The sequence below is a fragment of the Epinephelus lanceolatus genome, chromosome 12, assembly GCF_041903045.1.
Source record: "Epinephelus lanceolatus isolate andai-2023 chromosome 12, ASM4190304v1, whole genome shotgun sequence".
Classification (NCBI taxonomy): Eukaryota; Metazoa; Chordata; class Actinopteri; order Perciformes; family Serranidae; genus Epinephelus; species Epinephelus lanceolatus.
In genome coordinates, this window is record NC_135745.1 from 19,679,901 (window position 1) to 19,824,079 (window position 144,179).

Sequence of the window (144,179 nt, forward strand, 5' to 3'; positions counted from 1 at the left end):
CGTCAGAGCCTTTAGAGACATTTGACTAAGAGTCAGTGAAGAAAATGTGGACAGAGGGGGGCACCCAGAATCATTTTATAACTCGGATAGCTCACTTTGAACAGGTCAGGTAGTAATATTCAGGTGGATGATGATGATGAGGAGGAGGATTTGGACCGCACAGAGAATGTGGAGGACATAGAGGGAGGACAGCTCCACCCCTTCGTGCAGCTGTGGTGCCAAATGAAAGACAGGGAGGGAGTGGTGACTCCAGTAGAGAGGCAAAGGAGGAAATGTGTCTTTTAATATCATGTCATGTATTGTGATTTTTTTGCAACAACTCAAACAATAAAACCCACCGGAATAAAACGGACTCAGTGTGCAAAGGCCATTAACTTTTTAGTGCAAATTAGCAAGTATTAACATCCTAACATGATAAACATTAGCATGTTAGCATTGTGAGCACATTGTCATTATGTATAAAGAGACCTAGACACAGGGTTGGAGGCGGGACTCCATTCATTCCCATGAAAGTTGCTCAGTGGCAAATGAAAGCAAAAATAGTTCAACTGCCACGAATAAAATTACCCATATGATTGGCACTGCTTCAGAACTGTGCAGTCCATAAAGCAGGCGCACTAGAGATATCCGTCTGCCGAGCCAGCTACTTCTGGTTTAGCGCTCCATTAACTTGAATGGTGATAAAATTATGCAGCTATTCTAGACTTTCTGATTGTTATCAAACTGAATGGATTAAATCTCAGTAGTGAAACGAGTCATTTCACAGACCTTGTGATGCTCAAAAAAATGATTTACTGATTTACATATGTCTCTTTTGCCATGTAGGTCAATGGGAAAAAGTCTTTTTTGGGCCACAGGGCATCACGTGACCGTGTAGATACACCATTTGACCACTACGAAAATTGGCTTCAAAGCCCAGTGCACTTTCTGGGAGCCTGCGTACGGTGGCTGAGTGGCTAACCTCCGCCTGTTGAGTGGCAAACCTCCGGTTAGACCTCTGCTACCTTGGATGGAGATAAAAATTATTAAATTGTACGGCTCCTCTAGACTTTCAAAATGTTATCATATGGAAGATCAAATTGTAATTATAAGAACAAGTCATATCATGAGGGTTGTTACTCTCAAAAATAGATCCCTTCTCCTTTGCCATGTAAGCCTATGGGGAAAAGACTTTTTGGACCCCAAGGCATCACAGACTCAAACGTTGTAATTCCCTGTTTGGCCACTATGTAAACATGGCTTCAATGCCTGGCGCTGTTTCCTGGGGTCTTGGTTATCATGGTGTTAGCATATAGCTTGGGGTGTTCAAAGACTTGTGCAGTAGTCTGTCTATGTTTCAGAGGATTTTTCCTTTTCATTAAGTTTACAGTAATGGAACATCAGAGACAGTGTCCATACTGTGCAGAAAAGAGACCAATATTGTAAAACACAGGTGCCAATAATGCTGACTCCTCTGGTATTGTTTCGGCCGTTTCTTTTCTCTTCTCTTCACTATGTCAGTGTGTAGTACAGCAAGTGTCAACCCTGCAGTATACGACGTGGTGACCTTACAACATTTAAAAGTGAAAGCACACCTTCCCATCTCTTAGCAAACGCCTACTAGGTGAGGCTGTCTGGGTACCACATGCACCGATAATAAGCATGCCCAGACAAACATACATTCCACTCGGTGGTTATGCGGTCTGCAGTGTCTAGTATGCATCCCTCTCCACCCCCAAGCCACACGCTGCCTTCTAGCTTTGTAATTCATGGTGACGAGGAACTTTTGAGGTTACATCTAGTTGTGAGCTGGTGGAGGACATCTGAGATCAGAAGACCTGGGTGACACTTTGTTCTTACTGCAGCTGTTTTGGCATACTGATGAAGGGAACCATCACTCAGCTAGAGACATGGGATCAAGGCTTGACTGTCATGTGGGTGAAGTTACTTTGAGCACCCACTGAATTTTGATGTGCTCTGGAATTGCTGATACCAAGCAAATGAAAAGAGCCATCAGTGAGGTGTTATAAGGAGTGTCATGAGGAAATGCTGTCGTACATTTAGTTAAAAGATGTTTCTTGGACACTGTGTAGTGCCTGAATCAGACTAAATGAACAGACATACAGAAAATGGCCAGTTGTGCATTTGAGAGAACTCTATGTCCTGAACTCAAGTGACTGTAAATCTGCAGAGAGGTGTGTCAGTCTACCGTTTCTGGAAAGCAGTGAGAAGAATTTTATTCTGAAACTTGAAAGCACTTAGATTAAAAGCTGCCTCCAATAGAAAAACACAGCCACAAGGCAACGTTTTCAAGACATTTTTGTTTTTATAGCTGCTCTGGGCTCAACCATGGAGGGAGTAGAGACTTATTATAGAATAATTATACAATGTCATCTTGGCACACATTGGCAGTAAATGCATCAGTTGTAATCATATGCTTCCAACTACAAAGAGGGCAACTCCAAAGTCAAGTCTTCCTGAAAATTGTAGAGTGTCCCAGAAGACAAGAATCTATAAGGAGTCTCTGGATGCCTGTCAGTACATTTTGTCAGCTGTCCGAGTCTTGTTTGAAAAGAAAACTGAACACTGTAGTTTCGGTTGTCCAGATTTCCTCTCTGCCAGCACGGGACAGCTTGTTAAATTAAACCAAACATTTTGGGCCACGGTCCCAGAAGCAACATGAACAAGAGGTTCTGACATTTTCTGCCAAACAACTTGAAACCAAATGACAAAAAAAAGCCAACTATCTGCCAGACAACCAAAAAGCACAGCCAGGCTGCGTTCAAGAAGGTTTCTTTTATTGCTGAGCAAGCACAAGGTCATCACATTGGGTCATAAATGAACGATGCCAACCGTTCAGACAGTCCAACGTCACAAAATTAACCTCATTCAGTCCCGTCTAACATTTTAACAGTGACTCCTTTCTGGTTGTCTTTTCTTTTTTTGAGTATAATTTGAAAAAAAGTGCATACCATTCAATGGGTCATTTCCTCCAAGGCATTTGCTCCAACAGTGAGAATAAAACGCTTTTACACTAGCGGTCAATTTTAGTGTCTTGATCGTATGTTTTTACTCACACTATCTGCATTTTTAGCCACACTATGTTAATCAGACTTTGGTCAAGACTTTAATATCTCAACAACGGATTACCATAAACTTTTGTGAAGACATTCATGGTCCCCAGAGGATGAAGCTGACTGACTGATGATCCCCTGACTTTTCCTCTAGCACCATCAGTATGTCAAATTTTTGCACTTATCCTGTAACATGTCATAACGTCTACTAGATGGATTACTATAGAATTTCAAAGTCATGGATCCCAGATGACTCAGTGACTTTGGTGATACCCTGACTTTTCCCTCTGAAAAAACAGTTGGATGGATTGCAATGAAATGCGGGCACAGATAGAAATGTCTTCCTCAGGATGAATCGTGATAATGTTCGCGAATCCTTGACTTTTCTACTAGTTCCACCATCAGGTGGAATTTTTTTTTTCTAACTTTTGGGGTTATGGTTAAATGCATTCACTGTCGCTTTGGATAAAAGCGTTAGCTAAAAAAAAAGTAATGTAAATGTCTCTAACACTTTGATTTATGACTAAACACCTGCAAAACACTCATTTTCACTTGTAGCCTACATTGTGTTTAGTGCTAATAAGAAAATCTTAGCATGCTAAGATGTTAACCTAAGACGCTGAATATAAAGAACATTCTGCGACATGCACCGATTTTCACGGAGCACTGTCCACTTTCTTTAGTCCCCCATGTTAACCAGTTAGGCTGTTTATACAGGGCGTGCTGCGACCCCAAGCTCTGTAGCTGGCTTGTGATTTCCGGTCATAGTTTTGGGTGTGGTCTAGTTTTCCCTAGTTTTTCCACAGGTTGCAAGTGAGTCTGGCAAAAAAAACACGCTGATTTTCTAATTTGTGCGATATAAAGGATAAAAATATATTTGATATAAATGATCTGATTGCAATAAATGATAAAATGTGTATCCCAGGCTCCACATATTAGTAAGTTGCGTCTAAACAGAGCGAGAGAGATAAGTAGACTTACACAAGCTCTATGTGTGATTAAAAGAAAGCAGAGGAGCAGAATCTCCGGCGCAGCAAAATGCACTTCTGGAGTGAATGGCGAGGCGACTGCGGCTGCACAACAGTCATCAAGGCGCTTCCGCGTTCAGTGTAAACATTGTGTTAGTTGTGTTTTACACTGGCAGGCAATCTGTTGCCGTGATATGTTTGCCTTGATCACAAGTTTTTATTTTTGTCAGCACACTGGTTCAGAGAGAGTTGTCAACTATAAAATGAAAAGTTCCCAGTTTACATCTTCAGTCAGATGTGAAAGTCAGAGGAACCTAACTCAGCAGCTGCCACCAACGTGCCCATTGGCAAGATGTCTTCTTCGTCCAGCAGAGTTGCATCATGGCCAACAGTAGAAAACTGTGGTTTCACAAAGTTGCAACCATATGTGGATGTGTTTAAATATGCAAATGCTCAGCACATTTCCCTGGGTAAACAAATGTTCAAAAAGTGCATGATCCTAATAAATCAGACCCCTAGTCCTGCATAACCCTGGAGTCTAAAACAACTAATCAGAGCCTCACTTACACGCACAACAGCATCAGGCCTTATATTTTGAAAGGAAGTCCAGGCGTGCAGCCATTAATCTACATTCTAAATACCTAATCCCTATTATTCATTGTCCAAACTGTTATTATTTAATTTGTCACACCTGCACAGGCTGCGCTAAATGTTTGCCTCAGCCTACTAAATGTCTGCTAACCCCCTGGTTCTAATTTCTGCCTTGTGATAAAACACGTAAACACTGACAAATTTTCCGAAATGTGGTTTGGGTTTGTGTGACAACTGCTGCCATTGCGCTGTTAAAGCCGTTTTTCATCGGTGCACAAGGAAAACCCAATCAAGGGGAGCACTCTATAGCTACCACCTGTGATTCCACTCTTTGTTCCAGCCATCTTTAACCATTAATTATTTTCAGGCCTCAGGAGTCCTGCTGTCCAAGAAAAAACAAACAGGAAAAAAAAAACAACACTCTGAGGGCTCCTTGAGGAAACTCCTAGAGTCTGGCTTTTATTTTATCCACTGGCCCCATGTAGAAGCTATTCAGGCTCTTTTCACATTCTTAGACTTTCAGGAAACCTCTAAAATAACAGCTCCACCCCGCCACTTAATTTGCATTTAATGTTTTGCTTTTACTTCTCCTGTGTCTGCTCCATTCTTAAAAGCTTATTTCTTTATAGTAAAGTTGGGACTTTATTTGTCTTTAAATCTCCTTAAGGTTGTAAAATAAACGTGCCAGAGTGCTTCTAGGATTGTGGGATCAGTATCTTCAGCCTTCTCCACTGTGTCCTGTAATTAGGTTGCACTGGGATGAAGTGATGCTCTGCTTGATGCTGTTGCAAAGGGGGCGGGTCCCGAGACAACTTTCCCGACTGGTGATTTGATGAACGGAGGATTTTCCGATGTCAGTATCTTCCAGTCGGTTCAGGTTCAGCGTTGCGGCGTTTGTCCAGCCTCCTGACGGTGCGCAACTCTCAGGGAAGCAGAGTGCTTTGCGCTTTTTTTCATGAAAGCCCTTCACCATCAGTCTGAGAGCTGGGCTTAAGGGGGAGCGGATCTGAAGGGCCCAGTCTGGCTGTGAGAGACATCCTTAGGCTTTCACACATGGCGCTGTAGTGTAAGCACACTTTTTGTGGATTGTGGAAGGGACCGAGTTTGATTTAAAAGTCGCCCGTTTTCTGTAAAGCCGCGGGCGCTCATCATGGAGGTGCAAAGGTGGACCACCAGGTGGAAAACGAAACGGTGGCTATGGGATTCAACGCTAATCGCTGTGGTCACATTAAGTTTAATTCTACAAGCTGCCAATGTCAGAGCAGGTAAGAAGACGCACGTTACTCCACGGCGCAGTCATTGTGCCAACTCCAGGGCATCCCGGACAGCTTCAGAGCGTCCTGCAGGCTGGCAGACAGCCCATAGGTGATAGTGGGCTTAGGTGGAAGCCAGCCATCGTTCATCAACTTAATTTTACTAGACTGCCAATTACTTGTTGTCAAAGTCACCACAAATCAGTATGCAAATCTTTCCAACTGCTCAGTAGACCTGTCCACGTTTTTATATATTCGAGGCATTTTATCCTATGATGATGACTGTTGTTTTTTAAAGTTTATTTTGAGTGACACCAAACTGAGCCCATATCATATGACCTCACGTGGCTGCACCCAAGTTTCCAGTATTTTTAAAGGTGTTCACCGTATCACCACGGTTGCGTCTCTAAGCTTTGTTGATGGCTTTGGAGTTAAAACCTATACTGTATGAGCTAACTACATAGTGTTAATGTGTCCAAATTCATATTGTGATATAAGCTTTATTCTTGGCACAGACTAGCAGAGACGCAGCTCTCCTCCAGTTCCCTCTGAGTATCTAAGTAGGCAGAGTCTGGCATCCAGGTGTGGTCAGCGAGGTGAGGCTGACAGTGCTGATTTCGTCTTGACACAAATACTCTGGTGGTCCGCGTAAAATAAAAAAAGTGCCTAAAAATGACCACTGTGCTTATTGGCTGCGAAAAAAACTGTGATTTACACACTGGCTTATCATTTTTGAAAGCTAATGTTATCACAGGAAAAAAAAGGTGCTTGGCAGCACCACTGGAAACCATCTGAGGTTTTACGCATAACTTTTACGCACGACTTTTTGCCGATATAACTAGTAGCCCACGTATTGTGCATCAAGGTTTTCCAAAATATTAGTGAAGTAAGAGCCTAATAGTTAAATCAGATTAATAAAAGGCATAAAATTTGAACTTTTTTTTTTTTTAAAGTGTCTAATAAGCTGTCAGCTGCCTTGCTGTCAGCAAGTTTACTGCAGTTTACTGTAGCACAGTGTAACTTGAGACATATACTGTAGGTTTTGTGATTAATATTCAGAAAGTTTATATAATACACTGGGCACAACACTCTGGAATTCTGGGAGTGAAATTCATATTCTGGCCTGAAGGATCACCATCTTTCCACATTATCCGGGCTCCCTACTAAGTCCAAGAAGGGGCGTTGATGGAAAAAAGAAAAAAAATCTGGAGTATTTTCTTTGCTTTAGAAACATATGTGGGTCACATTAACTGCTTCTTTTATATTTCCTTCGTCTGTGAAGTTAGAGACATCTATGCTGTGCTGGGGCTTTAGCTGGGATCAATTTGTGTGTGTCATAGTTGTATTTGGATTTGAGTTGCTTTTTAATATTTGTGGTTTTGACGTCAGATCAATTATCATGCGGCCTTTCAAAAAAATGCCTTATTGTATCAGAGCCATAATCCTGACAGATATAAAGTCATTTAAGAAAGTTTATATGGCGTCATGGAAAGGTTAATCAGAAACTAATATACACTAGTTGTTGATTTGTTTAATGTATCGCATCCTGTCTAGACATTTCCTCTCTTAAGTCCCACCCCGTCTTGAACCATTAGCATCCACTGTTTTGACTGTACAAGCCCTCTGATACATAAAGAAATCATTCAACAGTGGGCAAATTGCAGAGCTGCCTCAAAAATGAAAGATTATAAAAGCAAATACCACAGTGGCATGGCTTGCCTGTTGCCCATCTTCCCTCACTCTGACTGATATTTAAACTAACCATAATTGCATGATGTGCTAGCAAACATTTACAGGCTTTCCAATGTACTTTAATTGCCGCCTGTTGCTGCCAACTCTCATTCGAAGCCAGTGACACAAAAAAGACCGACAAGACATCCCAAGATGCTGCCGCGAGACCGCAGAGACATTAAGTCAGAGTGTCACGGATTGAAAAGTTAATCACAAGTCTAAACTTAAACATCAAGCTGTATGGCACTGATGAGTTATGAGATTGCTGGAAATTTTGACGATACAGCTGAAAATGGTATTTTAATGTGCAAGGGTCTGCTGGTGAAATTGCTTTAATGATTTTTAGAGGTTTCTCCTGTCACTACATGCTTCACTGCCTCAGGGGAAATGGCACTCCTTTGTCATGTTAGTAGCTTGTTAACATGGCAGATAGTATATCACAAGTCCCCGACAGCAGACAGGAAGATGTGTCATTAAATATGAGAGAGACTGACAAATTACCCCTCAGACAAGACTGTGATTAGTCTGAAGCTGCTTTGGTACCTTTAGCATGAGAGAACCGTCTTCTCTCTTATGTGGTTTTCATCCTTATCATTAGAATATGGTTTATTTCTTTTTAAGGTTGGAAGATGGGAGTCTACTGAGAGTATAGCAAGCTGGCTCCTAGGAGGCCCCAAAGTATTTAAAAAGCTATGCCTATTCATTTGGGGTCTTTAATGGTTTTGGGATATTGCCTGTTTTTCAGGGCTTCTGTGAAGCGATGGTTGTGGAAGGAAAGGGGCTGAAGAGTTGGGGGTGCGGGTGGGTGGGTGGGTGTGGGGTGGGGGTTGGGGGGGTGGGGGTGGGTGGTTGGGGGGGGGGGGGGGGGTCCTGGCCAATTCAGCACATCTGGAATATATGAGGCCTTGAGGTATGCAGTAATGCAGAAAGGCATTCTGAAACTCACAAAGAGACCTTTACTCTAAGCTTTCTTTTTTTCTTTTTTCAAGAACCAGTAGCTCTTTACTTGGGACAATATTCAGAAGAGCTACAGACTATTTTCTTTTTTATGAGGCATTCGGTGTGAGGTTTTAAACTTGGTGTTTGCCTCACATTTGTATTTTATTCCGTCTGTGTTCCAGTCAGAAGTCAGTCTTCAGGACAAAACAAACCCTGTGTCTGCTAAACTGAACTTTGTGCAGTGTCAGTCATAAAGCCTTTTTTTTACAAAAAAAAACTCTGTCTAGTCTACTGTTACTGTCTACTAGTTACTGTGGGACTGAATTTAATAGAAATCAAAAGAAAAGACTGATTTCCCCACAGTGCAGCCTGCCAGATGCTTATACTCTTAGCAATTTAAATTCATGAACTGTGGCATCGGCTGATCTGGACCCATATCAGCATAAACGACTCCAGTCCTTTTCATCACTTAAAGAGGAGATCTGCACAACCTCAAGTGAGCTTAAACTCGAGACACGATCCCCGAGCATGTGCTCAAATCAAGCGGGTTTGATTCACCACTCAAGCTGTTATTTTTCTGGTCACAGGAGAAGTAGCTACAGGGATGGGGCCTTCTCCATTTAGTCTCATGTATGTTTTAGTTGGGAGGGGGTTGGGGGGTGAGGGGGTTACAGGGAGTGGTGCCAGTACCATAATGGGTTCAGCATGTGGACTTAAAGCTCCACCCATCAGACCCCCTCCTGGTCACTTAAAGCGAACAGGAACTACATAATCAGCACTTCCTGGCTTCACGTGCCACATGACTTAAAGAAACGGAAAATGTAAACAGGCGTATATTTTTATAATAAAATTCCTTTCAGTATAAATTGATATTGAAATGTTTAGTCATGAGGCATTATGGCAAAGTATGGTAAACGTACACTAATGCACTTTAGGGTCGACGGTTTGCATGAAAGGAAAGAACATATGGTTCCTCCATTGATGGGGGGAAAAAGGGTAAAAACACTATATTCTATAACATTAGATGCCTTTAAATAATATCCTCACAACCAATGTATGCTCATTTGCTTTATCTACATCTCTTGACCAAACTTTCTGTCTGTTTCATGCAGTTTTTGCAGTAGTACAGGGCAAATAAGGGTATTTCCTGTGTTGTGATTTTCAAGAAAGTCCTCTGTCTGATCCCTTTAAAGGCTTTCCCACAATGCTTGCAAGCCGCTATCAAACACATGCATCTCAAATTTTTTTTCAAGAAAGGGAGATTTCACATTAAGCCTGCTATCTGCCATTCCTTTAAGGCCTTATCTTCCCAGTGAGATTTTAAGCCGACCAGTCAGACATTGTTTATCATTGCTGGGCCTTTTGAAGAGGACACATCCTGCCTCTTGACTCACTGAAAAGACCCATGAATAATATGATGTCTGGACATGGTTGTGCTAGGGTTTTTTTTTTTCCCTGCTGTGGTTTTTTGCAACAGTTAAACAAGTAGCAGTTAATACTTGGGTTGCACTGAGTTTGGTTTGGAGTGGAAATTGAGCTGTTAGTCATTTTATTAATTCATTGCATTGGACCTTTAGCTTTTCGAATTCCCCTCTTGGTTGGGTCAAATAGTTTCTTGCCAGCTTGTTGATTCAAATTTTCATCTCGCCAATACATACTGCAGAACTGATGTGCGGTCTTAAAATCTTTGTTTTGATTTCAGTATATTAACACTACAACAGTGAAGACATGTTATTACATGTGGTGAATCTCTTTTGAAATTACAAGGCAGCAACTGTTACACCAGTTGTGGTCTGTAATTTGCTTTGAATGAATGCCAGCTTGTTATTAGCAATTAAAACGGCAACTGTAATTCAGAACACCCCGCACTAACATGCTAGCAAACTTAGAATAGATACCTCTGTGTGACTGACACTACTGAGTCTTCATATCTCTTCTCTACAGTGATTATTGTCGCACTACATGTTAGCATTTGCCATTATCCTGTAATTGTGGCTTTTGGCCACAGTGGCTGGTGGTAATCAGCTAAAGTTGCTTGAGAAATTTAGGTTTGAAATACACAACAGCTGCTTATAAACACTAGAGTTAGACCAATAATTTGCCTGGCTAATATATTTATTCACCAATAAGTAAAACATTGTCATACAGAAATGCCAAATGTAGGTCTGAGGTAGGTTCTCCAACTGTAAAATGTCCAGGGCTGCACAATTTATCGAAATATTATGGAAATCGCAATATGGCCAAGTGCAATATTCACATTGCAGGAGCTGCAAGTTTCTGATAATTGTCAAATGTGTCACAGCATATCATTATAAATGAAGCATTGTGGTGCTACAGAGATGCCTCAGCCTACAAATGTTCTTCAAGACATATGGAAACATGCTTGGTTGGTACAGACCCCAGCAAAAATCACATCATCATCATTTTTAAGTATGTTGTAGTTGAAATTAAATGCAACAATTGCATTCTGGTCCATTCCACTATCTGTCAAAATAATAGCAGTATGATTTTTTTATTGCATATTGTGCAGCCCTAAAAATGTCCCACTCAGTACGCATGAAAAACTAACGGAAAAACGAACAATTATAGGATTCGCATCAAGACTTTCACACTTTTTTAGTGTAGACCTCAAAAATCCACTTTTGGTTGGCCCAAAATAAACACATCACATCCATTGTTTTCATAGAGACAGATGGCAGTGTTGCAATACTGTGTATGAATATTACAGTGAGTTGGTCACTTAAGTTGACACTGCAAAGTGAAGACGGTAACAACCTCCTGTGTGAGCCACCCTGTCACAGTCACCACATTGAAAATTTGTTCAAACCTCGAATAAACAGCCTCATCTCACTGTATACTTCTAAGCCCACGTAACCTCAGACAGACATTAAATCACAGACGGCGTGCTGTACGTCAACACCTCTGTTTATATGCTAGTCCTAAAGCATACCCTATTAGGCTTCTTGAAATTCCCCCATAATCACACTGTAACCAATTATGCCTGGAGGAATGGGAGAGATAGAGGTTTAAGAGACAAACATTTACAGAATGGGAAATAAGCGTCTCAGGAGTGAAGGTCGAGTTAGACAATTACTGGGGAGAGCAGAAATGAGAAACTGTTTATGACTGCACTGCACAGTAGTTATAAACCTGAGCACTAGGTCCATTGATAGAAAAGAGTCTAGTAGGGTTAAGAAGCTTGTAAAGCTGCCCCCCCTCTGCGATCTCCATATCCCAAAGACCCAGTGATCAGCAGCATTGAGTTTTATCATCCCATAGATGCTGAGGCTTTTGGCCGTGGGGGTAACTGTGGAGTTGAGGAGGGGGGCCAATTACCTCTGCTGAATGGTTACCAACATTTTTACAGCTCCTCTGACAAGGTAGCTCATAAAGCAACAACTGGTCAGACTGACAGCCAACAGTCCCTACACAGGCAAGGGGTGTAATGGGTGTAAATGTTGACTTATCATCAAAATGCCAGGTCCTATAAGATTTTCAGTTAAGTGATGAAATACGCTCACAGTGTACTGTAAAATTACATGCCATGTACACTCATCCATCAACTTAAACACACTTATTTAGATCGTAATGTTGCACGCATTTATTTTTTATTAGATTTCTATAAGATTAAGTTAATTTAATTTATATTGTTGCAGCATATGCAGCGAATACACCTTTGGCAGTCGATGCGTGTTCATTTTCTGTGCACTTGATGCACTGTGTTTCCAGCAGACTGAGAATTTACTTCTACATTTAGGAGTTGACTGAGAAACATCACATTTACAAGCTGATTTATGATTAGGAAAGTCATGTTTTTATCCAAGCAACTGCACATGTATGCAGCATCATAGACAGGTTTTCAAACAATCTATACTTTGAGCTGCGTTTCCACATATACCTTTGAAAGTATCAATACATTTAAAGTACAAGAAGCAAAACCCCTTAAAACTTCTTCTCAGGTGGGAACAAAGCTATTTGAGTGTCCCACCCAAAAATGGAACATTGACTTGGCACTTCGGACAAATGCATTCCCCTAGTAGCTCGTTGCCAAGCAAGTGTTATGAAATGGTTGCTGCCCAAGTATCCTTGGAAAATGAAATCAATTCTCTGTTCTGCCTCCACAGTCGAACCAGTAGATGTACTGAAGGCTCTTGACTTCCAGAGCTCTCCTGAAGGAGTAAAGAAAACAACAGGCTACTGCACAGTCCGGAGAGGATCCAAACCCGACGTTGCTTACAGAGTGGGAAAGCAGGCTCAGATCAGCGCTCCAACCAAACAGCTCTTCCCAGGTAACCTCATTCCTCACTCATCACAGATCACATGTATTTATACTGAAGCTGAACCAGGCAACAATAGAAAATGGATCTCACAAAAGCAGTAACAATACAATAACTGATTTAGATGTAAATAAACTGCACATAGCATTTACCAGCTAATGGTTTTGTTATGCTTTGTACCAAAGAACACCAAAGATATGAAAAGAGGCTAAAGTCGTAATGTTGGTGAGTGTAGCGTTTCATGAGGATCACTTGCGCACTGTTGTTCAGGAGATAGTTTGCATTGTATTTTATTGCCTCTGTCACTTTAAATTTACACTTTGATCTAACATCTGAATTTTATTCGGGCAAATTTCGTAGAATTAAAATATCTCAGAGATGGATGATGTCACCATTTGTTGCGATGTCATGGGTGCGCTTTTGTATAAAATCTTGAAAATGCAGCTTTTACACAGGGATGCTGGGACATCTCATTGTAAAATAAGTTATCCAGCTTTTAAATAAGACTAAAACTGCAGCCCTGGCTCTGTGAGACTTCCCATAGGCACAGTGCTGCTTTAAGCTTAATGCTAACGTTGGCATGCTAACATGCTAACAGTGACAAAGCTGATGTTAAGAAGGTATACTGTTAGGTGTTCAGCATGTTTTTAGAATTTTAGCATGCTATCGTTTACTAATTATACGAAGCAAAACTATACACGAAACTGAGGCTGATAGCAACGTCATGAGTTTTGCAGGAATTTGGTCACAAACCAAAGGTGAGATATTTCAGTCAAGACCAAAGAAGTAGAACGACCCACCAGCAGGTCGACAGATCAACATTGTCATCCTTAGAGCCAGAAATTTTATGCCTACTCAAACAAATAATTGTCTGGATAAAAATGAAACAGATGCTTTTGTTTACTGTCTTGAACCACTTAATGGCAACAATAAAAACATCTTCAAGATATTTAAATTTCACAATAAAACAGCAAAAAAAAAGATGTAATGAGTAATGAAACCCTTCACTACAAACACCTGTCTTCGAAAATGCGGAGCAGACTCTCGGCAGTTATTTTCTAGAAGATGCATCGACTGCATTGGTGTTTCAGAAGGCTCCAACAGCCCATAGGGGATGAGACTCACTCAGCACGTGTATGAAATGTCATGTAAACGTATGAATCAAGTAAGAAGAGCAACACCAGATTTTTGTTATTGGATCTTTGAGGGAAACCTACAATTTATTACAGCAAATCAATGGGAGGAATATTTCTTTTGATGCTTTGTGGACTGATCTTGTCAATAAAGTATCTTTCCCCGAGTTTGATTGCTGGCAGACTGCAGTGTGCTGTGTTTGGCTGATGCAGTGAAATGTAGCAGGGTTTTCATACTGAGTGCGCATTGCCTGACTCAAAATCTGCTGCCCGGCTGTTTGTGAGAAATAAAGCCATATTTATTTTATTAGGAAGGAGTCCACTCAGGGAAACAAAAAAGCTATTTGACTGTCTAACCATTTGGTTCGCTACTTTCTTACACAGCACTACTCATAAGCTAATCCAGAAATTGAATAATGAGCTGTAGGGGACAAGACTTCTGTCATCGCTGATGGCTGAAGAAAACCAATGAGCTGTTGACAGATGTCAATTTCCAACATTGTTAGTTGCGTTATTTCCCTCGCTGAAATATGAAACATACTGTATTTAAGCACAAATAAAAAGCATATATAATAATGAAGTTCACATCCATTGGGGGCCAGTTTATTTTTTATTACAAGGGCAAAGTGTGGAAGCAGCCCCCAATTGCTTACTTACTTAAAACTAACTTGGCAAGAAAGTGCATAGAAATTTATTAGCTGTGGGCTGTTGGATAAATTATGCCAGTATGTGTTTCTGTTTTTTCAGTTTGGCTTGATGTCAAAGAATAAAAAAACAGCACGAAATAGTGTGAGGTATAAGAACAAACGTCTGTGATTTTTGGCGTGAACTGCCAGCACACCTTACATTTCAGTAACGGAAATTTGAAGACTGTAATGAAGCTCGAGAGGTGAGATGTTGCAGGTGCCATGGAAGCAAAGTGTCAAAATGTCCCCAGCCAGAATAAGTGGGCTTTTATTTGATCGGGATTAGTTATTTTGTCGTTGAACCCAGCTATTATGGTTTTAAAAAATATGACATTTGTTTGAGTATTTACAGCCCTTGTAAAATTATTGTGGCTACATCACCACTATTAAGTCCTTTCAGGGGATGCCAAGGTCTCTTTCAGCTTCCTTAATAAACACTGCTCCAGGTCCAGTTGTCTAGACGCTGAGGTTTAATGTGAGAGGAGAAAGTAAGAGAACTAATAAACATGCTTATTTTTCAATTTAGTGACAACGCAATTGCCTTTGTCATAGGCATAGATGTTGGAGGGGTCTCAGGGGATCCTTCTGCCTCAATATAAATAACATACACATTTGTCCCCTACAGGAAAAACATGTAAGTAGCAGAGGACTTCTGCTTAAACCTACTTATTATACCATAAATTGATGCAGAAAAAGCACAGACTGGTGCATAACAATTTACCAGAATGCAGGACGTTAAGTGTCTGATGCTCAAAATTTTCTTGCGAAGGACCCCAGACCCTCTTATTTATATGTGTCCCCCCAATGTTGAAACAAAACCTACGCCTTTGGCCCTTGTAAAGACATCAGTAGAAGATACTTGAATAAATGAAAGGTCATAAGGTGAAATGTAGTCTTGTTTTCTGGCTTTACTTTCACTACACACTATGAGAGAGTGGTATCAATCTTCTAATCTGATCTCTACAAAAATGACGAACTATTGGTCCAACTTAAAGAAGGAAGGTAAACCTTTCTGCAGCATCCTCAGAAATGAAGTAAATGTTCCTACCCCAGCTACCCCACAACAGCCATTCAATTAAATTTAATTAAAAGTGCTGTGGTTACACTGGGAAGTTCCCCCTGTGGGTAATTGTATGAATCTAAAGCAGAGCAATGCTGTTAAAAAGCCTCTGACAAAAAATGTGCAGTTACCCAGATTTTATAGCCACATATCTGGTGGTCCTTACTAACATACCAACCTACATGGCTGCTGCTTGTTCAACTTTCAGGAGGAGTCTTCCCGGAAGATTTCTCCATCCTGTTTACCATCAAGCCTAAGGCTGGCCTCCAGTCCTTCCTGCTGTCCGTGTACAACCAGCAAGGCATCCAGCAGCTCGGCGTGGAGGTGGGCCGTGCCCCCGTCTTCCTGTATGAGGACCAGCATGGCAAGCCTGCCCCGGAGGAGTACCCCCTGTTCCGCTCCATCAACCTTGCTGACGGCAAGTAAGTGACTGACTGCTTCTCAAGAGGGCCTGAACATGTTGGGTCAGATGTGGGTGGTGGGTTTTTATATCCCCTGGATTTTTGCTGGTCTGTGTCCCATTTCCAGTGTTCAATGTAAAAGTTTGAGTTTGTTGTGAAGCTTGTGTGATTGGCTCAAGAGCAAAGCAGCATATTTTGAGGCCCATCTTGAGCGCTTTATCAAAATTTATAGGTTGTGTTTTATGCTAAACAAAACCAATCTGCTTAACGTATTTTCTCAAGCTTTCAGAATATAGTTAACTATTCGAGCCTGCTAAACTGACACACTGCTCTGAGGATTTATTACCATCTTGTGTTTGTTCAGTCATTAAAACCATATGGAACAAGTCAGACAGTATGGCAAATAAATTGCTGGCAGCAATTTGATGACAGCCTTTTCTTTCCCAGATTATTTACAGCAGTTGTATACTGACATGCAGTAATGGGCAGGGTCTTCATAATCTGCATAGCTGCCCAGTGACATTGACACAAATCACTGTTAAAAGTTGCCATCAATCATTTGTATGAATGCTTACAGAAATGATTCCATGCATGGCTGTTTGTCTGTAATAGATTATATGAGGAATATAAACATTACAGTGTAAATATACAGCAGTCATTTCCAATTTTGCTAATCTAAGGAGTTTGTAGTAGTGTCCAGTTAACACATTTTGACCCTTTCCAAATTTATACTGACATATCTGCCTCTGTATTGAAGGACAAACCCATGCAAAAGCAGTCATTTATTAGATATTTGTGTGATCTTTAAATTTATTGGGTTTGCTCAGGCTTTTTCTGATTCTTTCTGGTATACTGTTTCACCAAATTTAAATGTATATTTCACTGCAAACTCAAAGGTATGGAAACTGGAAACCAGCTGACAGTTAGCTTAGTATGAAGTCTGGACCCAGAAGCAAACAGTTTACCTGGCTCTGTTTAAAAAATAAAAATAAATTGTTGTTTTTATATGAGATATATTGTTTTCATTGGTGAGCTTTAGCGCCATTAGTAGGCAGATATTGTTGCTATCAGACAGAGCCAAGCTAACGGTTCTCAACTGCTTACAGTCTTAACATTAAGCTAAGCTAGGCTAATTAGCTGCTAGCTGCTTTATATTTGACGTACAGATATCACAGTAGTAACCTATTTGTCTTCTCATCTAAATCTTGTCAAGAAAGTGTTCCCAAAATGTCACACTATTTCTTTAAAGATAAACTGTGGCAATTTTTTGAAAGGATAGGAAGTACCAGAGTGTTTTGGTATGTATTTCTGACCCCTCATTTTTCTCACCTGCTGCACAGATGGCATCGTGTCGCCATCAGCGTGGAGAAGAAGAGTGTCACCATCATCGTGGACTGTAAGAAGAAGGTGACCCGACCCCTCGCCAGAAGCGACCAGGCCGTTATCAACACAGAAGGCATTACTGTCTTTGGTACCAGAATCCTGGATGAGGAAGTCTTTGAGGTAAGGCGGCCATTTTGAATCACTCTTCATCTGGATTACGCTTGCTGCATTGTGACTATGGAGTGAATAGGTTTAAAGGAAGCACTCAGAAGCACTTATTTGCTTTTTTGTCAAGAGTTACAGTGGATGAGAAGATGATGCCATGCTCATATTTGTGCTTTGAAGTATTTATTAAGAGCCAGGAGGCAATTAGCTTGGGTTAGCATTAAGAGTGGAAGCAGGAGGAAACGCTTAAGATGGCCTCACTGCACCCGGCCATGACCACCAAGACATTGCCCATGAAACCACATCTTGTCATTTTCACTTTTCTGTTTGTGCACTGATTAATCATATTAGATGCTGTGTTGGCAGGAATATTTTTGAACTTTGAAGAGAGTCATGCCAGTCCTGTCTTCATGCTAAGCTTGAATCAACGCATGAGATTGCTGATAATCTTTTCATCCAAATGTTGGCAAGAAAGCGAATGAATGTGCTTCCCAGAAATCTTCAACTATTCCTTAAACGCTCACCTTGGTTGTATCAGTGCAGAGAAATTAAGTATGATTAAGGATGTCAAAGGCTATATTATCCTTGTTATTATCATCCAGTAGTTCTTGCCATCTTGGAAAGATACAACACAATTCACCTCTGACATTTAAATCTATTGTAAGAATCTGCTTCAAGATGTCTCCATCATCTTCACACAAGTGTCTTTCCAAAATATAATGCAGACATTTGCCACTAGATTGAAGTGATTATGTTTTGAGGGAGTTTGAAGCTTACTTAGATGCCAGCGATTTCTCCATTCTGGTTAAATGCGGATGTAATCAAAAGCATATTGTGAATCTTGCTCTCAATGAATCTCATTTACCATTGTGAAAAGGGACAATTTTAGTGTCTAATACTTTAAGTCCAAACGCTTTGAGGCCAGACATTTTATTTGTCTTTCATTAACTTGTGCATACAGTAAATGGTGAATTTTATTGGCCAGAACAACAATATTGGCTTTGTGTACTTGGCAAGAGTCGTGGGCAATGTCTGTGGAAAGGCTACTTGCACAGTGTGTTGTTCAAAGGGTTTTTTTGTTTCTCAGCACTGGTTCGGATTTGTTTGAATAGCTGACTTATTAAAAAAGAAGCCTGAGGTCTATTAGGTTATATTGGACAGTGTGTTATTTAAGAGCCATGACTTTTCTTATTATTTGCGAGATTATTTTACATTATTTCCTCAATATTTGTGTCTATCAGAGCTCAGAATTAAAATTCACAGCTCATTGTGAGGTGTTGATTATGAAATGGAGGTCCTAGCTACTAGGTTTAGCACAGGTAGCTGTGAGCTGAGTGGAAAATGTGAGCTGAATGCTAGCTCCAAAGACAATAGCCTCTCTTTGATGTCTGCATGTGGAATGCTTGCTAAGTAGAACAGCCTGCAAAATGTTTGCCTCCAGGTCAGAGATGACTTTCCACAGAGGAGCCACTTGGAAACGGGATCCCACCCTTCTTCAGTGATAGGTTTTTGGCAAGCAGATCACATTGCTAGATATAGAGGTTTAACGTATAGACAAGTTGAGGCCATGATAAGAAGAGTCAGTGCAGTTTCCAGCAGTATGTTTTGACATTTAACATTTACTATTGTATTAAAGTACAATGAGCACACTCAGAGTAAATTAGTTTTATAACATGAGTGAAAGCCACAGTGATTAGAGTTGGGATTGTAATTAAGGTAATTGAGAGTTGAGTGGAGTGGAGTGGAGCCTAGCACTTTCACCAAGCCCTTTCTATTTTTAATGCTGGTTTAAGACCAGCTATTTGGCTTTTGTGAGTGCTCTTTGTTTGAACGAATTTAACACTAAATGGTATTGAATTACAGAGTAATTTGTTTTGTTCACTTTTTAAAAACCTAGAGAAGAGAGAACGATTCCTTTTGTCCCAAGGGTTGAGCTTTTTTTGCAGTTTCCAAGGTGGTTTTAATCAGCGTATCACACGAAAAAAATGTTGTGGTGGCCCAGCTAGAAATTCATCCATATCTCAAACTGTAATTATTTCCACTTCAAGTTTGATAACCCTAGATTTGTTGATTGCAAACTGGCTACTTGTGGACACACACTGCTCTGCTATTGGCAAACATCCTTACAGGCCATAAGGGTCTTGGCGATATACTATAGATTTCTACAGATAAAAACAAGTTTCTAAAGCAAGCCATGTGTTCAGAATTGTTGCTTATGGAATACTTTGGCATTTATTCTACAGCTGTTATAGGTATACTATAATTAGTATACATTGGAGGCTATGGGACCTTTGGAACAATTCTTGCTGCAGTATCTACTGTAGATAAGCTAAAAAATGTTAATTCATTGGGTTCTTAGAACTTTGATCCAGCTTCAACGCATAGGTGTAGTTAATTAAGCTTTGCTGTATAATGTACAATGAGATACAACATGTTTGTTAGCTTCAGAGGTTTTATAGACGTATTTTTGAACAGTTGACAGAGACAGGGTATTTGTTTCTCCTGGCGCAACCTCCACATTTAACGCATTGAAATACACTGCCTGGCCAAAAAAAAAGTCGCCACCTGGATTTAACTAAGCAAATAGGTACGAGCCTCCTATTGGATAATTACTGCATGGGCGATTATCTTTCAGCTGGCAACAAGTTATTTAACCCCAACTGGTGCAATGAGTTGCTTCTCATTTCCTAAACAACCATGTCGAAAGACACATCCCGTGGTCGTGGAAAAGATGTTAGTCTGTTTGAGAAGGGTCAAATCATTGGCATGCATCAAGCAGAGAAAACATCTAAGGAGATTGCAGAAACTACTAAAATTGGGTTAAGAACTGTCCAACGCATTATTAAAAACTGGAAGGATAGTGGGGACCCATCGTCTTCGAGGAAGAAATGTGGCCGGAAAAAAATCCTCAATGATCGTGATCGGCGATCACTTAAACGTTTGGTGAGATCAAATCGAAGAAAAACAACAGTAGAACTCAGGGCTATGTTTAATAGTGAAAGTAAGAGCATTTCCACACGCACAATGCGAAGGGAACTCAAGGGATTGGGACTGAACAGCTGTGTAGCCTTAAGAAAACCACTAATCAGTGAGGCTAACCGGAAAAAAAGGCTTCAATTTGCTAGGGAGCATAAAGATTGGACTCTGGAGCAATGGAAGAAGGTCATGTGGTCTGATGAGTCCAGATTTACCCTGTTCCAGAGTGATGGGCGCATCAGGGTAAGAAGAGAGGCAGATGAAGTGATGCACCCATCATGCCTAGTGCCTACTGTACAAGCCTGTGGGGGCAGTGTTATGATCTGGGGTTGCTGCAGTTGGTCAGGTCTAGGTTCAGCAACAGTATGTGCTCAAAGAATGAGGTCAGCTGACTACCTGAATATACTGAATGACCAGGTTATTCCATCAATGGATTTTTTCTTCCCTGATGGCACGGGCATATTCCAAGATGACAATGCCAGGATTCATCGGGCTCAAATTGTGAAAGACTGGCTCAGGGAGCATGAGACATCATTTTCACACATGGATTGGCCACCACAGAGTCCAGACCTTAACCCCATTGAGAATCTTTGGGATGTGCTGGAGAAGGCTTTGTGCAGCGGTCAGACTCTACCATCATCAATGCAAGATCTTGGTGAAAAATTAATGCAACACTGGATGGAAATAAATCTTGTGACATTGCAGAAGCTTATCGAAACAATGCCACAGCGATTGCATGCCGTAATCAAAGCTAAAGGCGGTCCAACGAAATATTAGAGTGTATGACCTTTTTTTTTGGTGGTGACTTTTTTTTTGGCCAGGCAGTGTATGAGTGGTATTTAACTTTTTATACAATTCTGTTACACCCCAAAATGCTTCATTTTGATTAAATTTATCATGCATATTTTTAGTCCCCAGAGGAGAGATCCCAATCAGGGTTGGAAATTAGCACCAGCCACCTGCCAAATGTTGGTAAACTATGGAAGCGGCTGCTAGATTTGCTTCACTCGCCAGCCAAAAGAAACAATGGTATCTGTTGAGTGGTTGGTGGATTTTGGAATCCACCAGCCAGTTCATGTCCAACCCTGATCCCAGTAGGCGTTTTTGGACCAAACAGTTGGGGAGTCCCTTAGAGCAGTGGTTCCCAACTGGTGGGTCATGGGCCAAAAGTGGGTCACAGGTTTCTAAATGGACTGCAACTGACTCACTTTATTTTGAATTACTGTGAATTTCCAGCACAGAGCTTTTATTTTTAAGTGCCATTTCCTGCTGTAGAGTGAGTGACTAACAGACAGCTATTAGACAGAGACCGCAAACTAGCTCAAATGCAAGTATGTACCCTGTGGCTGGGCCAGTTGGGAACCACTGCCTCAGAGGAACTGTCCATTGAGGAGCTCCCCCGAGAACTACGTACCTTCAAGGGCTTTTTTTCTGTTTGCATTCACCCCACCAATAACATCACAAAGTGACATAAGCCGACTGGCTGCTGATATAGCAATGTCACTTTCGCTTTGACTAGTCTAAATTGCATTGTATTTTCCCTGTCACATATATGATCAGTAAAGTCAAAACTTCATCATCGGTTCATTTGTCAGAGCTGTTGTCTGTGTTTTGCGTTGTCTGTTGTTTACAAGGCTAAGGTTTTTTAGAATGGCGCATGCTGGTGCTGCATTGGCTCATGTGTTTGACCGGTAAGCCTTTTGTCATTCAAGGTTCCTGAACAGTAGTTTGAAATGGAAGCTAAAAAAGTTCTTCAAAATGGCGTTTTAAGAACTACGATTGTTCTTGACACATTAAAAAGGTTAGTTCTTAGAACTACTAAAAACACCCAATGATTATATTGATATTTGACCTCCATCTGCCACCATTATAAACCAAAACTTTGTTCTTATGGCTCGCACTGTAGCTATAGGCAAATGCAAATCTCTTAACTTTGAAAATTAACATACCCTAACCTTGGCATTAGTTATTTTCTTGCCTTTGTAAATTAATCCAACAAAAGGCAAACCTTTACTCTGGCTATGCCTCCATTGGGTTATCTGAAGAATTTTGGATTCACAGTTATGAGAAAGTATCTCAGAAATTGTGGCTGTTGAGCATAGCAAGCCTGAGCTTCCCAACTTTGGAGCCATTCCACAGTTTAATTACTGAGGCTGGCTGTGAGCTTTCTCACTAAAACAGCTTTGAGCTGCGAGCACATGGCTACCTTACTGCAGTAGATTGCATAAGCAGGTGTCAAAGCTGGAAGCACAGGGGAGAGCGAAGGCTTGGGGAAAATATGATCAGTGTGTGCTTAGTCTTGGCTCAGATTGCACAGCTGTTTAAAAGATATGCTCACTGACTGGGCGTCCAAATGCCTTTTTTCCCTCTTTCTCCTGCTTTTTCTTCTTTTAAATAAAAGCCACACGATATTTGAATCATCTCTCATTTTTATGCAAATCCATTTTTCAGACTTTAGGGTGGGATTCTTTGTTTGTGCCGTGTGCCAGACTGTGTGTTTACGTGTGTGTGTTGTTTCATACGTGCATGCATGCATAAAAACGTGTGTCTGTGAGAAGGCGAAGATAGTTTGTTTATGTGTCTGTCATTACTGCACAGTAGATCGTTCCAAAACGCTGTCCCTCAAGCAGGACAGTCTTTGGCAGGGGAATCTAACAAGGCTCTGATGGGCTCTAAGCTTTAAAGTGAATCGTTGTTTATGGTTGAGTTGGCAGGAAGAGAAACGCTCTGACTGTTTCTCATCTGCTTCAGTCACTTTTCACCCTCCAGCACTCGTCACAAAATGTTTTGGTTTGGGTTGTGTCATAGGAATATAGTAATTAATTCACATTTGTTCGAGTGTTGCTGTTACTGAAAAGGCCATCAGTCACTGATATTTTCAACTTGTAATAATATGCAAAAAACAGAAGACTTTAACATGTCTTTGTCAAAGTGTACCTGTATCTGACTTCCTTGTCCCCTGTGCTGTAACCCTCACTAACTGGTCCTAGCCCAGCAAGGAAGTAATGGACCCAAGGTGCTTCTTAAAAACTTTTGCTGATGGAAAAGAGCAGAGCGAGGAAAAAGAGACAGAGAGAGAGAGAAGTGAAGAAAGGGCAGGCAGGCAGACAAGCAAGCAGATGGTTCAAACAGTTCAACAGTTTTGTGAGCTACTGGCAGACGAAATGTTTTAATATTCGAAGGGTGCAAGACATTCGTATGCCTCCAGTGCTTGAAAAGAAACTTTATCCTTGTGCTGACCACAAAGGCTGCATTTGATAAAACACTGGGAGAAATCAGGGAGAGTATTATACATTTTTTCCTCCTCTCTGCTTCTTGGTTAATTGTTGTCCTTGTACAGTTTTGAAATTCCATCTGTCTATTTGTTCTTTCAAGATGTTCTCCCAGCTCAGAGTTTGGAAAAGCAGGCTTTTGAAATGATAGAGAAAGTGCAGAAGTAAGTTATGGTTATAAGAGATACTGCAAGTTTGCATGATGTGCATTTTAAAAGCAGAAACATCTGCAAGAGACTGTTGATTCGAGCGGTCTTAGTCTGCATGGCTTCTGAGCTGGCCGCATCTGGCTGATGATGGGTCAGTGTGACAGGCAGGTTACAGTGACACCCCTAAAGGTTTCCTCTGAACTGTTTCTTTGATAGAAATAAGTTTCTGTGAAAGTTTTTTGCTGCAAGGTGTGTAGTGTCTCAGTGTTGCAGTATTAAGAACTGTCCTTTCATTCATTTATTTATTCATGTTAAGACCTCATTCAGTTGACCTTTGAGCCCAGATGAAATCCTGATGTCATGAAAGGATGCTGCTAGTAACTAGTAGAAAGTCTGTAAAGTAAAAATTTATCACACAAACGAAGAATTTGTGATCACGGCACACTTTTATCTCCAGCCACTGCATGCGTTTGTGTTTTACTGGGTCAGACTGCAGATGCTCTGGGCATACTTCCAAATGCGTGTTCCAGGTGCATTAATATCCTCCAGCTGTTCCCTGCAGGCAAAGTGACCTGCTGCACCTGGACACAGACAAAAACCTTTCAACCACCTAATTACGCACTTAAATGTTGTTCTGTAAGCATTAGTGGAAACTACGTGTCATTATTTAACAATGTACAGTAGGGCTGTAAAGTGGGATTATTTTGTCATCAATTGATTTGCCAATTTTGTCTATAAAATAGTAAAAAAATTCCAAGTATAATTTCTCAGAGCCCGAGATGACGTCTTCAAAGGTCTTATAGTTTTATAAAATTACCTTTTTGTCGCATTTGCTAAAACTGTCACTATATGCACACAGTATTATATGGGACAGGAACAGGGATGTCCCAGTCATCGGCCGCCGATACTAGCAAAAAACATGCATCGGCATCGGATCGGACTGCATGGAAAAATGCCGATCCAAGAAGTCCGATTCAGTTTTTCACGGAATCCGATCCAGGTTTTCCGGCCAGCCCAGCGCTCCGCGATTCAAGCAGTCCATTCCAGTGATCCGCTCCAGCTCTTACTATCAATCCACCAGGCCAGCATGCAGACACACATGGAGGGAAGGGTAGGAAGAGTAGCGGTCAATTTAGTTAACTGACTATTTTTTTTCTGCTCTGTTTTTTTGAGAGTGATATTTTTATTTGGTTTACACTCTTACTGTTTAAGTAAAGAGCATTGATGGCACTGTTTTGGGCACAATTAGTGAAATTGAAGCCATGGATGGACTATTGCTTGTTTAAACAGGCTGAGACTGACACTACTAAAATAACTGAAAAGGAAAGACTGCATTGTTTGTTAAATGTCAACAATGTCTTGTGGTGTTAATCTATTTTTTATTTATTAGGGAGCCAAAGCACAAGTGTGTGGAGTCTTGCTGCTATTTTAATTTCAATGTTAGACATTTTAAAGATTTCTTGTGTTGATTTATTTTCTATTTATTAAGGGGCCAAAGCAGCCAAAGCAAACCAGCTATATTTTTTATTTAATGTTAATGTCCAAGTTTAAAGTTTGTTTATTTAACCCTGTTAACAATAAACGGGTCAGTTTCTCATACCAGCTGTTGTGGATCATTCTAACTAACCCGATTAAGTTGTTAACTTGTTCTTGTTAGAGTAATATTGCTTGATCAAACCTTTTCTAACATGACTGACAACAAAATAAGTGAATATGTATAATACGCGCTTGGATCAGATCGGTATTGGCCAAAACTCAAGGCTGTAATATCGGTATCGGATCGGAAGTGAAAAGGCTGGATCGGGACATCCCTAGACAGGAAGTCTGTGAAAAAACATCATGTTCCTCCTCGTAGTGCTTCTAATGACATTTGCCAGAATCCACCATGGTTGAAGGAATACAACCAGTCAGAGCCAAGGAGTCTCTAATGCAGCTTTCAGTCATGTCAGTCACTGCTCATGAGCTGCTGTCAAACTGTCAAAACTAGGCAGCATTGATCACTAGGGGTGTAAATCACTGGTCTCATCACAATAGGATATCATATCGATTCTTTGGACAACGATACAATATTTGTCTGTTACAAAGTCTGCCACAATACGATTCCGATACGATGCGATTCATAGGTCTGCGAATGACATGAGGCAATATCATCTGTCCATTTAACACAATCAATTACAGAGGAAGCTGCCACTCCTTTCTTTTTTGTTTTGGCCATAAAAAATAAGGGCAGTAGGCTGTAACCGCTTAAGGGCAGTAAAACAGCACATGGAATAAGTTGGCCTTCAGGGCTTTCTGTCAGAGAGCCCTTTCTTGAAGAAATCTTTTAATTTAAACCCAAACCATCCGTCTGGCTTAAAACTCCATACTTCTCCCAACAGCCAGAAAACATGGATTGACATCAACATCATTGAACAAACAAAATGGTCCATAGACATGTCGATTGGTTTTTGCTAGTCACCCATTGTTAGCTCAAGCGTGTTTACATTGCATAACTTAGCCTAGCTGCTAGCACACTTTCCTCCATTCCATTCATAACGTAATAAATTAGATGTATTATTTATACTTTCTCTTACTAAAATAAATATTTTAGTGTACTGTTTAGCTGTGAAATGAGAAAGTTTGCTCCAGCTGGTGTATGGTGCTTGGTTTTGGCTCAACGGTATCCAACATGGCAACTGGATCACGGACATTCTCATTTTACAGCTAAACAGTACACTTGAATATGTTTCTGAAAACATTTGAGGCAAGAAACATTTGATCAGCGTTGCCTAGTTTCCTCCATTCATAACCTAACAAATTGAATGTATTATTTATACTTTCTTTTACTAAAACATATTTTAGTGTACTGTTTAGCTCTGAAATGAGAAAGCTCCAGCTGGTGTGTTCAGGAGCAGTGATTGACATTATTGACAGCTGCATAAAGAGTCCTCTGCTCTGATTGGTTGTTTTTGTTCATGTGCGGTAAATTCTTGCAAAAGCCATTAGAAGCACTAAGAGGAGGCATGGGAGCATGATTTTTTCACAGGCAATCTGTCTCATGCACTACTGTATGCATAGAGTGACAGTTTCAGCAAATACGATCAAAGGTTATTTTTAGAAAAGTTAGCAACTACAGCTTTAAAGTAGGAGCATGGGTGGTTTTAGTTTTTGCTAACCCTAGAAAACAAGGTGGGATTTATGTGCACTTTGAGCAGAAGGTCTGCCTGTATGGCTGATTCAGAGCAAAACATCTCCAGGCCTTGAAAAAAACAACCAACATTGAGTTTGGTATCCCTCCAGAAATTGACACTCTAATGTTGATAACGTTTCTAAATCAAGTATGGTCTCAATTTTGTTGAGTCAAACACAAACTACATCTTTGTTTATGCCTTTAAATTAGTCCAACAAATACAAGATTGGGGGGGGGAACCCCCGTGCCTCCTGTCATCTCTGATCCGGCGCCAGCGGGAGCTATCTGCATCTAATCAAAGTTCTGCCTTGATTTTTTGAGGTCAGTCATGTGCTTTATGCTTGTGGATGAAGTAATGTGCGCTCACAGTCGGATGTCAACTACTCACTTGATCACAGCCCCCCCCCCGCCCTCACACTTCTATCCTTCTGAGTGGCATTCAGAAGCTCATATTTGACGTTCTATTAAGAATACAATACCAAGGACAGATTTCATGGTCTGCTGAGGGCTTTTAATACCGCCTACTATTAAATGATCATCCATCTGCCAGTTATTTTCCTTAAATGACTTCTGTTCCAGTGGGTGTGGGCTGTGCTCCGAGAGGGATACTCTTCACAGCCAAGGTCACCTATAGCCCAGGGAGTCTCCAATGCTGCTTTACATTTCTTAGCTTAAAATCAAATGTGAAACGTGTATGCTTGGGGGAAAACTAGTGGTGTGTCTATGTCCAAAACAAAAAACAGTTATACCCTAAAATTGCTTTGTCTATGGGTGAAATGTAGATGGAAGGAGGGATTCAATGACCATTCAAGTCTCTTCTCTTGTCTTTGATCAGTCAGTCTCATCCTTTGTCCTTTCATGTACTTTTTTCCGTCGAATGGTTGTTGTTACAGTGTGCAATGAAGGTTAACATGTGTCAAGGCGTGTTGTATTTACACACACACACATGCACATTGTACGCAGAACCATTAATAGACTGATTGTAGTGCAGCCTAGACAGATGATTTATCCTATTGTGTCTGTGCCAGCTCCAAGCAGAGCCAGGGCATTGCTGTAGATCATTCCTGGAATTCTGAGGAGGAACCTCAACAGATGCCAAAGAGATGTGCAAGACAATCCAGACAGTAACATCAACAAAAGCACAGAGATGCAGACGAAGGAGACACAGAGGGTAAAAGAAAAGAGGGGGAATGGTGAGGGAGAAACAGACTGGGGAGTATGGGAGTGATTGAATCACTGACTGGCTTTATAAATGGGCCAAGTGTGTGTGGTCTCTTGACAGTCCCCTTATGACGTTTGTGGAGTCTTCTGCAGATCTTCAGCAGATATTTGTTTTCTCTTGTGCAGTAAATACATTCTTGCTATGTACCTTTATTTTCTTACCAAATACACATATAAACACACCAAAAAAATAAAGTGAATGAACATAGCACTCAGGAAGACATTTACAGGAGGAGGCAGACAGAAATCGCGCCCAATGCAATGTGTCTATGTTTTAAACTGTCCTCTCTGGTTCTGGCTTTGACTTTGGATCCATTTGTGTTAAATTATAGCAAGGACATAGTATGCAGTGGCTGAATGGCTGAATGACTGTCATGAATTTCAGACCTTCTGCCTGTCGTTGTAGATTTAGTTGTAGTAGGAGGTTCAGAAAGTGCAGGGTGAACTCTTGTGAGCATGGTATTTTCCCTTTTTTTTTCCCCACTGAGCGTGGGTTTAATAAGCACAAATTCTCTTTTGCAGAAACGCCCAGTGCTCCACACTCAGTTACACACATTCACACCTGGAAGCTGCCCAGTACAACCACAGTTTAATCTGCTGGCCACAGTTAAATGCCTTGCTCAAGGGAGGGGTAGGAGCTCCTTGCATTCTCCCCACCTAGAATTATCCTGCAGTCAGGGGATCAAACTGATGACCTTTTGGTCACATGTGTTTGTTTTTGGCCACTGTTGCCCACTGCCCTTTTTATTAAGGTGCTTAGATGTGAAGTCGAGGAAGAGAAACCATTTGAATTCAATGTGCGGTACTTTCTGTTTGTATTTAGTATTATTTTACATTTGCAATTCTTCTATTGCAATTATTCTGGATAGCCCTCCAGCTACAAACCTGATACCGACAAGGGTTGAAATGTTCACATCATGGGTGTTACTGTTTGAAACAAGTGTGTAATTTTGTCACATTTCATTAATCTTTTCTTCCCTGATGAGACATGAGCTACATTTTACTCCAAGATTCTGTAAACTGTGGAGATTCTCCAACTCTAATTACACGGATAATGTGTTTCTCCATAGAAATATAATGAGAGTAGAACGGACATTTCCATTCAAATCAAAGTAGTCAGTATGGATGTATTAAGAGAGCTGGATACAGCATTGGTGGCAGGACCCTGTTCATTCCTATGAAAGTTGTTTAGTGGCGCATGAAGCCAAAAAAGCTCTATTTCTACAGTATGAAATTACACACATGATCAGCATGGCTTCTGCATCATTGGGCCCATACTAGAGACTTAAGGCCTAGTGCGTCGGAGCGGTGCTGTGCGGCCAACTTCAGCTGGCCGAGTGGCTGACTTCCGGTCTAGCGCTCCACAAACTTGAACAGAGATAAAATAATTAAGACTTGCGGCTCTTTTGGACTTCTGAAATGTTATCGGACTGACTGGATTAAACCTTGATACTGAAATCATTTCTCTGAGGTTGTGACACTCAAAAAAAAAATATCCTCAGATTAATAGAGGTCTCTTTCCCAATGTAAGTCTATGGGACAAAGTCTTTTTAGGCCCAATGGCGTCACGTGATGGATTCCCAGATACTGCAGTATCACTGTTTGGCCACTACAAAATTTGGCTTCATAGCCCGGTGCACTTCGTTGGGGCTGGTAGCAGGATGGTTAGAGTGACGGCCATATTTATGTGTACTGTTGCAATTACAGCTGATTTAGAGGGCTAACTTCCGTATAGACGTCTCACTGAGGTGAGGTTTTGCAGCAAGGACCAGTGGAGTAGTACATTTTTAAATAATATTTTGTTGTCATTAATTGCATGCTTGTAACATGTAACATTACTGCAGCTGCCTTCAAAGAACGGATAAGGGCTGCTGCTCAGCAGCTGTTAGGTTTGAGAGAGACCACAGAGATTCACGTTTTGAAGATCAGCATAATTCTATGCCTAACTAGGTGAATTAAGGGTTTATATCAACCAAAAAAGAGCTTGTGGTTGTTGGAGCATTGGACTAACTAACTAGATGACTAACAAGACTAACTATGGTGGTTTTGGTGAGGTTTTTGTTTTGGCAATTAAGCTAATGTTTGTCTTAGTTTAGTGAAAGAAAGAATTTGGATTGGTGTATGGTTGTATCTTTCTGATTAATAAGGAAAATATGTCTAAGAATAGGCCAGAATTGGGTTCTCAATTTAGTGACTGTGACATGCTTAATGTCCCCATTGGCATGTCTTGTTATCATAACCAACAGCGATCGCCATTTTCTTTTTTATTCATCAAATGACTGGCAAACTGTTCAATGTCTCTTCTGCTCTCATTCTATTTCATGGTTTTGTCATGGGAAGGGGGATCTGCAAGAGAGTGATAACCAACTGTAACTGACTATAGCATTAATGGCACAACAGGTGACAACAGGAAGCACTTGTCCATAATGTAAAATTTCAACTTGTGGATATTTTCTGGTTGTTGTTTGGGTTGTTCAATACACTTTTGGGATTTACTGGTCACGTATGATGGAAGCATGGGGCGTTGAATATCTAATGTGTTCCAGAGGTCTAAGCTTGTACAGATGTTGCGTCCTGTAATTTAATGCAATCTGCATGTATGGGCTTCCTCTGTAGGGGCCACCCTGGCTGCGGCCTTTTTTCACCTTTACACAGCACAGTTATTTTCCCCGTTTATTTGTCCTCTTTGTCACTCACTCTTGGTGATTCTGACAAGGGTCAGCTGAGTTGCCCATATGGTTGATGGGTATAGATAACATTCTACACATCAGTGGCATAGCAGGTCCTGGTTTGGAAATTCCTATAGAGACGATCATGGAAAAAGAGCCTTTGGCTGATGGAAGGGTTGGGAGCAGGGATCTAATTTCCTTTTCCAAAAGCTCATGAAAAACAGACTGCCTCAGATAAGTACAGACCTTGGTTATTTGTCTGCTGTGTAAGGGGACTTGCTGTCCCTAATGGCTGAGTGGGGGGACTATACAATAGTTCTTTTTTAAAAGGTTACAGTCTCCCCTAAAGCCTCCATAAAGTTATATGTAATTAATAGTCAAGAGACTTCTGCCTCTGGTACTGCACAACATCTGCCTCATTGTTTTATTGTCACATTTTATTACCACGACATTGCTGCAAAGCTGAGGCAATCAAACAAGGAGTTATAGGTGCATAGTAACATTTGTTTTCCATTTGTAATCATGAAAGAAGAAAGAAGGACACAAAGCGAGTGGTGTCCAGTGTTTTTTTGGGCGTCAAAGCTCAGGAAGTAATAGTCACTTTCATTTCCTGCACACAGAATGTCAGCTGATTGGCAGTTGGAGCATTTCCAAGAGTTGGATGGGCATGAAATTGAGGTCGAATTTTCAGTACAAAAAAACAAACTGTTGCCACTTTGTAATCTGTTTCTTTGATCAAAGAGTCAGACCCTGTGTACAGAAAAATAAGTAGAGCGGTCAACTACAATTTCCAAGAAGCATTTCCAAATCCTGTTATGTTTGTGTGCCGCTAACGGCAAGTGGAAGCGAAAGGGTACTTTTTATAAAAATCTTACACTACACTCACTTTTGGATTCCGGATACGTTTGGATGATTACAGCAAAGATAGTGCCTTGCTTTGTTCCCAGTTGCATCGAGGAAGTGTTCTGTGTTGGCTACAGCACTTATTCGTGTCCCTGACTGGCGCCTCCTCAATAGCAACAGTGGCTAAGGCTCCACCGTATTGTAGTATTTAGAGCCATTTGCCAAACCGCATTGGAAACTATGTTGAAATAAATAAAATTGATGGCCATAACATAAACCTATAGTAGCTTTATGCGAGAGACACTAAAGATTAAAGAAAACTCTGACATGGGAATTTACAGTGGGAAACGCCTGTGAAATTTTGTTGACATGGCTTCTGCTGACACGCTGCTTTGCTTCTTCTTCTTCTCCTCTTCCAGGGTGACATCCAGCAGCTGCTGATAGTGGCAGACCCCAGAGCAGCCCATGACTACTGTGAACACTACAGCCCTGACTGTGAAACCCCCAACCACCACGACACCCCCCAGGCTCAGCAACCTGAGGACGAGGTCAGTATGGGATTGGGTGGGAGGAGTAATTATCAAGAGGGAGGGAAGAAGGAGAAAAGAAAGTTAGGAGGTGTGGGGGAGGGATAGTTGCAGCGAGGAAAGGAAGGAGGGGAACAGGGAGGGAGAAAATATGGGAGCTGGAGTTTGAGGTTTAGTAAGGATGATAACAGGAATTTGGAAGTAGGCCTTCAAACTTGGGTGTTGTTAGTAGAAGTTAGAGAGCAGAGGATGAAGTAAGAGAATAAATTAGGAGGCTTGGAAGGATGAAAATGAAGTAGATCAATTTGAGTTGGGGTGACTTGAGGTTCTCTTCACTTTTTGTGTAAGGAAATGAAAACTAGTGTAATGATACAACTACAACTGTGCTTATTTTTCCACTTATTCAAATGAAGATAAACATGTCTTTGGATGCAAGTGTAGATGCAAAGTTGAAGCTTTATGCCTGTAGGTAACTGTTCCCCATGGCAACCTTTCACGGGGCCGTTGATTCAAGGAGAAAGGCAGTCAGCTGTTGTTGCGTACAACTGACGGGGTAACGTTATAGCTCTATATAACTTACAAACTATGATACAAGATGTAGACACATACTCTACCAGTTTTTGTTAGCAATTTTATACATCTGTCTCTTTATGACAAACATTTGGAGGACCCACCACGCTGTCAAGGTGGTGTTCCATTCTGGATGCTAGCATGCTAGGCTAAAGCTCCCACTCAGAACATAGAAGCTAGTCATGCTTGCCACAACTTAAGAGTCCCACCAGACTTTTAGTCATGTATTTCAACAAATGCAGTGTGGTTTGTCCCACAATATATGTAGAAGAGGGTCTAGCTGTCAGTCCGTCATGGATCCAGTTGTGGTGATGGCAAATGACCAGACTGTACGGTCATTTGCTGGCACAACTATGTATGATATTATGAACTATTATGACCTATGACTTACTTTTAGCACAGATTTTGCTCTAATGAAATCACCATTACTGACATCCAAAAACAAAAATGATTGTTCCCTGAAGAACACTAATGTAGGAGGAACTGTCCTGAATAAAAAATATTCTTAATATAATAAATATACTTCCACACAAGTGAAAAAACACCATATCTACTGATTTCTCAGCAAAAATGAAAAAAAAAAAGTTTGACTTTAAAAAAAGAAGGTTGGTTTGGTTTAGTGGATGACAGAAGTAAAAATATGATGCTTTTAGGCACAGAGGGAAGGAATCAGGGTTTGGAAATAAGTGTTATTTAAGAGACAGCAGCCAGAAAATAGCCAGAAATAATCAAAAAGCACAAAATATTCCCTCCAAATTATGTGAAAACAAACATTTCCCCAAGCGAAAGTACTTTGCCAGAGACAGACATGTATGAATTTCTATCAACTCTAGTGTGTCTATCTTTAGTCTGTGTTTCACTGGTGGAAACTTGCTGGCATATCAAAATACATTGCTGAGTTTGAAATCATTTTCTGAAATTCAAATTTTATTGCCACTGGCTCCAAAACATCACTCGTAGCCTCTCGAGCCAAATCTCTTAATTGAAATACAGTGCTTTGTGTCAGGGCCTCAATTTTTCTTTTTTCATCTTCATTTTTTTTTTTTGTTATTTTGCTGGTTCAAACCTTTTTTGTCGGCTGACATTTTCCTTGAGTATTTCACTAAATAACTGATGAGCTCACACTGGAAACTTTTCCCTTTTCCCTGCCACGAAGTCTGAGCCCACTTTGGAGTGGCCCCGTGATTTATATCACTAACGAGTTCTGCAGGCTCTGCCCAGACTCCCAGGGAAATTTAAGCTTTTCCTTCCCCAGCTAGACTCCCAGTACCTGGAAAAGTAGACTTTAGATCCCTGGTTCAAGAAAAAAAACTCAGGAGCCGATTCTCTATTTGAAAATATTGGCTGTACAGTGGGTACCGTGTCCCGGAAAATATTGCTTCATCATCAAGTTGCTCTTCAGCGCCAAGACAAGGAGCTTGTCAATTCTAAATGGACAGCAGGGAGCAGTTTGGTTTCAGGAACATTGTAAATCTGGTTTATTCATTGTTGGTTTCAATACAGTCATAACAGGAATGTTTTTCCTACATTCCTACTCAGTATTTTAAAGATTGATTTCCTCCTGTACAAGTAAAAAATATTTCATCTGGGGGTGAAATCACTGCTGTAGGAGCTCAAATCTCATCGCTCACCATTTTCTATTTATTTATTTATTATAACTATGAAGTGTTTGTGCACCTTGAGGTCTAAACTTGCTGAACTAGCCCTCAATATATCTTGAACCGAAACTCTACAGTTCTACAAAAGCATGGAGCATAGCTTTGACCTTAGCCTCTGAAGATGCTCCTTGACCTCAAGCACGCCGCCTTTGCAGTCGTCAGCCGCATATCTGCAGCTGGGTTAAAAAAAGGAAGGAAGAAGGACTGATGGGAGGAAGGGGGAGCTTTTTTTTTTTTTTATGAGCCCACTCCAGTATTTACGCCCTTCATCCAAAGCTGTAGTGAAGGCCTTCAGCTAGCAGCCAAGCACTTCAACACTATAAATCTTTATAAATCCTTTCTTCATTCTCTATCTTTCTCTTTATTTCTCCCTGACCCTCTCCTTCTCTTCTCTCAGACAGTCTGGTTGGTCTGGCCAAGGCTTCTCTCTTGTGTGACCTCTCTTTCTCTGTCTCTCTCTTTGGGCCACTGAATGGAGGCCCAGCCAGCACTGCAGCAGGCCGTGGATCTTGTATTATTTTTATGAGCTTAGCAATCATCCAGGGACTAATATTTATCCCTGTGCTGATAGAGCGACGCATATCAGGGCTTGGTCTGTTAACTTAATCTTCCTCTGCCTTTTTTTTCCACTGTGTTATTACTAAAAGAAGAAGAATCTTAGGTTTTTGAAATGACAGTGGCTAATTGCATCATATTAAATTTGTTGTGGGATCTGCCAATGTGTTCGTCATAATTGGTGATGACATGGAATAGTTTGACATTTTGGAAAATCTGCTACTTAGCCTCCCTTCTGAGAATTTGATGAAAAAAATTGAAACCACTCCCATGTATGTATTGCTAAAATGAAGCTGGAGCCAGGACATGATTAGCTTAGCTTAGCATAAAGACAGGAAGCAGAGGGAAATAGCTTGCTCTGTTAAGGCCAAGACTGACCAAACCAACATTAAAGAGCTAGTGGTCACAAAGGCCGACTGTTGTGTCGCCTCATGACCAAAAGTAGCAGTTGAACACACCACAAAAACTACAGCTAACTGCCAACTAGCGTACACATGCTGTGCCTGCCTGAGAGGAAATAACTCTCCATAGCAGCAGGTGGCTGTTGTCATTGAAAAAGGGAAACCCACAGGATGCATTCAAGACGCTAGTTAGTCAGTTAGCACGTTAACAACACAACTTGATGTTGAAAGAACATAGGATAGTGACCGTGTGCCAGCAAACAATCACACAAAACAATTACAAACTTTTTCTGCTAAAAGCTCAATGGTTAAATATATAATCCTACTTAATGTAACAAGTTTTTTCGATCTCACCCCCTGTTGACTTTAGTTGTTTGTTTACTTTCCTCACTTCTGTTTTTCTTCTCGTGCACCGGGCTGAACTGCCAGTCACAGCGATTTCATTTACCAACAGCCTCTGCTGTCTCTGAAGTCGATTCAACATTCTCACTTGGCTAGAAAAAAACAGAAAGCAAACTAGTGCTAATGGTGTGGGACACTCTGCAAAAACTAGGGCAACAGACCCTTATCGATGGCTGGACATTGACTGATGGCTTGGTGTGTCATAGCCCTATAACAGCAACTTGATGTTTGCAGTTTTTGTATGCAATAAACATGACATATATTATGTTTAAACATTTGGCTAAATGCTAGTGGGCATGCTAGCTGTCTCCCCCTGCTTTCAGCCTATATGCAGTGCTACGACAGCTGCACCATGTCTTAATTTTTGCAGTAAACAGCTGGACGTAAGAGTCATATCAGTCTTCTTGTGTAACTGTCATGAAGAAAGGGAATGAGCATATTTTCCCAAATGTCAAACCATTACTTTAAGTAACAAATAAGCCACTTAAGAGTAATTTAATTATCAAATGTAAATATGCTTTGAAGATCCAAAAAAACCCTTCTGTTTAAGAAACTAGCAACACATGTTGTTTTCACAGAGACTGGTTTAACAGTGGCTTTACCCCCTGCTATTGCATTCGGTATGTTCCCCATAATTCACCAATGTTCGATGAGTCAAGACAGCTTATGGTCCTGTTTTAAAGGGCTCATTAATGAAATCCCGGGGCCATTGTTGGCATAGAGCATTAAGTGGTGGAGGCAAGTTTTCACTGGCATCACATTAACCCTCTTACATCCTGTTGGAAGCAAACAAGAATTCTAATTGCTGTTTGCTTTGTTACAGACATGAACCTTTCAATACGGTTGTGGTTTGGGTGGAAAGTGAATCACGAATCGCAGCTGTCATCCATTTGCAAAATTGTTGAGTTTTCTAATATGGATGTGATATTTTTCGTACTACATCTGAACATGCTATTACCAAAATAGCATGATGACAAAAAGTAGTTGAGTCATTTAATGGTTTAAACAATTTTTTAAACTGTTGTTTAAAAAATGCTGAGTTCTTACATGCCATGTAAATAATGCGCAACACGTGTCTGAGACATTGTGCTGCCGTATTTACATGATTGCACCGACTAATTGATTGCCTCCCGTCCCTTTTCCCTTACAGTACACTAACTATGAATATGGTGAGTTCTATGACTACAGTGAAGGAGAGTTAACCACTGACACTCCCCCAACTGAAGGAGCCAAGACTGAGGTAACACTTCATACTAATACAGTTATCATGGCCGTTGCTCAGGGTGTTGGTTTCGTTTCAACGCTGGGGGCTTTGGGGGTAAAATTCACTTAATTTCCTGTATTCTGGTAAATTTTAATGCACCAATTTGTGCCTCATTTGCATCAAGTTTATGGTGCAGATGTCTTTAATTTTGTCAAAATAAAAGTCCAAATAAAAGCTACTTTCATGTCTTTTCTGGGGGACAAATGCACATGTTCTAAATATTGAAGGGAAATGCATCCCCTGCGCTCCCCTTCTGAAATCTACACCTACGGCGGTTGCCATGAATAACAGATATAAAAGCACTTGATGTCTTGTTGTCATCCTTGTCCATCTCTTGTCCTATATTTTCAGTCTTTTATTCTCTCTCTCTCCTCTGTTTTTCTTCCCCCACTTCCTGTTTTTAAGCATGCCATAAATTTTATTTGATAATTTAACTTTTCCTTTTTACCTTACTTGTAACTAAATATAAATACTACACATCATGACTATTACAGTGCTTGTTTTCAAGCTGCTCAAATGTATAGAGGTGGAAAGATACATAAAGAGATACTCTTGAGTATGACCTGAGCTTGAGTGACCCGTCTCAGATATGTGATGCTCTCCCTGTGTGCTGTCCTTGCCTGATTTCAGACAAATGTGGGTGGAGACTATTACACAGGTGAGTATGACTACACCACAGTGGACGGAAGCCAGCCTGAAACTCCCACTGAGACTGCAGGACAAGGCCAGGTACCTTTTCAAATATGATTGTTTTTCACAACTCCTTTGCATAATGTAGAATTTTTTGTATTCTTGATTCATGTGAAACCATTATGGTGAAAAACTCTCAGTGCATTGCTGACTTTTATCACCCAGCAATCAAATTAACATTCAGATTCCTGTTTTATAGTCGCTTGTTGACATGAAATTTCAATAAGCCTTCTTGGGTATCACAAACAACAAAATATATTTTTATGGTCGTCTTTGGAGGTTGAAACCCAACAAGGCCTCGCTAAGATCAAACCGCTCACTCTGCTCCTTGATTTCCATGAGAAACCGCCTCCATCAAACAGAGACTGGATAAAGGCCGAAGCAGGAAAACTTTGTCATTTAATGAACTGTGACCAATGGAAAATCAGTAGACAGACGCATCCCCTATGTTTCTGCCATATCCTGAATTTGGCAGATCCTGTCTTAATTTGTGCTAAACCATCACATAAAATACAACCTAATGAGGAACATTTGGGGGTTAAACTGAAACAATACGGCTGTGTGCACCGCCAGCCAAATGTCTGCCGATTGCATTGTGATGTACCTTGAGGTGGATAACACAGCTTCAGTCAGCTTGAGACATTACGTTCATTTAAAGTGACAGACCAAGGGGCTAACCGCGGAAACTAAACATATGCTGTCCCATGTTGGAACACTTGTCTGATTACTGAGGACTGTGACGCACTGGACAGCTTTCAGACAGTGTCACAGGGTCGTATTGCCCATAGACTTTGCGCAACACACAAAATGCCATTGGTGACTTCCTTAAATATGAGTGTGTCGCAGTATTGTGTTGTCAGTGGATGGATGCTCTGCAGTCTGTACATGCATATGTTCCTATCCGGGGGCATTTTGCACTTTAATACTACTTAAGTCTCACCTAGATTTACCCATGGATTGTGGTTTGTTTGATGGCCAGCTGTGGGATTTGCTTTTTGGTAATGATATACAACGTAGCATGTAATAAATGAGATCCAAGATTCTTTTGCCAGTATGCTATAGCAACTGGACCGCTGACTTAGAAATGGATGGTTTAAGCCCTGTGTTTGTAAAGCTTAAAAAAAGTACTTGATTCACTGACTGTTTAGAACATGGAGGCACTCTTACAGAACGTTTAACCTCTAATGTTTAAATCTTGGACTATGATGAGATCCCATCAAGTGAGTTTTGTCAGTGTGCTCATATGCAAGCTGTTTTACAGAAATTGCACAACCTGAAAACTGTGAAACAGCTTTCAACTGACAAAAGGGATGCTCACAAAAGCAAATTTGCATGAGAGGCCTGGATATTTTCTCTACATTCTCACACAAGACGCTGTCGATATTTGATGTCTAATGTTGCATTTGAGTGTAACACTGATTGACGTCTTTCAACAAGCTGAGCGTAGTCTGATTTGCGAGGCAAAGCTTGTGAATCAAAGTATGATTGCCCCTGTGCAGTCACATTTCCTCAGTGCCTCATGTTCAGTGTAAACTGATTTTTGAACTCACAGACATCTGCCTAGTATTTCTTGCTATTGTCTTTTCTTTTACAACAGTACTGCTTATAACAATTTTACAAATTCGACCTTGATTTTCACTTCATTGGGTCTTGAATAGTTCTTGAAAAAACTGTTTCTATAAACATTTGCATTCAACCTTTTTGACATATTGTATCATATTTTACAGTTTACTTTTTAAACATCAATGTGTCAGTAGTTTGGGACATCTCAAATTCCTACTGCTTTGCAAAGAAACTATTACTTCACATAAGATATAATTAAAGATGTTAATGTTAATAACATTGCCTGTTGTCAAAACATATGTGGCGTTGCACATATGTTGAGTTTTGGACGATGTCCCAAATAAGATACATGGATGTCTGCACAACTAAGTTGAAAATTCTTCAGCTGAGTTTCACTTAGTTAGTGTCCATAATTTCAGAGTACTAATGCCTTGACTGTGAATCATGTTATTAAAAACAAACAAACATGTGAATCATTGATGCTTTCACATGGTTTCATTTCACTAACCAAACCTCCATGTTCCATCCCACCTTACCCACCCCTGCCCACTTTTTTGCGATGCCTGGATTGATCCCAGAGCTATGATGGGGAAATAGTGGATGATTACATCACCGGTGTGGAACAGGTCGGGGCAGACCCCACTGCTGCCGTGGACACCGCTGCCCCAGTGGACCCCCAAGAGAATGTGGATCCTGCCACTGATGTGTATGAGTTTAAGGAATACGACCTGAAGGAATATGACAACAAAGAGATTGTAGATAAGCCATATGATTATGGTGACTATGGCGACTATGGCCCCACTGACGCCAAGCCTACATCAGCAACATATGAGGAAGAGTTTGGTCCTGGTGTTCCAGCAGAGACGGACTTCAGAGAGAGCAATGTAAGTGCTGGAGTGGTTAGGAGTGATGGTTGGAGAGGGGGGAGGGTGGAGGTTGTGGTCAGGAATGTGGAGAGATGGAGAAGATGCTGGTGGCATTTGTTTTGATGGGGTGTCTGCGGTGCCCTTTTTTGTTTGTTGTTTCTAATGGTATCAGGTTATAGCTTGGAGCATCCTGCGTGCACATGCGCCAAACGCAAATACACCAGCAAGCACAAACACACACCTTGTCTATCCAAGTCTCCGACAGATAAACAGATGTCGACCCAGCTGTCAGCACAGACACGCCCTCCGTAACCTTTGGCCTCAGTGAACTTTGCTGTTTATCAAAGACATGCCCCTCCATGGTTATCACACCGATGATCTGCTTGGATTATCTGATGACAAACTAAATCTTTGCATATGTTTATTTATCAAATCCATCTAGATCAATATCTAAAACCAGACAGAAATCTCTGCTGAGCCAGTGTCTATCATGGCGTGTTTCCAGCCCCCTTCCTTGCCTCAGGATCCAAATTCTCAGAGGCAGGAAGTGACAGTGTCCCTGTCTGGATCTTGGCCTGAGATCTGTCTGCCTTGGCTTAATCTGAACCGCTCTATTAGTGCTCTCCACAGTCTCAGGACACCACAGCCCTTCGTCCGTGACTTTCTCAAGAAGACGCTCCTCTTCAAGCTAAACTGTACAATCTAGTGGTTTTTGGACAGACTGCTGTAGGTGGTTTGTGAATTCTTCTCATGTGAAGTCATTGTATGGATAGTGTCAGGTAACAACCTCTGCATTTGTGCTCAGTTGGGGTCTTTTTGCAGTTTCTGGCTTTGAGGAAGCTAATAGGAGTCGGTCTAAATTATAGCTTCTTCCAAAATGATTCTTGATGTGTGTTTTTCCAGCAGGCACAGAGAAAAAAAAAAAAATCAGCTTTTTGCCTTGAGAGCTACCTAAATCCTTTAAAGCATGCAGAACACCAGTCAGCACTTTGCTGAGCTTCTCTTTGCAGTTTTGTTGGTATTTCAAGTAAAGAAGGAGACACCCAAAAACAAGACAGAGCATCCTGCTGCCTCAGTTTTTCCATTTTTAGCTTTGAGGCCATTTTTCCTTTACCCTTACCTATAAATGTATGGCCTGTCACTGTGTAAAAAAAACCTCACCTGGTCTGTTTTATGTCTGTAGGTGGGTGGAGGTCAGAGTTACCTGGGAGAGAAAGGAGAGAAGGGTGAACCTGCTGTCATTGAGCCAGTAAGTGAAGTATTACAGTGCTGTGTTCAAAGTCTGACACTAATAATCAAGTTTGCTCACCAAGTTAAACACCGAACATTTATATGTTGAAAGTCACATTCACAAATTCCTGTAAGATAAATGTATTGGAAGAAAAAAATTGTTGATGCTTTAAGGTAATGCAGTCTGCTATAACTATAACACATGAGCTTGCATGTTATTAGCATACAGAGATAGATAGCTATCTTGCTAGCTCAAGCCAGTTGCCAAATAGCTAGGGCAATAGCTATCTGTCTAGCTCTTTAGTTTTGTCTTTATCTGTTGCTTGGTTGGTGAGTTACACTAGCCAACAAAATGTTGAGATAAGTGGCATATTTCAAAATTAGTGTTGACTGGCTTTCCTCTCAACTGAGCCTTTCTGACAATTCCACAAAATGATTTATAAGTCTATAAAAGTCAGGTTTTCTGAATATTTTCAAGGCAATAAACATTTTCCTTTATCTGCTCTCTTGAAGAAGTAAAAGAACAGATATCAGTTTCATATCTGGTTTGCATCTGTATGTGTGTACGTTGATTCCAGCTCTAACGCATTTCTAAGCTTCCCTAGAGCACTTGCAACCTAGACTTCCCTCCTGATGAGATTTAACATGCGTCTTTGGCCATAGACAAAACAACTGCTGTCTACACAAAATGCCAAAGTACATACGTTCTTTATAGAGCCATCCTATACAATTTACCACTACAGGCTAAACAGCGACTGAAATAGAAGCTGCAGTTAACGTCCCTCCTCCCATGCCATCTGTACCACCACAGGCTTACATCCAAATCTCTGACCACACACACATTATAGAACAGAACATCAGATAGCTGTAGCATTGTTAACGTCTTGAGCTTGTAGCTATAAGTAAACTCTTCAACCTCAAACCCGAAGCACCCTCTGGCTCTTATTTTCTCCCCATTCTCCGTTGCCTGTGGATTTACAGGCTGCCCTATAATGCTACTGTATCCACTTTTTCCCTTTTCAGGGGATGCTTATAGAAGGACCCCAAGGAGCCCCCGGCCAAGCAGTGAGTATCACGTTCTCCCACACTCCTGTCTGCCTTCCACAGATGGAGAACAGCTAAAGAGGGAAAAAATGTCTTTATGGAAAGAGCATCAGCCCTGATCGCCAATGAAGCTTGAGTTGGGAGAGACAGTCAAAATGTGTATTTGTGCGTGAGTGTGTGTGTGTGTGTCTCAGTGTGAGTGAGTGCAAGAGAGAGAAAGAAAGGGGGGTTGGGGGCTATTTTATATTGAGGCTCATTTCTGAACCCATGTCTTTGCTTCTGTCTTTGTTGGCCCATGCATGTGAAGTACTGGATAGGCTGCATGTGGTGGGAATGCTGGTTAGCAGCAGTTGGGGATATAATATGCTAAAGTGTGTGTGTGTGTCTGTGTGTGTGTGGTCTAGGGTCTTCCTGGTACCCCAGGATTGCAGGGTCCTCCAGGTCCCCCAGGAGATCACGGTGAGAGGGTGAGTGAAGACTGGCCTCATTTCACAGCTGATTACAGATGACTCTGAGAAGCTCTGTCACCCATTCTCTACTCTTCACGAACATTTAGATGTTAAAACTAATTATGTTTGGCTAAAAGAAGAATGAAACCTATGTACACAAATCAATTTCAGATAAGTTATATTGTAAAACAACCAAAACACACATTTTTCTAGGCTACAATTAATACAAAATATGCTGAAATACTAACTTTAACCTTTGCCATTTGTCTTGTGGAATTATGGGAGTCAGCATATATTATAAACACCCCTGCATTTGTCTTCTTTATTGGAAAGCTGTGAAGTACAGTCTCAATGCCATGAAATGAATAATACAATTGGACACAGCTTACTCCTGCAGCAGTGGGGGGGATTAGCGTGAAGTGGTGCAGGGAAATGAGATGCCCATAAACTGTCAATATACCAACAAAGAGAAATTCTGCGAACCAGCTGCGTCGGTACGTTGCGGCACTTGTGAGAACCATAAAGAGTTTGCTATAAAATGTGTAGACCTCTCTGAAAGTCTTTTTCCCAGCACCGTGGGATTCCACCCATTCATTTGATTGATTGGATGACACAAAATAAGTGCCTGTCCCCTCCAGACGGCTGGATCTCAGCTTGTTTTTCTCAAATGTGATGATTGCCCCGCACCCCTCCTTTCATCACCCTTTTAGCAAGTCAATCCTGTCTCTGGAGGTTAACCCTTTAATTGCAACCAAAAAATGCACACCTCCCATAGTACGACCAGCAGACACTGCCGGTACAAAAGGCTTATTGTTCCACAGGGTCAAAGTGATCAGAAAATATTTTGTTGGTCCAGAAAGTCTCTCCCCCTCCCTTCATTTCCTCCCATGAGAACCAGTCTTGCTGAGGATTGACTGGGGCATTAAAAGCGACTGGTTTCTGTAGTCTTGTGGTTTTCCGTTGCGCAGTATCCGCCTGGACTCAACGTTTGATCGGCTCATTTCTCACATGATCACCGTCTCCCTCCTTTCCACCCAAACACCACTTTCCCAGCCATGTAGGGCCATCATTAACACTAGATGCCGCTATGCTTACTATAACGGCAATGGATCGAGGGTATTTACCACCTCTGGGAAAAAGCAGATGGGAACACATGGCACCAATTTTAGCAGGCTGAGATTGCTGCACATGACAAGACTGCTAAATAGATTCTGGTTACTGGAAATGCTCGGTACTGCTTAGTCCTGATCCTTAAGATACGATTTTGTCTTTATTAAATGAAAATCTGCTCTCTAGAATAATTTAACTGCTTATTCATATCATCATTATTCAGCATGAGCGACTTTTATGCAATTATTTTGCTTTTGGATAGATCGCCAGGAAATTTGGTACAGATGTTTATTGTCCCCAGAGGATGAATCCTGAAGGATTTGGGGATCACAGGTCTTTTCATCTGGCACCAAACATGCTTTATCAACTGTCCAAAACTTGTGGTCATAACAAGATTGTCCTAAGCCTCATCTTCAGCAGTACTTTGACCTTTATGCTAATATAGCATGCTAATACCCTACACTTTACCTTCTTAAAGTGGAAGGAATACCCTAATGATCATTTGTATATCAGTCACTCACTCTGTGTCACCTTGAATTCATGAATAGCAGTTTGTTCTTCCTCGATGCCTCCACGGTGAACGAAGAATCCAAAAAGGGAGAAAAGTCTTGGTGAATCAAAGTAAAACGGTTTCACGTTTAACAACCGCAAAACTATATCAACAGACAACTCAAGCAGTATAATCCAAGTCTCATCTATCCAGTCATATACTCAGTGCCTCCCAAACACATGTATTTTCGCTGGAACTGTAATATTTAAAACACTTGTGCGTAAACAGTCTCACACACAGACGAGTAGTGCCTGGGCTGTTTATGTGGAGGTGTTTTAAATAGTAAGGTTTTGGTGGAAATGCATGTGTTTGAGATGTACTTAGCATACAACTGGATAAATGAGGCTTGGTTTATACTGTAGAAGTGTGTTTCCATGCCCTTTTACTCCAGTTTATCAAGAATTTTGTAGATGTATTCCATTTTCTTTTCTATTTTTGCATCTCTTCTTCCTTCACCATGGTGGTATACAAGAAAACAAAGTTTCCTCCACAAATTTAAGATATCTCCGGGTGAGTAATTGATAAACAGGGATCAAGTATTCCATTAAAGTTGTGAGCATATGCTGAGCATTATAGCCTCATAGGGCCATAGCTGTGCGTTTCTAGTCTTGTTATAAAGTCCATGCTACCCAAGGCCAGCTTAATGAAAATGCAGGCTTTGTCTTTATTCATGATTGAATCCCCTGTCCTATTCTTCTTGGTGGGATTAGTCAATTATCTCTTTGGAATAAGCACAACAATGCAGATGGCAGCAAAGCACCTTCCCATTGAAATGACTGTGGTCGATAAAGAAGGCGTGTGCTGTGAACGGATTAGCCGCTCAGTCTCCGCACTGTTACTGTTGTCTCTTGTTTGTGATATCTCATTTTTCGTCTTTTCAATTTGCAGAGCACCTCCAGGGGATTATAGAGAAATAGCACAAGAATCGTGTTATCTCATGGGAAAATATATGGCTTGCTCATTAACCGCATCTAATTAATTGTTCGTAGTTGCGTGCTGGTGTGCAAGTCAACAAAATAGCTGATGATTCAAATTCAACACTTGTAGGACGTGTTTGTTAACAACAATGCGGTATAAATCCTTTGAATAGCACAATAAGGGGTTTTATATACTTCGGATATTGACCTCAGCTCCAATGAGACATGGTATCTTTGTGCTTAGACGAGAACCAATTCTCTCTCCCTCCTCTGATTCTACAGGGTCCTCCAGGGCGTCCCGGTCTCCCTGGTTCAGATGGCGTCCCTGGGCCTCCAGGTACCATTCTGATGCTTCCAGTAAGTCCTGCCACTTTCCACATGCCCACTGGGCTGTCTGTCTCATTGCACACACAAACTGTACACCCTTCATCTCAGGCACTAGCCCGTGCACTCGCTTCATTTAGTAAGTTTACCTCATAGCATCACCAGTAGGCCAAAGGATCGCAACCTTATTTTCTTTGGGTTACAAATCACTTACCTTGTAAATGTCAGCCAGTGCAATGGAGTGGAACCAGTGACTGAGGCTTTGAACAGCATGGTGACACATATTTGTGCCTGTGTGTGTGTGTGTGTGAATGTGTGTGTATGGCATGGTGACAGGTTTATAGGCTTGACAAAAAAAAAGGAAAACAAAAAGGTTTGAATACACACTCACCAGGGGAGACCACTAGATGCCTCACTCTGTAAAAAAGAGACAAGTCAGTTTGTTTTTAATTGTGTTTCTCTTTTGTTTTGTGGTTGACAGTTCCGTGCCGGCGGTGAGGCGCACAAGGGGCCTGTGGTTACAGCCCAGGAAGCTCAGGCTCAGGCCATCCTTTCTCAAGCTAGGGTAAGTCTGAGTAGTATGACCCCAGTGCATCCTTCCCAGATTAGAGGAAACTTAACCATGATTTTCTTGCCTTTGTGTCCTCCCATTAGCTGCTATTTAACCTCAACCAAAGGCAGTTCAGGTACAAAATCTGGATCTAAATTCATGAGAAATACTGTGGTCAAAATTAGTAGTAAATAATGAAAGGAGGGCTCACTCTTCACAGGTCCCACTCCTCTGATAAGTTGTCTCAATTCCAAAATATGGACCTGTGTCAGCTGAGGTAGTATATAAAGCCACACCAGATGTTCACACTCCCTCAAGGGTCCTGATAACCATAGCGCCGTTGAAAAACAGGCTGAATTATGCGGCTGTAAGCAAGGTGTGATCTATAGTAGAACACATGGAGGTCATTAAATGTCGCCCAAACACTGAATATTCACAAATTCACAACACTCTATGGAGCTGGAGTGCTGCCAAAACTGGCAAAACTATGTTTAGCAACATCTTGAAAGCACTTGTCACCTTTCTATATTTGTCTTTTATACCAGTGGTTTGGCACAAGGCAGGAAACAGAAAAAAAACATGCAAGGAGTTGTAAATTCTTCAGAATAGAAAAGAGAATTGAAGGGACAAATTGTTGAACTCCTTGAACTCTCTTTGACCTGTTTGCACTCTGGAAATGTTCCCTCACACCTGCCACATGCAAATATGTGTGAGTTGGCCGTAAGTGCACTATAGGGCATGGACTGCTTTCTTTGGAATTAGCGAAATTCACTCAGTCAGTAATCAGGCTACAAATAAATCCCAGACAACTTTTTTGGCAGTGCAAGCCTGTGGTCAACCATGAGCAGGAACAAAGACCAGCGTGGTAAACCCTGAACAAGAACAAAGTAGTTTGCACATGCTATACAGTGGCTAAATTGGCCTTTTATTAGTGTTTTATTTTCTTCGTTCTTTGTTCCTTTTGGTGTCGAGCCCGGTTAGTTGAATAAATGTCAGTTTCACAAATTCCTACTTCAGTAAAGTGACTGCATGTAGCATTTTTACATCCATACCACATTCTTGCACTACTAAAGAGATCCCATAAACAAAGACGAATTTGCACATCTTCATTTTGTGAGTAAAAAAATTAAATAAACACTTATTTTCAGACGTTTTTATCAATTAAATAAATGTCCATCAGACCAAGAACAAACACTCCGGATGCTAATAAACTGACCGCAAAGAAAGCATGGCTGCACTTCTTATGCAAACAAATATCATAACTCCTTTTACTGGTATAAATGCGAGCGTGTCAGCATTGTTAGCTGCCCAGTGGTTTATGGGTCGTCTCTGTCTGATCCACAGCTGGCTATGAGAGGTCCTCCGGGGCCAGCGGGCATGGCAGGAAGATCCGGTCCTGTGGTGAGTAGCTTTTGAAGACTGTCTCCACTCAATCACACACACACACACACACACACACACACACACACCCCCTTGATGTTCTTACTGTGGCATCCATTCGTTTCACACTTGATGAGAAGCACATTAGGTGATTAGCGCTTCTTCCTGTGAAGGGTTCAACTCGGCATTCATCATTTCCTAACACACACCCATACCCATGCATTATGCACGCACTCACACACACGCCACCTTCCTCCCTATCTGTCTGTGAGCAGATTTATTCTTTTATACACATGATCTCCAGCTTGAATTGGGGAAAAAAACAATAACTGCTTATTCACGTTTGGCCTTATTTGTAACAGTTACAGGATAACTTCTCACACGTACTTGAAGTCTGATAGAAGTTGAAGCCTTTCTTTTGTTTTGGGTGTGTCTTCCGCACAGCCAGCGCCTTAATGCGTTTCTCAAACAAAACATTAGACCAATCCTGTGACTCTTGGATACCAGCGGGATATTGTGCACACGCAAAAGTGCTGCAGTAGGTCTTTTAGTTGTATATTCACAATCCAAGTTTGGAATTTTACATTGCGTGTGTTTATATTTGGTTCTAGTTTGACTTAAAATGTTCTGGTTTCGGAGCCAAATAATGGGATGACAAAGTGTTTGGCTTAGGTGCAGTGTATTCTTTCATTTATCTATGTGTCTGTATTTATCATTTGTAACAGGGAGGTCCTGGTGCTGCAGGACTTAAAGGTGACAGTGGTGACCCTGGACCACAGGTGAGACACAAAGAGCCTATTATCATTTTTGATTTGTACAAGAAGCCCTTTTTTTTACTTCAAAACATCTAAACATAAAGAAAGTGTAACCTAAATAATGTTTTCAGTTGTTAATGGTTTATTTAAATCTTCCATCTTGTCCCCATAGGGACCCAGAGGTCTTCAGGGTCCATCTGGTCTACCAGGGAAACTAGGAAAGAGAGTAAGTGCTCTTTTGAGGCTCAACCAGGAAGTTTTTTATACTTTATTACTTTATTTATTCATCTCTTCCAGAACAACAGTATGTTGCAGCAGAGATAAATTATATTTAAATTCCCAAATTTCTAATATTCCATGCCAACAAAATTGCAAGGATCAGCGCTACAGTGCCCAAAGAGAAGAGCCGGTCTCGTTTCAAACGTGGCTTTATTTCAAATAAGTCAGCTGCACTCAATAATGGTCTCTGCGTGTTGTGTAAATTTATAAAGTCATGTTTATTTAACTATAAACTAGTTAGAAAAATGATAGCATCTTCCCTGTGTCTGTTCTCCAGAATCATCAAAGATAGTTCAATATTGTTGCTAATGTGATTTCCATGTAGCCTGACATGATATATGCGTGTCCTCCAGGGTCGCAATGGAGCCGATGGTGCTCGAGGAATGCCAGGAGAGGCAGGGCCCAAGGTAAAGTATTTAATAAACCAGTGAGTGTCTGTGAGATGTATTTGAAAAGCTGCTCTGCAGTGATTGATAGCTAACCACTTGTTACTGTGCTGTTTCAGGGTGACAGAGGTTTCGACGGCCTCCCTGGTCTTCCTGGAGAAAAGGGGCACAGAGTAAGTATGAGAGGAGAGGATTTTGGGTTTGGAGGGTGATCGAGGTCAGAGGACAAACATCATTAAAGACTTGTATCTCTCTCCAAAAATAAGATCCTCCAGTCTCTTATTGCTAGACCCAAAAAAAATCCTCCCTGATCACAGTCATTGCCGCTCTGCACCCTGTCCTTATGCAGCATCAGGGCTGATTGGTAGCTCAAAGGCCGCCTCCCATTCATCTCATGTAAACTCCAGCGTTGAGTGATATGAGTTCTAAACCAGTGGCACTCATTAGGGTGTTTGACCCACTTATGAGAGGTGGGATCAACTCCAGAACCACTTAGGCTGCGTTTAACCAGCCCTGGAGGCGAATGAGGAGTGCTGAGTTTGGTGTTTGTGGAATTCGGGCCTGCGTAGAGGGCCTGAAGAGAGAGATCACAGAGGGGTATTTCTGGACCGGCTTTCATGCTTTATCCTATACTGAGTAATTACAGGGCCGCTAGAGGTAGGCAAGTCCTTATGGAGCACTATGAATAGTTGAAACCATATAGGTTCATGCCAATTGTGGTGACCAAGCTTACTGTAGATTAAAGGCAGTTCTGTTGCCATGTTTTGTTCCTCTCTTTTCAGCAATGTTTCTCTTAGTTTTCTGAATTTTTGACCCCGTTGTCGTACTTTTTAAAGAAATAAAAATGAGGAGCTTTTTTTTTCGATCTGAGGCTCATGGATCAAGCCTGCAAGCTCTCTTGTTACTTCCTGCTCTTTGTTGATTTTCCCTGTCTGTGATCTTTTCTCCCCAGGGAGAACAGGGTTCTACAGGTCCTCCAGGACCTCCAGGAGATGACGGCCCAAGAGTAAGTTGTGCACCATTCACCTTGTAACTTACCCTTCTTCTCAAAAGTCTTAAAAACAACTCTGCATTCCTTAATAACGCACTCTTCCTCTTGCTATCCAAAGGGTGAAGATGGCCAGGTTGGACAGAGAGGTGTGGCCGGAGAGAGTGTAAGTTCATTTATTATTAATCTGATGACACATTTGGACTGCATTTGTTAAACTCCACCTTATTTCATGAGGACAGAGATAAGAACGTGATGAATATATTGCCGTCGTGTTGCTGATTTCCTATTTTACACCACGCTTTATCCCCTCCTTCCTGCAGCCTCGCCCTCCTCTCCTCCTGCAACTCTAATGACATTCCTGTCTGCAAGGACCATTTCGTTTGTAATCTCAACCTTGCCGAGACAGAACGGCTCTGAATAATAGATCAGAAAATAGAAGCGGGAAATGTGTTGTTCTGTCATTACCCATGAGAAACTGCTACATTCTGCCTTGTTCGGTGCAAATGGACCATAGAGTTGCATGAGAAATGGTCGCTCCCTGTCATACCCAAAACAACAGTGTCCTTTTAAAGACATAGTTGCGTGGCATTTCATCACACACGCCGTCCATTAGATGAAAAAGCACAGTAAGTGCAATGATTTTCAAAGAATGACTTAAAATGTTGAGATAAGAAACTTTGCATGCTCATTCCCTGAAATGCACCTGCAGTTACCATGTATAACCACAAGGGGTCAGTATTCCACACACTTCAGTCAAACCAGATTTAAGGATTTTCAGTGCACCTAATGTTAAATATATTAGCCAGTTTTTATCAGCTGCCTGTTTCAGTTAAATCAACGTGAATGTCTATACGTTTAAGTTTAACTTGTGTTTGTCTTCATATACAGGGTCCTCGAGGTTTGCTTGGCCCCAGAGGGTCTGCAGGTCCTGGAGGACAGCGTGTAAGTACACATCCTATATCACTTAGATCTCATACTACTCACCCTTTGTTCTAGCTCAATGGGATGGTGACTTTCATTGTCAAATTTCTGATCTCTTTAGGGTCTTCCTGGACTTGATGGGCAAGCTGGTCCCAAAGGAAACATGGTGAGAAATATTTGTTTTGCTCATTTTTAATATTTAGCCAAGGAAGGTATAAAATCAGGGAGTTTTCCTGCACATATTTGTGAAGACTGCTTAAGCATCAGTGTGTCGTTTGGCCTGCCTGAGGCTGATTGCAGGTCAGCGACCTTTTGCTCCTGTGTAGGAGGAGTTTCAGATAATTTGCCATTAAGAGATGGTAGATGGAGACGAGGCGTGTCTTATCATAGTTGCGAGATCTTTTCCGTAAACCACAAAGCCTGCTGACTGAATAGGCTCTGATGATACGGCCTTAAGCTTTACACACAGAAAAGCCAGTCTGTGCGCAGTCCCATGATGCATTTAGCTTCCCGGAGAGTCTCAGTGGGACATTCGAGTGAAGGTAACATCATTGGTCAAGACAGCTGAACAAACCAACACGTATTTTGTGGTCACTGAGTCACCGAGCAGAGGAAATTAGCAGCTGGTAAAGTGACACAAAACAATGGGAACATATTGTGCTTGTCATTAATTTCTCCAAAGTTAGTATTGATCTCAACATATTCCAAAAATCAAAGCAGAACACTTGAAAGTATCCTCGGTAGTAAAGCTTCCCAAAGGGTTTATGAGCCCTTCTAATGCTTACATCAGCCTCTGACATGGATGTGTTTAAGACATCCTTCATGACCAAAGAATCCAAATGTGTTCACTCCCTACATTTTACACGATTTGCATTTTGCATTTTGCTCATAGGGCCCTGCAAACAATCACCACCAGGCAACCTAAACGTCTCTGAATCCAGCTTTTGTGTTTAGTGTTTGTTGTAACAGCTGGAGCAGACTGCATCACAAGGCTCTTGTCTGTTTTTGTATATGTTTGCTTTATGACACACTAATTCTCAGCAGGGATACCAAACAACCCACCCTTCCAGTTTGTCTCATTAGCCTCTAATCCATACCCAGATGGCTCTGTAGCCCCTCAGCGTGTACGTAAAGAAAGCTGTATTTCATAGCCAAACTTAGATTCTGACCAACCACCAGACTTAAGGGCTGGCTTTGATAGGAACTAGAATAACTTTGGATGAGGCCAGAAAACAGACAGCTGTGCTTCGTGTGCCAGTGTATCATATTTCTCCCAACCATTTGCACCTTTGTTTTTACATTTTTGATATAGATTGGATAAAATTAATTTAATTCACGCAAGCAAGGTCACCTAAAGTTTCCCCCTAACCCAGTGCCACAGTTTTAATGTGGAAAAACAAAAAAAGAAACACCTAATGACTTTTTAATGATCGCTCCTTGTTGTCCTTATATATAAATTAAATGACTCTTCAACTGTATTAATGTAATTTATCCAAATTATTGTGCAATGTTGTTTCTTTTTTGATAGTTATACAGATTCAAAGCATACAGAAGAATAGATTAAATTGAGTGTCCTGCAGCAATTATAAATATTAAGTGCATTCTTTTCTGTTTCTTTGTCATACACAGGGTCCACAAGGAGAGCCAGGGCCTCCTGGGCAGCAGGGTTTGCCTGGTCCACATGTAAGTCTCTTCTTTATTCTCTCGAAATCTGTTTTTCTAACACTGTCTCTCCACTGTTGTGTCCTCCATTCTTTCCTCTCTTGCTCAATGTCTTCATTCCTCTCCTGTCATCTCTCCTCTACCCGTGCTCTCTGCCTCTGTCTGTCCTTTTCACGCTCCACCCTCGTTGCCATATCCATTGTGCAACAGGGACTACTGCAAACTCAGGTCGCCACCCGCGCTCCTGTTTTCTTAATTAGCCATTTCTCAGACTTATTTTTCTTTTGCTCTGCTTCCTTTTTTCCCCTCATTCTCTCCATCCTTCATTCCTTAAGTCGCAGCCACTCAGTGGGGCATTCCACAAAACTGACACCATAATAGAGCAAGTGTTGACTAACATTGTTTCTGTACAGCCACTAAAAAGAAACATCCTCTTTGGCCTGCTGAGATGCAACATATTGTATTCATTTGATAGCACTTAACCCGATTACATAGTCCAGTTAGTGGCACAGTGAAAAATATTCCATTTTGGAGTCATCTTTAATACAAAACAGTGCACCCAATATTGTAGCCAGGGCTAAATGACCACTGCCAGGTAAGATTTTCAGCCCTGCTGACGCTCACAGCCTGGACAGGGTGGCGTCATTCCGCTGGAAAGTATTAGCAGGGACCTGTTCTGATGGTATACAGGTTGAATAAATAACTTCATTTTAGTTAAACCTGGCCAGATGCAGATTGATGCCTTTCAAGAAAGGCATTGGCCCGTAGAAATATAACACAGCTCACTTGTTTTAACTGTTAATAACGTTTAAAAAAAAGTACTTCACTGGGTGATTTCTCTAGAAGTGACTTTAAAATGACTGTAGAAAAGAGTGAACCTCCCTTTGCACAGCTGAACGAACACGTCTGAAGCAACGTGAAGTGGCTAAGTGAGAAAAACAGCTGCCTGGAATCGTTGAAGGAAGTAGATGAATATATTACGAAACAATAGGTATAGACTTTCTCAAATTGACAAAACGGGTGTTCTTTTCCCTCAATTGCACCTTTTGGTTTTGTGTCAGCATCATGTTAGCCTGGTTTTTGAAGGAGACACAAGTTTGGCCTAAAAACAGACCTGTCTCAATTGTCTTTCAGGGTCTTGTTGGTCCTCAAGGTCCGATCGGGCCTCCTGGTGAAAAAGTAAGTAAAAAGGGAACCCAATCACCCCTCAGTCCTCCCACCACAACTCTGCTGCCCCGATAAGTGAATGTTTCAGTCAAAACCTCATAAGTGATTCTGCAGGAACACCGTGTCTGAGCTATAGACCCTCACACAAGGATAGACACACACACACGCACACGCACACGCACACACACACACACACACACACACACATACACAGACAAGTATACATATTACTGTAGCACTCCTGCATAAGCACTTACTTTGTCTAACTGAGAGTATTTTATTAGTGGTTTTGTGGATATTTAATAAGATTTCAAGCAGATGAACTCTTGGCAGTCCTTGTAGCACTGTCACGGATGGTAAGGTACGCACTCATCTGTCTACTACATGTCTGTCTGTTTAACTTCCCATGTATTGCTTTCTATTTATAGGGACCTCAAGGGAAACAAGGTTTGGGTGGACTCCCTGGTGCTGATGGCCCTCCTGTAAGTAACACACCTGACTCCTGTTTTTTTTTTTTACATTGTCAGTCAAAGATGATCAACTGTTGATAAATGAAATCTCTTGGACCTTTTTTCTAGGGTCACCCAGGAAAAGAAGGTCCTCCAGGCGAGAAAGGAGCAGCTGTAAGTATAATGTTAAGCTTTTCACTTCTCTCAAAGATGGATCTAATGTGCCACTGCACAGGGAAAAGGCTGGGTTGGGCAGAGTTTGCAAGTAATTACATTTAGCAGTTGCTTAGCGTGCACAGTAGGGTGAGTTTTAATATAACCACACAATTTAGATGATATCTGTGTCAGAAATAGAATACAGCAAATTAAGTTTCTCTTTATTTCCTTTGATTGGCTGATCTTGGGAGTTTCCATGTGGTAAAAGGACACCCAAAAAGGACATCAGAGCCAGTGTAGAAATGTGAAAACCGTAGCTCATTTTCAGAGTTGATGATCATAAAGTTATTCAGCTATAGATGTGTAAGAAAATGTAGAAATTAATCCATCTCTACAGAGGCAGCAAGAGTTTAGATTTGCGCTACATATTTATCAAAGTTTGGATTTCAGTGTACAGTAATCCCTCTGGTGGTTTATCTAATCTTCTCTATCATGTTAGATTAAAAAAATACACACTACAGGATTAGATGAAGTGCAGTCAATAACAGAAATGTAGAAGAGTTCGTTTGTTTTAGTTTTAAAAATTTAATTACTGTAAGAAGTTATTGGGCTGCTACCAAAGTTTCCTTTTTTGTAATTCTTATTTTCATATACATAAGTCTCCAAATGCTTCCCCAAGGTTCACTATTGAATAAAACCAATGGGAAAGCATTGGGTATCAATGGAGCAAAGTGCTAGTGAAGTTATCTAATACAGCAGAAAGGCATTACAGTAAAAGTTGATGCATGCTAATAGTTACTTCACCAATCACATGACACTCTTTGCAATCTTTCAGGGTCTCACCGGTCCTATGGGCTCCATCGGCTACCCTGGGCCCCGTGGTGTGAAAGTAAGTGCTATCTTAGTCATACAGTACCCAGCTTTCCATGATACATTTCCATTTTCCCTGAATTTCATCCTGACTCTATTGTACTCTCTCCTCAGGGTGCCGAGGGAATTAGAGGTCTTAAAGGTGGCAAAGGAGAAAAGGTAAACACTCCTCCAGTCTCCATTCTTCCTCAACATGATTGGCAGATGTCATTCTGCTAAAATGGACCCATCACTGTTTTTATTCCGGCTTAAATAAGACCTCCTCGCGATCCAGCAAGTGGAAAAAAAAAAAAGCCTCATAAGGTCCCGTCAGGCTGGCAGTTAAGTCCGAGCTGAAATGGAGTGTGGAACATTAAACCAGAATGAGGCTGTTTGTCGGGTAGTTTTAGCCGAGATTGATCTGTTGCCATTGTTTTCTGGGGTTGCTGTGGTCGAGCGTAGCCTGTTGCTACCTCAGTGCCACTGGATGGATTTTCCACTCAATATTCAGGAAAAAGAAACTCCTCAGAGATTTCATACAAACACTGAACATGCTGTTAAAAGCTATTCTACATTGATACTTCTGTCTTACATAAAATCCCATGGGACGAGTATTTCACCAATCCCAAGTTACACATCGAGTTATATGCTTGTCACATTGTATTGTTTTATGATTTATTATCTGAGAGGAGGCAGGCATAAAAATATATCAGAATATTGGCATTAGTGTGTAATATGTGGAGAACACAGCTGTCAGGAGACTCTGATAGCAGAGCCTTGGAAAATGTTAGAAACTGCATTCTGATTTTTAACCACCAGATGTCAGTACAACCACAGAGAGACAGGAAGTCAGTGACACACTCTAAAAATGCTTCTGTCAGTGCTTCATGTAAATGGCCACTAGGTGTCAGTATGTCCTAAGGTGCCCCTCACCCTGTTGTCTGTCAATAAGACTATAGGACTGCCATGATGAAATGACTCTATGATTTTTCTATTGAAGTGGTCCATAAGTGGATTTCAGTGTTTTTTACTATTTTTAAATATTTTACATTTTGCATATTTTTACTAGGCTGTATCAGTTCTGCCTCTGTGACACTGGATTAAACACTCAGCTCTAAACAGCTGTTTATCTCTTTCGTCTTAAGGGAGAGGATGGATTCCCCGGCTTCAAAGGTGACATGGGTCTCAAGGGTGACAAGGTGAATCATCGTCTCTAAAGATAATGTTAATATTTGCTGTTGCGGAGAGCAGTAGCATGATAAAAATAATACCGCTGCTTACATTTGTTTCCTTTCCATCAAGGGTGAGTCTGGCGTACTAGGACCCAGAGGAGAGGATGGCCCCGAGGGCCCCAAGGGCAAGTCAGGACCCAACGGAGAGTCCGGTCCCATGGGATCAGCTGGAGAGAAGGTAAATAATCAATAGCTGCAAAGATTGAACTGTAAAACTGTGGATTGTGGTTAATGTGTTTTATTGACATGTTGACGTCCAAGTGTAACGGCACAAGATAAAGACATGTAAATACAATTAAAATGTTCTACAGACTGATTAGCGTAAAACATACTAGAGCTTTACCAAATCGTTTGAAGCTCTGAAGCTTCATTCATAATGTTCACATTCAAATTCTCAATCAGCATTCGAATGCATGCCTGTCCATTTACTCTGTATTAACCTGGTATTTCTGCACAGTTGCATATGAAGTTTAGGTTACACTGAAATTCTAAGTATTCAATTCAAATTTAATTCTGGTGGTGGCTGCGTAGGATTGTCTCTGACTCATGAAATCCAGATATTTCTAATAACTTCAGAGTTTTGTAAAGTCCATAAGTCAACTTTATTGAAAAAAGATAGATGTAATCATTTCCAAAATTCAAAAGATGTTTTTATCTAACAAATACTTTTCGCTCCTGCACAAAGGAAGGCACACACCTGTGTCTGTAACGGCACCATAAATTTCATTTCTCCATTGAATAAAGTTGATTTAATTAAAAAAATAATTTATGATAAATTACTCAATTCAAGTTGGGGATTTTGTTCAAGGGTTTTTTAAATGTATTTATTTATTTTATTGTATTTTTTTTAGGGTGATGACATCATAAAATGTGATGACAGACATTCGAAGCTTCATTCAAAAATCTGATTAGAAGCTTCAGATGTAAAAACCAAAACTGACATTTGGTTCAGCCCTTATAAAACTCATAGAAATAAATGTAGGAGTGTTTCAGTGCTACTGTGACATCAGCAACCAGTCCAGGGTCAATATGGCTCTTAGTAACAGCAGTCTGAAGAGAGTGGTTTACAGTAGTTTTGTAGCTGCCATGACCAAATTGAAGTTAATATTTTCTCCACCTCCCGTCAGCGCTACAACAGTCCCATTTAATAGGCTTACGCTGCCAACATTTCACCATGACGCTTTGATCTGGGTGTATGTTGCTTAATGGTGCTGCAGTATTGATACTTTAACAAATTAGTATTAAAGGTTACAACAAGATCTTTGCAGTTCAGATAAAGGATCAAAACATCAGTGATGACTTTGAAGTGAAATAATAATTTATGACTATTTTGATCAATGGACTGTTTTCTTATACACGGAATACATCTTGGCTCAGTCAATTTTGTGGTTTAAAGCTAGACGTGTGCATGACTTTGACATATAATTGAACGTCCATTACAGTCAAGCCCTTGTCAAACAAGTTCACACAATGCTGATTAAGGCTACTGCCACCAGGGAAGGTCTTTGTATTTCTCAACATACCAGAGTTTTAGTGTTGGTGTGTGCAGGGTGGAGGGCTTGAACATCTGAAAAAGTTTCACAGGTGTTAGATCACAAAATCAAACTAAAGCAAGAACCAGACAGGAGATCCGCACACTGTATTTAAATCTCCCAATAGTTTGAACTGTGCAGCGTTTCGATCTAAACCACGAAATCGCCATCACAAAACAGAACAAGCAATATTAAAACACAAACACATTCATCTCTCAGGTGATTGTGATCTGCTTGACAGAGAGTCACTCCACTCTCAGGTTGAGACAATCAGATTGGGCCAATCAGAGCAGAGATAAATGATGCTCTCAGACACTCCCACATAGGGGACAAAACATGAAAAGGAACCAAAAACAACAAAAGCAATACTACACAAGGATATACTGAATGTGGACTGACTCTCAGTCAAGCAGATCTCACCTGAGAGATGAATGTGTTTGTGTCTTAATATTGCTTTTTCTTCTTTGTGATGATTTAAAAATGTCTGATGAAGGTCTCTGTTAGAAGGAAACGTTGCACAGTTAAAACCACTGGGAACTTTTAATACAGTGTACAAATCTCCTGCCTGGTTCTTGCTTTTGTCTGTGGTGACTTTCCCATGTAGGCGCACTGGAAATTATGCGTTAACATCAACCAGCCAAAGCTAAAGGAAGGAGAGGTTAATTAATTTAATTTACATTTGAAACTCAGTCTTCAAAGGAAGGATTGAAGTCATAGAAAGATATGTTAGGCATACGTTACAAGCACAAGTAGACAGTGTTTATGTACTTAATCTCCGTGCCAGAGGAGGGGGACAAAAGTTTCTCCCTCTGGCTTTATATTACATCACACAATCACAGTAATGATCTCAGTTAGGAGTAATTTTGATTTAGGCAAGCAAAGAAAGGATACGCTAAAAACTAAATTGACAGTTTGGTGGACTTGTTGCTTTTAGCTGCACTATAAAGTTGTTTTCAGTCATTTTACTAAACTTTAAATCACCATTTGCCACAGATGAGCTACTTTGCAATGCTATATCAATCATGCATTTTACATTTTCATCCTGATTTGCATAAATTCAGCACAACAGTGCAGTGTAAGTGCAAATTACCAGCACCAGTAGTTAGAGGTATTAGATTCATGATAAAAAATAAAATTAAAAGTACCTGACCTTACTTTCAAAGCACACGGGACAGTTACCTCAGATTCCGTGCACCACTTTACGACCATACTCTGTAATGACCAAAATGGACCAAAGTGAATTCATATTTGGGTGAAAAGCAGAAAAGCCTTTACACGGATGATGTCATGTTCATAAACATGGTATTAAAATATTTCCCACACCAGAAGTAAAACTTTATGGTTATAACTTTATTGCTTTCGCAATGCTTCTGTGAACTTTACTGCCGTCTCCCAAAGATGTCTCTGGTGACACAGTGAGAATTCATCATGTTTGTTTTGTTTTTCTTTGCTCCCTTTTTTAGGGAAAACTCGGAGTCCCCGGTTTGCCTGGGTACCCTGGTCGACAAGGCTCCAAGGTGTGTGATGAGAGTAATAATGCACTCCATTCTTACTGTGAATGCTTCCACTCCACTGGGAGGTCATAGATCAGTGCCGGCTGTAGGTGTTCAGTGTTTTGGTGAAGGGCAGATCAACAGAGGAGACGTTCGCCACCTCAGTAATGTTGAAGGAAAATTTCTGTGTTTGCTTGCTACATTACCTTTTCAGTGTGAAGCTACTATGCTTGTATGTGTTTAAATGCATGTGTACATGTCTGTTTCACATCCACTCATGTCTAATCTAGCTCTCATATACCTTTCTACAATCTGCAGACTTGCTGACTAACCCTTACTCACACAAACACAAACCCGAGGAGACACCTACTGTACTCTCGCAGCAACTCTCATAGGGAGCCTAAGTGGCACGGTCACCCGCTGGAGTCATCAGCTGTCCTCCCTCCTTACACTCTTCCAGGCATTATCTAACAGTCTGGCATTCCTTGCACTGTAGCGCTGACCACTGTGCCACAGCTCCACTATCAAGATGTGCTGCTGCAGCTGGTTCCTCTCTGCTGCTGTCAGCACTGACAGCTTGGCACTGATATGACGGGTCAGATACACCTTCTCTCGCAACATCCAGATGGGCAAGTCTCCCGCTCTGTCTGTTAAGGTCAGCAGGATCTGAGCTGAGCGTGGCACACAAATTAATAGGAGACCTGGACAAATTACACAAAGTGGGAGAGACATAGAGGGAAGTTAATGTTCTAATGTGCAGCGTTATATCAGTTCTTTTAATTACAGGATATTTTATAAGATGATGGCACAAAGAAGAGAATTGTTTGTATCCATAAATGATTTTAAACAAAGGCTGCCCACAGTGGTTCCCAGTGGAGCCCTGGATCAGATTTTCTTTTTAGAATCTTTATGCTTCAAACAGAAAAAAAAGTTTCTGTAGAGATAATAAAAGCGTCTTGGCTGTGGCATAAACAGTGCCATAGTTTCCTCTCTATAGCCTGCATTTGAAGAGTTTTCCTCCTCTTCTACAAAAAAACACATATCCAGAATTTAAAAAGTTGTGACACCCACTCTAGTCTAAAACAAAGTCTCAAGCTGTCTTTGCTTACTTATAATGAGGATGCTTTCATAAACTAAATCCTCCATCATTTTAAAGATACTTTACATTTGACAAGAAGTTAATCACTTTTCATATGTCATAGAATTTAAAAGATCAAGTGCTGTTTGTTGTTTGAGATAGAGACAAAAAAGACTGCATTGCCACTGCACAGTATGAGCTATGTTTTAAACTATTGCATCGTCCCAGAGTGTAGGTTCAGGGTCAAAGTCCTGGCCTGTTTGCAGCCTCTATCCCCCTCGATCAGCCTGTGCACGAATCCCTCCACTGGCTGTGTCTTTGGCCGCTGCACCCTATCACTCTCTGTTAACAGCTTTCCCACACCGTTAATTCTCGGTGCCATTTGCAATAGCTCCAGTTGACTGTCTTATCTCTGTGGCTCAAGTCAGGCTTGTCTGGTACCAGCTCTCCTTTCAGTTTACCATAACTGCACCTCTGTGAAAAACAAATTAAGCAGCATAGATCTCCCTTCTTGCTGTCTCCAAATGCTGGGCTGTTTACCTCTTGCAATTCAGCCCACGCTGCCTCGTTGTGGTGCCCTTGCTTATACCGAACAGTATTATGCCTCATATACATATGCATGTGAACAGTAATGAGCACTATGGATGTGCATTGCATCAAAGTATGTTTTAAACTCCGAAACACCCAGACACAAGCTCATGACCTTGTAGTGCTGCTGAGACAAAAAAATATTTACTTAAATTGGTTGAATACATATTTATGCCACCTAATGCTGCATAAAGCGAGGCTGTATTGGTAGGCTGCTCGCCACTCCTCTTATTCATCCAGTGGTGATTGCCCTCCTAGTATTTGTTTGACTGGCACCATTGCTGCTATCAGAGGGCACAGCTTGCGAAAGTCCAATAACTAAATTGCTGATGGGTATCAAGGGGATCTGCAGTTTCCCCTTCCTTTGTCTTTATTTGCTCCCACGCCTTTTTTTTTTTATCTTCTTCTTTTGCTTTCTAACTAACAACCTAACAGCACCTCTGTCTGTCTGTGTGTCAGAAAGTCTCTAAGTGGAGAGGAGGAGATTTTCCCTTTGGGCTCCTTTAAAGCAGCAAAAGAAGGTTCTCATTTATCTACGGGAACTCACAGCCTATAAAGCCGTAGCTCTATGATAAGAATCTGCTGGCTAGTATGGTATGGGAGTACTCATGTTAGGACACCACAGTTTCTCTATTAATTAGCTGTGGTCAGCAAAGCGCAGCCCCTGTCACATTGTTACTGGACAGAGATGATAGTAGACTTGTCTTATTCCATACCCTCCAGCCGTCTAATGTATTTCTCCTTTCTGTCACTTCTTTTTTATTCTTTCTCTGTACTTGTCTTGCAGGGCTCCAACGGCTTCCCTGGATTCCCCGGGGCGAACGGCGAGAAGGGAGCAAGGGTGGGCCTCAAAATTCACCGCTCTCTCTCCTTTTGAAGACATGTACACTTGGTCACTGCAGGCTGCTCTGTGTGGCTGATGGATTAAGAATAGATAGTGTAGAATACTGAAACACAGGATGGTCAGTGTGTGGTAGACCACAAGGCCACCAAGTCTAGCAGTCCAAGATGCACAGAATGTGACTAAGATATAGCTGGTTTGTGTCTGAATGAAAAAGGTATCATCAAGTTTTAACTTAAATTTACCTTGTTTCATTTGTTTGAAGTGTTTTAAGTATGCTTTATATCCCTTATTGTGCTGAAATTGTACACAGTTTATGTCAAATTAGTTTTATTTCTATGGCCCAATATCTGTAATCACAAAAAAAAAATAGAAGAAACCTCAGGAAGAGCAACAGAAGATGGATCTGTCTTTCAGACCAGGATGGACAGAAAAGAAATAGATGTTGTACATACCGTATGACAGTTTAAGAATCAACTTTCTCAGGGTATAAGTCTGCACGTGAATCCCTAAAATGTCACCATGGATGCAGAAAGTATATTTCACAGTTTTTATAACCCAAATGTGTATGAATTGCACTACAAAATATGAAAACACCAAGTAGCAACCTGCGGGGAGGAAAAATGAAGCCAATGTGGAAGTGCCAAAACTGCAGTTCTTCAAATGGCCACTTGAGGCTGGCTCCGAAACGGACTCAATCCCCATAAACACTCATGTTAAAATGCCCAGCATTACAGCAAAAATAAACATGTGGACAGCCAGTTTTGGTCTTTATAGCTAATTTAAACATCCATGACAACTGTACAGGGGGGGAATCTTTACATAACTCACCCGCCGTCTGCAAAGCAGTAATGACTGTATCTGAGGTTGCTAAGCAACCTTAACAAGCATTGTATAGCCTATTTACCTGAAATCCTGAGTGCAGAGCTGATCTTCTTCCAGATGCTATTAATAAGTGTGTATGCCTGCTGTCACAGTGGGACAGATGTAAAGCTCTGGGTAGCCATGCACTAACATGATCAACTTTTCCAGACTGAATATTTACAGAAGAAGGGAAAGATATCTGTCGGCTGTGATTGGTTTGTAATGTGACTCCTGTCTGACTGCTGAGCGTGTCCACTTCCTGTGTCTGTCCTTTCAAATTGAATTCCCACATGGTCCAGTCACATAGGTCAGCGACCAATGAAATCTTGCTGACTAATAAACTTTCTGGTCAACTGCATTCGGTCGACTATTAGGGGGCAGCCCTAGCAGCTACATCCATTATTTAAACAATCTATGGTAGACACCCGGACAAACTATGTCCACATCCAAGCATGTAATTATCATCTTATTCCATAACCACTGGCATTATTATGTTGCCGAAAGCTTCCTCTCTTTTGGGATGGCTTTGCATAAGATTTTGGAACCTGGCTGCAGCTCATATTCAGTCACAAGAGTATTAGTGAGGTCGATGACTGGCATGAGGCGATAAGGCCTGTTGTTCCAGTTCATCCCAAAGGTGGCAGATAGATTTTAGGCCGGGGCTCTGTGCAAGAGAGTCAAGTTCTTTGACATCAGACTCTGAAAACCATCTCTTTATGTACTTTACTTTGTCATGTTGAAACAGGAAAGGACCCTCCACAAACACTGGAAGCACACAGTGGCCTGAAATATCATTGTGTGTTGTAGCATTAAAATTTCCCTTGATTGGGACTAGCAGCTGAGGCCAAACTATGTAAACAGTCCCAGACCAAAAAGATAAAAGTGAGAAAACAGGGGTGTCCACATACTTTTGGCCTTGTAGTGTATTCAGGATTTAGCACTTAAAGGATGGACCCACTACTGTACTCAGCTGTGTAGGTGTAGCGTGGTCCAGTTGAATGAGTGAGTCACAGATGGAGGGATAAGATGTAGAGTTGCAGAATGGCAGGAAGGGTTATTATTGAAGAAACAAGCTCGTCTCTGCTCTCAGACAGACACTGAGAGGCAGACACCCGTGGCCCCAGCGTGCTACAACTGACAGGTAGTTCAAGCTGTCAAGTGCCTGTGGGTAACCACTTACCGCAGCAATTTGATTATTTATTTTTGTCCAAAGATGCTCAGATGGTTCTATTTCATCCCTCAGTCAAACCCTTTCAGCATTTGTAGCTCCCTGATGTTTGAGTATATTTGTAGTTGTTTTAGCTCAGACCCTCTACGAAGCAATGAAAAAGTACGTTTATTCATTGATGGTACAAGGAATGATTTTGCCTTAAATCAAAGCTTTTGTTTTTCTTTCTCAGGGAATCGCCGGCAAAGCAGGCCCCAGAGGGCAGCGTGGCCCAACGGTAGGAAATTTGTCTGTCTGCCAAGTCAGCTCAGGCTCTGCACATAAATGATTTATTGTGTTCAAATGAAAATCTCTTCCTATAGTGTAGTTGTGTATGGGCTTGATGTCTTTTGCCTTTTGATTCACAGGGTGGGGAATTGTAGAGATGGGATGGGAAGAACTGACGAACTGCCCTCTATTCAATTACTGTCTGATGTAGTTTTTCCTGTGTATGCATTTTTTTCCCTTACTATAACTGTATTGTTTTATATGTAGGGTCCACGTGGTGGGCGTGGTGCTAGAGGACCAACAGGAAAGCCAGGTGCAAAGGTGAGAGGCAGCACCATTTTAGAATTTGTAATGGTGGGACCTATGATAATCAATTTGTCTACGTGCTTAAGATTATATAAAGAAGATGTATGAAAGTGAACAATCCATGAATAAATAAATTTTGCCTGCCCCAATTATACATAAACGAACGACAGAAAACTTGTTGCAAAACTCAGCATTAACAGATGTGGACGTAAGCAGAGGCTACAATCAAATTTCACATCAGGTCTCAACCTGTGTACACAAGTTTAAGTCAGCGTGGACTTGAGGAGCAGCATAGTAAATCTGTCATATATTATTAATATATAAAAGCTTTAAAAAGGTATATAAAATGGACGTATAAATTAAATATTCCAAACTTAGCTGGAGTTCCATTGTCCACTGCAGCACTGTTGACCTCAGCAGTGATTTCTTTCCATACTGCGTTTTTAAGACTTCCTTTAATGCCAATTTTCCTGCTTCCAAATTGAACCAATTGGTTCAGTTGGACTTTGGACGTCAGCATTTCCATTTCTAGCTTAGAAAAGTTTCTCTTCTTGGCCATATTATGTCTCCCCATGTTGTAAACTCTTGGAGTGAGGTCTCTAAACTGAGAATATATTGTTACGGGATATTTAAGTGCTGATTGTTTTCAGCTGCCACATTTATAAACTCCCAATCGCCCCTATGCTTTGATTGGCAAGATATGCACGTTTCTTTAATCACAGGTGAATCCTGTCCTCAGATGATTTCTGCTCTTGGATCTGTTCTGGTTTATATGTTAGAGTGATTAATGAGGGTCAATGTGTTTAATTAACTGCTATTTACTGCCTGAATAAATCATGTTAAACACATAGGGATATGAATGTGCCTGTGCAAAATAGCTTGCTGTATAACCCCAGTGTCAGTGCTTTGCATGAGTTTTTTTCACACTTCATACTCTGACAATGTTTCTCTTCTCCTTTTCTTTCACCGCAGGGCACCTCGGGCAATGATGGACCAGGGGGTCCACCAGGAGAGAGGGTTAGTATCAGATGTTTTTTTGATCAGTGCCTCTTTAAAATTTTGAAGTTTTGTGCAGTGAGTTAGGCAGAAAAAGTACTGCAGGTGCATTGTGCTTGGATCATAACTCAAAGTGCATTCTAGCTATTTGTCCATTTAAAATTAAATCAAAAAGTGTGTGTGCTCTGCAGAAGCAGCTTCAAATTAAGAATGTATGTTTAATTTACCTGAGGAGACCCACTTCTCTTCACATCAAGCTGTCAAGCTATGATATGAAATCATGAGCATGTCTAATAAAAAGTAATCAGGGTATGAGAGGCAACTAGAATTTAATTAAATAGCAATAACTGTTTAAGGTTGTGTTGTGTTCTCTCATCTCACTCTTTTTATTTTCTTAATTAAAGGGACCTCAAGGACCCCAAGGACCTGTCGGCTTCCCAGGACCCAAAGGACCCAATGTAAGTAGCTGCTGTCAAACAGTCTCTGAGTTACCAACAACAAGTCCATGTTGACACCGTTCATATTAGCGCTTTGAATACTAATACTCACTTACGACCTGATGTCTTATTTTTTATAAATTGTCTACCTGTTCACCCCTCAGGGCCCCGCAGGAAAAGATGGGCTGCCAGGTCATCCCGGACAGAGAGGAGAGACGGTGAGTGGGTAGTTTTGCCGATGAATGCATTGTGCCCTGCCATTTGACCCTGAACATCATGCATCATCGCCCACTCACTCCACACTCGGTCTTGTAACTCTCTCAGATAGGTCGTACAAAAAAATAAAGCAAAGGAGAGGGTAACTTAGAGAGCATACAAATTGTGCTCTTCAGATGAAAGTAAAGCTCCTGTAAGAAAAAATGGAATACAGGCGGAGCTGATTCCGTACATCATGTAAAACAGTCGAAGTAAGATTATTGATTTTTTGATCACTGATGATGACAACACTAATCATCCACCATATACTTACATACTATCATGTAATACACTACATGTTTAGTGTGCTTTTATAAGGACTTGTTTACTGCAAATTTCCACCCAAACAATATGTTTTGTCTATTATTTATCCTTAAAATTAAGTATTAGCCAGTAGCATGACAATACTAAGCAGTACAAATACATGTTTGTTCATAAGGTAAATAGTTTGTCATTTTTTGGAGCGACACTTTCTTGATGCCAGAGCAATAATGTGCCTTACAGGGTAGAAAATTGTGATGGAAATTAAGTATATTTACTTAAGTACACTTTTGAGGTACTTTACCTAAGTATTTATTCCTCTTTTGCACTACATTTCAGAGAGAAATATTGTACTTTGCACTTTTTACTCCAGTGAGCTGTAGTTTCTAGTGACTTGATTTGATTTGACTAGATTTTCTTTGATAAAATATATATAGAATTTGTGATACAAAAAAGTAAAATATTATGCATTGCTGTATAGATTCTACCCGTTAAACTTAGCTCCTGTTTGAGCTGCTACAATAAAATGCTGCTTAGACATTAGTTCATCAATAATTACAATTTAATAATATAATGTGTGTATGTGTGATGGAGTATTTCTGCAGTGTGGTAACACCACTTCTATTTAAGTTAAGGAACTGAGTCCGTCTTCACCACCGCAAGGAAAGTACCTTAGATGAGGGTAACAGAATTTTGGATGTGAAATGATCTTCCTCGCTTTAAAAAGTTATTGTTAAAGGCTTATTATGAGACCAAATGAGTCGTGAAGGTGATTCCTTTTGCAGTGTACAATCAGAAGAAAGCAGATTGTCACTATGCTTAACAATACCTGGAAGATCACACTCACTTTATTAGTGACCAGCAAAAGGTGCAACAAATTCTTGCTGTCAATGTGGAGACATACAACTTACACTGATACACAGCTCTTACTGATTCTCTATATGGCTCAGACTCTACATTCTGTGCAGCAGAAAGTAAACAGTACACACTGTATAACCTTGCATGTGTGCATGTGTGTTTTCCCCTTCAGGGCTTCCAAGGAAAGACAGGACCTCCAGGACCTGGTGGGGTGGTTGGACCACAGGTATATATACAGCACAGTACACCGCTACAGCTATATTCCACCTCCTCACTTATTCTTTGTCTGTTGTTGGAGGATTATGAGACACTGAAATGTATGAAAGTATAAGACTGTAACAATAGCTGAATCCTGATAAAAAACAATACCCCTGTGTGGAGAATGTAATCAAAATGCATCAAGTGTTTTTGAAAAGATTTTTAAATGCATTCAGTGAGATCTCTTGTCTTTTGAAAGTAATGAAGTGTGGGCTGAAAATAAATTATTCCATCTCATTAAGACTTCTATTTATTGTTTAAGGAAAGTAAAAGTAGGCAAAAAAGAATGATTTGCTTACTAGTGTCAAATGTGAGATATCCTAAACATGTTAAAGAAGCTACACTGGAAAAGCTGGGCTGTCTCAGCAGTAGAAAGATGCAGACGATTTGAAATTGGTGCTACATGACCTGAGAAAACAAAGAAAAAGGACTGTGGCATTTGCTCAAGACGTAAAAAACTACCAGACTGCACAGCATCACATCCGACCAATAAATGCTCCCCCTGATAGGTAATGCAATGCAAACTCGTCTCTTTGACACAATGGCAGCTGACTGGTAACAAACAATCTCGCATTACAGCTAAACAGGGCACTAAAATATGTTTCTGAAAACATCTGAGGTGAGAAATAGACAACACAGGAACAGAATCTTGGTTTACATTTGATCAGCACTACTTAGCTTTACCGTTTGACCTCAGGTTTTCCAGCCTCCATTTTTACTGTGCAGGAAACAGTATGTTGACTACTTCCTGTTCACAAATTCTCACTATTACAGCTAAACAGGGCACTAAATATGTTTATGTAAACTATTTAGGCAAAAAATAGGCAATACAGGAACAGAATCTTGGTTTACGTTTGATCAGACACTACCTAGTTTTACCATTTGATCTCAGTTTTTTCAGCCTCCATTTTCACTTTGCAGGAAACAGTATGTCACTTACTTCCTGTTCACAAATTCTCACTTTTACAGCTAAACAGGACACTAAAATATGTTTCTGTATGTTTTTTAGGAAAGAAATAGGCAATACAATAACAGAATCTTGGTTTATATTCGATTAGCAATGCCTAGTTTCACCGTTTCATTGGGGCCTGGTCTTAGTTTGAAGGGAGGGGCAATATCAATATGTGGAAGTACAGCCTGTAGTTGGACTGTCAGTGAAACTCCGCCGGATGACGCAAAACATGTGATTCAGTGGTGAGCAGGGAAATCTAGGCACTGGTAGGATGGAGGGATGATTACTACATTTCATTTACACATGCAACCCACATTATTATGATTCAAAGCTGGTTTGAAATCAGCAGAGTACCCCTTTAAGTATTACTGCTGAATCAATATCATATCCCCTTTAGGACACAGTTGAAGACTCATTTTTATAGCACATTGACCTTCACATGTCTGTTGTCTCTTATAGGGCCCAACTGGAGAGACAGGACCCAGTGGAGAGCGAGGACATCCAGGCTCCCCTGGTCCACCTGGTGAGCAAGGTCTACCTGGAGCTGCTGGAAAAGAGGGTGGAAAGGTAAATAAGCATGTGTTTTGTATGCTACAACAGCAAAGAGCGCCAGTCATAAGTAGTTACATGTTTTCTGCCAAGTGTTTTTGTTCATTATGTATTTTCTTTGTCTTGTATGTTAGAGAATTACCATGGAAATTTGTTCCTGGCTTCTTTATTCCTGTTCTTGAAGGTTACTTGTTATGTACCTGTTTTTTCCTCTTTATTCCTACACTTGAACTACCCGTTGCATTTTAATGTAACAGACTTATTCTAATATTAGTTATGGGGAAAAGTTGGAAAAAATGTAATAAAGAGATGCACAAAACACTGAGTTGTGGCAAAATTATCTTGTAGCTGAAGATCAAACTGCAATGTGAAGTCATGTAATGTTCTTTGGTGATGCAGAACAGGGTATTCTTGTTTTCTTGAGATGTAGTCTCAGTCATTGTTCTTTTAATGACTCACATCAGAATAGGAACATGTTTTTTAGATGTTTTTTGAGCTCTGCAAGATTTTATACCGTTTATTTCCACTGTTACAAAACTGCACTGTTATTGTTAAAAATGAATGGGTCCAACAGACTAAAAAAATTCCTCTGATGGTTGTTTGTTAGAAATTGGCACGTCTTTTCTTTTTTTGCCTTCACTTCTTAATCACTCGCTGTTGTTCCCACATAATAAGGCATAATTTCAGCTTTTATCAAACCGATCAATCACTTTAATGGTTTTTCTCTGACTTTTCTCGGCCATTCTCACAGATTCTGCTCTGCTCATTGTTTTCACCCGAAGCAAGTCTGTTCAATGATTACCTGACAGTGTATAAGTTGTCAGCTCAGTGGATGCTATTCTTTGTCCCTTTTATAGGGTGATCCAGGAGGTCAGGGTCCAAGTGGCAAGCCAGGACCTGCTGGCCTGAGGGGCTTCCAGGGGGCAAGAGGTCTTCCAGGGGGCATGGTAACCAACAGACACACACATTAACACACTCATGCAATCATACACAAGTGTGCTATCCCACATTCTGAGCACACGCCTGGTTAAATCTAGTTCCAGACTCCAATTACCAGGCTAACTACCTGCTGTTAAACCAAATGTCAGGCTTGGCAGTGGACCTGACTGAAAGGTGCAGAACTGGCTCACATAGAAGTGACAGAGAGGACTGAGCCAGACACAATATTGATGAATTTTATCATCATTAATCTCAGCAAGGTTGAAGCAGGTTATAGGCTGTGGTAAATGTGACTTTGGCAGAGCATTTTAACCACCAAAATGTCCCTTATCAGCTGTAGTTTATGCATTCATATTTGGAGTTTCAGCAGTTGCAGATCCTCTTCATTAAAGAGTTCTCGTTGTATTTTCGATCAAAGAATGACTCATAGCTCTCTGATTCTGATTCAAACCCACGACTTTGTGAGTACATCACATGAACCCCGTAGCCTGCTGAGTAACCCCCGCATTAATTCTCAAAAGAAGTGGGTGTGTGTGAGAAAGAGTTCAAGGTGAGAGCGGATGGCTGTTGGAAGCTGACTGAGGATCAGCTTGAGGGACTGAGGCTGAAGCTCATCTCAAGGCTGACCATTAAGAGAGCACACGACAGCACAACCCAGACTTATTACTGCCGTTATGTTTGTCCCATGTGTGCAGAGGGATGGCTTTCCCTTCATAAGGGCAGCGCATACACACACTCTACACCAGCAAACAGAGCTTCCCACTGTCTCCTAAAGTGATCCCATCCAATCACACACAGACACAAACATACATAAATGCATACACCTGTTGTACGAGCAGGAACGTAAAAAGTTAATCTCATTCTGTTAGCTGAGAGAGAGCAGGTAGGAATGCACACATTGAGCAGGCACACACACAAATAGTTTATACCTATCCAAAAGAGAAAAATAGATTGATGCACACACACACACACACACACACACACACACACACACACACTCACTCTCTTCATCCCATCTCTCACTCTTGAGGAAAGGCACAGTAGCAATATACGAGCCAATAAATAACTTTTTGTGTGTCTGGCAAAGAAAGATCCTTCCAGCCTTCTAATGCACCATGGTGAAATGTGGAACCCGGGGAGGTGGAGAGCCTGCTTGGCAGCGTCTGCACCCCCTGGCTCTGTCGGAGCCTGTAAATTAGTTATTATAATGAAAGTCTTAACTGCCTCTGGTGAACTGTTTTCCATATGCAATCTCAGCCTCCTGGTGCTATTATTCAGCAGCGCAGGCATTGCCATTCAAGGGCCAGATCTGGAGGAGATGACAGGGGTCCAGAGATAGATGGACTATACTTGAACTTGTGGCGCACCGTGGGCTTCAGAGCCTTGTCATTCCTTCTCCTTTTCATTTCCTTTTGAAGCTCATTAAATGACTCCTCTTGCATTACTAATATAAATACACCTACAGATTAGGCTATATCATCATTTATTAAGTAATGGCTAATTTATCTCCGGTGGAGCTGAAATGCAGCCTAAGTAAATGTTTTGAAATATTGGTATTTCATTAATACGGAAGAGGATCAGGGCCACGTGTGAAAAATGTATATGAGTTCTAGGTTTTAAGGCAGAGTTCTGAGTTCCCATTCATTGTCCATGGAGCAGCTCCAGACTTCATAGGCACTATCTCACACCTGGCACAAAGTGGTGTGCAGAGCAGCCGACTGTCATGCAAGTTTCAGATCAAGGCAGATGTCATTTTCAAGGCCAGCACCGACGCTGTGAAAGTAGCAAATGCTCCCATCTTTTTGGCCATGGGTGTGTAGGTTGTAAAATAAAGTGTGGTCAGGCGCATTGTTGACGTATTGCTAATTTAAGGTAGCACAAAGCGATTGCGCCATTGCCACACGGTTTCATATATTCAGCGTCATACTTGGTTTGGCCATGTTGTCGAGCTAGTTTGCTGTCTCTGTTATGTAGCTGTCTGTTAGTTACTCAGTCTAGAGCAGGAAACAGACCTTCAAAATAAAATCTATGTTCCAAAAATTCACTGCACTTCAAAATAAAGTGTTTTTTACAAACTTGACATATTCGTGAGTCGCTTGCGGTCCATTCAGAATGGATCGGCAACCCACTTTTGGACCATGATCCACCAGTTGGAAACCACTGCTTTAGACCATTCGCTATAGATCTTTTAAATAGGGCCCTGCATCCTATGACATCACAAGAGAGAGAAACTCATGTTCACAAATATTGCCTAAACTGTCCTAATCCATGGAAATAACATAATAGAAGTCTTAATTTAGGTGGTGTTCCCCTTTAAATGGTTGGTTCACCCAAATATACTTTCTCACTCACCCACTGGTGCCTCACCATAAAGATAGTTTTGGTTTCATGTGCTCATATTTCAAGATGTCTGATGTCTGAGATTTCTACCGCAACCCCAGTACAATGGATGTGAATGGAATTTAGTTTGTGATGCTCACAGCATTGAAAAGTGGCTTTTCAAAAGAAACATCTCTCTTTAGAAACAATGCCCACTTTACACTGGATAATCCACAGATGTCACCATGAACAGTTGTCACGTTGTCTGTCTGTTTAGTAGAAAGTGCTTCTAAAGAAATCTGTGCCGCTGGATATTTTAAATGTAATTTTTCATCACTACAAGCACCATAAACTAAATCCAATTCACCTCAGTTTTATTGGGATGACAGCAGAAATCTCCTACACTTATATTACAAGACCTGGATAAATAAAACCAAAGCTGTCTGCACAAGAAGTGAGTGAGAAAATAAGCTGAAGTGACCCTTTAATGACCTGCTGCCTGCGCAAATTGGAGGCTAATAACAGGGGATTGTCACATATTTGCCCTATGCTGTCATGTACATAAATCTGGAAGGAATACTATAAGTGGGGTTCAGAACACTTTATTTAAAAGTCAGAAGGAGGAACTTTTTCATCTTTCACTGGGGGCACATGAGGAGGTAGAGTGGGTCAACCTTAATCATAAGGTTGGCCGTTTGATCCTTGGCTCCTCCTGTCCACATGTCAAAGTGTCCTTGAGCAGGACGCTGAACCCCAAGTTGCTCCTGACGGTAAGACCAGTGCCTTGCATGGCAGCTCCACCACCATGGTGTATGAATGTGTGTGTGAATGAGGTGAATTTTGAAACACTTTTAAAGGGGATTTATAAAAGCAGCTCATTTACCATGATATATTTTGGTAATGATAACATCATCACAAATATATACACAAAGAGATGCTATAATTACTATAATTCTTTTTATAGCTATAATTACTAATGACTGTTAATAAAAGATTTCCTTCCTTTTTATTACCATATATAAATCACAAATTGCTGCTTACTGTGTGCCTTTCTGTATCTGATCTCTCCACATACACAGGTACACACATATCTTCACACACGTGCACATAAACATGCACACGGTAACATTTAAAGGCCCATTTGACAGCTGTGATTACTGCTCTTTGAATGGCATTGAGCAGCAGCCTGCAGTGAGTGAGATCTAACCCTCTCCTGTCCTCTGCTTTCAGGGTCCAGCTGGCTTAAAGGGAGGAGAAGGGCCTCAGGGTCCCCCCGGCCCTATCGTAAGTAGCCCGTTACTATGGTTACCTCATCCTCTCTTGCCACAGAGATTACAGTGGAAAGCGACTTGTGCTTTTGGAGAATGGAGTTGCACATGCTGTGCGCTGCTCCACTCTCCAGTCGCTCAGCAGCACCCGTAATGTAAACTGCAGTGCAGAAGGTGGTAGAGCAGGGCAGGGTGGCATGATTGAAGTGGCACCACAGTAGTTGTTCAAATTACAACGGTAAATGTCACATTACATTTTGCAATTTGTTTCCTTTGTTTAGTTAAATTGAAAGAGAAAAACATAAAACACTTTTATCCTCTGTTTCTCTTGTCATAAAGTGGATAGCACCACTAATTTTTTTGTTTATCGCCTCTCATACAGATGTCGTTTGTGTTTATTATTATATTGCTCCAGAGAAGATTTTGCATTTTAAAATAAGAGAGCTATGAATTTGCATACTATGGTTTGATAAAAGCAATGTGCTGCTTGATTTGTGGTGTTTTTTAGAACAGCTAAGAGATATTTTTAGGTATGAAACTAACACGAGCGCTCAACAACAACACTTTGAAACACGGCCTAGTCATTCCTTAATTGCCCAATTTAACAACTACAGTAGTTTCATCCCAGTAACTTGATTGGTCTTATATGTTTTCCTCTAGTTACTATAGAAACTGTTGGGACACAGATGGTGGAAATTTGTGTTTTTATTTTTGTATGTCCACTACTTTCAGAGAAACTTCGCACTCAATCGATAATCACACGTAATAGAGTTAGGATGTTTTTCTCTGTGATTATGGGTACTTATGTTGCATCCTCTGGATCACTGACTCCCCCCGTATTCACAGTAAAGGACATCCTCTTAGATGCCATAGCTGCATTCATATACTGTGCTTTTGCTCTCACAAAGTGTAGGACCCAACAAAGGAGCAGGAGTGGCAGGGCAACCCATAAATAAGCACTTTTTTCCCCCCTGCCTTTGTCTCTGAGCCCCTCAGTTAGCGATATATGCAATGAAAAGCCTCGGGAGCTCCGGTGGTGAATCTGTACAGAAAGCTGACTGACAGGCAGCTTTGAACTGTCTGACATTTTGTTCAAGCGTTAAACGCAGGCTCCCGATAATTGCCCCTGCTCACCAGCGACAGAGCAACCCCAGATTAGATGACAGCGGATATGCAGAGCACGGATGAAAAGATGATGAAAGCGAAGAAGAGAGGTGTTCTTTGAGCGAGTTAAAACCGTTTCCACTGCAAAATGAGATAGTTTTCTTAAATTGGCTTGAAAGTGAGCCACTGGTTGAAAACATGTGATGGACTGTTTTGGTAGCGTTTGGAGGGGGGAAAAAAAACTCCTTAAAAAAGAGGCCAGTGTGCAATGCCCACGCACACAAGAGATCTGATATTTTCCTCCATCGATTTCCTGCCAGAGATTGAGCTGCTGTTGTGCTGTGGGAAAGTCTGTGAGTGCCGTGTGTGTGTGTGTGTGTGTTGCTGTTTCATAGACTTTTTAGAGGGGGGTGTGTGTGTGTGTGTGTCTGAAAGAGACAGACCAAGAAACCAAGAAACTGCAGTGGGGGGAAAAAAGAACAGAAAGCATGTATGCGACAAGTTGAGTCACAAACAGAAAAACTTTGTGTTTGCCGTTTTGATTTCTAGCCAGAGAATCACGTGTGGGAGAAGAAACACGAGTGAAATGAGAGGGAGGGAAGCAGAAAGAAAGAATGTAAAGTTATGTGAGTCAAAGAAACCTGTGTGTGCGACTGTTTGTGTGTGTCCTGGCGGGCAGGTTGGCAGGCAGGGGATGACAGTTTGGAGCTGCGTAAGTGTGTGTGTGTGTGTTTCACCGGCACTGTCTGTCATGAAATGGGCCAGGCATATGAGTGCCAGGTGGCAGCTCACATCAGCAGCTGAATCACTCTGTGTGTGTGTGTGTGTGTGTGTGTGTGTGCGCGCATCAGGGTGAATCTTCCACTTGTACACATGCAAGTTTTATTTGAAAGCAGCCTGAGACCTTCCCTTGAGAAAGAGAATAAAGTAATGACCTGCTCATCTAAAATGTAGTCACAGTTTATGTGATTTGGGGCCGCCTAGATGGTGATGAGCACCCACCTGAGCATAGTGCAGAGCGGGTAATAAGACACGCACACAAAGAATGGAAAGACCTTCCATAGGGCCTTGGCAGAGGAGAGCAGCTGAATCCTATTAGTTAGATAAGAGTCCAGTCATAAGCATGGCTCTCATCTTAGTGAAGCTTTGAGGCTGACAGCAGGGTTAACATACTTAGTACTTAGTAGTACTTATAATAATAAGTTACTAAATTTGAAGGAGTGACCAACCAAAGCAAGTTTTGCTGGCTGAAAAGGTGTAGGCTGTTCCCGTGTTCCTTGATCTGACAGTTTGGCTCATGTCTCATTGGCTAACATAAAGGTGGCCAGGTTAATGGCCTGTACTGCAGCCAGCCACCAGGGGGCGATCAAGATGTTTTGGCTTCAGTTTTAAGGAGCATCATCTATCTATATTATACAGTCTGTGATATATATATATATATCTTAGGGATGTCAGGAGATTTAAAAATGAATCTACTAACTAAGCTAAATTAATTGCACACATCAATTTTTGCTGCGGAAGTATTTAAAAAAAATTCAATTCAACTGAATTTTGGCAGATGTGACGCAGTAAAGCAGCTGGATTTTGGACACAATTGTCCCCCTGTCCTCTACCACCAAAACTGGTCTGCAGTCTATTTTGCAAGGGAGTTAGTTAGTCAGTCACCATTCTCGGAACCCATCGGCTGTATTCGGCGTCTGACTTCCAGCAGACTAAAGGCCTCGTTAGTTCATCGCACGGACCGTTTAACCTGGCAACAACTGCAGCCGGCTCAAACGTGATTGGTCAATATCACGCGGACTACAAACAGCCTACACCCGGAAACCAGGGCTCTTCCGCTCTTTGTCCGGAGGCAAGATCTCCGGGGTTTGCCTACACTCTACATTCACTGAATGTAGAGACTGTATATAGAGACTAGTCAGTCACAAACTTATTTTGCGTCTGAACACCTGGTCGAGTGTAGCTTGACAATGCTAGCTGCTAGCGTTAGCATCACAGGCTGTGCTAGCTCGGACTTCCGGGTTTGCTGCTAATTTCTTTGCGTTGTGGAATTATGTCAGGCTTGAAGTACTCCGATGGTACAGAAATTGCTTACTGCGGAAATTGCAGAGAACGGTGCTCCTATCAACAGTTCTATTGTTCATTTTTTAAATGTAAATGTTCCATTCACGGGGCCAAGCAGCATTGTCTCTGACAAAGTTACTGTGGCCTTCAATGACGCACCGGGTCAAAGGGCACGGAATGCAATTAATCAGTGTTAACTTTTTTTTTCATAAATACTAGAGTTCATAACTTGTTTTTTATCTTTGTTTATAATTTTGGGTTTTTTGTTTTGTTTGTTTTTTAAATCTATTAAAGGAATTACACACTTTCCTTTTCAAAACGGGTCCACTAATTACCTCCTTTGCCTTTCATACAGCTTTGTTTTGCAGTTGTTTTAGTCTGTTTTTTGTGAGCACACGAGAGAACTGTATTTACTCTACATTTTAGTCAATAGCCTGTAGACAACTTGTTATGGTTGAGTAATCTGAACATTGTTCTATGAGAAATGAAAAACAGGTGATGAAAACAATCAGGCCCATTCATTCCAATATATCAAGGACACTTCACATTATAGTGGCCATAGTCTGTGGAAAAAGTGTTTGTTGAAAATCTCCTCAATTAGTGCAGCCTTTCTAATGAAGTCAGAGTTTTTTTCTTTCAGCCGTTTCATACCTTTTCTGCAGGAAATTGACTTCTCTAGATAGCTACCACACACTGCAGCAATGACTGATGGGTCTTTGTTCTTCGGTGACAGGGTTCTCCTGGAGAGAGAGGTGCTGCCGGCCCTGGAGGTCCCATTGGTCTGACAGGACGCAATGGACCCCAAGGACCACCCGGCCCTGCTGGAGAAAAGGGTGGCCCTGTGAGTATTTCGGTTTTACTCTCATTCTGTCAAACACTTCTATTTTAACCCTGCATACTCTGCAGGAACGTGTTGATTTGGCTGCTGCTAATGCGACACCTCTTCATGAATGTGATGTGTTTAGGGAGAGAAAGGTCCCATGGGTCCTGCTGGCCGTGATGGCATCCAAGGCCCTGTTGGTCTTCCTGGTCCTGCTGGTCCTCAGGGTCCCCCTGGAGAGGATGGTGACAAGGTGGAGTAGAGATCTGATGCACTGGATTGCTAATAATCCTTGATTTAAATATACAATTTGGAGAATTAGTGCAAAACAAATGCGAATTCAAGACAGTTTTACTTTAACATAACTTGTAACCAGCAGCTCCTGCCTATATGACCAGAGCAATGTAATTCAACGACATAGTTTTCTACCATGATAACATCGAAGAATATAACTGCTGAACACTGCTATGCAAATATTCATGTCTTAATACACAGTGCATATATACAGAAAACACACAGAGTGCATATAAACAAATACTTTTTTCAGTCTCTATGTTTAGCCCCAGGCCAACAATGACGGAGAATAATATCAGGCTGTTGCATTCGGTAAACACAATAAGCACACACTGGAGGCATTAAAACATTTCTCAACACAAACAGATAAACATGTACTGAAATAGCCAATAGCTTACATACCCTATTTACCCTCAGGCCAGCAAATCCCTCATCCACACCGAACTACCGATCTGGATCTTTACGTTTGTCTCTGCGATCCCAGTCACGTCTTCTATCAAGCCATTTTGTCAATCAGAGTGCCAATGAGGTTAGACAGGGAGCCAATCAATTAATTGCAAACACTCGCCCAAGGTCTTTGCTGGCCAATCAAATTAGAATCTCTTGAGAGATATTTACTACCCACTGGTGGTAAAGGTGACACTTTAAGATATTGGAGTTTGACTAAACATGAGAGGCAAGAGGCTGTTAAGATGGATAAGAGAGATGTTAAGTTGTGCTGTTTGTGTCGCACCACAGGGAGAAGTTGGCGGACCCGGACAGAAGGGAAGCAAAGGAGACAAGGGTGAACTTGTGAGTATATATTTTCTCTAACTCTTTTTTTTTCTTTTACAAGTCAGTGAGTTTTCTAATATGAGCTGAATAAATCAGAGAACACAGGTTCAGGCAGGATAGTGTTAGAGGCAGATGAAAAATCTAGGTAAAGTGCTCTGGCAAACAATTTAGGTTTGTCCAGGCCTTTAGAGATGAGATGCACAAGTGTAACAACTACATCTTTTGCACTGCAGCCTTGCCTATAGGCAAACTAAAAAGCATTCTGTGCATTACTTACTGCTTTGCTGAAATGCTGGACCATGATTTTTTGGATGATTTCTTGATAACAGAAGTGCTATGGGCCTAAAATCATTAAACTCTTTAGGACATTGCTTTTTCGGGAGAGGTTTATTGTGAGATGTTATCTAAGCTAATGGAATGGTGTGAGTATCTACAGACAGTTTAAAACCAGGGTTGGTTTGTGTGCTGTTGATGTAATGTCAGTGTTATATATTTAATACCTACTGTATGAATGTACTTGCAAACAACTAAGGAGAAACCCAGTAAACACCATCTCGTCGCTCCTTGTGTTTCTAGGGTCCACCAGGCCCAAGCGGTCTTCAGGGAGTGGTTGGAGCTCCTGGTCCAGCTGTGAGTATCACTTCCTCTGGGCATCTAATGTCAACTTTTCCCCTGTGAAATATTATTATACACTTTCAGTCCACTTTTATTGATGGATGTCATATTTGAAATAAAACATGACATGAAAAGAGATCACAAATAACCACTTAGTAACCCAGATATGCTAATATTAACTTTAAAAATGTCCTTTTCAAATGATTTCCAACTTTATTTTGGCAGATATTAAATTTCTATTGAATTTTTAGAATATATATATCATATATATATCAAGGGCCTTGCTTTAGAGAGGTCGCCACCTTGCGCCGCCATGTATGTACGGCAGACCAAGTGGACAATCCAGCCAGCCAGAGAACGCGTTTCGCGTGTATAAATGAACCAACGAAGACAGCGGAAGGAAGGAAGAAGGAGGAAGAAACAGCAGAGTGTTAGTAGTTCGTCGATAGAGAGTAGTGAAAAGTTTTTTTAGTTATAAAGTTTGCGAATGGACCACACTTACCACACAACAGGAGAGAATGAACCCGAACCGTCATCTGCGAGGAAAAGAAGACGCAGCTTCACTCTTTGTGATGCACTCTCTGCGGTGCTTTTCCTCCTGATGATATATCTCCCCAACGATGGTAGAAGTAGCACTGAATCCCATTCTGTGCATTTAGCCTCTCTTCTCACCCGCTCAGCATCAAACACATGGAGTTCCTCATCTGTATGCTCCGGCTCAAACAGGTATGGCTCTGGGTCTGTGTCCGCTACAAGAAACTCTTCAAAATCGCGTTCAAAGTCGTCCATTGCAGCTACTATAGTCCGGAGATATTGCTAGGCTAAATAAACAGCTGAGCTCTGTTACCGGCTACGCTGTCAGTCAGTGTGCGGGCTGGAGATTGGTGGAGCAGAGAGGGGAGGGGGGTCCCCACTCGGTATGGCAAACGAGTATGTGTGTAAAGTTATGAAGTGTGTCTGTTACACTAGCAGAGTCAGAGTTTGGGACGGAGTCTTTTACTCCCTGGAGTGTTACCGGAGTTTCTGGAGTGCTCAAATAAACGGCCCTTTTTCCCGAACGCTCCTCTGGTCGCCTGCTCGTGAGGGATTCATTACAATATCGTAACATGGTTTAGATTTCTAAATAAACATTCACCTTGTCGCTAGATAGACCTACTCCTGAAAAGTCGTGCGCAAGGCTTTTTGTCCCTACGAGGCCGCCGTCATTTACCCGACGGGAGGGGTGAGCGAGTGAGCCCTGCAATCTAGAATTTGACCACTGATGTCACTGTTTTCAACCCATTTTACACACTGGGCCTTTAAAGATGTAAGCGTTGTTCTCATAATGGCAGCCCCAACTTGTCATGGTGGGTTGTGTGCTAGGGCTGGCTGCAACGATTAGTCGACTAATCGATGACTAGTCCACTATTGAAATAATCGGTGACTATTTTAACAACATTGTAACACATTTTTTGATAAAATAATTAGTCGACTAATCAAAGAAATAATCGACAGGAGAGTCGACAATGATAATAATCGTTAGTTGCAGCCCTATTGTGTGCCAGTATTTGTGCCTAGATATGCACATAATTAGTCCCTTTTCTGAGGGATTGTGGGTCAGAACATGGCAAATCAAGTTTGAAGTATTTACTCCGATTCGGGGCTCCATGAAGACAGTGACAGAAATTGGAACTGGACCAAAAGTGTGTCTTTTTAACTCTTTGTCTTCGGACTTATCACAAGTCATGTTTGTTTCTGCAGCACTGGGCCCTGTTATTTTGTCATTAGCACCATGCTCCATCAATGTGAATTCTTGACTTTACCACTTCTGGCTCATGGTGTGTTCATCAATTAAATGAGCTGCTTGCAGTGTTTACATACATTAGAGAACTGGACACTTGGCTCTTAACAGTGCATAGTTGGAGACCCCTATTATATTTTAAAAAACAATGTTTTACTCTCCAGATGGGCAGAAATTAAATACTGCTCCAGCCGGACAGGGATGCATTAAACAAGCAGTATTGCTTTTTACTGTCGCCTCTACAGTCCAAAAACCTTTGGCTGCAGTCCCCATTTATTTAGGAATCCCCATGCGTTTATCATTATAATGTTACATACATTCCATTTTAATCATGACTCTAACTTGCAGCAGGGCACCCCACACAGAATTTTGTCATCACAGTCGTAACAGCTTGTCCTTTTGTAGAATTTTTCAGCACCCAGTCATCAATTACATCGCAGTTGCTTTGCAATACAGCCTCACACATCACAGTGGTACACCAGCCCACCAATCATTTCCATGTATTACCTGATATGGCACCCGGTGTAGCTGAGAATACTGCCTTGTATGCTGCAGAACATCCTCTACTCATCCATCTCATTAACACAACAGGAAAAGGCCTGTTCCTACAATAGCTGATGGCCTGAGGGCAACTAAGAGCTCATTGCTATAAATTATCAGGCCTTAACAACCATTCTAGCAAAAACTCAGCATCTGCAGGGCTCTGTGGGGGCTAGAATAGACCTGGTGAGACGGATTGCCGCGAGCAGGTAGTGCACCCAGGCTGAATAACAAATTATTTAACAGTTGTTTGTCCTGGTGAGTCAGACTGCTCATGTGTATTCATACTTTCATAACTGAGACCTGACTCGTGCTGTGTAGCTTCACTATTATCTGCCCTCTTTTTATTATTATTGCAAGTCCTAATGTTGTTATCAATTTCGACTATACTATCTACCCCACCTCTCAATCTGGGAAAGACGTTGGTAGTTTCGGGGGAAATGAATGATCCAATTTTCTTTTCAGCTAAGGCTTAACAAGGTTTACAACAGCTCATTCACCAGTATTGTGTTTAAGATACAACTAAGGTCAAGCAAGTGGAATGAAATACTATTGATCTTCATCAGGATGTGGTAAACACTCTTTTAAACAAATCAATTGCATTTCTTTGTATTTAGCAGTGTCTAATAAAAAGAAAAATGTTGTATAAGAACGATTTTTGAAAAAAAAAAAAAAAAAAAGCACACAGGAGGGAACACGATTTTGTGGTATAAGTGTTTCCACATAACATGAGGGAAAACAAACAGCCCTAAAATAGTCACTTAGATTTGTTTCAGAGACAATCTGAGCATATAATAAGTGAAATGCACTTCGGGTGAGTCATAAATTACACCTGCCTCGGCATTAGCGCGATGCCTCAAGGCCTTAGCGTCACTTATTACCCACAGGTGCTAATCATATCTCATTCAATTACACCAGCCACGCTTCAAAAAGACCAATATACAAATTAATACCAAGTCCTGAAAAATGAAGCATTCACAGTTTTAGTACAAGTAATTATACATTGACTTATGATGATTAAATCACCTAAGAAAGCACTTTTCTAATTAGACCTGCACCGTGTGTTGAATGCACAGATATTTGCAGTTCCTAGTCTTTTATAGCTGTAATTCACAAATCAATGAGCCAGTTTTTCACAACATCATTTGTCACTTGTGGAGCATATACTTTAACTGCAAATTGTAGTATTAAAATTTAAATTAAAACCCATTCCTGCCTGTTATCAGGGGGCAACGCATTGACATTCACCATTGTTGGATCATTTCAGTAATCGCAAGAAGCAAGCTACGTGAACCGAGCTTTGTATTTTGGTCATGATAACTATTCGAGGCATTTCTCCATGTTGTTTTGGCAGTTTCATCCAGTTCCATCAATCACAAAGCTCTGGTGCGTCAACAAAAAACAGTAGAGCGAGTTGTGCAGTGTTACAGTGAATGACAAATTATGCGGCGTTTAAGTTCAAACACTACAGGCACACTCATTTCTGATTCTGATCTCCCTGAGGAGCTGTCAGGTCAGTCAGATTTTTGGCTTTTTTTTTTTTCTTTCTTTTTTTTTTTTGGTTAAAGTCTAAACTTTAGTCCACCTTGTCTCTGACTCTTCAGTTCAAAGCTAAACTCCCGCTACCTGTAATCACCCAACATTTCCTTCTAAACTGCTCTGCATTCACTACCAGTGCCTGAGGCTGCCTACATGTCCCAGGGCTCAGCGAGAGCTCCACAAGCACTTTCAAGTGCTGACATGCGTTTGAACTGAAAACTCCCAGTTTGTCAGCACTTCGCTCCTTCCCTGTAGTCTCCCCCCTTTCTATCCTCTGTAGCCCCATGCACCTCTGATTTCACAGATGAAGTCAGCATCTTTCACATACGCTATTTACCGTAACCCTGTGGCTATCCTGTACTGTATCCTGCGTTCCCCTGATGAGGAGCTTTGGTAATCTGGCTGCTGTTTCCCCAGGTAGCCCGGCAGCACAGGGGATCTGTGGCTGCAACTGTTGCCTCACCCTTGTCCTGTTTCGTTTGCAGTCTGCATTTTCCTCCAAATGTTCAAATCGGCTTCTCTGTTAAAAAGATTTGTAGCTTGGTTCTAAGCTCAAAATGGCCTGTGAGTGCAAATGTGTGGTTATGCGTCAGCCCTGAGATAGACTGTTGACCTGTCCAGGGTGCATGCTGGGAAAAGCTCCAGCCCCCTCATGACCCTGAGCGAAAACATGTGGGTGTAGAGAATTGATGGATGGATGAAATTGCCATAAAGTGACCTTCAGAAAAGGCATTAAGGTAAACTGCCCGTCCTAATCTGTGTTTGAATACAGGCATCGACCCACCCTCTTCCATGTGAGCTTGGATAAAGTCCATAACCTTGAGAAGGATTAAGAGGGCAAAGAAATCCCAAAAGAGAAATTCCACAGATACCAGTGTTTGTGGACTTGCATTTTGCCAAAGCTCTGGCTAATGGGGATCCGCATAAAGATGTTTAGATTTAATGAGCTTTGACCTCTCACAGGGCAGCGATGGCGAGGCTGGACCGAGAGGGCAGCAGGGTATGTTTGGCCAGAAAGGAGACGAAGGCCCCAGAGGATTCCCTGGTTTGCCAGGACCCATCGGACTGCAGGTAAGTCTTTTATACACACACACGCACGCACACATGTTGATTCTCTTTCTCCCTCTCCGAACACATGACAACCAGATCACGTTGGACCCAGCCTAGTAGGTATGCACATCGCTTTCCCTCTGTCTGAGCCAGCCGGAGCAGAGTGAGTTCCTCCACACCCCTTAAACTGACAACATTTCACCTCTCCTTACATCATTTACATTACATCAAAACAGAGCATAATTTATTAATGCAGCCGCGGTTCCTAATAACACTTTGCATTGCTTCTAGGCAAATAATGCTTTTTCCCCCCTCAAGGACTTTCCGTAGCATAGACAGTTCTCAAAATCCATCACTATTGCTAACATTTTGCATTTGGCATTTTGCCGCACTGTTAATGGTGGAGGGGGAGACTGCCATTGGTTTTCTGCTCAGACTACATCATTATCATGCAGTAAACCACTTCCTTGCAGTGCTCCCAGGCCGAAATAAGAGACCAACTTCTGTGGTAGCCTGTATAGGATCAGATATTTTAATATATGTAGTATAATGTATAAATGTTAAAAACTAATGTATCCCTCATAATAGATGTATTACAATATCCATACAGTATTTATTTTCTAGGATTTGAGAAAAGGGGCAGCAACTTTGAAGCAGACAGGCAGCAGGGGTGCTTTTGATACACATTTGCTTTGTTGAGTATCTGTCTGGCCACCAGGACACCCTGCCTACACAAACATGGATCATGCATATTAAATGCTGTGCAGGAGAATGATATTTGATGGCTTTTATCAATAAATGACCCACAGTTTTATTTTCCACTTCAACACACATCGATTTGTGGCTATTTATCTTATTTTTTTAACAGTGGTTAGTGTATTGATTTGTAGAAAGTGTTTTTCTTAATATCATGCACCTCGTATTAGCACCCATTTTTGGTATTAAAGTGATTCTATTTGTATTTAACTTTGAGAGAATAATAACATATTCTTACTCTTGCAAACTGCAAGAAGTAGAAACAGTAACCAATGAAGTGCATGCCTCCTCTGGTTCAATTAACTCACAGGTTTTGTATATACAACCTTAAGTAGTGTGGTATAACCAGTAGCTTTAGTGGCAAATGTTGTGTTTCTGACATTGCTGAGTCATTTTACTGACTTCATCACTCTTTCTATTTTTGCAATTGTTACAAGCATGCTAGAACATGCTGCAACTTTCTCTTGTGCCCACACTTTGTGCCGTTCAGCAGAAGCTACATAGTCTCACTTTAGGAAACTAACTGCAAACTATACAGTGTGTTCTGTGTTCGCTTTTTAAATGTTGCTATCGGGATGTAATACAAGATTAAGACTTGCATTATGTGACTACTGCTCCACTTGACTTTGCTCTTTTCAGCTCTCTTTTCCTCAAAACTGCAACAGAGTGAAAGCAGCAAAAGGGCAGAGCATTGGCTCATTTAAGCCGACGAGCTCAAGTTGAAGAAACTTGCTTTGGTGGCAAATGAATAAAGAAACGGCACATTGTAGAATATCTAAAAGTCAATTATCCAAGGACTCACCGAGGATGAAATTAGAGCGAAGCCCTGCTGGTCAATAGGGCCAGATAACGTTGTTATTAAGTGCAATTGGCTTTTAATTGGGCATAATGCACTCCATCTCCACTCTTTTAATTATGTTTGGCTAAGCTGCCCTTCAATAGATGGCAGCAGCCACTGCGAGCTCAGCTCTTCAATTCAATTATCTGTAGCATTAATGATTTTTGACTATGGGGAATGAATGGCTTTGGTTTGAAAGGCTCCCATCATTCAGAGCTGTGTTTGCTGTGGAATATTGGAGTCCTCGCTGAGCGGATGAATTCTTCAGATTAAGAGGTTAAGATGTGGATGGAGAGGAGAGTAAATATCAGATCTGATTACACCAGAGTGTCCTTATAGTTCAAGGCTAGAGTGGAAAATAGACAGAAATGCCAGGTCACAAGTAAATATTTATGTACTTGCTCTGCTATATGTAGTTGTTTGTGTATATATGTGTGTGTGTGTAAAGGTAATTTCACTCACATTACACCTCTTCTTTCCGGCCTGCTGATCCATCAGTGCACATATTTCACAAAGAAGCCCAACAAGTCCATCATTAGCCACGGCGTGCCACATCCGAACATAATGCATGAAATTATTTGATGCTTTATTTATTTTTCCATTCTTACTACCGTCATGCTTTATTACTGTGACTAAAGTCCCAGTCAGAACGTGTTATAAATTAACCTTCGCTGCCATTCCAGAGGTGCATTAAATCAACAAAATGGGCTGAAACTACACATATGTGATCCCAGTGATCGATACCCATGTCATTTTGGTTTCACAGTAACTTATCATTACCGCTGCTCTCCACCCACCTATTGATTATGCTCGCTCCATCATCGCAGCTTAACCAACACAGCAAATAATAACTACAATTATGCAGATAGACAATAAGCAACAATAGGATGTGAGAGCTCCCTCATTTTTGTTGCACATACACCTTTCCAAGTTGCATTCAAACTGTTTAAGTCAAACATGACTGAATCCCGAAACTGGGTAATATGCATCGCCTGTGCCGTCCCCTTTGTTTCCACTTTCCTGTGGACATAGATGGATGGAGCTCCCACCCTGCAATTTACACAGGCTGATTATCCCCAAGCCTCCCATACCCTTTAATTACAATAGGTGTCCTTTTTGACTAATTGTGTGTTTACACTCAGGGGTTCTGTTGTATTAATGCATTCTCCATCTCATTGCATCCTAAACCTCACTATTCAATACACATCATCTGTAAGCACCTGTTAATGAGTGGTGAAAATGTATTTCTGCTTCTGTCGGTGGGTTTTCTAATGCACAGCTATGTCTCAGGTGCTCCCTCACATGACCCCCTTTTTCTTTGTTCTGAAGAATACTTGTCTCCTTTGCAGGGTTTACCCGGCCCTCCCGGCGAGAAGGGAGAGAATGGAGACGTCGGACCGATGGTGAGTGCAGCTCTTTCTGTTACTTCTTTTCCATTGCAGGCGGTGATTCACATTGTTTTCACGTAGAACACAGAGGTGGGCAATTGTGCTGATTGTTGTTAAGTTTTTGGCTCGTGGCTGAGTTTGGCAACTCCTCCAGCCTCTTGGCAGATTTCTTGAAGTCTGTGGAAGATGTTTTGACACAAACAGTTCTGCTGGTGAAAACTTTGCAGTTAGCGAGTTAGACTGCAATGAAAATAATCTCAATATAGCACTAAAGGGTGGTGAGTTCAGTTAAAATAATGTGCAGATTTGGTTTGAGGGGATGTACGTTTCCTATATGTTCAGCTTTATTCTGTGCTGTATGCCACTGAGAACTTTACTTACTTCCCCTGTAAACTTGTTGTAGGTGAATGTATTGATTTTGTGTATTTGTATATCATCATATCATGCCTCTAAGTGTTTTTAATAGTTTCACTTAAATTTTTCGTACAGATACGTGTAGTGATAAAGTCTGATTCGGATTCAGGTTCTGGTACCCTTTAAAAGAAACACAACAAAATTACAGCACCAAGCAATTCATTGGATTTTCGACATTAAAATGTAAAGCTTACATTTGGTTTGGCTTCTGCAATGTATAAAAAAAAGGCAATGTTGGCACTGCTCTATGCTAAAAATAACTTCTCCTCCTCCTGACAGGGTCCACCTGGTCCTCCTGGCCCCAGAGGTCCTCAGGGTCCCAGCGGAGCTAGCGTAAGTTTGATCTTTTGTTTTTTCCTTTTAACAAAGCTGCAAACATTCTCATGATTTTAAAAAAAAAATCTAGTGTTTATATACTTTTCATATATGATTTTTACTTTTACTTACTTCTGGATAATCCCTGACTGTGCTCGTGATTTATCCACAGGGTGCTCAAGGTCCTCCCGGTGGTATCGGTGCAATGGGAGGTGTTGGTGAGAAGGTAAGAACCAATATGTCTCAATTGTGGAAGCACTTGCTAACCACTTTTAAGCTCCTAAAAATAAATTCCTTTCATTTCCTTCAGTTTGTTTTGCCACACAACAAGTACATTCGGAGCAGCCATTTGTAGGACTATGTATTATTACAAAAAAAAAAAAAGTTTGTGCTTGACATCAAAGTGGAACATACAAACTAAAAGATACTCAGCTGACAACACTGTCTGTATTGTTTCCTGCAAGTGTGATAGTCCCCATTAACCGACATTTTCTCTGTGATGTAACAGGGAGAAAGCGGTGAAGCAGGCAACCCAGGATCACCTGGAGAGCCTGGTATTGGGGTAAGTACAGTGTCATGCTGAACTACTCATTATCTCATTTCAGATAGCATTATTTTATTTTCAAAAGGAAGATAACCAACTATTTTAATATGTGTAAACAGCACTTAAAATGCATGGCAAGTGGTACGACACACGATTCAGCAGTGTGCCCTCGTGTACAATTCATCCCCAGAAAAGTATGTAATTGTGACTGTTTAAACCATCTGTCTGAGAATATCTGTGAGTGCAGCTAATTAAGTTATGTTTAATATTTGACACTTAAGCTGTGGGGGCTGTTCCGCCGCTGAGTATTTCACCTCCGTATTACTGCAGGCTGATGTGTAGCAATGCTAGCAACCTGAGGGCTTTTCAGCAGATAATTAGCTCAGCCAGATTTGGACACCTCCAGTGTTGGAGGTGTCATTAATCTAACCTCCCGTACGAGGCTGTTATTAGAGGCAAAAGTCAAAACATGCCAGGAGTCATTTTGTGTGACAAAAACATCACAATAGCTTGGGGTTTTTTCCACAATAACATTTTGTTATTTAATGCATCCAAAAAATTAGTGTTGAATGACAGAAAGTTCAGTTTTTCATAACTTGTTTAACGTTCATTTACAAGGGCACCACCTGCATCAATCCACATAATACGCTCAACATTAGCTTCATAATGCAGCTGACATTGTTTGCCTGCAGAAGTGCCTCTGCTGATCACTTTCCACTGGTATAAATCAGGATAAAGTATTCACAGATCAGAGCAGTGCCATTGATCCAGGCTAAGCACTGCTTGTGTAGACCAGGGATGCCTCACCTTAGTTATAGGTTCGGGCCAGCCACCCTCCTCGAGTCTGAGTCTATCAGGTTGTATTGATGTATCTACCTGCTGCCACAGATCTGTTTACAGTGACAGATAGAGCCAGTGTTGCACATCACATCGGGGTCAATTTCAAAGGTGCATGCTGGCATCGACTAGAGAAGCGTGCTGCTCTAATGGGCCAACTAACGATTCTGGGCTTGTAATGGCGCTCCAACTGCTGCTCTTAGTCAGAGCCAACAATTTAAGACACTGTTGCTGATTACCAGAGAAAAGAAAGATATTGTAATTTTAAGACTGTTTAGTGTAATGATTTAGTGGATTTTAAAACTCCAAGAGTCATACTTTGAGGTCTTGGGGCAGTTTGGTCCATGTTTTGATGTCAGCTGCAGTGACAGATTTGATAACACATATGTCCTGTGCCTTATTTAGCAGGCTATTGTCAGAGAAGCGTAGATGGCCCTTACGGCGTCTTCACAGTGACGAGCCTTTGATGCATTTTTCCCACAGGGACCCAGAGGAGAGACCGGTGAGAAGGGAGAAACCGGCCCACCCGGAGCTGCTGGGCCTGCCGGTGCACGCGGACCCCCTGGAGATGACGGTCCCAAGGGCAACCCCGTATGTCACTGCCGCTGTCATACACACAGAGCCATGACTGATGCATTATTAAATCTGTCAGCTGCAGAATCACTGTGTCACATTTCTCAGTCGAGCTGTCTGCTGTCAGAGCTGTTGTTGACACGCTGTCACATATCTGAGTCAAGCTCAGTCTTCTCAGTGTCTCAATCTGTCTGCAGGGTCCTGTCGGCTTCCCAGGAGACCCCGGTCCCCCTGGTGAGCCTGGTGCTGGTGTAAGTGATACATTTATCCCTCAATCAATCTTGCGTTTAGGATGTTGTACCATTTACTGAGTGGCAATAAATGCTTTTTACCTGTAAGTGCTTGATTTTCTGTTTTTTGTAGGAGTTTTTTGTTTTTGTTTTTATATGTATTTTTTCTTTTATGTAAAATGTGCCTATTAGTGCCATTAATATAGTTGCAACTGTGATGTGAAATGGCGTTGCGGTACAGTATAAGAGCTAACAGATTTATGTATTTTGTTTAGGGTCTTGATGGTTTACCAGGTGACAAAGGAGATGATGGAGATGCCGGACAGCCTGTAAGTAACTAGTATGAATTTCCCATCTACATAATGATGTGAGGATTAAACCCTTAGGTGTGTAGTAACCTAAGAATGCAGAATAGTTTGAATCAACAGCATTTTGAGTATCTTGTAATTCAATTTTCTGGTTTTCTTCAACAAAATTTAGAAAATCTGATTGAAATGAAATTTCTCACAGTGTCATTTGAAGTCATGTTGCAGTTTATTTTACATTTTAAATTCAGGTTTGTTCAAATATACTGCCTCACGCTAAAGTAAAGCAACACTATGGTAAAAGGAGCCTGGAAGAGACCCAAAAACAGGCATAAAAAGTTACATTGTATTCTTTCTTTTTTTTTCACAAAGTACAGCTATCCATGCAGCAAAACTCTTCAGTTTCTGTGAAGTGGAGTCAAGTTTTCTATCTACTCTATTTTAGGGCCCTCCAGGTCCATCTGGCGAGGCTGGAGTACCAGGACCTCCGGGCAAAAGGGTGAGTACATTTCCAAAATGATGCATGAGATGATGCTTCTGCTAAGCTCTCGAGATGTTCTCTATTTTTAGATTCACAATGCTCTTACAGGCTTGCGAGCTATTACCCAATGCAGGGCGAGACAGCATTTTTATGTTTGTATTTCAGATTAATATACAATTGTTTGACAGGAAATGATGTCCATTAGTAAAACTGAGTGTGTGGAATAGCCAGTAATTGCAGACAGAGATCATCCTGGAGGAGAATATTGACATATTGTGGGTTTTACTTGCAGTAATGTGGAAGCAGCAGGACAGCATCTGCTGCTGCTAACGTCAGGAAATTAACTTGTCACTTTAATATCTGGCACTCCATGCCCTTTCTGTCACATCAGACTTGAGCTGACATTATTTCATTTCACTAGCGTGGCATTTTTTACGATGCGTTCCATTTACTGTAATAATGTTTTACAGTTGGCAATAAAGCGCGCCATTAATACACTGTATAAAAGGCTGGCACAATATGGCAGGAGGAAATAGAAACTTTTGATATTTCAAGTAAATTAATTTTGTTTTGGCACCTTGGTAGAGATGATGCTCAGTAAAGTGTAACTTATCCTCTAGAGCATCGTACCAACCAGCTCTGCTGCCTCCTCTGTGTATTAGTGCAAACATTGTACACAGTGCATAAACAATGCAGCTCTTGCATGTCATAGAGGTATGGTAAACACTCATTTCTTTGTGCGTGTGCTGGGCATCTTCCTCGCTATCAGATAGAACTGTCACCTATTACACTCCATTTCCATCTTTGGTCTGACATTGTGTCAATTCTAACTGATTTCCATGAGGGAGCAGGATTTGATATTCCTTAACGTATCACTAGAGACTAGCGTTTTCGCCTGATTGAGAGTGGCGCAGAGCAAAACAAAAACAAGCTACGATGTTGGTCAATATTCAAAAGACGCGTCGATTTGGAGCAGCTTTCATAGTAGCGTCTATCATGTCTGTAATGTGCCCACCATTTCTGTTATTGCTCATCGGTTCCTTAGGTCTAGCGCACAGCTTGACAACATTTGACAACAAGTTCGCGTTCAGCCTTGACAAAATGCAGAAAAACATTTATTTAAATAGTGGTGCGTTGAACACCCTGTTGTATTACGTTTACACTGCCAAAGCAAGTGTGAAATAAAAACAATCTACCAGAATTTGGTGTATATACACGTCACTGCTGATTGGGTACACCTCAGACACACAGATTAAACAAGAGAGAATGTACCTCAAAGCCCATTGCTCACCTTTCCACACTGGTTAATTCTGTTTTGAGGAAATTTGTTGTTCAAAGTGAAAACCGTAGCAAAATGGTGCACACTGGTTTCAGACTGAATGTACCCCATCTTGATAACGCTGTTAGTCCCACCCATGCAGCTGATTGACTGATCATAAATCCCTGCGCAGAGCTCATTAGTTATTTTTCAACCAAAAACGAATGTTTCATGTCATGATGCTGGACGAATCAGTCAACTCAAAGTCAGTGGATTCGGATTCCAAGCTCCTGGACTCAGGCAACTTGGAATCATGAATAATCAGTGACAGAAAATGCATACATGTACTCAAGCACCACATATGTGAGGTCCTAATATCTTGCTTGGGTATTCTATTTTATGCTACTTCCTAATGCACTGCATTAGGAAGGGGACAGCTGTGGCTCAGAGGTAGAGCGGGTCGTTCAGATCAGCGGTTCGATCCCGGGCTCCTCCAGGCTACATGTCGAAGTATCCTTGAGCAAGATACTGAACCCCAAATTGCCCCTGATGGCTGTTCCATCGGTGTGTGAGTGTGTTAAAACTGAGTAGCAGGTGGCACCTTGTATGGTAGCCTCAGCCACTAGTGTATGAATATGTGTGTGTGAATAGGTGAACGTGACTCGTAGTGTAAAAAGCGCTTTGAGTGGTCACTAGATGACCAGAAAGGTGCTATACAAATGCAGGTCCATTTACCATTAAAGTAAAGTGAATATATACTAGCTTTTTTTACAGTTTGTGGCCCCTTGTCATATTTTAGATGTCTGTGAGTTGTCAGCAGTTGGAGAGATTTACTGTCTAAATTATTCAGATTGTTACAGTGAAATTACTGTTTGAGGTCCAAGAAATTAGAAGTATCCAATATTTCATGAGAAAAAGGTTAGAGGAAAAAAGTCCAAAAATTAATTTGATTTTGTGTAGTAGAACTTCTTCTCTCCTGCCCCATTAATCATCTTACGACCCCTCAGATTTATGTTTTGACCCTGGGTTAGCAACAACTAAACTATCCAACAGTGCATAAGAAAGCTAGCTCCACCTTACAACAGTAAAATGCTACATATGCAATGATGCATCAGTATAAAGACTCCAATGATATACTACTACAATACATCAGTCAGAGGGGTCATTTTGGTGTTAAACAACCACTTTTACTTTTAAAAGTTAAAGTATAGTCTGCTGATAATACTTCTGTACTCTTGCTAGTAGTACTTTAGTTGAAATGCTGCAGTTTTAAATTGCTGCATTGATGCTTTTACTGATGTAGAAGATGTGAGTACTTCTTGTACCACTCTTAATAAGAGATGGAGCCGTGTGTTGAATTGATTTACAATGCCATTCTTTTGACCTTGTACAATTTGGAATATGATTAAAATAGAGCCTGTTGTAGCTGCAACAGAAGAACTATTCAACCCCGTCATGACCACACAGCTTGTGGTAAGATGTTGAACACAAGGTGATGGTCGGGTAGATACAGTAGCACGATCTGACATTAAATGTCTAAAAATATCAACCCATGGTTGTGCTTCACTGCCAAATGTGTTCATTGTTAAGCATCAGACGCACTAATTTACTTGTTTTCCTGCAATTCTGTGGCTCAAATTAAGAAGCAGGCTTGGACGCTTGATCATACATTTTAAAAATGTTGGTATGGTAAGCACTTTTTAGATCCCCAATTTGTATTCCAAGGGATACCATCCAGGTGACAGAGGCTACAGAACAAATGAGACCCCAGTTCCATGTCCATATTAATGGACTTTGCGATATGATTTCTCATCCTTCACCAAGGTAATTCGGGTTTAGTCTCTTTCCCAATATCTCTTCGAAATTGACTCAGGTTTTGTGCTCATTGATGTGTGCAGCTGCTTGACTACATTAGCACACAAGCACGCACGGGTGCACACATGCATGCCTCCACACACACACATGCGCACAGTCACTAATGCACATACACAGTTGCCAGGGCTCATAACCTACATTGAAGACCAGTAGCTTTTGTTTGGTCTATTTGATTATGGTTTCTAATGGCAAATGACAGCCCACTTACAAGGTTTTGACCAGAGGCTGTTTGGTGAAAATGCTGATGTGCTTTTAGCTCAGTATGTTTGGAATGTAGGGCAATTTGCTCGCGCTGATGTCGCCTGGCCCTGTTTCACCCTCTCCCTTTAAAAAAGATTCAAGGTCAGAGCGTGCAGCAGCTGAACAATTAGTTTGTACAGGAAACCACTGCTTGTCAGCAAATGTTGGAGAATTTCCCTTCTAGAGAAGAGTTACCTTTTTTTCTCTCTATTCAGTAGGTTTATATAAACGGTTTTGACATGAGGGAGTGTAGTTATAAGTTCATTTCTTTTTAATTAAAATCATATATTTGTGTATTTATGTATAAAACTGTAATTGCTTTTTATTGTTCTTCTCAGGGACCTGTTGGACCAGCAGGTCAGGAGGGCAGACAAGGAGAGAAGGGATCCAAGGTAAGCTGCCGACCGTCTGATACAAAATATAATCAACTACTGAAGTTGTAGATCTCAGTCTAGCTGGAATCAGGGTTAGATAATTATATGGAATCAAAGAAAGCTCTAATTTGAATCTTGCAAGCAACGGAACACCTAATTGTGAAATGGTACTGCTGCTGATTATTTAATCATGATATTTGAACACCACTGAATTAACTTTCCAAACCATCTGTGTGAATCAGTGTCGTTATGTTATAATTTAGGGTTCATAAACATGAGTGTCCAAAATTCAAACAGTTATATTCAAGTTGCTAAAGTCAAGATATTCAAAAGATTAAATGGTGATATTAAGACTCAAAGATGGAAAATTCGCACTGGCAACACCCTAGCCTAGAGCCTCTGTGATTGATCAATCCTTGTCCTATCAGGTTATGTTCTGTCAGTCACGTGTTCCAAGAAAGATACATCCAGACGTTTAAGTTAAATTTTCCATATAGATTTATTACATTTTTTAGATCTGTAAAAATTAAAATTACTTTATGGAAATGTCAAAAATGGGAATTAAAACCACACAGTTTCAAATAGTTGGTATTCAAAGTTAAAGGTAATGTTTAATTTTTCAGGTTCGTATTTACTTAGAATTTTTATGAAGTTTTCGGACAAGACCTGTGTTACTCAGTACTAATTATAGTAAAAATAGACAAAGTGTGCCATTGGTACATGTCCAGTTATTAAATTACCTCTGATTACTTGCTTGCATAACCTTGAGCGTCAGTGCACAGCAGGTCACATGAACATGCCAGACTCTTAAATTTCTCTGCCGGCAGCAAACAATTACACATACACAGTGTGAAGAATAAACTTTCTAATAATGAATAACTACAGAATTGAAATGGAGCTTTTCTGTCAAGAACAGTGATGTTTCCCAATAATTAGAAACAAAGTGCAGAGTTATTTTCAGGAAACTTCACCATCATTTAGTAAAATATTTCTGTTCATTTGTATTTATAACATCAAGTCTTCTTCTTGAGCTTTGCTGCTGCATTACAGAATATATTGGCATGTTACCGCCACTTATAGCTGAGTGGAATAGTGTTTTTTTTTTTGTTTTTTTTTTCATACTTTGTATTTGTCAAAATTATAGTTTCTTACAGTAGTTGGGCTGCTTCTCATAGAAACAAATCTTTACAATAGCTACTGTACATCCCTCCTACCCCAGCCATGATCCCAACATCTCAAATAACAAAACCAAGAAAAACAAACAAACAAAATAATAATAAAATAGATAGGACAGTAATATAGATAATAATACATAGATACATTCTTACATACATACATAGGATTACCAAAATAAATAGGTTTGGTTCGGGAGATATCCTAGAAAAAGTAGATTTCTTTCTTCTCTTTGCCCCTTCAGATCTTTCCCTTCTCCCCTTTTTTCTTCCCTCATTCCCCCCACCTCATTACTTTTGTATTTTCTGCAGTCTCTTCCATCTTATATCAAATGGTTTATCTAGATTTCTAATGCTGTGGTTTATCATCTCCATTTCATCGATCTCATTAATTGTATCCGTCCATTTGCTTAGTTGTGGCGCCTCCGGTTTCAAACTGTTTTTTGTTTTTTTTTCTGTTTAAGTGTGGCTACTTTAAATGCAGCTAGTGTGATGTTATTGATAAGACTGTGTATCGCACGCATGTTGGGCATGTGCTTCCTCATGCGCGAGATAAACAAAACGGGGACCCAAAACAAGGAGTACTTCACTCAAAAAATTATTTTTTGTTTATCAGTTACTCACCCTGTTTTTTTTCACACATGCCTCCATGGTGACCAAAAATCGGAAAACAGAGAAAATTCTTCTTTTTCTTCCTTCGTCCTGGTCCATGTTTAACAATAGCTAAACTATATCAAAACATACGATTACAAACTCTTACACAACTTGTGCAGTATAATCTAAGTCTTATTTATCAAGTCCTATGCTCAGTACTTCCCAAACACATGCATTTTCACACAAACGTTACTATTCAAAACACTTGCGCTAAACAGTCTCACGCACAGATAGCTCATTCATTGGCCAGGATGTGACAAGCATGACTGAGTGACTGGAGCTCTCCTTGCCAGTGAAGGGGCTCAAACGAGCGTAGAGATATTTTAAACAGTAAAGTTTTAGTGAAAATGAATGTGTTTCGGAAGTACTGAGCATACGACTGGATAAATGAGACTTGAATTATACTGCGCAAGTTGTTTGAAAGTTTGTAAACAGATGTTTTGCTACAGTCTCACTGTTGTTAAACGCGGCCCCCAATGACTTCAATTAATCAAGAATTTTCTCCGTTTTTGAGTTCTTCATTTACTGTCGAGGCACGAGGGAAAAGCAAAGTTTTCTTTGCAAATTCAGCTTATGACAGGGTGAGTTATTGGTAGACAAATGGTCATTTTGGGGGTGAAATATTCCTTTAAATTGACTAGCTTTGTTTCCATAAATGGCTGCAAGACTTTGCTGCCAAAATGTCAAACAATATTGAATGAAATGTCTGTAAAGGTAGATGTCCAGAGGATGATATAAAGGGCGAAGTAACACACATTTAAACGTTTTCCTGTAATATCCTGCTCAGGTGTACGTTTATCTGTTCAGCTCAGATCTTGTATTTTTGAGAAAATTGGCCAATTTGTCTCACCGAAGAAGCGTTAGGGGTTTCTTGAGGCTATCAGTGGATTTGATTGCTTTGTTAAAATCCATAACATGCTACTGTTTGCACAGTTGAGGAGCATCAAATAGAAGAAGAAAAAAACCTTTGTACGCCTTAAAGAAATTGTTTGTCTCCAAATCAGCTGGTTCAAAGACATGCACAGACAGAGAACCTGACAAACCTCAGACATAGCCTCGCTCTTTCTTTTGTTCTTTGTCGCTCTCCATCCCTCACACAGACGCGCACGATATACAAAGTGCACATTCTGTCCACATTGAGGTAAGGGATTAGAGTTGATTTGATGGAGACAAGACAAAGCCTGTGTGATGATCCTAGAGTGTCAAATCCAGGCCTAATTGGTTGTCAGAGCAATTTAATCCCCTCCTCCTATCATCCTCGTCGATATGACATCTGTGGAACTTCAATACGTAAGAACTTGATGTTCCTGCTCGGAGACAACAGGCGAGATCTGGTAACATTTGATCTGTTTGGATGTTGCAAATCCTCAAATCCTTCCAATCTTAGGTTTTTTGTGGAAGGAAAACATTGCAGGATTGCTTTAATTATCATGTTGCATAAAGGGCTGGTTGTCATTGGTGACGAGACACATTTGACCATACACGTAAAGTAACAGCTTCAAGTTGTATTTGTAGATTTTGACAAAAAAAAATCAGCTTTTTAAGTGTTTTTGAGAAAGGAAATGAACTCAACTTGTTTGTTAGGACTCAATTATACATAATTGATGAGCCCTCATGCGTTACACAAAACCTTCTGAAAAGCTCTAATGGAAACTGTTCATCTATCACGGAAGCCAAAGCCAGTCGAGAGAAGAATAAAAACATCTTTTACATCTTCATTGTCATGCTCCTCTTACAATGAAGAAATACTCTCTAGTTCTGAAATAACTGATGCTGTTGCAGCATCTGTCTAACCTTAGGAGCCGCAATTGTTGTTGTGAATGAACAGTAGCATGTCCATGTTGTCACACACATACCAGTAGCCATATTACGAGCATCCAGCTGCTGTGCAAGTTAACTGTCACCCATGAAAAGGGAGTAAATGTTATTTTGTGCTGATGTTTTACAGGGAGAGGCTGGAGCCGAGGGGCCTGTTGGTAAAACTGGTCCTGTGGGACCTCAGGGTCCTGCTGGAAAGAGTGGTCCCGAGGGACTGCGTGGAATCCCTGGCCCTGTGGTGAGTACATTTTGCTCATACATTTGTTATTTTCTTACTCACATAAAACCCTGATGGCAGTGACACATCATAGAATTTAAAGTGGTAAATGAATTTTTGTTTATGGATTAGTAGTTTCTTTAAAATCTAGTATTTAGATTATTCTCATGTTATTAGTTAAATACTGTAATCATGTTTTTCTTTATTTTCAGGGTGAGCAAGGACTCCCTGGATCTTCTGGTCAAGACGGTCCTCCTGGACCTATCGTAAGACGTGTTCTCTCACCTGCTCAGTAAAAAAAAAAAAAAAAAAAGTTATAGTTATTGTATAACTAAAAAAACAGCTTACCGATACTGCAGCACTGCCTGCCCACTCCTTGTTAAAAAGGTCTTAGGTTGCATGCCTTTTAGCCATTGAAAGACACTGATAATCTGGAGATTAAATTTATTTATTTTTTTTGTAATTCTCTTTTTTATTAGTTTATGAATGCATTATGAGAGTAAATAACAAATAGATTGTGCTATTGAGACAATGGGGGCTACTTATCACACCAAATCAGGTCTAATGTTTGAGACATATACAAACCATTTCGTCCAGTTCTCCAAAATTCCCTTTGGGTCTCAAACTAAAAGCCATTCTCTCCATTACATAAATATTATATACCAAGTCAATCCATTTATCAATACTAGGTATTTCTTTTGTCAGCCATTTTTTGGTTAGGGATTTCTTACAGGCCACTAATAATATTCTTGGCAGATATTTATCCTTTTTCCTCTATTCGAGTTTCTCCAATCTAATCAGGTACATCAGTTCAAAATTACAGGTTATTTTGGCTAGAAAAAAGAATGCAATTAATTTTAATCTAAAAAGGAGTGACAGAGGGGCACCATCAAAAGATATGAAAGTGATTTGCTTCTTTGTCTGTCTGGTTTGAGAAAGATTTTTTCTGAACAGGAGTACAGAAGTAACTGATGACATTCTTCAAACTACATTCTCTCCATGATGGAGAGCTTGTTGTTTTCCATTGTTGTCTAAATATCTCTTCCCATTCCTCTTGTGCGATGGTCAGATTACCCTCACTTTCCCACCTTGGTTTAACTCTAAATGTATTTTTGTTTTTTAGCTGTCGAAGGCTCATGTACAGTACAGGCCAAAAGTTTGGACACACCTTCTCATTCAATGCGTTTTCTTTATTTTCATGACTATTTACATTGTAGATTCTCACTGAAGGCATCAAAACTATGAATGAACACGTGGAGTTATGTACTTAACAAAAAAAGGTGAAATAACTGAAAACATATTTTATATTCTAGTTTCTTCAAAATAGCCACCCTTTGCTCTGATTACTGCTTTGCACACTCTTGGCATTCTCTCGATGAGCTTCAAGAGGTAGTCACCTGAAATGGTTTCCACTTCACAGGTGTGCCTTATCAGGGTTAATTAGTGGAATTTCTTGCTTTATCAATGGGGTTGGGACCATCAGTTGTGTCGTGCAGAAGTCAGGTTAATACACAGCCAACAGCCCTATTGGACAACTGTTAAAATTCATATTATGGCAAGAACCAATCAGCTAACTAAAGAAAAACGAGTGGCCATCATTACTTTAAGAAATGAAGGTCAGTCTGTCCGGAAAATTGCAAAAACTTTAAATGTGTCCCCAAGTGGAGTCGCAAAAACCATCAAGCGCTACAACGAAACTGGCACACATGAGGACCGACCCAGGAAAGGAAGACCAAGAGTCACCTCTGCTTCTGAGGATAAGTTCATCCGAGTCACCAGCCTCAGAAATCGCAAGTTAACAGCAGCTCAGATCAGAGACCAGATGAATGCCACACAGAGTTCTAGCAGCAGACCCATCTCTAGAACAACTGTTAAGAGGAGACTGCGCCAATCAGGCCTTCATGGTCAAATAGCTGCTAGGAAACCACTGCTAAGGAGAGGCAACAAGCAGAAGAGATTTGTTTTGGCCAAGAAACACAAGGAATGGACATCAGACCAGTGGAAATCTGTGCTTTGGTCTGATGAGTCCAAATTTGAGATCTTTGGTTCCAACCGCCGTGTCTTTGTGAGACGCAGAAAAGGTGAACGGATGGATTCCACATGCCTGGTTCCCACTGTGAAGCATGGAGGAGGAGGTGTGATGGTGTGGGGGTGTTTTGCTGGTGACACTGTTGGGGATTTATTCAAAATTGAAGGCACACTGAACCAGCATGGCTACCACAGCATCCTGCAGCGACATGCCATCCCATCCGGTTTGCGTTTAGTTGGACGATCATTTATTTTTCAACAGGACAATGACCCCAAACACACCTCCAGGCTGTGTAAGGGCTATTTGACCAAGAAGGAGAGTGATGGAGTGCTGCGGCAGATGACCTGGCCTCCACAGTCACCGGACCTGAACCCAATCGAGATGGTTTGGGGTGAGCTGGACCGCAGAGTGAAGGCAAAGGGGCCAACAAGTGCTAAACACCTCTGGGAACTCCTTCAAGACTGTTGGAAAACCATTTCAGGTGACTACCTCTTGAAGCTTATCGAGGGAATGCCAAGAGTGTGCAAAGCAGTAATCAGAGCAAAGGGTGGCTATTTTGAAGAAACTAGAATATAAAACATGTTTTCAGTTATTTCACCTTTTTTTGTTAAGTACATAACTCCACATGTGTTCATTCATAGTTTTGATGCCTTCAGTGAGAATCTACAATGTAAATAGTCATGAAAATAAAGAAAACGCATTGAATGAGAAGGTGTGTCCAAACTTTTGGCCTGTACTGTATAGTTTGGAAATTACCTTTTTATAGGGTTCATTCTCAAACGCTTTAATAAATATTCTTTTTTTTAAATGTACAATATACACAATTTTGGTGTAGTGGCATTACAGTATTGTCGAGCTGTAAAGATGACTGGTTAGACAAAACATGACATTTAAATCATACAATTGATTTTTCAGGTGTTTTTTCTGACATTTTCTAGACAAAATTCATTGATTATTCAGGAAACTAATTTGTAGTTACTCCCCTTAAGTATTCCTTGCAGCAGTACCTCAGCAGGATGAATGGAGAACACCATCAGTTCAGAGATCAGCGATGGCTGTCACTGTAAGATAATGCCTTTTCATTTGACTGTCGGTTACGCCTCACAAACCGATTCTTTCTTTGCACAGGGACCTCCTGGACTTCCCGGTATGAAAGGTGACTCTGGATGGAAGGGAGAGAAGGTAAGACGTTATTACGATGCTAATCTCAAATTGCCTTATTGTGTATTTCTCATATCTCCTTATGCGCCTTATCTGCAGCTTCCAAAGTAAGCAAACATCTGGGCCTATTGCCTCTGTCTCTTTGTTCAGTCTCTCCCTGTAAAAATGGAGAAAGCTTCTGCTCTGTGCTTTCTCACGGTGATTTAATGTGGAGAATGAATATGTATAAGTTCAATAATATCATCGCTGTAATGGTCATTGGTTAAATGCCAGCATGCAGTAGTCAGACGCAGATAACCGTAACTCTGGCCAGCAGCAGGTGCCGAGACAGACCGCCATTGTTAAATATGACGACCACCATAAACATACTAATTATTTATAGGCAGAGAAAAGACAGTGCTGAGGTCGTCTGGCAGGACACTGTGCATAAACTCGCAGCTGAATTTGCATTTCGGTTTCACTGTGAAAAACTGCTTTCATTTTCTGCAGATGATGAATGAACCGAAATGAAACTTTAGTAGATGTGAAAATTGCTTTTTGTCAAATGGATAATTAGTACAAATACTGTTTTGCTCTCTGAATTTATTTCAATGCTTTTGTCTCTCTTTTTGTTCTTCCTTTTTTCCTCCAGGGTCACCCGGGACTTATCGGTCTGATTGGACCTCCTGGTGAGCCCGGAGAGAAGGGAGACAGAGGATTGCCTGGACCTCAGGGTTCTGCAGGTGGCAAGGGTGATGCTGTAAGTGTCAGGCAGAGTGTGCTTTATTAAAATGCACTCTTCCATCTTCTCCACAGGAATGTGAATCTCATAAAGTCAAAGCGCTGCATAAACTTCAAAGGTGTCTTTCTTACAGTTAGAGGTTATATTCCCACAGGACTACTGTACTGTACAGTCATAGGGGAGGAAGTGAACTTGAGGATCACAGGATGTTAGCATCACATGAAGACAGTATCATTTACTAATTTCTGGTGTCCAAATGAGTGATTGAGATAATTTAGATATAAACTAAGGTCTTTACACGTGAAGTTTTATCTGATGTAATGTATAACAGTAGAACACATCTTACATACATACATACAGTACATAATTTAGCATGCACTCGCCATGCTTATACATTAACCAAATTTTCAACCATGTATACAGCCCTAACTGCAAGATATTTTGGACAAATGAATCAAACTTCGTAGCTTATATGAAACATCTATTAATTGCATTCTGACTGATCTCATCTACTCTCTGTTCTAAGGGTGCTGGTGGTCTCCAAGGTCCTCTAGGCCCTCCTGGTCCCCCTGGTATTTCTGTAAGTTCCATTTCTTATTGATGAAGCATCGTTCCAGTCTGTTACATCATGACTGTTGTTCATCTTTTAATATTGCTTTTTCAACAGGGCCCTCAAGGACAGAAAGGTGCCAAGGGATCAACTGTGAGTTTTGGTTTTATCCTCTTCAGTGCTTCGCTGCTGTTCATTGGTCAATATGTGTTTTATGAGAATGGGGTTCTTTTTAATTATGTCCATGGTATTTTGTTTTCTGTCAGGGTTCAGCAGGTCAGAAGGGAGACACTGGAGTGATTGGACCACCTGGACCACCTGTAAGTTACCTGTTTATTGTCTTTCTTTTTTTTTGGGGGGGGGGGGGCTTTTTGCCTTCACTTCACAGGACAGCTTAAGGGTGCTTTCACACCTGCCCTGTTTGGTTTGCCCCCTAAGTGCGGTTCATTTGGGCAGGTGTGAACTCAGCAATTGCACTCAGGTGTGCACCAAAACAACCAGACCAAGACCTTCTTGAAGAGGTGGTCTCAGTCTGGTTACAAACAATCTGTGGTGCGGTTTTTGTGGTGAGAACATGTTCCAACCTCGATCTGAACCAACTGCAGTCACATGGCACATTGTTTGGGTTAAACATGAGCATATTACAGTCCTGGAGGATTATTAATGTGCACCTCCTCCTGTACTGCCTTAATATGCACATTCAGCACATCCAATGCATCAAAACATTGTTTTCTAGTTGGAGCCGCGCCTCGTTTTCAAACTGTATGGTTTGACTAAAATGAACAATGACAGCAATGTAGTCCACGATGACCAGCGCTAAAATCAACCTGCGTAGTTGTCCCTCCATTGTGACATTAGAAAGTGTCACATTTATCTTGCAAGTGTACTCTTCTTCAACGTTTGGTTTACTTCCTGGATTTTGGGAATTTCTGACCACTCAAGAGCAGCTTTCTCACGCAAGACATTTCATCTGGTCCGCTTGTAGCAAAAAAAAAAAAAAAAGGGCAAAAAAATAATCGTTGGATACAGGCCTATTCCTGACCATGAAGACTCTTCTAACAGCAGTAATGTGCTTGACCTTAACCTCCGTATTGCAGGGTCCACCTGGCGACATCGTCCAGCCACTGCCCATCCAGCAGTCTGCCAGAAAGACCAGGCGTGACACTGAGATGCAGGGAGACGAGGCGCTGGCAGACTACGGTGTAAATGGTGTTGGTATGGAGGGAATGGAGGATGTCTTCGGATCTCTCAACAACCTCAAACAGGACATCGAGCGCATGAAGTTCCCCATGGGCACCCAAGACAATCCTGCCAGGACCTGTAACGACCTGCACCTCAGCCAGCCTGACTACCCAGACGGTAGGACGGAGACGGTGTTTGTATTAGTATTAACAATGGGACAGAATTCATCAATAGTAGTGTTTGGTCTACAGCTGTAGCAGTAACACACGGTAAACATACAGTATAGGTCAGCATCAGTAGTAAACAAGTGACTGAGTGTTGTCCCCATTCTTTATTAGTTTCAGTTCAATTTGCTCACCAAATCTCTTTAACAGTGTCCTCTTAATATCCAACTGCCAAAATCCTTAAGAGACAGAGAGCAAGAGAGAAGTTGAGAGACAATGTTGAGCATGTTTTTTTTTTACTTAAAATGTATTTAGTTTACATCTTTATTTACATTTAATATTATCTTAAAACAGCAGCACGGTGGTGCAGTGGGTAGCACTGTTGCCTCACAGCAAGAGGCTCCCTGGCCCTTCTGTGCGGAGTTTGAATGTTCTCCCTATGTCAGCGTGGGGTTTCTCCAGGTACTCCAGCTTCCTCCCACAGTCCAAAGACAGGTTAGATTAAATGTTGACTCTAAATTGCCCAAGTGTGAATGTGAGCATGAATGGTTGTCTGTCTCTGTGTGTCAGCCCTGTGATAGTACAGCGAACCATCCAGGGTGTACCCCGCCTTTGCCCAGTGTCAGCTGGGATAGGGTGCAGCCCTCCAGTGACCCTGACTAGGATAAACTGTTACAGATGATGGATGGATGGATGGATGATTGTAAAAAACATAAACATCAATCAAAAATAAGGCAGTGACGGACAGAGCTCTTAGTGAATGGTGAATTGCTTTGATATAAAATTTGACATAGCAAAAACAACCAATGTCATTGTTATTTGCTAGATCGATATAATATGAATGTATAGAAATGCAGGAAATAGCATTTAGTGTGTGTGTGTGGCTAACCAAAAGCATCATAGTGTATTTAAAACTAAAGTAGGGCTGCAACTAACCATTATTTAAATAGTTGTGAAATATTCCCTTCTCAAAATCTTAAAGCACAAGATCATGCCATCAAATGTCTTGTTTTGTTCAACAGTGGAAAAACCAAAAATATTTAGTTTACTTTTATATGTTTAATGAAGCAAATTCTCACATTTTAAAACATGGAACCATCAAATGTGAGGATTTTTGCCTAAAAAATGATTAATAGATTTTCAAAATATCTGCTAATTAACATTATTTAGATCAACTAAACTCAAATGAGACCAGTGGTGTCAAACATGCGGCTCACAGGCCTGAACCAGCCCACCAAATGGTCCAATCCGGCCCACTGGATGACTTTACACACCTAATATTGATGCACTTGTGAAGGCTAAGAGGTGCCAGGTTTAAGGAGCAAGTTAAACTGTGTGTAGCCTACTTCATATAAAATGCTGCTTCAGAGGCTTTTCGCCTTGACCAGAATTCATTTCTCTGAAAAAAAAAAAGAATACTTATTGTGGTCTTCTTTAAAGATAAAACTGTGCAAAATATTGTGAATCAGCAGCTGTATCAGACCTCTATCTTTAAACAAAATTGGTGGAAGCTTATTGCTGAGGTACTGGCCAAACATTTGATTTGTAAATGTTGTATAAGGCCGGAGAAAACTCAACCTGCTTCCTCCATAGCTTCCACTACACAGCAGTGGAAATGTATTCACATGTGGGTAGTAGACCGACTGAATGTGGAAAAACTGACATATTGTTGTTAGGGCACATATTTTTTAAGATGTCTCAGGCTGTTCGTCTGTTTTGTAAATGGATGAATGTTTTCAGGATGTACTTGTACTTCTTTACACAAAGGCCCTGTTTAGACGACAACGATTTCAACTGAAAACGGTAAACTTTAGTTGCGTTTTGGCCGATCGTTTACACGACAGCGGCGTTTTGGGTGCCTGAAAACGCAACGATTTGAGAACGGGTTCCAGAGTGCAACGTTTTGGAAACGGCAGCGTCTCCGTTGTCATGTAAACGTGCAATATGCAGTTCCTCTGAAAACGGAGACTTTTCGCACATGCGCATTACGGTTCCAGTCACTAGGCATGCCGACCGTCACAACAACAATGCTGAGCTCTGCTTGTGCTGCTCACCCTGTTGATTTGAAGTGAAGTGTAGATCTGTTACTGTAGCATTTCCACATCGTCGTCCAACCAGACAAAGTTATCTGTGCGTGCTTTCGCCAGTGTGTCTTCTTTGTTTTGGTTTGTAATCACGGCGTTGGAGAGGAAGGTGCTTCAGCGCAGGCGCATGCCGTCATGCTGTGGTGTTGCTTTGCAAATTTACACTGCCACCCATTGACCTGCCGTGCATACTACAGTGTTTCCAGTAGATTTTGCGGCTCCGTGTGAACAGGGATCGTTTCAATAACATCGTCATATAAACACAGAAGTTTTTTAAAACGCAAAGGACAGACTTTTCCGTTTTTACTGAAATCGTTGTCGTATAAACGGCCCCTAAGAGAAAGGGAAACATTAGGGGGTGTTTGTGTTGTGTTTTACAAGTTCGGCTCAATTATGGTCAAATTGGGCTGTATGCAGCTCCTGAACTAAAACGAGTTTGACACCCCTGTATTAGACTAAACACTGCAGCTCTAAACCAGAGCTTTGCCCTTGGTAAGAACAGGCAGCTATAACCTCCTTGCGGACACTCTACCACAACCTGGAATACATAATGGATCAGTGTTTTTAAGCAAGCTGAGCAATATTGTGTTGAGGATGAAATAACAGCAGAGGTAGTATTCACTCTAGGAGGCCAAACCTGTGCTTCTTACTGCTGCCTCTACTCTGTCTCAAGGCTCTGTTTCTCTCTCAGGTGAATACTGGATTGATCCAAACCAGGGCTGCATAGGAGACGCCATCAAAGTGTTCTGTAACTTCACAGCAGGCGGAGAAACGTGCATCTACCCAGATAAGAAATCCACAGGAGTAAGTAACCGGCAAATGTTAACACCTGTTAGATACAGTTAAGGGGAAAAAAAACAACAACACATCGGCGCTATTTGCAGCTGTTTAATAAAGATCTGTGTACAGCTGCTGCAGCAGTGACACATTTTAATGCTCTTCAATTGTCATTAACTTAATATCTGTGCTTGTTTTTCATTCTAGGTTAGAATATCCAACTGGCCCAAGGAGGCTCCAGGTTCATGGTTCAGTGAATTTAAACGTGGCAAAATTGTGAGTCCACCCGCATGACTTTTTGATTTCTTATTTTCTTTTCCATTAACCCCCAGTAGACACCCGCTTTAGATAAGTTTTTCAATTTTGCTGCTTTATCACTTTGTCTCATTTACAGTAAATCTTTCTCTCTTTCCCAACCTGCTTCCCTCTGTCATATATCTCCTCCCTCCTTTCCTTAATGTCCTTTCCACCCCATCTTTCCTTCTTTACAACTGTTCTGTCAAACCATCCCTCACCCCTCCTCTACTTCTCTCCCTGTTGTTTTTCCCCTCTCTCACTCCCTTTGTCCTTCCCTCCACCTCTCTCTGTCCCCAGTTGAACTACGTCGACGTGGCAGAAAGCACCATCAACACAGTGCAGATGACCTTCTTGAAGCTGCTGAGCTCCTCGGCACGGCAGAACTTCACCTACATTTGCCATCAGTCTGTGGCCTGGTACGACGCCAAGGCTGACAACTATGACAAGGCGCTGCGCTTCCTGGGCTCCAACGATGAGGAGATGTCTTACGACAATAATCCCTTCATCAAGCCGCTGATGGACGGCTGCTCGGTAAACACTCATTTCCTAACTTTTTTTCTAAATCCCATGAAATCCCACTAATCCTTGCAAATATGTAGACTGTTGTAGAAAAATGTCATATAACAACATTTACAGACCAAAAGAATCGAGGCATCGAATGCAGAATTTGATTTTTGTTTCTGTTTATGTACTAGATTTACAGTATTCAAGTTTAGTGACTAATGTGGAAAGTAGAGCCGAAATAATGAGACAACTAACTGATTTGTCAATCCACAAATTTTTTTGGATTGTTGATAAAGTAGTTTAAGGAGCTGTATACCACATTCAGAGCATTAAAATAGCAGCAAGCAACTATTTGCTATTAGGGGTGGGGGGAAAAATAGATACAGCATAGTAATATTTTTGTGTGGCAATATCATATCAATAAAGTATCATATACAGATTTTTTTATTATAAGAAATTATTAATATTACAAGTACAAATTCAACTTTTGATAGCCAACTAGAATAATGAAATAGATTGAAATTTTGCTGCAATAAAAATCAGCAAAGTTAGATGGATGGACTAAAAACATTTTAAGTTTTCCTTTTGGGACACAATTTACAGTGGAAAGAAGGTAATAAATCACAGTATACTGCAATATATTTTATTGCAATACTCAGCATATCGCAATATTCTTAATAGTGCAATAATATTGTATTGTGATAATATCGTATTGTGGGGCCTCTGGGATCTTGCTACCTGTTGTAATCAAGCAGCAACCTCCAGGGCTGAAAATGAAGCCAACACATAAGTGCTGCAGTTCCTCTAATGGCCACTAGAGGCTGGCACCAGAAGTCAGTCAATCACCATAGACCCCTGCATTAAAATGCCCAACTTTACAGCAGAAAGAGACATGTTTAAAGCCTGGTACAAAAAAACAGTTTTTGTATCTATAGCTAATTCCCCCCTTCATAGCAACTGTACAGGGGGGTAAATTTTTATATAACTAACCTGTTTTAATTTTACTAAGGTTTAAAGTTCTACATAGTCAAGGGTGGGCCGCTTTGAATGACAGGCTGTCTGTCTGCTGATAGTGTCCTCAGTTTCTCAGTCAGCTCCACCCCTTGATCCTCCACCATTAGCTGCTAGCTGCCGGCTTAGCCACCTCCATGTTGAGAGCCTTATGTAGGCAATCCTGGCTCAGACTGTATCATAGATATGCTCTGAATGTTGCATACAGCTCATTTAAGTTGAATTTTTTTTTAAGCAAAAATGACAAACATTCAATGGTTTCAGCTTCTCAAATGTGAATATTTGCTGGGTTTCTTAGTATTATTATATTAAATGGAGAATATGGCAGTTTTTAAGCCTTGGTCAAACAAAACAACCAAAGGGAGGATTTTACTGCAGGCGTTGGGAAACTGTGATGGGCAGTTTTTACAATTTTTTTTTTTTTTTTTTTTTGATCAAATGATTACTGGAAAAAATGACCAACAAGTTAATCACTAAAGAAAATAATTATTTGTTGCAGCTCTAGTAGAAATTCTATGGCGCACAGTTTTTGTTGATACAACAGCAGTTAGGACCTTTTGTTACACTTATACAACAGATAAAGGGACACCTTTAAATTATTTCAAATGATCATTTTGTCTGTAAAATAGTGACAGATGGCCATCACAATATCCAGAGCTTTAGGTGATATCCTCGTTATTTCTTTTGTGCAAACAACTTTACAAGAAATTAAAACTGATATAAAAAAAAAAAATAGATAAGTAGCAAATCTTCACATTTGAGAGGCTTGTTATCAAAACTGTTTTTGATTATATGTCAAATGATGATTATGGCTCAGCATTACTTTGTACTAGCAATACAATCACATTTCAGCTCTTTAAAGCCGAGCTTTTGATAGTCCGTATTATTTCTCCATCAGTTTATCCATTTTCTGTCTGCTTTTCAAGATGATTGGCACCAGTGTTGTTTTTGTTTTGTTTAGTTTTTAATTTTCATTATCAAAGTGCTGTTAAAGATTTTGTTAACCTTCCTGCACCTCACTAAATAGCTGTCTGTCCTGTGTTCACAGCTGAAGCAGGGCTATTCAAAGACGGTGATGGAGATCAACACTCCCCGCATCGACCAGTTGCCCATCATTGACGTCATGCTGAATGACTTTGGGGAATCGAACCAGAGGTTTGGCTTTGAGGTCGGCCCCGTCTGTTTCCTCGGCTAGACACGCCCCTACTCCCCGCTGAAGGACAGGGTCAGAGGGTACATATTAACACCCGCACACTGAGATCCGACAACCTTTTACCTTCTCTCCCCGCGAAGCAAAAAAACCTGTGTTTTCTTTTGTTGCCGAGAAGATCCACTCAAGCCCGGAGAAGAAGAAGCACCCCTCTGCCCTGTCATGAAAGCGCTGACCTGGGGAAACTACTCCTCGCCCTTGTAGGGCCAGAATCACATGACTTTAACTTACATGTACTAATGGGAGTGACATCAGGAAAAGGACATTTGATGCCGTGGCGGACAGTGGCGCACTTTCAGCAACAGAGAGAGGATCCACTCACCCCAAGCCCCATCCTCCCTTGTCCTTCCCCTCCCACCACGCTTCCCTCTCTGGATGCTCCAGGTGCTGCTCTGAATACAACCACAGAGGTGCTTTTGTGCAGAATCACAAAACACTCAAGGTGCTACAAAAAGTGCTTTTTGATAAAACTGTAATTATTATTATTATTATTTTGTACAATATTGTTCCGAATCCACTCTAAAAACGTGCATGTGCCCAAGCTCTTAGAGTTTAAATAAGTATTTGGTAAACTATATATAAAAAAAAAAAATCCAATGAATATATTTGATGTGTTAAAAACAAATTTGCTAAGAAATATTATGTCTTTTGAAAACATTCAAATTTGTAAGTACAAAATAATCCTTTTGTAAATAATATAACATTCAATATTTGATTTTTATGAGAGCAAACACAACTGGAACATAAAACCTAACTCGAAAAGCATTTTGTCTTTTTTCATGACATACCATTTGGTGTGCTTGTAGGGATATTAAGCCATAATAAAATGAGATAGTAATATAAATACTGTAAGTAAGGGCTTACTCTTCCAAACTTTATTCACCCAGATGTTATATTGTACCTCAGTTTCTTTAATAAAATGTGGACAAATTTGGCTCTTCAACCATGTTTATATCTTGATAAAACAATCAAGTTTGAACATTACTTTTTTGTGGAGTTAAATTCATCCAATAAGTGATTTTATTTCAAAATTGACAAAAAAACCCTGTCGATTTTCTTTGTAACAGTCAACAAAATGTTTTCATGTGCCTTGAATTGTTCATTCAAAAATATTAAAACTGGATTCTGAAAAATGTGGGGTTGAATGTGTGAATTGTTGGATATCTGAGAGCAGAAATGATAAGTGCCCTTTTTTGTGATTCTGCGCTGCCTTATACATACAGTATTACCTTCCTTGGCCATGATAATTTAAGATTAGGAGGATTAGTGGCTCTAAGTGTTTGGGTTCATGTGATTGATTCTGCTGAGCCCAGGCACTGTGATCTCTTCCACTTTTTTTCTCTGACTCAGATTTGACTTTGATCACGATCTGTTTGCATCTCCACCTCTTTAGCTTAAAGCTATAATAGCATAGACCTCAGAGCCGCTTTCAAACCTGTGTAATTACAGTATGTTTACAATCTATGTACAAATGAAATAAATCTTTGGTGCTTTGCCAAATGCATACTGCAATCGTTTGCATTCACTTACAGATTATCCTAGAGGATTGACTCCATAGAATCTGTGTATCCAGACAAAATCAGGATATATGCAGAAATCCTGAGGACCTTTATTTAAAAAAAGGTCTAAAAATGATTACATTTAATGGATTACTTTTGAGACACTTTTTTTTAAATGGACAGTTCACCCCAAAATCAAAGATACAAATTTTTCCTCTTACATGTAGTGCTATTTATCAGTCTTGATCATTTTGGTGTGAGTTGCTGAGTGTTGGAGATATCGGCCATAGAAATGTCTGCCTTCTCTCCAATATAATGGAACTAGATGGCACTCTGCTTGTGGTGCTCAAAGTGACAAAAAAATACATTTGAAAAACTCAACAGCAATGTCTCTTTCCAGAAATCATGACCCACTTATTCAAGATAATCCACAGACCTTGTGAGCTGTGTAGGAACTATTTTCTCTCCCCAACGCTTTTTCCAACCGTATCACCAATCAGAAGGAAGCGTGCTACTTTCGGCAGGAGGCTCATGCCTGTGACTAGCACATTCACTAAATGTTAATGGTGTCCTCTTCTGCTGAGCTCCAACATTAGCTAGCTAAGTGGTACTAGGCAATATTTCATATTATGGATTAGTTAAAAAAAAGTCATAACAATGTCATTAAAATATCCTATTATGTCATAAATTTCCATAATTCAGTATACTGTGCAGTACAATGATGAAGCCTGTCTTAAAGTCATAATATGGTATGTCATGAAAATATTGTCTTAAAAAACTTTTATTTAAAAGTCATAGTATAGTACATTTGAAAAAAACATGACATAGTAGTCATAAAAAGTGTCATTAAAAAAAAACATGAAAAACAGTCATAGTATGTCGTCAAAAACCATGAAAAAATTCATAGTATAGTATGTTGTCAAAAACCATTAAAAAAAGTCATAGTATAGTATGTCATCAATAACTATGAAAAAAGACAGAGTATAGCATGTCGTTAAAAGCCATGAAAAAAGTGATAGTATAGTACGTCGTCCAAAACCATGAAAAAAAGTCATAGTATAGTATGTTGTCAAAAACCATGAAAAAAGTCATAGTATAGTACGTCGTCCAAAACCATGAAAAAAAAAGTTATAGTATGTTGTCAAAAACCATGAAAAAAAGTCATAGTATAGTATGTTGTCAAAAACCATGAAAAAAGTCATAGTATAGTACGTCGTCCAAAACCATGAAAAAAAGTCATAGTATAGTATGTTGTCAAAAACCATGAAAAAAGTCATAGTATAGTATGTCGTCCAAAACCATGAAAAAAAAAAGTTATAGTATGTTGTCAAAAACCATGAAAAAAGTCATAGTATTGTATGGCATTAAAAAATAATGAAAAAAAGTCATAGTATAGTACATCGTCAGAGACTATGAAAAAGGCATAGTATTGTATGTTGTCAAAAACCATGAAAAAATCATAGTATGTTGTCAAAAAACATAAAAAAGGTCATAGTATAGTATGTCATCAAAAACCATGAAAAAATTTGTCTCGTCTCATCGTCGTCCTCCGCTAATCCGGGTCCGGGTCGCGGGGGCAGCAGCCTCAGCAAGGAAGCCCAGAAAGTCCTCTCCCCTGCCACCTCCATCAGCTCTTCCTAGGGAACCCCGAGGCGTTCCCAGGCCAGCCGGGCGATGTAATCCCTCCAGTGTGTCCTGGGGCGGCCCCGAGGTCTCCTCCCGGTTGGACATGCCCGAAATACCTCCCAAGGCAGGCGTCCGGGAGGCATCCTTACCAGATGCCCGAACCACCTCAACTGGCTCCTCTTGATGTGGAGGAGCAGCGGCTCTACTCCGTGTACTTCCCAGATGTCCGAGCTCCTCACCCTATCTCTAAGGCTGAGCCCAGCCACCCTGCGGAGGAAACTCATTTTGGCCGCTTGTACTCGCGATCTCGTTCTTTCGGTCACTACCCAGAGCTCATGACCATAGGTGAGGGTTGGAACGTAGATCGACCGGTAAATCGAGAGCTCCCCCCCGACCTGGAGTGGGCAATCCACCCTTTTATGAAAAAATTCATAGTATGTTGTCAAAAACCATGAAAAAAAGTCATAATATAGTACATCGTCAAAGACTATGAAAAAAGTCATAGTATTGTATGTTATCAAAAACCATGAAAAAGTCATAGTATAGTATGTTGTCAAAAAACATAAAAAAAGGTCATAGTATAGTATGTCATCAAAAACCATGAAAAAATTCATAGTATTGTATGTTGTCAAAAAACATGAAAAAAGTCATAGTATAGTATGTTCTCAAAAACCATGAAAAAAATTCATAGTATAGTATGTCATCATAAACCATGAATAAAAGTCATAGGAAAGTATGTCCTCAAAAACTATGGAAAAAAAGTCATAGTATAGTACATCGTCAAAGACTATGAAAAAAGTCATAGTATAGTATGTTGTCAAAAAACATAAAAAAGGTCATAGTATAGTATGTCATCAAAAACTATGAAAAAATTCATAGTATAGTATGTTGTCAAAAACCATGAAAAAAATTCATAGTATAGTATGTTGTCAAAAACCACGAAAAAAGTCATAGTATAGTATGTTGTCATAAACCATGAATAAAAGTCATGGCAAAGTTTGTCCTCCAAAACTATGGAAAAAAGGTCAAAGTATAGTGTGTCGTCAAAAACCATAAAAAAATGTCATAGTATAGTATGTCCTACAAAACTATGGCAAAAAGTCATAGTATAGTATGTCATCATTAACCATGAAAAAAAAGTCATAGTATACTATGTTGTCAAAAACCATGAAAAAGTCATAGTACAGTATGTCGTCAAAAACTATGAATAAAGTCATAGTATAGTATGTTGTCAAAAACCATGAAATGAAGGTCATAGTATAGTATGTCATCAAAAACTATGAATAAAGTCATAGCAAAGTATGTCCTCCAAAACTATGGAAAAAAGTGCAGTATAGTATGTTGTCAAAAATCATGAATAAAAGTCATAGTATGGTATGTCGTCAAAAACTATGAAAAAGTCATGGTATAGTATGTTGTCAAAAACCATGAAAAAAGTCATAGTATAGTGTGTTGTCAAAAACCATGAAAAAAAAAAGTCATAGTATACTATGTCCTACAAAACTATGGCAAAAAGTCATAGTATAGTATGTCATCAAAAACCATGAAAAAGTCATGGTATAGTATGTTGTCAAAAACCATGAAAAAAGTCATAGTACAGTATGTCGTCAAAAACTATGAAAAAAGTCATAGTATAGTACATCGTCAAAGACTATGAAAAAAGTCATAGTATTGTATGTTGTCAAAAAACATAAAAAAGGTCATAGTATAGTATGTTGTCAAAAACCACGAAAAAAAGTAATAGTATAGTATGTCGTCATAAACCATGAATAAAAGTCATCGCAAAGTATGTCCTCCAAAACTATGGGAAAAAGTCACAGTATAGTATGTCGTCAAAAACCATGAAAAAAAGTCATAGTATAGTATGTCGTCAAAAACCATAGAAAAAAGGTCATAGTATAGTGTGTCGTCAAAAACCATAGAAAAAAGGTCATAGTATAGTGTGTCGTCAAAAACCATAAAAAAAAGTCATAGTATAGTATGTCGTCAAAAACCATAGAAAAAAGGTCATAGTATAGTGTGTCGTCAAAAACCATAAAAAAATGTCATAGTATAGTATGTCCTACAAAACTATGGCAAAAAGTCATAGTTTAGTATGTTGTCATTAACCATGAAAAAAAAGTCACATTATAGTATGTCATCAAAAACCATGAAAAAATTCATAGTATAGTATGTTGTCAAAAACCACGAAAAAAAGTCATAGTATAGTATGTCGTCATAAACCATGAACAAAAGTCATCGCAAAGTATGTCCTCCAAAACTGTAGAAAAAAGTCTCAGTATAGTATGTGGTCAAAAACCATGGAAAAAAGGTCATAGTATAGTGTATCGTCAAAAACCATTAAAAAAAATGTCATAGTATAGTATGTCGTCAAAAACCATGAAAAAAAGTCATTGTATAGTATGTCGTCATGAACCATGAAAAAAAGTCATAGTATGGTATGTCCTACAAAACTATGGCAAAAAGTCAAAGTATAGTATGTCATCATTAACCATGAAAATAAAGTCATAGTATACTATGTTGTCAAAAACCATGAAAAAGTCATAGTACAGTATGTCGTCAAAAACTATGAATAAAGTCATAGTATAGTATGTTGTCAAAAACCATGAAATGAAGGTCATAGTATAGTATGTCATCAAAAACCATGAAAAAAAGTCATAGCAAAGTATGTCCTCCAAAACTATGGAAAAAAGTGAAGTATAGTATATTGTCAAAAATCATGAAGAAAAGTCACAGTATAGTATGTCGATAAAAACCATGAAAAAAAGTCATAGTATAGTATGTCATCAAAAACCATGAAAAAGTCATGGTATAGTATGTTATGACAAACCATGAAAAAAAGGTCATAGTATAGTGTGTTGTCAAAAACCATGAAAAAATATCATAGTATAGTATGTCATCATAAACCATGAAAAAAAGTCATAGCAAAGTATGTCTTCCAAAACTATGGGAAAAAGTCATAGTATAGTATGTCGTCAAAAACCATGAAAAAAGTCATAGTACAGTATGTCGTCAAAAACTATGAAAAAAGTCATAGTATCGTATGTTGTCAAAAACCATGAAAAAGTCACAGTATAGTATGTCTTCAAAAACCATGAAAAAAAAGTCATACTATAGTATGTCCTACAAAACTATGGCAAAAAGTCATAGTATAGTATGTCATCAAAAACCACGAAAAAAGTCATAGTATAGTATGTCGTCATAAACCATGAATAAGAGTCATCGCAAAGTGAATCCTCCAAAACTATGGAAAAAAGTCACAGTATAGTATGTCGTCAAAAACCATGAAAAAAAGTCGTAGTATAGTATGTTGTCAAAAACCATGAAAAAAGGTCATAGTATAGTATGTCATCAAAAACCATGAAAAAAAGTCATTGTATAGTATGTCGTCATGAACCATGAAAAAAGTCATAGTATAGTATGTCCTCCAAAACTATGGAAAAAAGTCACAGTATAGTATGTCATCAAAAACCATGAAAAAAAGTCATAGTATAGTATGTCATCAAAAACCATGAAAAAGAAGTTTTAGTATAGTATGTTGTCAAAAACCATGGAAAAAAGTTAAAGTACAGTATGTTGTTAAAAACCATGAAAAAGCCATAGTATAGTATGTCGTCAAAGACTATGAAAAAAGTCATAGTATAGTATGTCGTCAAAAACCATGAAAAAAGTCATAGTACAGTATGTCGTCAAAGACTATGAAAAAAGTCATAGTATAGTATGTCGTCAAAAACCATGAAAAAAGTCATAGTACAGTATGTCGTCAAAGACTATGAAAAAAGTCATAGTATAGTATGTCGTCAAAAACCATGAAAAAGTCATAGTATAGTATGTGGTCAAAAACTATGAAAAAAGTCATAGTATAGTATGTTGTCAAAAACCATGAAAAAGTCACAGTATAGTATGTCTTCAAAAACCATGAAAAAAGTCATAGTACAGTATGTCGTCAAAAACTATGAAAAAAGTCATAGTATGTTGTCAAAAACCATGAAAAACGTCATAGTATAGTATGTTGTCAAAAAACATGGAATAAAGGTCATAGTATAGTATGTCATCAAAAACCACATAAAAAGTCATCGTATAGTATGTCGTCAAAAACCATGAAAAGTTATAGTATAGTATGTCGTCAAAAACTATGACAAAAGTCATAGTATAGTATGTTATCAAAAACCACGAAAAAAAAGTCATAGTATAGTATGTCGTCATAAACCATGAATAAAAGTCATAGCAATGTCCTCCAAAACTATGAAAAAAAGTCACAGTATAGTATGTCTTCAAAAACCATGAAAAAAAGTCGTAGTATAGTATGTCATCAAAAATCATGAAAAAGTCATTGTATAGTATAGTACAGGCATGACTATTTACATTGTAGATTCTCACTGAAGGCATCAAAACTATGAATGAACACATGTGGAGTTATGTACTTAACAAAAAAAGGTGAAATAACTGAAAACATGTTTTATATTCTAGTTTCTTCAAAATAGCCACCCTTTGCTCTGATTACTGCTTTGCACACTCTTGGCATTCTCTCGATGAGCTTCAAGAGGTAGTCACCTGAAATGGTTTCCACTTCACAGGTGTGCCTTATCAGGGTTAATTAGTGGAATTTCTTGCTTTATCAATGGGGTTGGGACCATCAGTTGTGTCGTGCAGAAGTCAGGTTAATACACAGCCGACAGCCCTATTGGACAACTGTTAAAATTCATATTATGGCAAGAACCAATCAGCTAACTAAAGAAAAACGAGTGGCCATCATTACTTTAAGAAATGAAGGTCAGTCAGTCCGGAAAATTGCAAAAACTTTAAATGTGTCCCCAAGTGGAGTCGCAAAAACCATCAAGCGCTACAACCAAACTGGCACACATGAGGACCGACCCAGGAAAGGAAGACCAAGAGTCACCTCTGCTTCTGAGGATAAGTTCATCCGAGTCACCAGCCTCAGAAATCGCAAGTTAACAGCAGCTCAGATCAGAGACCAGATGAATGCCACACAGAGTTCTAGCAGCAGACCCATCTCTAGAACAACTGTTAAGAGGAGACTGCGCCAATCAGGCCTTCATGGTCAAATAGCTGCTAGGAAACCACTGCTAAGGAGAGGCAACAAGCAGAAGAGATTTGTTTGGGCCAAGAAACACAAGGAATGGACATTAGACCAGTGGAAATCTGTGCTTTGGTCTGATGAGTCCAAATTTGAGATCTTTGGTTCCAACCGCCATGTCTTTGTGAGACGCAGAAAAGGTGAACGGATGGATTCCACATGCCTGGTTCCCACTGTGAAGCATGGAGGAGGAGGTGTGATGGTGTGGGGGTGTTTTGCTGGTGACACTGTTGGGGATTTATTCAAAATTGAAGGCACACTGAACCAGCATGGCTACCACAGCATCCTGCAGCGACATGCCATCCCATCCGGTTTGCGTTTAGTTGGACGATCATTTATTTTTCAACAGGACAATGACCCCAAACACACCTCCAGGCTGTGTAAGGGCTATTTGACCAAGAAGGAGAGTGATGGAGTGCTGCGGCAGATGACCTGGCCTCCACAGTCACCGGACCTGAACCCAATCGAGATGGTTTGGGGTGAGCTGGACTGCAGAGTGAAGGCAAAGGGGCCAACAAGTGCTAAACACCTCTGGGAACTCCTTCAAGACTGTTGGAAAACCATTTCAGGTGACTACCTCTTGAAGCTCATCGAGAGAATGCCAAGAGTGTGCAAAGCAGTAATCAGAGCAAAGGGTGGCTATTTTGAAGAAACTAGAATATAAAACATGTTTTCAGTTATTTCACCTTTTTTTGTTAAGTACATAACTCCACATGTGTTCATTCATAGTTTTGATGCCTTCAGTGAGAATCTACAATGTAAATAGTCATGAAAATAAAGAAAACGCATTGAATGAGAAGGTGTGTCCAAACTTTTGGCCTGTACTGTATGTCGTCAAAAACCATGAAAAATGTCATAGTATATGTTGTCAAAAACTATGAAAAAACAGTCATAGCAAAGTATGTCCTCCAAAACTATGGTAAAAAGTCATTGTATAGTATGTGGTCAAAAACCATTAAAAAAAAGAGTCATAGTATAGTATGTGGTCATTAACCATGAAAAAAAGTCATAGTATAGTATGTGGTCAAAAACCATTAGAGTCATAGTATAGTATGTCATAAAAATCTAATAAAAAAGGCATTACATAAAAATGCCAGTATGTCAAAAAATGATCATTTTAAACTTTAATACGTTTTAGGATTCCTCAGACAGCCTGCAAAATGCATGTTGGCTGCACAATGCATGCTGAGATCTTAACATGCTGACACTGGATGACAACTGGATGAAGAGTAGTTGCTACCTGTGTAGCAATCTGGAAATCCATCGGTAAAAGAAAAAAAAAAAAAAAAATTTCCCCCCTTCCTCTACAATGTAAATTGCAGAATCTGTCTTGAGAGATTACCTTGGTAGTGACTAATGGGGATCCAAATAAATAAAAACAATACTCCCCAGGGTGATTATCAACTGCACTCCTGGCTTTGGTAGTAAATATAGTCAGACCTCCTTCTGAAAAAATACATCTTCACAGTACAAGCAAAAAAAAGAAAAGAAAAGAAAAGATTGTACTACCCCTGCCTCGAAAGTTCCCCATTTCAGGCCAGTTATCATACTTTCTCAATATATATAATATGTAAGGGTTTTGAGTGTTTACAGTCAACACCTCTGTGCTACTGTACCTGTCAGTGTGAGTGACACTGTCAACATTTAGATCATTTCAAAATACAACAGCTATCAAAATGTTTCTTTTTCTGAGACAGCACCGACCAAATTATATAAACCAAACAACATGCTGCGTCATTCCAACGAGTTCAGCTCCATTTATTCTCGCACAATAGAGATGTTTGGTGTGATATCTTGATTCCCATTCTTCACAGTCAAATGAGTTGCTCACAGGTATCACATGACATAATGACATAACTACATAATGTTGCTTTAACAAAAGCAATAATTGGCTGTGCTGCTGAAGAGTCTACAGCACATGCAAATTGAGAGTAATTATCTTTTCTCTCCTGCTTTTTGTCATTTTATCACTGGTGAGTATGAAGGAACAGATTATAATTATGATGGTGAGGGATACAAACTGTGGGATAGATTTAACAAAACAGATTCTTTTCCTTCGATTTGAAAACTGCAGCAGCAACAAAATCAGTTTCTTGCTGTAGTGATGGTGAATGCTACCCTGGAAATCCAGAGTTCTCGCGAGAGCACAATTTAAAATCTGCTCAGCGAGTCACTCTGGCAATCAGTAATGATGCTTATTACCTATGCCCATGAAACCGAGCTGCACCAATCACATCGGTGTATCTGATATAGGCGGGCCAGAGGCGAGCTAAACAGATGACGTCAGTGCTGTGACGACGAAGTCCGGAATCAGTCAGTATACACTGCAAGATGGCTACGGATGAACACCAGTTGTTTGAAATGGCTTTGGCCGCTACAATGAACGAGTTAGACTTGATTTTTTCTCTAAAAGAGGAACAGAAGATGGCGCTCGAGTCTTTCCTTTGCAAGAAGGACGTTTTTGCTGTTTTGCCGACCGGATATGGCAAGAGTCTAATCTACCAGTTAGCTCCGCTGGTAGCTAAGCATACGTCACCCAGTGTATTGTTCTGATTGGTCGTAGTGTTATCCAATTGCGTGCAGTGATATTTACAAATGCATGCTTGGTGAGCAGTTGGGCCATTTTCATTACTCATGGCCAGACCCTAAATCTTTCTGAATTTGGGTGTGGATTTCCAGGCTAGGTGAATGCAATATATGTTAGGAATTTCATTTTGAACAGTTTAAGCATTACGTATTAGCCTAGCATTACAGTAAAAAGGCAAATCTAAAAATAAAAAATCATCTCAACATTAAAGTGGTTGTATGTGGTAGAAAAATATTCAATATGAGTCAGAGCATTTTTCCCTTGCCAATAAATGTTCCAGCTGCAGAGGATTCTGGCTTTCAACACTCACTTTTGACAAAACAACAGTGACAAAACAATAACACAAATGTCTATATAATAAAAAACTTGCTCTAATGCTCAAACAACTTCTAAATGTTTATGACCATTGTTCCATTAACAATGTCACCAACACTCCTCCAGAAATCTCATAACAACTCCATAAACATGTCTGGCAGCCTTTATATACAGTAATAAAGTGTTATTACAGTGTCAAACGTGACAACGTACTGTTGCCTGCTGTAAAATATTTATGCCTCCTTGGCTAATGTCAAACTGTCAGGAAAGAAATCCTTAATTCATCAGTTACAGTTCAGAAGCAAAGCATCAGTTACAAACATGCAAAAAGTTTGAAGCATGTTCACTTTTGCAGTGTCCAAAAAAAAAAGATTCCAAGAGATATTGGATTTTTAAAGGCCTTAATGATAACAATACTTTGGAACAGGAAAAAGCAGCACAACAAAACGTGAACATCGAACTGACTGTACATAATCTAGGTGGGGGTGATCTTTCAACCTGAGGTTCTCAGGTAAACAGTGACAACATCTTGACTTCCTGTATGAAGTTTCTATTAAAAAAAAGGACTCTGAGATTGGCAGTGCTTAAGAGTCGAATAATTTTGTGTTTTTAAAGTACTCAAAGTACTTTCTCCATGATTCATAAAACATTTTCTTTAAAAAACAAGACCTAAAACTTAATATATGGTTGGACTGTGAATGAAATGCTATAGGGCTTTTAATTTGAAACAGGAAGTGGTAGCATTCACTCAGTCTTGGTGTCAGGGACTCTCGTTCTAGCCACTAGAAATTGCCATGATCTCTGTTCAGAGGAAAGCTAGTGTGTACTCTCTTGTCTGCAAAATCTTGAGTAATTAATTATAATTAATTCATTTCAAAACCTTGAATTACATTTTGATTGAAAAATATTTAGGCCAACACGAGGTTTGATTATTTTGAAGCCCTTTCTGAGGATCTACGGCAGGATCTCAGAGAACAACACGCTGATCGACCTTGAATCGTGCCTTAGGTTATCTTATGATACCATTATCTTTGCGCTAATTATTAAATTACAAGTATAAGTAAAGTACTTTAAATTGCCCAAGCCTGGGTTTATAATGAGCTTGTCACATGTACAGCTATAGCTGCCTATAGGCACTCAGCAGCTTTTTGATGTCATGAAGAGAACAATCTTTATTTGCTGCTTTTCCAAGCAGTTTTCTGCACTGCCACAAATGGTATTGGTAGTGATCTTTTCCCCAAAGTTGATATTTATATTTGATATTTATTTCAAACAATAAAAACCTATTGTCATTGTCATATTGTTAACCTATTGTATACAGTACCTCACACAAGTGAGTACACCCCTCCCATTTTTGCAAATATTTCATTTTATCTTTTCATGGGACAACACTATAGAAATGACACTTTGATATAACTTAAAGTAGTCAGTGTACAGCTTGTATAGTAGTATAGATTTACCTCCCTCTGAAAATTACTCAAAACACAGCCATCAACTTCTAAACAGCTGGCAACATAAGTGAGTACACCCCACAGTGAACATGTCCAAATTGTGCCTAAAGTGTCAATATTTTGTGTGCCAACCATTATTATCTAGCACTGCCTTAACCCTTTTGGGCATGGAATTAACCAGAGCTCACAGGTTGCTTCAGGAATCCTCTCCCACTCCTCCATGATGACATCATGGAGCAGATGGATGTCAAGACACCTTGCGCTACCCCACCTTCAGCTTGAGGATGGCCCACAGGTGCACAGGTGAGTTTAGGGCTGGATACATACTTGGCCAGTCCATCACCTTCACCTTCAGCTTCCTCAGCAAGGCAATTGTCATCTTCTAGGTGTGTTTTGGGTCATTATCTGAGGACGGCTATGAGCTGAAACGCGTCCGTTTATCTGCTGCTGTGCAGTTTATTCAATTAAAAGTGTTACATTTATAAGTGAGTGCTGTCAGGTTTTGTACTTTTCTGTGATTTTTGGTACCGGCACCCGATTGCTTTTTTGAGACTTTTTGAGTGAGCACGCCAAGTCTGCTGATTTCTTTTTATAGATTAACCTATATTATATTATAACCTTTTAACCTAACTTTTTTAAAATATACCATTGTTATTACCTCTTAACTTTGTCACACAAAAATAACCCATGTATATCTACATAATATTAATTACCAAATATCTATCTTACAAAAACCTATCTCAGTATATAATATGAAATACCAATTATCCGTGACTTACAAGTGTAAACTATTCTAAATTAGGGCTGCAACGATTAATAGACTAATCGATGACTAATCGACTATTAAAATAATTGGTGACTATTTTAGTAGTCAACTAATCGGTTGGAGTCATTTTCATAGAAAAGTATTATAAAAGTACCCCAAAATACTCTTATTATAGCTTCTTACGTTCAAATATTGGCAGCTTTACACACTCTCCCATGACGGCGAACTAAAACCCTTTTGGCATGAGTACGAAACAACACAACAACAGACATTAGATTTCATAATTTTGGGGTTTGGGAGAGACAGACCGACATTTTTCAATATTTTAACACATTTTTCGATAAAATGATTAGTCGACTAATCGAAGAAATAATTGTCAGATTAGTTGACAATGAAAATAATTGTTAGTTGCAGCCCTAGTCTAAATATTACTGACTTCAAGAATATTGCTGGGCTACCTGGGGATTCGAATACCTAAAGATCTATCCAAGATCTATGAAAGCTACTATGGTCCCATAAATAAAAACATCAAGTCAGATATTGACAGACGGTCTCAGCTGCCTTTAGACATGCACAATAGGATAGAAACAATAAAAATGAACCTACTTCCTCAACTCTTATATCTTCTTCTTCTTATATCAATCCCTGCCAGTAATGGTTACACCAATGCAATTTAACGAATGGGATAAGTGGATCTCAAGATTCATATGGGGGGGGTAGAAGGCCAAGGATTCAATTCAAAACATTGCAACTGTCTAAAGAGAAAGGGGGTAGATCATTACCATGCTTACCAGACTACTATAAGGCCACTGGCATGCTGCTGTAACCCAAATTATACAGCAAAATAGAAGGATTTGGAAACTTCACAATTAGATAAACCGTTCTACAATCTATACTGGGTAGTAAAATACTGTATGAGCAGCATTCTAGTGGCCTGAATCAATGGTCTAAAGTTTGCCTTCAAATTTGGTTTAAGGAATGAAAATCACCATTACTTAAAAGACAGTCTAAACTGCTGACATGGGTTGCTTTTGACCCCGAATTCAAACCCGCTAGGATTGACAGGAGGTTTAAACACTGGTATAGAAGGGGAATCACTTCTTACTGTTCAGTTTCATCGAAGGGAGAATTTGATAGTTTTCAGAAAATTTCGGATACATATGGGTTAGAAAAACTGGATTTCTTTAGGTATCTTCAAATCAGGACTTTTTAATGATGAGATAAAACCAACAGAGGAATGTCAGACTAACTTAACTGACATATTTATTGACATGTACAAAAATACTGAGAAAAATGGATTATGTTTGTGACCACAAGAGATGATAACTGAGCCATTACTGTATGAACTGACTTGTATCTCCATCAGTATAACGTATGTATGAATGTGTAGGTGACCAACTGTTTGTTCTATGGTTTGTTGTTTTTTTTATGCTGTATGTTGTGTTTGTTCTTTCTATAAAAATAAAGTACAAAAACAAAAAAGAATATTGCTGGGCGAGTCAAGCCTCAAAAGTCATGTAAACACATAAAATGAAGAACAACACAGTAGTAGTAGTAGTAGTAGTATTAAACGCCCAGTCCCTTTTACTAGCCTGGTGTGGCTACACATTTTGACAAATAAAGACCTGTCTTAATTAGAGGCCTGGTCTGGTTGCCAAGTTACTCATTGTTTTTTTTTTTTACAGAAGTTCTTCAGATGTATAAAACCAGGTTGTTGGCAAACTCAAACTATGTGTCCATTCCTCGATTACCCTGTTCCCTGTACCCTGTTCCTCGATTACCCAGTTCATATTCCTCAAGTCCATGAGGGTCCTCGTATCAAGAGGATAAAAACAGTTTTTCATAATAATTAATCCAAGTTGTATTGTTTTAACAAAAAGTGGTGTTGTGTCAGTATGCCGGGTGCCGTAATCCTCAAGTGCATTCACTTACTCTCTCTGATGTGCTGTCTGTCGGAGCTAGATCAAATAAATGATTCATACTTGATATATTATCTGAAGCCTAATTTTCAAACAAGTAACATTCATACTGGTTTAAATAAACAATTTGATTGTGTTTCCTTTTTTTGCTGAGCGACAGTTTTGTGTGAAAGGAATTAAAGGCCAAATATAGGCCTGTTGAGTTCAGTGACTTAAGCAAATACTAGCCTGGGCTATTAATTGAAGTTTTAAGGCACATGAAGTGACCTGTTTTCTCTGTAGCTGCACTCACTAATCATTTAACACAACTCTTCCCTCTTCAGCTCCAGTCGGTGATCTGCTTTCTTACATAACTGGTGGAGGCTGCACAGCCATTGGCCTCTATCAGAGCCAAGTTCTGCCGATAATGACAGTTTGTAAAATGTCCCATTGGCGCTGTTTAATCAGCCAAATCTGTAAACCTTTTATAAACTCACCAGATTGGAATTTCACTTTTGGATCCATCTTTGACTCAGTACAGCAATGCAAAGTCTACTGAGCTCAGAATATGTTCCATGCTTGCTCTATGCATTGAGAATATTGGTAATGAAAAAAAAAAAAAATCTCTATTTTCATCGGTAACTACAATACTCACATAGATAAACCTCTAACTCACCGCCTTGTCAACCTCCCAACTCTCAACAGAAAACAACATATGACTTATGTGATGTCTGTTTACTTTTGGCTTTCTGAGATTATTTTCATTCTGCTGTGTGAATCATAACATCTGTTAGCAGAGCTCCACGTGAACTTCTTAAACCTGAATACTGTCATCACGTTTTGGTCAGTGGAGGCACATATGGTGATGAGTAATCATTAACTTTGCGTGCCTGACAATTTGGCTCGGGCTGATGGCCGATCTTCACATTTGTTTTTTTTCTCATTTTTCAAAATTAACACAGGGCCTGTTTTTCATCTGTGAAGGCATAACAGCATGTTTTGATGTTATGTGAAAATGGCTGCAGAATCAACACAAGGAAAGGAAAGGAAAACAAGGCTGCCGTCCAGTGAAAGGATGTTTGCTGGGGTAAGGGGCTGCTTGCTTACTCTAATCTCATCCAGTCCAAACTCATGCCTAAACCCAGCTAGTCACAGCCGATCTGTTCGAACGCCCACTGTGGACAACATGCCTACATTATTCTGTCAAAACTCCAGGGCTGCCGTGGGCTGCAGTCACATCTGATGAGAGGCTGTTTCCAAAGAAAGGAGAAGTGGAACTGCTAAATCTTCCACTATTCTTACACATTTTCTCTACCCATTTAATCCTTTCCAGGGTCATGAAGGGCTGGACCCCACCACAGCATGAATTAAGCCAGAGGACAAGAAAGCATCCTGGAAAGTTTCCACTTCTTCTGACGACTAACATGGAGAGACAGACAATCACATTTCGGGCAATGGGCAATTCTTCTTAAATCAGAAAAAACACCAAAACAAAAAACTAAATAAATCATACACTGAGCCACCTCACCACTCTTATTCTTTTATCACTGTACAGTGTTGTTAATTAATCTCCCTTAATACATCTATATTTTCATTAAGCTCTTTTGACACTTTACTGTAGTATCTTGATACAGCTAATTTTCATTATTTTCACATGAAAGCACTGTGATGAATAACTTCTAATCTTCTATTAAACCAATAATCTGGCATTTTAACACAAGCAGTATTCTAGTTTTTATATTTTTTCAACGTTCACTCGGGCTGGTTTTGTTTAAAAAAATATCAAATGCAAATGTTGGCTAGAGGTGATACTGTGCTAAGGCATAAAATCAAAATTAAATTAAGTGTTGATTCTGTTTTGTACTCTCTTTGTAACATCCAAAAATGGAGTAAAATAGAGATGGCATGGGTCTGGTCCTATCCATCACTAAGGCAAATGCAAAGTGCACAGGTAAATACACCAACTGATTACAAATTGAAATTTGCAGTTACTCTACATCAAAATAAAGTTTCACTACATTCAAGTTATCCGCAGAAAATTGTAGCGAGCTAAGCTACAACAAAATGACAATTTGTTTTACTGTACGTCAGCATTTTCTCAGTGATCAGAAAAACTGTCCAACAAATAGGCAGGTGAAAAAATGTTCAGTTAAACTGTTATTATAAAATAAAGATATTGTGACAGTCACATATCCTCAGTTTTATTATCCTTACTTTAATCCAGACCTCCACAGAAAAAAAGTCCACCACACTTAAGAGCTTTTCCTGGAAAAAATAGTTTGTAACTTTTGTGGACGCTACCACACTACTCGGTCAATTAATCAACTACGCTATGGAAAGCTATTTGACTCAGAAAGTAGCGACGTTGCTACCACGCCACTGAGAAATGTAGTTACGTTAGTAACATTGCTACTTGTAATGACGCTACTTGTAGTGGTGGCTGCATGAACAATGTATTTTGGCCACTTAAAAAAAGAATCAATATTAATTTAAGTATACGCTATATTTGGAATATTTTCACTGCTCTATCTCACACACTTACCAATCGAGGTAGCAGTACCAGCAACTCCCGTGGTCTGCAAGGTAAAATTACTGTTTTTGTGAATCGAGTCTGACAGCGACAGTTCCCCACTGAATGGAACTGTCTGATGGTAAGGTAAAGGGGTGAAAATATTCTAAATATAGCATGCACTTAAACTGATAGTTACTGTAAACAAATATTGTGATTCGGTCTCTTATGTTAGCTTAAAGATGTAGCTAGCTTAGTTGAATAGCATAGTATTGCAGCTAATTGAGAGAGTTGGTTATTGTACATTACATCCGTGTTTTTCTATGTACCTTTATTTAATTTAACATTAAAGATACAGAAGGAATCACCTTGTTGTTTACAAATACTTCCGGGTAGAAAACCAGCAGAGTTTAGCTATATAAAGTTATAGACTAAGTTAGACTAGTCTGATGTTTGTAAAGTCTATAAACACAATGATTGAACAAACATTACTATTTCTGTGTGCACATTTTGTAATTAATAACATGGTTATTGTAGATTAGCTGGGCTAACCGTTAGCTGTTAGCGGTGTCTGTAATAACTAAGTAACTCAGTAAACGGTCCATGAAAAAAATATTTTTTCCAGCGGATATCTTAGTTACAACATGATTGAGCTAGCAAAGCAGTTTTGTGTTGCTATGTGTGGTATTTATTCAGTTTTGGGAAATCACGATGTCTAGAAAACAGCTGTGGCTGCAGCTGATAGGGACAGCTAACAGCAGCAGCAAAGCTAACATCAGGACGTCATCTGTTAAAAGCCTCCCGTTGTTGGATACGACATGAAACTACTCCAGTTAGCTCAAGTCCATTGTGTGATCCATGTACTGTTTTTTTTTTTTTTTTTTCACTGTAACTGAAACATAACACGGGAGCGGGATGGGACAGGAGTCATTCTTGTGGAATTGGGACGGGACGGGATTTTTTTTTCGTTTTCATGGGATTGGGATGGGATGGGATTATTTTTGTGGGAGTGGGATGGGACAGGACTGAAAATCCACTCCTGTGTCACCCTCTAGTCTGTATATTGTGCTACATTTGTATTGTGTTAGCATCTTTGTTACTTTACTTGCAGGAATAAAAAAAGAGTTAGATACACTGAATATTAGTTGATGTTTTCCACCATTACCTGCATTCCAAATATTGTGGGGGTGCGTGGTTTAGGTGCCCTAAATGCCCCTATATTTTCTAGTGAGACATTACCACCCCAAAATGATCATATAACCATCCTGGCCACCCCACAGAAAATTTTCTGGCTCCGCCACTGAACAGGGAGTAGTAAAAAATGTGAAATAGGTCATTCCAGCACCCACACTCCATGGAGGATATGCTATCTCACTCTTGTGTGCAGTGTCTGATTTTCACAGACATGAAATGTTGCGTCAATCAGCATCCTGCCAGCACCTTCGTGTTGCGCAAAGGTGCAAGGGCCCGTTCATCGCTGCTTGCAGCCTTTAATTTTTGTTTGTAACTGCTGCATAATTGTATGCTTCACTTGAGGGGGAACTTTGCCGTGACTATTGGCACAACAGGGTGCCAGGGCCTAGGTGCTTGCACACACTCTAGGGTAATGTTTAAGGTTAGGGTAATGTTTTTGTTTAAAGTAATGCAAATTAAAGTGGTTGTAATGGTTTAATGTCTGCTTGTGACACTAGTAGCACAAATGCAAACTAGATCAAACAAACTAACCTGCTGGTTATATAGATATAAATGGCCCATTCTGTAGGATTTAGGGTCATCTATTGGCATCCACCACCTACTGTAGCTCTACATTTCAACGGAATGTAGTTTTTCTACTTCAAAAAAAGTGATTTAACAGCAGTATTAATGCTGGCCTCTAATTGAAAATGATACGCTGTGTAAATGTCTCCATCATTCAAGTAACCCAAAAATTCAGAAGAGATTCTGTCCACTTTTAGGCACTGCAGCAGATTGACGAGCCCACCTCATATTTAAACATGGCAATATGTGTGTGATTTAATACGGGCTAGTTCATGCAGTGCTAAATAAAACTCTTAAAACAGACATTATATAGTTTTGATTGTTTTTATTTTATTTTTTCCAAATTAACCTAATCTTATATTATGATCTGTGGGAGAAACCGGAGCACCTGGGGAAAACCACACATGGGAAAACATTAAGTCTTCACAGAATGGTCTGGCGTGAACCAGAACCTCCCGGAGACATCGGTGCTCACCACTGAAAATGAAAATAAAGGACTCTCTCACAAATTTAAAAGCTAGAATGCTAAAACTCACATTTGTTATGTCAGAGGGTGTGTAGCCTGGAGCTGCTCCATAGATAATAATTGGGAAAGATGTTGTAGTAACACTGAGAGCACCCAGGGGAATGTTCTGACTCTACAGATATATTTTCTGTTTCAGAACTGAGAACACTACGGTAAGATTGAGCTCAACTGGGTATAAAAAACATGACCACTTTATGTGGGTCAACAAAATCAGGCGCCATTCATTGTCTACGGAGCAGCTCCAGACTTTACACCCTATGAAATCACAAATTTGAAACTTTCTTCTCTGATTTCTGGGTTTTTTTTGTTTGTTTGTTTGTTTGTTTTATTAATCTTTTTATTGAAATTTTGGGCAGCTCATGTTCACAAATACTGATAGGATTTTCCAAGGCCATGGAAATAACATATCAGAATTCTTAATTTAGGCAGTGTTCCCCTTTAAGTCCAACTGAGCTGCAGTGGGCTGTGTTCTATGTAATGTCTGAGGGCCCTGGCATTGCCATATTTAGGCAACAATACATCTGTCTCAACAGGGAAACAAGGTCGTCCTGCAGGTTCCCTCTTTGTGCAAATGGGGGGTGGACGGATTAGCTGAAGATCAACCTCACTGTCTTCTTTGACACCTAGCTGCAGTGGGTTGCGCTCTATGTGCCGTTTTAGGGCCCTAGCTTGAGTAATGCCATAATTAGGCAATGATACATCTGTCTCAACAGGGAAACAACGTCGTCCTGCAGGTTCCCTCTTTGTGGAAATCGGGGGACACGGATTAGCTGAAGATCAACCTCACTGTTTTCTTCGTCACTTACCTGCAGTGGGTTGCATTCAATTCGTTGTTTGAGGGCCCCCGCTCGCACATTGCCACATTTGGGTAATGATTCCTCTGTATCTGTGGTCCCCACAGCCCCAGCGGGAGTCGGAGTTGCCTTGCACGCGTCTGTCCCCTTGAAGTCAAAGCCTCATTCGGAGTTCTGGGAGGTGGCGGACTTGGTTTCAGGTCTCTTGCCTTACTTAAGACAGTGGCCTGCATAATGATGCTTGATGATGAATGACGATGCATGACTTATAGCCACAAAAGAAACTAGCTCAATGAAATGATAATGGATTTGACATCTGCTAAAATCTTACAAAGATTGACTCATGGAGGTGATGAACTGAAGATGGTTTGCCATCCAAGGGATGCACCATGTTGAAGAAACAATTTCTTCACTGGCCACAGTTTCCCGCCTCTCTGCTAGATTTTTTTTTCAAATGTTTTTAGATTTATTTTATTTCTAAAGACAACTCACATTAATCAACATTTCTGTAAATGTGCCAGTGTCAGCCAGCTGGCTAATTTTCAACTGCAGTCCTTTGGCAAGATGTTTTGAAACCAATAAAAGGATAAAAACAAAATCACAGGACAATTCACAGGACAAAGACAGCATAGAGACATAAAGATAGAATTAATTATAGCAATTAGAAATTGTCAAGATAGAACAGAGGCTATGCAAAGCAGCAAGCAACAGCAGAGCACAGTACAATGTTTGCTGTTTGCTCTTATCAGCTGACTATCGGTATTCACTCTTCTAGTTATCCAATGAAACTTTGCCACGATCTCCATCAGCCAATCACGTTGCTACTGCAAAATTTTAAATCTGCTCTCTCTTGGAACCGCAACTTTCCAACAAGACCAAGCACTTGTCGGTAGTCCAATGTTTTAACAGCGGGGGGAAAAAAATGATACAGTTAAACTAAAATTATGCATAACAGAGCTTTCATACAGCTCTGCACACACATTACTCTTGGATGGATTACTCACGAATGCAGGGTGGCACTGAAATGCCACGCATATCACATGAAAGCGCAGGACCAGAGCTTTCCAGTGATACCACACAAGTCATTGTGCTGTCATCCCATCACGCTATAAATCCAGATAAATTGTCTATAAAATAAAAACCTGACGAATTTCTTTACAATCCATTATACAGATCTTGTTATCAGTCACTTCATATAGTGAGGAATAATATTATTACTATTTTTCTATGATCTTAGATGTAAATATTGCATGTTTCTTTTGCATAAAACACATTTTTGACTTGTGAATGAGTCAATGGAATTTCTTGCAATAATGAAAAAATACTGGCAATCATGTCCGCCTGGCACAAACCACATGTTTTGGACAACTGTGAAGTGACAGAATGTCCCAGCATCATGGTTCTTATATTGTCAGATTCCAGAGAGTCTCCCTTCTTCATATATGGCAGAATATGTCTTTTTCCAACTTGCTATGGTGAGATACATGTAAAAATGTAAGAATTTAGTCACGGATTTGTTTTTTTTTCATTGATATAAAAATTAATATAAAATACAGGCACATAGTAGGACATGAAATGATGGAATTTCTGGTTAGCCCAGATTTTCTGAAGAAAAAAAAAAACAAGATATAGCATGTGTATGTAGCCTTTATAATGACCCTGATATGAGCTTAAAAGTAAAGGCAGGAAACATACCCCCAAAAAGGCCTAGGGCCCAAAGGGTTCAACAGTGATATTAAAAGGAAGGTGAGAAATTATTTTCAGCCCCAAAACTATTTTATCTTCAGTGTTGTTGTTTTTTAATCCACACTTGAATGTTTGGCATTTTTAAGAAAATAAGTAGTTTTCTTAAAAATCAACTGGAACAGTAATGTCATGTGCTTGCATGAGATTTCTGCTCAGTCATTCTATCAAAACCATAATGAGCTTGTTTTCTTCACATAGAGGATAACTATGGCCAGCAAGCAAGGGCAAGAAATATTGAGAACAAAAAGCATGACTATGAAAATCTCTGGAAACTTTTATGAGATAGGGGAGAGTGGGGTAGGCAGCCACAGAATTGGTCCTATGTATTTTGTATTATTTGTATTTTTAATATATTTTAAGTTTCAATGTGCACTCCATGCCCTAAAGCTGGGAATTTTAACCTACAATATTAGTATTTGTATCAATAAAGATCAACATTTTTCCCAATTTCTTTTTCATTTTTTTTCATGAAGGGGTTCTTGTTTAATTTATATGATTTAATTAATCACAATTAAAAATGAACCCTGAGATACCAGTTTTGATCATATACCACTAACTAGGGATGTCCCGATCTAAGGATCGGATCGGGTATTGGCGCCAATCATGTTATTTTTACAAAATCGGAATCGGTAATAAAAGATCGGAGGAATCAAAACAACAACAATGGCCAGATTTTTCATCTATGTTGTTCACTGTTGCCTCTGCTTTCCAATGTATAAAGTGTGGCGATCCTGTATATTTTCTAAATATCTTTTTTTTAATAAGACAGTCAGCTGATGGCTTGCTCGCCTCCAGACACTGAGGTACCTCCAGACACACCCACCGGTGCTATCGGCCAGTGGGATGGCTCGATCAGCTGAGCCCAGGTAGACTGACCCCTACATTATGACGCTCCTGGCAGTATGGCGAGAGCCGCCAGCGAGTGAGAAATGAGCCAGAAGTCCTCTGCGTATTCGGCCTACCACGGCATTTTACAACGCTCAAAGTCCGCAAAATAGGTGTGCTTCCCCGTGGAATATCATCCATCCGGCCACCGGCCTCAACTCAGAGATTCCGCCATGGATATCAAGGGATCCCACGGAGCCTCCACGCCTGAAACAACGCCGGAGCGTTACGGCATTCACACACGGTCCTGTGAGTTGGCAAAAACCGGGAGTTACTTTCCGTTTTATTATTCCTTATTTGGAACGTTCGGGCTGGGTTGATTTATTGTTTTGAAACTGAACTGAGTCAGGGCCAACAGTGGATTTTCTTTACCTCCTTGATTATGGGAAAACCTGGGGTGGAGTTTTCTTTTGTTTAGCGAACTGTGTGGATTGAACTGAATTGAGAGTGGAGTGTGGAGTTTTTTGTTTGAACTGGATTGAACTGACTGAACGGAGCGGAACATTTCTTTTCTTTGGTGGAAAAAATATATACTTTCTTGAAACTGATTACTGTTGTATTTGTATTTTTGAAAATTGAGCATAATTCTTTTGTTCTACAGAAACCAGGTAAAAACAATTTAATTTTGGTGTTGAGGGACCTGTTTTATGGGTTTTATGGTTTCTTTGTGGGGTTTGACTGAGAAAAAGAAAAATATTTGTTTCATGTGTCAAACTGCTAAAAAAAGATATAGGCCTATTTTGTTTATTGAAGACAAGAAGATGATATTGACTTGGTTTACATTTTGTGCCGCTGAACCACCGATAAGCTTTTTGGATACTATTTTATTAAAAAACAAACCTTATGGGACAACTTGGATGCATTCTTTTTTTTTCTTTCTTATGATTTGCAAAGTATCGGATTGGACTCGGTATCGGACTCGGTTTCAAAATAAAGGACTCGGTATCGGATCGGATGCAAAAAAATCAGATCGGATCAGTAGTGCTATGGCAGACCCTCTGCGCTGTCATCAGCACAAATTATGTCCCCATGTGATAAAATCCACCATCCCCCCTGATTTTTTTTTTACAACTTGAATACTGTATACACACACACACACACACACACACACACATATATATATACACATATATATATATACATATATATATATATATATATATATATATATATATATATATATATATATATATATATATATAAAAATACACACAGTACAGGCCAAAAGTTTGGACACACCTTCTCATTCAATGCGTTTTCTTTATTTTCATGACTATTTACATTGTAGATTCTCACTGAAGGCATCAAAACTATGAATGAACACATGTGGAGTTATGTACTTAACAAAAAAAGGTGAAATAACTGAAAACATGTTTTATATTCTAGTTTCTTCAAAATAGCCACCCTTTGCTCTGATTACTGCTTTGCACACTCTTGGCATTCTCTCCATGAGCTTCAAGAGGTAGTCACCTGAAATGGTTTTCCAACAGTCTTGAAGGAGTTCCCAGAGGTGTTTAGCACTTGTTGGCCCCTTTGCCTTCACTCTGCGGTCCAGCTCACCCCAAACCATCTCGATTGGGTTCAGGTCCGGTGACTGTGGAGGCCAGGTCATCTGCCGCAGCACTCCATCACTCTCCTTCTTGGTCAAATAGCCCTTACACAGCCTGGAGGTGTGTTTGGGGTCATTGTCCTGTTGAAAAATAAATGATCGTCCAACTAAACGCAAACCGGATGGGATGGCATGTCGCTGCAGGATGCTGTGGTAGCCATGCTGGTTCAGTGTGCCTTCAATTTTGAATAAATCCCCAACAGTGTCACCAGCAAAACACCCCCACACCATCACACCTCCTCCTCCATGCTTCACAGTGGGAACCAGGCATGTGGAATCCATCCGTTCACCTTTTCTGCGTCTCACAAAGACACGGCAGTTGGAACCAAAGATCTCAAATTTGGACTCATCAGACCAAAGCACAGATTTCCACTGGTCTAATGTCCATTCCTTGTGTTTCTTGGCCCAAACAAATCTCTTCTGCTTGTTGCCTCTCCTTAGCAGTGGTTTCCTAGCAGCTATTTGACCATGAAGGCCTGATTGGCGCAGTCTCCTCTTAACAGTTGTTCTAGAGATGGGTCTGCTGCTAGAACTCTGTGTGGCATTCATCTGGTCTCTGATCTGAGCTGCTGTTAACTTGCCATTTCTGAGGCTGGTGACTCGGATGAACTTATCCTCAGAAGCAGAGGTGACTCTTGGTCTTCCTTTCCTGGGTCGGTCCTCATGTGTGCCAGTTTCATTGTAGCGCTTGATGGTTTTTGCGACTCCACTTGGGGACACATTTAAAGTTTTTGCAATTTTCCAGACTGACTGACCTTCATTTCTTAAAGTAATGATGGCCACTCGTTTTTCTTTAGTTAGCTGATTGGTTCTTGCCATAATATGAATTTTAACAGTTGTCCAATAGGGCTGTCGGCTGTGTATTAACCTGACTTCTGCACAACACAACTGATGGTCCCAACCCCATTGATAAAGCGAGAAATTCCACTAATTAACCCTGATAAGGCACACCTGTGAAGTGGAAACCATTTCAGGTGACTACCTCTTGAAGCTCATGGAGAGAATGCCAAGAGTGTGCAAAGCAGTAATCAGAGCAAAGGGTGGCTATTTTGAAGAAACTAGAATATAAAACATGTTTTCAGTTATTTCACCTTTTTTTGTTAAGTACATAACTCCACATGTGTTCATTCATAGTTTTGATGCCTTCAGTGAGAATCTACAATGTAAATAGTCATGAAAATAAAGAAAACGCATTGAATGAGAAGGTGTGTCCAAACTTTTGGCCTGTACTGTACATATATATATATATATATATATATATATATATATATATATATATATATATATATATATATATATATATATATATATATATAGCTAAACTCTGCTGGTTTTCTACCTGGAAGTATTTGTAAACAACAAGGCGATTCCCTCTATAGTATGCAGGAATAGTCTGCTACTACTTCTGTTTGAAAAGGCATCACCATCAAAAGTGAAAGAGAAAGCCAACCCCAGTTTCGTCCACTTGGCTTTTCACTGAGCTATATTTGCATTTTTCGGCACTGTGTCCCTTATTTTCATAGCTTGGTTGCTTCCTCCCTACAAAGTCCTGACCTCACCTACATGCTGCGGCCAGGACCATCCAGAAAATAGCAAAATAAGAAGAAAATAAGAACATACAGGCAGTGGGCAGTCTCAGCAAATAAATACACCACAACACACTTCTAGTGCGTCCTAAGTGACGACTTAGAGGGATTACTTCTGTACGAGTCTCTACATTATTTTTCATGAAAATCCTGTGTTATATACCTTTAACTAAAAACCACCACAACAAAAAAACAGAGGGAAAAGACATACTTCAGGTTATAGAGCAGTAACATAAGCGATGATTAAAACATTTCCCTTAGTTGCCTTTACGAGTAAGATGACAATTTACCCTTGATTGTTATGGATGTCTTTTACACACAGAGCATTCTTTTTGTGCAATTAATTCACATGTCAATATTTTCTTTGAATGGTTGTTTTTGTCATTTCACACAGACATGAATATTACCAGACAAAAAACCATCATGATTTCTTTTTTTTTTTTTTTTGAGCAAGATTGGCTGTTTTGAGTTTTCACACCAAAAATAAAGGCATCATCTAATCACGTTGTGTGGAAATGATGACAAGTCACAACATTACGACAATGGCGGCCCTGTGGCAACTGATGCAAATTTGCAACACTACCAGTATGAATACAATTTTTTGCATTTTTGTGTCATTATTTCATCAGGCCTCCAGTGTGTAAAGAGCTTTAAAGTTAATTTTTCAGCCTCAAATCACAAATTGGCCATTTATTTAACAGCAATCATGACTAGTCACTTTTCAGTTTGAGAAAAGTTTGTTTATACAAATGTAAATCAACAAATAGATTGTGATGTATTATTATGGATTAAGGGATCTAACATCTGAGAACTTCATCCACCATGACACCCTTTATCCTTAGAGCCCTACACGGTTACCTTAGTACTGCAAATCTCACTGCGTGGACTGTTGTTAACCCTCCAGCTGCTTCTGCAGAACTGCTCAGTGAGAAAGATCAGAGAACTTCTGTTGTACTGAAAAGACACCGGGTGCAAAAGTTTGTAACTGAAGCAAAAGAGGAAAAAGAACAGTGCACATTTTCCTGGATAAAGGAAGATGACTTGTTTAAAATAGCCAACACCATGTAATTTTCAGCTATTTGGAGAGGAACACCATAAACAGCCTGTATCGACTGGTGTCTCTTTTGTAGCAAGGTAATTGCTCGTTCTCTCTGTTGATATTTTCTTGAATTCATACAGACAAAATAAATCTGCTGTGTTTACAGCATTAACATTTCTCCAGTAGTCTATAGATTTCATCCCGCTACTTCAATAAATACATTCTTTGTAGCAATTCTGAAAGCGTATTTGAACTGCAAAAGATACTCCGGGCTCATCATATGTCATAACCACTTGAAACTGGATTGAGCCACAAAGCAAACAGCAGCCACTGTTATTGCTGGAGAGAATCTCATCAGGAATGCAGGTCATGGCTTACGGAAACCCTTTGTTCAAGTGCGCCAAGAAACTTCTGTCTCCTTCTCCTGTCAAAGACACTTCTTGAGTTCAAGTATTCCCTGTTCAAACAGTTTCGCCGGGAAACACTCCAGCAGCACTGTGCTTCATTGCCCAACCCATCACCTCATCCCAACCTGCTGCTGACTGCTGAGCTGGAGACACCTCCTCTCCTCAGGTCTGCAGTTACCTGTACTGACATTAGCATTGCCTGACGTGCCCAGAGGAGGCTGAGAAGCTGACCACCTTGCCCGCCCTGTGTCTGAAATCAAACGTGTGTCCCTAACCTGACAGAGCTTTGGATCCTCCTGTCTCCTTTGCTGCCTTTCCACTTTCTAAACAAAGACTTAAAGAACAAGCTGTCCACTTTCCTTAGAAAAGGGGAAACACTGACTGGCATATCAACCTGAAAAGGCTTCCCATCAGGCTGAAGGTGACTCCCGCAGTCAAGGACATGCTCTTGCTGCAGCCTGCGAGCACATCCTCTAGGGGAGGGTCTGAATGGCAATCAGAGAACAGACGCCATGGAGCTTAAGTCAAGAGCTCTTTAGGTGAAGAGTGTCGCGTGAATACATTAAAGAGGAGATGTGTTAAAATCTATTAATACCAATCAATACATTTTGTTAACACATGAGAAATCCATTTAAAAAGGTCCAGGGTGTAGGATTGAAGGGGTATAATGTTTTCCCGATCACACAAAGCAGGTTTTGCAGGTTGCAAAACACGAGGCTCGCCACACTGCCTTTTTTTTTTTTTTTTAATTAAATGTCACTATTGAAAGATAATGCTTGCTGCGCCTTTTTATTGTTGCCAGGCAACCACAGACTCACCTCCTTATTCTAACCTTCTTGTGTGCTCAATCTACCGTTTATTTATTTATGTTAGTTATTTGACAGTAATTGGTATCTAGTTCCCAAAATGTTGAGGCAGAGGGTACTTGCTGTAGCTCTGGTTGAGGGTGAGAGGCTGTCAACAAATATTTTGTTGGGCACAGGGAAACGGAGATCTGTGTGGGTACATAAGACCCTAAAAGAGAGGGTCAATCACGGGGAGTACCACCAGTTGGTCTAGGAGCTTCGCATCCATGATGGCCATTTCCAGGCATATTTTAGGATGACTCGGGGGCAGTTTGACAACCTGCTGTCTATCACTGGGCCGTATAAGTCTGGTATCCAGCAACTGCTACCACCAGTTTCTCCTCCATTGTTTACCAACTGTAAACCTGTTGTCATCACCACCACATAAGACCGGCCGCCTCTCAAATCATCCGATTGGACAATGCGGAAAAAAGATGACGAAACAAGAGATGACGTGGCGTTTTTTCCTGCTCTGAGTACAAGTTTTTTCAACTTAAAAGTTCAGAGTGGCAAAATCGCCAGGCTCCTAGAGGACAGAAATGCATGGCATGTCGCAACGCAAAATACGCAAGCAAAAAACTTCTCTCTCATTAAAAACAATGACAAAAAGATGCCTCCAGCTGTTAAAACGCGTTCTGTGTGATCAGCCTTAGTTTATAATCAGCTGAAAATAAGAATCATCTTGTTTTTGTGACCTTGGAGTGACTTCTCGTTCACAAAGTTCATCATGTTGCACCGTCATGCTTCTACAGCTGCCCAGAACAGACAAATGAAACACTGGCTCTAGATAGGGCCTTATGCATTTTTGCGTTGGGCCAACATAGCCTCCATGATGAGCCAAACAGTGTTGGAAAAAAAACCTAATTTTTAACATGAAACTGCTCCATTATTCTGTGTTTTACCACTCCTTTAAATCTGGCAATATCTGGTAGACTTCAGCACAATGTTTTTAGGACTTAATGCGATGACAGTGTTTTCACAGACTGGGTCATCTCATCATCATGAAATATCGCTACATTTTTCTCACAGTATTATCAAAGCCACTTCTTCAAACTCTGCAGCAAACGTTTCTCAACAACTGTGGGAAAACTGGTAAAGAGAAATAAGATAAATGTTAAACAAAGGTAGCCTGAAGCACAGTTTGTTTGTTTTTTCAAAACATATTTCCAGTCTTACTTCAAAACAGCAAAACGTCTGTTTATGTTCAGACGAAAATTTGCCAGTGGTCTCTTATAAATCTCAACTGAAGTAAAACAGCTTGAGCACCAAAGCTCAATAAACAGCTGCACGTCTTACTCCTGCACAAACTGCAATCTCTATTTGTATGCATAATAAGCATCTCCACGCATTATTTATTACCTCGTCTCAATTATTTTAAGCTCTCAAAATACTGTGTCGTATGAAGAGTATGTGACTAATGGCTTTGGCCGGAGTGGAACGTTTTAACAGCACTACGCCACACAAAGCTTTATGCCTATGGTTTCACAACACTACAGATTTTAGATGCCTATATGTTAAGGGAGTCAGGAGTGTTATCACTGCTTAAAGGGTAGATTAATTCAAAACACATAAAGGATTTTGTTTTGTAGTGAGAACAGCATGGAAAATATATGTCTCTTTGATGATGCAGTGCCCCTCTTACCCTGGATTATCCACAGACCTTGCCGTGAACAGTTTTCAAAGCGACTATTTCCTCTGGAAGAAAGACGTTCCAATAAAACCTGCCCACAACAAGGTCTCTGGGTGACCAGATATATGAAAGCTAATTTAAATGTTTCCAAGACAGATATTGAACTTTCAGGGTTCAAGAGAGAAGCAAGTGGAAATGTAGATATGACAAAAATAAAAAAGTTTTAATGCAGTTTTGAATTAATTTTGAAGCCTGGAGTTTGCCATCAGAATAATAATTACATTAGTGTCAGAATAATAATTACATTAGTGTCTATTTGCACCTGTGTGAGAACAGTTCCACTGCAGCTATTGGATTATTTACATGACGCCTTATTATGGATCCCACTCTGTATTCTGATGGCTAGTGGGGACTGGAATCACAAGAGGATCCACGATACGATGCTATCATGATACTTAAGTCACGATACATTATTGTGATTTTAAATATGTTGCAATGTGCTGAGTTTTGGGATGTATACTGCGATATGTTGCAATTTATTACCTTTTTTAATGGTTAATTATGTCCCCTTAGGAAAACTTTGTCAACATGTGGTTTATCTAATAAGATAAAGTTTTCACTCTGTTCATTTCACCTCAGCCTCTTTTTGAAACAGCAGCAAAATGTATCTAGTGGACTGAAAAAGCAATTGATCATTTTATTCTAATAGGTTACCTAAAGTTGAATTGGTATTTGTAATATTAATAATTTATTTGATTTTAAAAAAATCAATACTTGGCACTGTTTGACAAAACGATATTGCAATAATATCGTTATACTATGCTGTATCGATTTTTCCCCCAAACCTAATGGCTAGTACTCATCACATTGACACGTCAAGGTCGGAAGTGGTTAGGATCATGGTCAGGACTAGTACTAACCAATTTCAGATATTCTCTTAGAATCTCTTAGAACAAACTTACAAATGTACAGCCAGAAAGTCAGATGATGTAGTATATAACGGGACACAGTCCATGTATTTTTCATTCATTCATTCAGTTTCAGTAACCGCTTATCATGTTAGGGGTCGCAGGGAGCTGGAGCCTATCCCAGCTGACATTAGGTGAGAGGCAGGGTACACCCTGGACAGGTGCCAGACTATCACTGACACATAGAGACAGACAACCATTCACACTCACATTCACACCTACAGACAATTTAGAGCCACCAATTAACCTGCATGTCTTTGGCCTGTGGGAGGAAGCCAGAGTACCTGGAGAAAACCTGAAAAATAAAGACTATTTAACTTGTTCTTTAATAATAAAAAAAATTAACAATAAATTATTATAAAAGAAAACTAATGGTATCATATATTTGGTTACAGAATATTAAAAAAAAATATTTATTTATTTATTTAAGTCTATCAAATAATAGTTTATCTTTGATTTTGTTTGGTTAAAAAAAATCTTATTCTCTCTTCTTATTTAACTTACTTAAATAACAAAAGATTTTTTTAACCAAACATATGATTCCATTTAGTCACCTGACTTTCTGGCAATACATTTGTTACAGTAAATATAAACCTTTTTTGTCATTTAGTTTACAATTATTTACCATTTCATAATTCATCTGCCTCCTGGTTTGACAGCAGGCTGCTGCCAAAATATTATTATGAAGCCCTCCCAACAAAGCAGCAGCTGATTTAGATGTAGTCAATCAATAATATTGGTTATCCCATAAATTGACTCAGAAAGTCCAAATTTTTATTACGCATTATATGATTTTGACTGACCATGAGTTTATTTATTTCATTACTCCTAGATATTTTTTTCTTGGCATTAATGGGCTGCCGTATAAAACCATTAGAGATGAACTAGGAAATGGTTTGGGCTCGTTTCTATTAAGTTAACTTTTAATTACACATTTTAAAGTAGTTCACTAAAATAAAACAATAATATTTCTTGCCATATAAAAGTAAATGTGTTGCGTGTTGCTGCCACAGCACCCTCTCGCGCTCTCTCTCCCTCCCCCTGTCTCTCCCTGTGCGCGTGCACTCGGGCACAAAAACGCAGCAGCAGCTCTGATCTCGCGCCTCCATCTCCCACTTTGTGCTGAATACAGCCAGCTGCAACTTTTGTCACCGCACAGCTGCCGGTGTTTCCTCCTCTCGCTCACACACACACTCACACACACACATACAACAAGCTGGATTCATTAAAAGTCGACAGAGGCAGCTGGATGATGTCATATCCGTGAAGCAGGGTCCCTGTAACCCAAACGCAGCTCGGATTTTTCGCTGCGTGCGTGCCCACAAACTTTTTCCCCTCTCTCGCAGTGACGAGATTTTCCTCCCCGCTGCCCACATGGCATGCGTAACGGGGACGAGTGGATGGATGTGCCCCCCTCCTCCCAAGGAAGCCTTGCTTTTCACCAGCGCGTAGTGGACGAGGTGGCGCGAGCCCACGGGTAGAAACTTGCGTGAGAATTGTTGTACCCGGTCGCGGCGGTGGTGGTAGGAGGTGGAGGAGGGACACATTGCTGAAGCAGCCGACAGAATGTGGTCGCTGTCCGTGGTCCTGAACCCGCTGCTGTTCCTGCTGCTGTTCGGATACTGCCCTTCAGTGGTGAGTTCACTGCCGTCACATTTCTCTCATACAGCAGCAAATAAACTTCGGCACGAGCCAAAAACCGCCATGTAATGCCCCTTTTTTAAAACTTCAGCAGATTGGGGGTGTATTTAATTAGGGTGGAGCATTGCACAATGCTTGGTGAGTGGCCAGCAACACAGAAAATGACTCGTTTCAGTTTTCAGTTTTTTTTCTCTTGCATGTTTGGCTGCTTCTTTGCCATAGTCACAGTAGCCTGTACACACTCCAGCACTGGCAGGAATAAACATTAACATGCCAGTTATGTTTTTTTTTTTTTGGGGGGGGGGGGGGGGGGGCTAAAAATCAGCTGAAATAATAAAAGACTGAATTTAAAGTGGTTGTAGAGGAAGAAGGCACCCTCACAGCACTCATGTTTATTGCCTACATCTACCACATAGCACTGATATTGATCCT

General features: G+C 40.2%; 2 protein-coding genes and 1 long non-coding RNA gene across 4 annotated transcripts in view; all 3 read left to right on the forward strand.

Annotated features, from left to right (window-relative positions):
* Positions 1-5,473: 5,473 nt before the first annotated feature.
* On the forward strand, positions 5,474-112,068 carry LOC117271663 (collagen alpha-1(XI) chain-like). Of its 2 annotated transcripts, XM_033649985.2 has the most exons (67): positions 5,474-5,877; positions 12,660-12,824; positions 15,900-16,113; positions 17,433-17,595; positions 32,299-32,427; positions 37,143-37,232; positions 37,887-37,985; positions 40,088-40,393; positions 41,559-41,624; positions 42,629-42,670; positions 43,054-43,116; positions 45,958-46,032; positions 46,481-46,564; positions 47,894-47,950; positions 48,655-48,708; positions 48,857-48,910; positions 49,317-49,370; positions 49,469-49,522; positions 50,302-50,355; positions 50,459-50,503; positions 51,229-51,282; positions 51,383-51,427; positions 52,891-52,944; positions 54,058-54,102; positions 54,519-54,572; positions 54,669-54,713; positions 55,531-55,584; positions 55,680-55,724; positions 56,690-56,743; positions 56,847-56,954; positions 59,772-59,825; positions 62,255-62,308; positions 64,573-64,617; positions 64,875-64,928; positions 65,886-65,930; positions 66,314-66,367; positions 66,511-66,564; positions 67,893-67,946; positions 69,390-69,497; positions 70,337-70,426; positions 73,968-74,021; positions 77,907-78,014; positions 78,139-78,246; positions 79,026-79,079; positions 79,638-79,691; positions 84,499-84,606; positions 87,529-87,582; positions 88,261-88,314; positions 88,469-88,522; positions 88,805-88,858; positions 90,161-90,268; positions 90,448-90,501; positions 90,756-90,809; positions 91,231-91,284; positions 94,978-95,031; positions 98,788-98,895; positions 99,087-99,140; positions 102,032-102,085; positions 102,696-102,803; positions 103,312-103,365; positions 103,453-103,488; positions 103,602-103,655; positions 104,433-104,694; positions 107,457-107,569; positions 107,750-107,818; positions 108,137-108,370; positions 110,403-112,068. In XM_033649985.2, exons 1-67 carry the CDS (start codon positions 5,763-5,765, stop codon positions 110,547-110,549), a joined length of 5,472 nt encoding a protein of 1,823 aa, XP_033505876.1. In that variant the 5' UTR covers positions 5,474-5,762; the 3' UTR covers positions 110,550-112,068. The 2 variants fall into 2 exon arrangements, with proteins under 2 accessions (XP_033505876.1, XP_033505877.1); XM_033649986.2 differs by lacking the exon at positions 37,143-37,232.
* Positions 112,069-126,702: 14,634 nt separating this feature from the next.
* LOC117271665 (uncharacterized) lies at positions 126,703-127,331 on the forward strand. The gene is made up of 2 exons (XR_004502903.2): positions 126,703-126,891; positions 127,138-127,331. It is a non-coding gene; the product is annotated as an uncharacterized LOC117271665 (long non-coding RNA).
* A 15,962-nt stretch (positions 127,332-143,293) lies between these two features.
* The window catches only part of LOC117271664 (noelin-3-like), a 16,139-nt gene continuing 15,253 nt past the window's right edge, over positions 143,294-144,179 (forward strand). Inside the window, exon 1 of the mRNA XM_033649989.2 lies at positions 143,294-143,741. Within this exon, the coding sequence (XP_033505880.1) occupies positions 143,673-143,741 (69 nt within the window). The 5' untranslated portion in view covers positions 143,294-143,672. The remainder of the gene's footprint in view (positions 143,742-144,179) is intronic.

What these genes read in the sequence shown, in the direction of transcription:
- LOC117271663 (XM_033649985.2), top strand. Translation starts at nt 5,763, where the DNA reads ATGGAGGTGCAAAGGTGGACCACCAGGTGGAAAACGAAACGGTGGCTA. An exon ending in CTGGAGAGCCTGGTATTGGG is followed by an intron (nt 88,859 to 90,160) that starts GTAAGTACAGTG and finishes TTTTTCCCACAG; the next exon opens with GGACCCAGAGGAGAGACCGG. An exon ending in AAGGTGCCAAGGGATCAACT is followed by an intron (nt 103,489 to 103,601) that starts GTGAGTTTTGGT and finishes GTTTTCTGTCAG; the next exon opens with GGTTCAGCAGGTCAGAAGGG.